The following is a 123,960-nucleotide window of genomic DNA, read 5'->3' on the forward strand; positions in this document are numbered from 1 at the left end:
AAAAGCTGCTAGAGAAAAAAAGGCTTTCACCTACAAAGGAGCCCCCATAAGGTTTACATCAGATTCTCAATAGAAACACTTGAAGACAGAAGGGAATGCCAAGAAATGCTCAAAGTAATACAGAACAAGAGCCTACAACCAAAACTACTTTATCCAGCAAGGCTATCATTTAAAATTAAAGGAGAAATAAAAAGCTTCCCAGCAAAAAATATACTCAAGGAATTCATTAAAACCAAACCAATGCTGCAAGAAATGTTAAGGAGCCTGTTGTAAACAAATCAAAGGGGGGAAAATATAGCAAAAGAGGAATACAGCTTTAAAAAATAAAATAGCAATAAACAACTACATATCAATAATAACCTTAAATGTAAATGAATTAAATGATCCAATCAAAAGACATAAGGTAGCTGAGTGGATAAAAAAACAGGACCAATACATATGCTGTCTACAGGAGACACAACTCAAAACAAAAGATGCACATAGACTGAAGGTAAAAAGATAGAAAAAAAATATTTCATGCAAATGAAAATTTTAAAAAAGCTGGGGTAGCAATACTTATATCAGATAAAATGGACTTTAAAACAAAGGCTATAGTAAGAGATAAAGAAGGTCACTATATAATGATAAAGGGAGCAATCCAACAGGAAGATATAACCATTATAAATATCTACGCACCTAATATAAGAGCACCTAAATATACAAAGCAGACTTTGATGCATATAAAGGGTGAGATCAACAGCAATACTATAATAGTAGGGGATTTCAGTACCTCACTAACATCACTAGATAGATCCTCAAGAAAGAAAATTAACAAAGAAACAGCAGACTTAAAAGACACACTAGATCAACTCAATTTAATAGATATCTTCAAAACTTTTCATTCTAAAGCAGCAGAATATACATTCTTTTCAAGTGCTCATGGTACATTCTCTAGGATAGACCACATGTTAGAGCACAAAAGCGGTCTCAACAAATTTAAGAAGATTGAAATCATATCAAGCATTTTCTCTGATCACAATGGCATGAAACTGGAAATCAACCACAACAGAAAAACTGAAAAATACTCAAACATTTGGAAACTAAATAGCATGTGATTAAATAACAAATGGGTTAACAATGAGATCAAAAAAGAAATAAAATAATTCCTAGAAATGAATGATAATGAGCATACATAACTTAAAATTTATGGGACACAGCAAAAGCAGTCTTGAGAGGGAAGTTCATAGCATTACAGGCATACCTTAAGAAGCTAGAAGGAGCTCAAATAAACAACTTAACCTTGTATCTAAAATAAGTAGAAAAAGAACAGCAAGTAAAGCCCAGAGGTGGTAGAAGGAAGAAAATAATAAAGATCAGAGTGGAAATAAATGGCATAGAGGCTAAAGAAACAATACAGAGGGTCAATGAAACCAGAAGCTGGTTCTTTAAAAAGGTAAGCAAGATCGATGAACCTTATCCAGACTCAACAGGAAAAAAAGAGAGAGGACTCAAATAAATAAAATTAGAAATGAGAGTGGAGAAATAACAACTAACACAACAGAAATACAAAGGATTGTAAGAAAATACTATGAAGAAATGTATGCCAAAAAATTAGACAACCTAGATGAAATGGACAAATTCCTTGAAACATATAATCTTCTGAAAATCAATCTGGAAGAATCAGAAATCCTAAACAGACCAAATACAACAAATGAGATTGAAACTGTTATCAAAAAACTCCCAAAAAACAAAAACCCAGGGCCCGATGGCTTCACTGGTGAATTCTACCAAATATTCAAAGAAGAACTAACTCCTATCCTTCTCAAGCTATTTCAAAAAATTCAAGAGAAAGGAAGACTTCCAAGCTCCTTTTATTAGGCGAGTATTATTCTGATTTCAAAACCAGGCAAAGACAACACAAAGAAAAAAAAATTATATGCCAATATCCCCGATGAATTTAGATGCTAACATCCTCAACAAAATATTAGCAAACTGGATCCTGCAATATAAGAAAAAAGTCATACACCATGATCAAGTAGGATTTATTTCAGGGAGGCAAGGCTGGTACAAAATTCACAAATCAATCAATGTGATTCACCACATAAACAAAAGGAAGGAGAAAAACCACATGATAATTTCAATAGATGCAGAAAAAGCATTTGATAAAATCCAGCACCCATTCATGGTCAAAACTCTCAGCAAAGTGAGAATACAGGGAACATACCTCAACATGATAAAGGCCATCTATGACAAACCCACAGCCAACATCATACTCAATGGGCAAAAATTAAAAGCAATTCCCTTAAGATCAGGAATAAGGCAGGGTTGCCCTCTTTCATCACTCTTATTCAACATAGTTCTGGAAGTCTTAGCCACATCAATCAGACAAGAAGAAATAAAAGTCATCCAAATTGGAAAAGAAGAAGTAAAACTATCATTATTTGCAGATGAAATGATATTGTATATAAAAAACCCTACATCTACATGGAACACTGAGGTCACCAGTTCAAAACCCTGGGCTTGACAAGTCAAGGCACATATGGGAGTTAATGCTTCCTGCTCCTCCTTCATTCTCTCTCTCTCTCTCTCTCTCTCTCTCTCTCTGTGTGTGTGTGTGTGTGTGTGTGTGTGTGTGTGTGTGTGTAGTGCAGAGTGCATTCCTAGCAGCTGTGGCTGATGCAATGCTGTTAGAACACTCCAGCACCTGAAACCCTATAAGGCACATCCAATAGGGAGCTTGCCCACTGTAAGGAAGTAACTCAGTACCAACCAAGCAGCTCCCTGATCTTTTCAGCCATTGACTGTGAAGGACATGCTGTAACACCCTATAGGCTGAACCTGTGTATATAAGTTAGCTTACTTCCTGAATAAATCAGATTTGCGACACTGAACCTGGACTCCAGAGTCAGGTCTTTGGGTCTCAATCGTCCTCACCCCCAGAAGGCCTTGTCCATATGTGTGTGTGTCTCTGTCTCTCTTCTCTAAAATGAATAAATAATTTTTTAAAAAGTTCAAAAAAGAAAACCCTAAAGTCTCAGTCAAAAAACTACTGGGCCTGATAAATGAATTCAGCAAGGTAGCAGGATATAAAATTAAAACTCAGAAATCAGAGGCATTTTTAAACATCGACAATGAACTATCAGAAAGAGAAATTAAGGAAACAATCCCCTTTACTATTGCAACCAAGAAATAAAGTACCTAGGAGTAAACTTAACCAAGGAGGTTAAAGACTTGTATTTGGAAAATTATAAAACATTGATAAAAGAAATCAAGAAAGATACAAACAAGTGGAAGCATATTCTGTGCTTATGGTTAAGAAGAATAAACATCATTAAAATGTCTATATTATCCAAAGCAATTTATAAATTTAATGCAATACCAATTAAAATACCAATGATATACTTCAAAGATATACAACACATATTCCAAAAATTTATATGGAACCAAAAAGGAACACGAATAGCCTCAGCAATCTTGAAAAGGAATAATAAAGTGGTAGGCATCACACTTCCTGATATCAAGTTATACTACAGGGCCATAGTACTCAAAACAGCTTGGTACTGGCATAAGAACAGCCATATAGATCAAAGGAACAGAACAGAGAACCCAGAAATAAACCCACACCTTTAAGGACAACTGATATTTGACAAAGGAGGTAAAAGCATACAATGGAGTAAAGACAGCCTCTTCAACAAATGGTGTTGAAAAAATTGGACAGCTACCTGCAAAAAAATGAAACTAGACCACCAACTTACACCATTCACAAAAATAAACTCAAAATGGATAAAAGACTTAAATGTAAACCATGAAACCATAAGCATCTGAGAAGAAAACATAGGCAGTAAGCTCTCCGACATCTCTCGCAGCAATATATTTGCTGATTTATCTCCACGGGCAAGGGAAATAAAAGACAGGATAAACAAATGAGGTTATATCAAACTAAAAAGCTTTTGCACAGCTAAAGACAATAAGAACAGAATAAAAAGACAAACCACACAATGGGAGAACATATGTGACAATATGTCTGATAGGGGTTAATAACCAAAATTTATAAAGAACTTGTAAAACTCAACACCAGAATGATAAACAATCAAATGAAAAAATGGACAAAGGAAATGAATAGACACTTCTCCAAAGAAGACATACAGATGGCCAATAGGCATATGAAAAAATGCTCAACATCACTAATCATTAGAGAAATGAAATTAAAACCACAATGAGATATCACCTCACACCAGTCAGAATGGTGCTCATCAACAAAACAACACAGAGTAAGTACTGGCAAGGATGTAGAGAAAAGGGAACCCTCCTGCACTGCTGGTGGGAATGCAGACTGGTGCAGCCACTGTGGAAAACAGTATGGAGATTCCTCAAAAAATTAAAAGTAGAACTGCCTTTTGACCCAGCTATTTCACTTTTAGGAATATACCCCAAGAACAGCATAGCACTGTTTCAAAAGGAGAAATGCACCCCCATGTTTATGGCAGCATTGTTCATAATACCGAAGATCTGGAAACAGCCCAAGTGTCAGTCAGTGGACGACTGGATTAAAAAGCAGTGGTACATATATACAATGGAATACTATGGGGCCATAAAAAAGAAGGAACTCTTACCTCTTGTGACAACATGGATGGACCTAGAAACTATTATGTTAAGTGAAATAACATTTTCTTTCTCAAGCAGAGAAAGAAAAATATCATATGACCTCACTCATTTGAGGAATCCAATGAACAATGTGAACTGAGGAACAGAATTGAGACAGAGGAGGGATCAAAGGGACCAGAGGAAAAGAGGACAGAGGGAAAGGAAAGGGGATGATAGGAGGGGATAAACCTGAAGGGAAGGGGGAAAGGCGCTATGGGGAGAGAGCCAAGGAAGATGTTGAAGGGAATATGGGGGAGGAGAGATGCATTCAGGGCAACACTAGAATTTATGTAAACACAATAAATTAAAATCAATAAAAAAAAGAACATTAGAAAAACAAATGACAAATCAAAGAAAGTTGTTCAGTTATGCAAATGAGATGCAAAACCAACTTATTTCATTGGTGAAAATGCACTATACAAAAGGCTTAAAGTACTGTAGTATGCACTTTCTCTGATCCCTTAATTTTTGTGAGCAGTGTATTTTGGGGATATTTGCCTTACGAGGATTGTGACTGGAAACCACAGGTGGGAAGTTCTGCCTGCAGGTCTGAGTCATAAAGGCAGTGTTGTTCCCCTTTGCAATTACCTGTTCCCCAGCATGTGACTAGCACAAAGCAGTACCATCTGCCTGGTGGTTATCAAGAAATCACAGGGACGATCCTCAAACTAAAAAAAGTGGGATCATCCTTCTGGTGCACAGCCCTTACCACTTCCTAGTATGGCCTGTGCACAAACCAGATGGAACCTGGTGAAGGACAGTAGATTACAGAGAACTTTAACATGTTGCTTCCCCTCTGCATGCTGCTGTTTCCTCAATAGCTAACCTGATGGTTTGGCTCAGCCATAAATTGGGGACATACTATTTGGGGGCAGATTTGGCTAATGCCTTTTTCTCTATTAATAGAGCTTCAGAATTAAAACCAGTTTGCCTTCACTTTGGAAGGGCAGCAATGGACGTTTACAGTATTACCACAGGTCTTTTTGCATAGCACCACCTTATGACATGGGCTGGTGGCTGCTGATCTGGCTAAATTCAAACAGCCAGAGGCAATTCATAAGTACCATTATATAAGATATCATGCTAACTAGTGACTCTCTTCTAGAATTGGAGCAAGTAGTCCCTACCCTGCTGTCCCATTTAAAAGCATGTTGGCTGGGTGGTCAATAAGGGTAAATTATAAAGATCTGGATTATCTGTTAAATTCTTGGGTGTTGTTTGGTTGAGTAAAAAAGTTATCCCTGATGCAGTTATAGATAAGATCCAGGTGTTCCTCGTGCCCACTACTGTGAAACAGTTATAGGAATTCCTAGGTCTATTGGAATATTGACAAGCATTCATACCCCATTTGGCTCAGTTACTGGGACCTTTAAATAACCTTATTTGGAAAGGGGTTTGCTAGGATTGCACTGAGCAAGCACAAGTGCTTTTGCAGCAGTTAAAAGAGCTGGCAAAGCAGCACAGGTCTTGAATGTGTTTGATCCCAACAGGCCCCGTGAGCATGACATCTATGTAACCTCTGAGGGGTTTTGGATGGGGCTTGAGGCAATGCACAAAGTGCTTACGGCCCCCTCTTGGGTTTTGGTCCCAATTGTGAAAAGGATTTCTGAAGTTCATTACTCATTAGTAGAGAAACAGTTGGCAACTGTGTATGTTAGTGGCCACCTTCCTGGCCACTAACAATATTATGACCACACCTCTAGGTACAGTCAAGACAATGTACCCTGTTGTGAGATGGGTGAGAGATTGGGCAACAAAACCATATAGTGATACAGCCCAAACCTCCACCCTGGCCAAGTGGGGTGCATCCTTGCAACAATGCTGTGCTCTTAGCACCAGCCCACAGAGGGCAGAACTGAAAGAAGTCTTGGGTCCAGTCACCTGTGCGACCCTAGAGTCAGGCAAAGCTGGGGTTCAGGAGGCAGAACATGAAATCAGTCCCTACCAGGAGGGGTGGATGCCCATCTAGGAGGATGCCTGGTCTACTGATGATTTCAGCAGGGGTCAATCTGCCAAGTGGACATCTATAGCCTTCCATCCGGCCACTGGGGCTATTTAGATGAATACAGGTATGAGACAAAGTAGCCAATGGGCAGGATTAAGAGCTGAATGGCTAGTTGCCCATAATAAGCCTTCACTTCTGGTGATTTGTGCCGACAACTGGGCTGTCTATTGCGGACTGACCCTTTTCTACTTGGTACAATAACCAGTGGATGGCAATGCACCATCTGCTATGGGGTCAGGCCTATGACAGGACTTATGAGAAATAGGACAGGACACCAGAAGCAGATGACAGTATATCATGTCATGGAGCATTCTTCTCTAGTTCATTCTGAGAATGATGAGGCAGACAACTTGGCAAGGGTACAATAGCTAGAGACTGCACCCACAGGTGATGTGGCACTGGCATCTGTTCCATGTGGGGCAGAAAACTAAGTGGGCTACAGTTAAGTCATGGAACTTGTCTGTGTCCTATGCAGAGGTATTTGTAGCTTGTGATCAGGGTGCAACATGTTCCAAGGAGCACCCTCAGAGGCAACTAGTGTCACCTAGGCAGATCCAGAGAGTGTGTGTTCTACTGACATGGTGGAAGATAAACATCAATAGACCCTTACCAAAATTAGATACTAGTATATAGTCACCTATATAGATACTGCCACTAGTTTGCTTGCAGCTTACCCCACTTGTAAACCAGACCAGAAGGTAGTCATACAGTCTCTGGACTATCTGAATGCTGCCTATGGGCAGTTGCTGGTTCTTGAGAGTGACAATAGTACCCATTTCACTGGTTCGATGATGAAGCAATGGTCTCAAGACCTGGGGGTTGACTGGAAGTACCATGTTCCCTGTGACCCACAGGCCACTGGTATCACTGAGCTGTATAATGGACTCTTAAAGCAGGGACTGCAACAAGAGAAGGGCACCAGCTCCCTTATTGGATGGACACACCACTTGTAGATGGTACTCAGATTATGAAGGAGAGACTTTGATGGGGGTGCCTAGATCTGGTAGAGGCCCTCCTGCACTGGCCAGCTGCTCCCATCCAGTTCCAGATACAGGCTAAGGACAGTTTACTCAAGCGGGGCTTTTGGTGGCAGGGCAATGTACTCTTGCCTACCCCAACAGCCCTCCTTAAAGGCCAATGGCTCCAATGGACATGGACATGGATTGTCCAAGGCCCCTACCTATGATGCCTGGCACCATGGGGTAGGGAGCTAGGAGTGGGCCTCCATTTAACTCCCTGGGCAACCAGCACTTGGCCACCTAAGACAGAAGTGAATTATCCCTTTAGTGTTCAGGGGGACAACATTATGAAGGGCATCTTTTTAATTTCCCTATGGCTTATAATGAGTTCTCTCATTTTGTTGCACACAGAACCAGAAAATCCTGGTGTACAGGCCAATAAGGTTTTGTATGCCCACTCAGGGTGACCTCTGGTACCAGCTACTGTGCCATCTGTGGACAAAACTTTGATCTGTATTCTACCAAAAGGGAAAGATTTGCCTCTCTTGGTAGTACTAAAAACTCTCTCTTTTTGCCCATAAGTTACTGGACGATGTAAGCCAGGCCTTGGACGATCTGGAGGAGAAAACCCAGAAGAAGAAACACTAAATGGGGGACTCCCTCCAAGAATGGTGGGTGTCTTTAGCAGCAGGCTGGTGCACCATCTTTATTGTGATATAGCTTGTGCTTTTGTAATTCTGTCGCTGTGGTCTGTACTATTCTTGTTTATGTAATGTACCTCACTCCTCACACAGGCACCATTCTGAAAGATACCCGTCATGTAGATTGTGAGGTAAGCAACCCTAAAGGGGTATAATGTGAGGGAAATAGCTGTGGTATGCTTACTTGCTGGTTTTCCACCTGCAAGCACTTTGCATGATTAGTGCAGGAGCATGTGGCAGAAAGCCACATGTTTGTCTCTGAAAAGCTATGGGTGCTTTCCCTCAGTGGCAATTCTACCAAATTGCTCTCCCACCACTGTGAAGTGCAATTCCCTGATTCCCTCAGGCACCACTGTGAGGGGCAGTTTTTCTGATTCTTTGTCATCCACTTTGAAAAGTGGTTTTTCTTTTTTTATTTGCTTGCCTGTGTCTGCAAGCCTCCAATAAATGGGTAATGGCCCAATGCTTTCTGGTTTCACAGTTACTCTACCATCTGCCCAAGTTCAATGTGAACCTGCCTGGTTTCAACCACTGGTATTACATCTATCTAAGTATATGCGGAAATTTAATACATGAACTCAAGCAATCTAACAACACAATTCATATTGTTTACCACTACACACACAGCCTCTCACTTAGACACAGGGAGGACTAAAGCAGCTACTCTTCTATTTTATGTGTTGGCTTCACGTATGCTTTTTATTAATAAAGGGAACTATGTATTTTAAATATTTAAAAGCCACTAAACTCAATCCACTTAACTTACTTCAATATTCTAAAATCTATTTTAGCAAGAGCTGTTCTAAAGAAAAAGATTAATAAAATTGTAACCTGAATCTCTGACCTTTCCTCTTTTCACATGTGGGGCTCCAGAAGATATCTTTGAGGACTCACCCTCAACTGCTAGAAATGGAGATGACTCACTGCTTCTCAAAGAAAGAATAACTCAATATCATTTGTGACATTTATGTCCATTGTACTTTCCAAAAAAAATGTAAGGAAGAAATTGATTCAAAGATATTCAGAATCTAATTAAACTTTTAATTGCTTCACTTATTGTAAAAGCTTAGAGAAAAATAAGGAAAGTGCACAACAGTGCAGAATCTTAAAGACTGAACCTGAGGCTGGTAGAACCATGAGTGTCATGTAATTTTACTCCAGATTCCAAAGCTATTGCTCCTGGCCCTGAACCTCTCTTATTTTCCCGCATGAAAGCACATGTTTCCAACACACAAACATCAATGAGTTAGACCAAAGATAATCTCTAGGTCATTAATTAAACTCTATGTACAGGCATGCACATATCATCATACATAGCATATGGAGCTATAAACACTACATGGAACTAGCAAATATAAATTATAAGCATATAATTCCCTTGAGTTTCATAAACCATAAAAATGAAGCTCAAGTGGTTTGTGTAGTCATTTGAATCTCAAAAGGAAATACAGTGCCACTATTCAAAAGTGCTTATTGTTTATTTTTATATAATGGATGGATCCTACTTCTCAATTCACACATACTGTCTTCCCACTGGGGCTATTCATCCTCATGCTGACTCTTCCTGTCAGCCATTCCCTACTAGCCTGGCTTCCCCCAAAGCTCTCCCCTTTTCACAGAATAGGCCCTTCCATGGCAGCAGCCTGATGGGAGTCTGGGGTTGCACCTCAACTCATTAACAACACATTTTAATAATTCACAAGAATAGCATAACTCTTATGAATAATCAATGACTTTTGTCCCCAATGGGATGCAGCATATGTAACACTGCCATTCCACATATAATAATATACTTATAGATTAAAAAAATACAAAAGAAAAACAGTAGTTGTTTAGCACTAATTTTTTGGGAAAAGTATGGTTTTAAATGATTTCTTACCATTCCCTTGTTCTCAAATGCCTCAAGTTTCCACTCAAAACTATTGTGTTCTTTTCTTGAATCCTATATATTCATCTGCTTGTTGATCTAACAATAAGAAATCAAATATTTATTTATCTCTGACCCAACATCTTGGAAATATCCAGTAATCAGAAGGATTCATTCTTCCTTCAAGAATGTGCAGTCTGGAGAGATAATATCAGAATAATGGCTGTGTGAGAGATACTCCTGATCTTTCCCCTTGAAATTTCAAAATATTGAATAGCTGTAACACAGCGAAGGTAACCCAGCTGGGCTCACAGGAATGCCTGAAAGATCCATACACCAAATGGACTAAAAGTAGGAAGGGTTGAAAAGAGGAGCAGAAGATAAAACACACTCATGGTCTGCTGAGCAGAGATGCCTGGAGTGAATACATGTTTTTTTCTGCTGGGACTATGGGGAGGAAAGAAACTCAGGCCATGGGTTTTGTCTTCCAGGGCCACAGAGAAAGAATCCTGTAGTAACTGGGCCTCGTTCTGTGGAAAAGAGCATACAGATTGAGGGACAGAGAGGGTGATGCTAAACCAAAGTGGCAGCAAAACAAGGGGTCACAGCCAGTGTTCCCATGGTCTTTACACAGAACACACTCAACACAGAGGCAGAGAAAATCAAAGTGAAGCCCACCAGCCTCCCAGATCCTGCCTCCCTCACCTTGTGGGATACTGAGAGTGGCAGTGACAGACTCCACAGCTAAGTCTCCAGAGCCACTCTCTCCCCTGAAGAACAGAGGTGCTCTCTGTCTGTCCCCTGGTCTGTTGGAACATGGGAAAGAGTGCCTGGAGGGCTAAGATGACCATTGTTAAAGCTGTAAAGCCAAAAAACCCTCACAACACACCCTACCCACCAACATGACTGCAGCCCTGCCTACATCATTGCAATAGCAACATCTCAGCGGAGGGCAGTCCAAGAATTTCACAAGCTTGTAATACAACCACACCTACAGGAAAGAAACAGTAACCACTCAAAACTAATTTTTTTCCTTTTTTTCTGTTTTTTTCTCATTTGAATTTTATTTTTGTAATTTTTATACTCCTTATTCTTATTTTTGTAGGTGTTCTATATTGTTTTTTACTTTATTTTTGTTTTTGCTCTGTTTTCTGTGGTTTTTTGTTTTTACTTGTCATAATTTTTAAATATTTTATATTTTTATTGTATTTTTGAATAAGTATTTTTTCACTTTTTTAGTTCTTTTTTGTTAGAGTTCTTAATCATACCATTCTCAGATGCCATCATGGAAGAAGAAATTGAATACCATGGCTACACAAGACAGGTGCAGTACAGAAAGAAAAATAACAAATCTCCAGAACAAAAGCATAATCACATGGAAACCATGGAGTTAAATGATAGAGAATTTAAAATTGAAGTTCTGAAAATATGCAATGAGATGTGAGAAAACACCAATAGGTGACTTAATGAGCTCAGAAAACAAAACAAATATATTAACAAGAAGATTAAAACTTTAAAAAGAGAGTTGAAACCTCAAAACATGATTTGAAGACTGAGGTAACAAGTTTAGCTAATAGAACAGGTTGAATAGAGGGAAAATAAATCAGTGACACTGAAAGTAGGCAACTAGAGATGCTACAGAGAGAAGAGAAGAGGGATTTATGAATTAAAAATATGAAGAGAACTCTACAAGAATTGTCTGACTCCATCGGAAAGAGCAATATAAGAATAATGGGTGTATAAGACAAAAACGAGACAAAGAAGAAAGTGGAGAGCCTATTCAAACAAATAATTGATGAGAACTTCCCAAAAAGCAAACAGAATGCTGAGTTACCTCAAATCAAATAAACGTCCTCCAAGGCACATTATAATAAAATTGTCAAAACTCAATGACAAAGAAAGAATCTGCAAGGCAGCTAAGGAAAAGAAGAATATAATATATGAAAGAAGGTTTATTAGCTTATTATCAGATTTCTCGGCAGAAACTTTACAAACCAGAGGAGAATGGAGCCCAACATTCAAAGTACTGAAAAAGAAGAATTATCAGCCAAGAATACTATGTCCATCAAAGTTATCTTTCAAATATTGAAGGAAAATAAAAATTTTTGCAAACATTCAGAAGCTGAGGAAATGTATCACCAGGAAAGCCCCACTGCAAGAAATACTCAAAGTGGTTATTCAACTAGATACAAAAAAACAAAAATCAAAACTACAAGTAAAATCTCTAAAAGGTCATAAAAATCAAGGATAATCTGTGACAATAGTAACATAAAAGGGGAGAGGATAAAGCTCAGCAGTAGCAAAAGATGGAGTACAAAAGCACTCATAAGACAAAGGACTCTTGTACAATAATAATCACCCACAAAAAAAGCCACTACTTAAATACAAAGCTTAAAAAAAGAAGAAACAAGGAAAAGAAGTATGAAATAGCACCAAACAAAAACAAGTGACAGAAATACAAAAGAGAAGAACTAAATGAGATACAGTGCTACTAGAAAACAAAACATGAAATGGCTATAGGAAATCCTCAGTGTCAATAATTACCCTAAATGTAAATGGACTGAACTCACCAATAAAGAGGCACAGAATAGCAGATTGGATAAAAAAGCAAAACCCAAATGTATGCTGCCTTTAAGAGCCCCATCTAAGCTGCAAGGACAAATGTAGACTCAAAGTGGAAGGTTGAAAAATGATTCTCCAAATAAATAATACCCTAAGAAAGGCAAATGTAACCATACTTATATCTGACAATGATGACTTCAAGACAACAAAGGCAACCAAGACAAAGATAGACATTTCATAATGATAAAGGAGAACACTTTATCAAGGAGGCATAACACTTCTTAATATATATGCACCAAACCAGAAGCACCAAAATATATGACATATACTAATTGATCTAAAAATAAAAACAGATAAAAACATATTACACATGAAGATCTCAACACACCACTGATGGCTTTAGATACATCATGCAAACAGAAAATCAATAAAGAAATATTGTCCTTAGAAAACACACTACACCAAATGACATAATAGACATCTATAGGACATTTTATCCCAGAACATCAGATTATACATTTTTTCCAGCATATGGAACATTCCTAAGGATAGACCATATGTTGGGCCACAAAACAATCATCAAAAAATTCTGGAGAACTGAAATTATACCCAGCATATTTTGTGACCATAAGGCTTTGAAATAAGAATTTAACTGCAAAAAAGAAGTAAAGAAATCCACAAGAATGTAGAAACTAAACAACATACTTCTAAAAAATTACTAGGTCCAAGAAGAAATAAAAGCAGAGATCAAAAGATATATACAGACCAATGAGAATGACAACACATCAAAATTTCTGGGATGCAGTGAAAGCAGTATAAGAGGGAAGTTTATATCATTACAGGCTTATATCAAGAAACAAGAGAGATCCCAAGTTAACAACCTAATATCACACTTTAAAGACCTAGAAAAAGAAGAACAAAGGCAATCCAAACTAAGCAAAAAAAAGAAAATAGTAAAAATTAGAAAACTAAATTAAATAGCAAACAAAAAAACTATAGGAAAAATTAATAGAACAAAAAGCTGGTTTTTTGAAAATATCAATAAAATTGACAATCCCTGGCTAGACTCACTAAGGAAAAAAAAGAAAAGACTCATATAAACAAAATCTGAAATGAAGCAGGAGAAATTACCACAGGCATCAAAGATATACAAAGGATCATAGTAGAATACTTTGAAAAATATGCCACCACATTGAACAGTCTAGAAGAAAAGGATAAATTTCTAGAACTATGCTATCTTCCTAGATGGAGTCACAAAGAAGTGGAAAATTTAAACAGACCCATAAGCAGGGAGGAACTAGAAACAACTATCAAAAACCTCCCCAAAAATAAAACCAGATGGCTACACTAGTGAATTATACCAAATATTCAAAGATTTGGTACCTATCTTCAAAGACTTCCAAATAATAGAAGAAATGATACTTCCTAACACATTGTATGAGGTCAATGTAACTCTGATATCAAAATTGGGCAAGGACAACACACACACACACACACACACACACACACACACACATACATACACAAACAAAACAAAACACTACAGACCAATATCCCTGATTAATGCAGATATAAAACTTCTAAACAAAACACTAGCAAATTAAACACAAGAACACATTTAAAAAATAATATATCATGATCAAATGAGATTCATTCCAGGAGCACAAGGATGATTCAACATACAGAAATCGATCAACATTATATACCACATCAACAAAACAAAAAACAGAAATTATATGATCCTATCAATAGATGCAGAAAAAGCATTTGATTAGATACAACATCCCTTTATGCTTAAAACATTCAATTAAATGGGTACAGAAAGAAAGTACCTAAACACTCTAAAGGCTATATATGACAAACCATCAGCTAATACCATACTAAATAGTGAAAAAATGAAGGCTTTTGCTCTAAAATCAAGACAAAAAAGGCTATTCACTCTCTCTACTCTTATTCAACATAGTTCTGAAAATTTTAGTCAGAGCAATCAGGTAAGAGAAAGAAATAAAAGATACCCATATTGGAAAGAAGTAAAGGTATCACTTTTGCAGATTATATGATCCTGTATACAGAAAACCCCAAAGACTACACCAAAAAACTATAGAAACAATAAACCAATACAATAAAGTCAGATAATGCAACATCAATGTAAAAGTCTATTGCTTTTCTATACAACAATGACAAAACTTCAGAAAATGAATTCAAAACAGCAATTCCTTTTACAATTGCAACAAATAAAAATAAACAATATACCTAGAAATACACTTAACAAAGATGTGAAGAAACTATATACTGAAAACTATAAAGCATTATTGAAAGAAATTTAAAAATACACAATGAAATAGGAAAATATTCCATGTTCATGGGTTGAAAGAATCAACATAGTTAACATGGCTATATTACCCAAAGAAATATGCAGATTTAATGCAATCCCCATCAAAATCCCAAAACCAATTTTTAAAGAAATAGAACAAAAAATCACTAGGTTTGTATGGAATCATAAAGAATCCCAAATAGTCAAAGCAATCCTGAGAAAAAAGAACAAAGTCATTGGTATCACACTACCTGACTTCAAATTAAACTGGAGAACCACGATAATCAAAACAGCATGGTATTGGCAGAAAAACAGACATAACAACCAATGGAACAGAATCGAGAGCCCAGAAATAAAACCACATATATGTGAACAAATAATCTTTGACTAAGGGTCCAAAAATACATAACAAAGAAAAGACAGCCTCTTCAATAAATGGTGCTGGGAAAATGAAAAACTACATGTAAAGAAATGAAACTTGACTACAGTTTGCCCCCTGCACAAAAATTTATTTAAAATGAATCAAAGACCTAAACATAAGGTCTGAAACTATAAATTACATAAAAGAAAACATAGGAACTAAACTAATAGCCCTTGGCCATAGAGAATAATTTATGAATTTGATCCCAAAGGCAAAGAAAGTGAAGGCAACAATAAATAAATGAAACTATATCAAAATAAATAAAAGCTTCTGAACAGCAAAAGAAACTGACAACAAAACAAAAAGTCAGCCAACCAAATGGGAGGTGATGTTTATAAACCAACAGCTCTGATAAAAGGTTAATATCCAAAATATATAAAGAATTCACAAAGCTCAGCAACAAATGAGCAAACAATCCAACTAAAAAGTGAGGAGAGAACCTGAACACACAGACACTTCTTTTAAGAAGAAATACAAATGGCTAACAGATATATAAAATATGCTCATCTTCACTAGTTATTAGAGAAATGTAAATCAAAACTACAATGAGATACCACTTCACACCTGTTAGATTGGCTACTATCAACAAGACAGGTAATAACAAGGGTGGCAGAGACTGTGGAGAAAAAGGAACCCTCATTCACTGCTAGTGCAAATGTAAACTAGTACAATTATTATCGAGAAAGTATGATGTTTCCTCAAAAAATTAAGAATATAACTACCTTACGACCCAGCAATCCCTGTACTGGGTATCTACCCAAAAAACTCAGAAATACTGGTACATAAAGATATATGCACCTTCATGTTCATCACAGCATTATTCACAGAGGCCAAGACATAGAAACAATCAAAGTATTCTTTGATAGAGATCAAAGTATTCTTTGATAGAGATCAAAGTATTCTTTGATAGAGGATTGAATAAAGAAGATGTGGTACATATATACAGAGGAATACTACTACTCAACCACAAGAAATGATCACATAGTGACATTTAAGACAACATGGATGGACCTTGAGAACATTATAGTGAGTGAAGTAAGTAAATCAGAGAAAGCTAAGAACTACATGATTCCTCACACTGGTGGAATATATAACTGAGCCCACTGGACATAGATAAAAGTGAAGCAGTTACCGGAGGGAGGACAATGAGAGTAAGTGGGTTGGGGTAAAGGGTGTAAAGAGGAACAAGTATACAGTGACAGAAACTGATTTGAGTTTGAGTGATGGGTATACAACATAATCAACAGTTCAAATGCTATAGAAACATTTACCTAAAACCAATGTACTCTTATTGATCAATGTCACCCCTTTAAATTTAATTTTCTAAATAAAAATTTTAAAAAGGAATGTACAATCTGGTTAAAAAATAAATTGAATTAAATATAAAATAAAATACACTGCAGTGGAAAGAGCATGAAAATTGAAGTCAGGTAAACCAAGGTTGCATTTAAACTCTGCTGGTCTTTAACAGTGAGATATTAGGCATGTAGCTTAATTTATTAGAACAATAATTTTCTCATCTGAATAAAGATTATAATGTCTGCCCTTTTGAGTTTCTGTAAGAGTTAATAATAAATACCATTTATTTGCATAAGTTTCATAACTGCTCAATGCCTCCGTTGTTCCACCTATGAAATACATTTAAGTGTTCTTCCCCTGAGGTTATTCTGAAAAGTGCCTGGTACAGTGCTCAGTAAATGTTAATGGCTATGGTTGTTATTCATAAAGCCCCTATTCTCTAAGACCACTTAATAGATGTTCAAAGTATTACAAAATAATATCAGCAATAAATTAGACAATAATTTTTTTCATTTTAAATTGTATAACATAGGGTAAATTGTCTTCTACAAGTAGAGAAGCCCCATAAAAAATTGAACACAAGAACTGAACAGGTATTTGTCTACCCATCTTTATAGTAGCATTAGTCATGATAGCCTAAAGGTGTGTGCAATATAAGTGTTCATTAATAGATTAATGGATAAAGAAAAGGTGGTAATGTACAAACAATGGAATATTATTCAGCCTTTAAAAAGAAGGAAATTCTGACATATGCTATAGCATGGATGAAACCTGAAGACATTATATAAGTAAAAATAAATAAATAACAATCACAAAAGGGAAAATATTGTATTATTCCTTCTATATGAGATACCTAAAATAGTCAAATTTATAGTGATAGAAAGTAGAATGATGGTTTCCAGGAGATAGAGGGGTAAAGGTTTAGATAGAGAATTAGTGTTAAGGGGTATGGAGTTTCAGTTGGGGAAGATTTTAAAAAGTTCTGGGTGGGGGTGATAGTTGCACAAAAATGTGAATTTATTTAATGTCACAGAATTATACAGTTAAAATGGTTAAAATGGCTAAAGCTTCATCCCCCCAGTTTCATCAAAGGTGGCTTTTATCATTTTCTTATACCCAGGCCTTAGCACCATGATTGACGCATTATTGATGCTCAATAAACGCATGTAAGGTAGTTGAGTCTGGAAAAGCTCAAATACTAGAGTTGAGACTTGTGCACTGGACCCTGGTTAAGCGAAGGAGGAGGGTAAGAATGGGATTGAGGGAAGATAAGTCCACAGACAAGTACACAGAATGGACTGGAAAAGCTAAAGGGCAGTTTGAGGAAGCAATTTAGGAGGACCACGTTGGAGCCCAGGCACGAAGTTATAGGAACCTGGATGAAGTACTTATAACGAAAATGGAGAGAAATATTTGAGGGAAAAACTCCTTCGCTTAGTAATGGATTAAATGTGAAAATTCAAGATCATAGAAAAAAAATCCAAAGGGTTTAAATTTTAAAGGTTTAAAATTTTTTAAGGTTGAAATTATGTGGTTTCATTAATGAGAACTAGAGATTGGCAAGTGGAAGATATTTAAGGGTTAGAGTTCTGCTTTCAACTAAAACTAAGCCTCTGTGGAGGAAGAAACATAAGAAAGCCAAGGCTGGAAGTCTAACTGACCAAACTCACCCAGTTCGCAGGCTGCTACCTTTCAGTCTATTATAGACTGCTTTCCTTTGTTTTGTTTGTTTGTTTGTTTGTTTGTTTTCATTTTTAAAGGGCCCTGACTTCACAAAACAAAGAGATTATTTTTCAAGTTACTTCATTACCAGGACAGGAACTTTTTTAAAAGATAGTAAGTTTATTTACATACAACCTTCTGTTAGAGATGAGCAGAATGAAATCCACTTAATGAACTTAACAACCCCCTTTAAAGGAAAAGTAACCTGATACAAACGTAGAATACTGTCCTCTACAGCAGTGGTCCCCAACCCCCGGGCCGCAGACCAGTACTGGTCCGTGGGCCATTTGGTACCGGTCTGCAGAGAAAGAACAAATAACTTACATTATTTCCATTTTATTTATATTTAAGTCTGAAAGATGTTTTATTTTTAAAAAATGACCAGATTCCCTCTGTTACATCCAAGACTCACTCTTGATGCTTGTCTTGGTCACATGATACATTTATTCGTCCCACCCTAAAGGCCGGTCCATGAAAATATTTTCTGACATTAAACCAGTCCATGGCCCCAAAGAGGTTGGGGACCACTGCTCTAAGGTCCTTGTGTGACTTTAAACAATCAGAGACACATCTCTCTTCCCACCGTGGTATGCCTTGGGCCAAAACTAACTTTGGCCTCCTGCCTACCAAAAGTGATTAGCCAGAAGGGGTGTTGATGATTATACCAATTATACATACTGTAACCCTGACACAGAAATAATGACTTCAGGAAGTAGGAATACACATTAGTAGAGAGCCCAATTACATTAGAGTACTATGATAGGAGAAAAGGATGCTTTTATCTCTGCCACCAGGAGATGAATTTCTGGTTGTTTTCATCCTTCCAAATACAAAAAGGAAAACCCCTAAAAGCAAGTTTTCGCACCGAAGTATGGACTGTCTGACAAGAACAATGCAAGGGAGAGCCCTGAGAACGCCAGAAGGCTACACATGGTCAAAAGGCTCTCCAGAAATAAGCAGAATTGTTTAACCATTAAGTCAGTGGACTTCCTTGGGGAAAAATTATTTCTCAGACAATCAACAAATAATTTGATATTGGTAGACTACCCACCAACTGGTAATGGAGATTTTCACAAAATTCAAGTCATAAAACTCTAGGAAATGAAATTAAAAAGCATGGTATTTCACCATCAGTTTATTTATGTTATTTACACCATTTTAATTGTAAACCTCGATCTGAAGATGTTAATCCCAACAGAGTTATGAAGGTTGCTTCTCAGTGCTCCCTGCTGTTTCCAAAGACACATGTGCTCATGCAAGCATTCCCTTCATTCACACAGAGCAGCTCAGCTGGGATCCCAAGAAGGTAACAAAGTTTTTCCTGCCTCCTCCAGGCCTTGCATTACTGGCATCACTAAACATTAGACTTGGGATTTTAAACAAACCTAAGAGAGCACTCACCTAATAGTTCCACCACAGAAAATACAAACAAGAATTATAGAACAAATTCTGGAAAGGACTCACTGGCTGCTAAATGGGAGTCCTATACTCAGAGACACAAAGAGCAGATGTATGGTTGCAGAGGGCAAGGGTGTTGGGGCACTGGGTGAAGGAGGTGAAAGGATTAAGAAGTACAGATTGGCAGTTACAGAATAGTCACAGAGATGTAAGGTACATAGTCAACACTTGAAATATCAGGAGGAACACTTTGTAAAGTATATGATTGTCTAAATATTATACTGTACACTTGCAACTAGAACAAAATAAAAACACAAAAAAATAAAGAAAGAAGTCAAGTAAATAAATAAATGAATAAATAAATGCCAGTCCTAAATCTTGTAACATAAAATATGATTGTACCATTATGGAAGAAAGTATGGTGGTTCCTCAAAAAACTGAAAATAGAACTACCTTATGACCCAGCAATCCCTCTACTGGGTATATATCCCAAAAACTCAGAAACATTGATACGTAAAGACACATGCAGCCCCATGTTTATTGCAGCATTGTTCACAGTGGCCAGGACATGGAAACAACCAAAAAGCCCATCAATAGATGACTGGATAAAGAAGATGTGGCACATATACACTATGAAATACTACTCAGCCATAAGAAATGATGACATCGGAACATTTACAGCAAAATGGTGGGATCTTGATAACATGATACGAAGCGAAATAAGTAAATCAGAAAAAAACAGGAACTGTATTATTCCATACGTAGGTGGGACATAATAGTGAAACTAAGAGACATTGATAAGAGTGTGGTGGTTACGGGGGGGGGGGGGGAAGGGGGGAATGGGAGAGGGAAAGGGGGTGGGGAGGGGCACAAAGAAAACAAGATAGAAGGTGACAGAGGACAATCTGACTTTGGGTGGTGGGTATGCAACATAATTGAACGACAAGATAACCTGGACTTGTTATCTTTGAATATATGTATCCTGATTTATTGATGTCACCCCATTAAAAAAATAAAATTATTTAAAAATATATATATATATGATTGTATTACCAGTCCAAAGAAAACCAAAAAAAATAAATAAAGACAAAAGGATGAGTTTTCTGAAAGATAAAGATAAAATTGTTGCATTTAAAGAACTATTTTTTTATAATATAAACTCCCTATATTTCACATATTGGAATGTTATTTTATTTATAAAACAAAGGTACACCAGAAGTTTTGTGTTTTTACATTAATGATTTGTCAATTCCCAAACATTGTTTTGAAACATTGTTACTTGATGAGAGTAGACAGATTTGGAACTGTTCACTTGGTCCAATTTTAGGTGCCACGGGTGCAGAGTTGAGTTACCAACACTCCTCATTTTATGGCGCTCTATTGTCATTAGTGCATTTTCTGCACTATTTCTCCTCTCATTTCTGCTCCACATTCCTACTCTCTTCCATATGAGCATCTACTTCATAGTGATGAGTGAAAAAATAAGCAATGGCCTATACTAAAAGCATATTTACACACAAGCAGCATCACATATTTTATAACTATCCACACAAAACAAAACATATCACTTCTCTCATTTTACAACCAAAGTATTGAATAATTGAAGGCTAGAGAAGTGAAGTGATTTGCGCAAAGTCACAAGATGGGATAAAACTGTAACTCACAGATATAAATAAAAGTGAAATGGTTACCAGTGGGAGAGAGATGTGAGGAAGCAGTGGGGGGAAAGGAGTAAAGAAGGAGAAATATACAGTGATGGTAAAAAACTTGATTCTGGGTAGTGGGTACACAGCCTAGTCAACAGTTCAAATGCTATAGAAATGTTTGCCTGTAGCCTAAGTACTCTTAATAGATCTATGTCACCTCTTTAAATTTAATTTTCTAAATAAAATACTTTTTTGACAGAGACAGAGAGAGGCAGAGAGAGGGACAGTTAGGGACAGACAAGAAGGGAGAGAGATGAGAAGCATCAATTCTTTGTTGCGGCATCTTAGTTGATTGCTTGTTCATTGATTGCTTTCTCATATGTGCCTTGACAAGGGGGGGCACAGCAGAGTGAGTGACCCTTTGCTCAAGCCAGCAACCTTGGACTCAAGCCAGTGACCTTTGGGCTCAAGCCAGTGATCATAGGGTCATGTCTATGATCCCATGCTCAAGCCAACGACCTCATGCTCAAGCTGGTGAGCCCATGCTCAAGCCGGATGAGCCTGTGCTCAAGCCATGATCTTTGGGTTTCAAACCTGGGTCTTCTGCGTCCCAGTCCGACACTCTATACACTGCACCACTGCCTGGTCAGGCTAAATAAAATTATTTTTAAAAAGAACAACAAGGCCCTGGCCGGTTGGCTCAGTGGTAGAGTGTCAGCCTGGCGTGCAGAAGTCCTGGGTTCGATTCCCAGCCAGGGCACACAGGAGAAGCGCCCATCTGCTTCTCCACCCCTCCCCCTCTCCTTCCTCTCTCTCTCTTCCCCTCCCGCAGCAAAGGCTCCATTGGAGCAAAGATGGCCCGGGCGCTGGGGATGGCTCCTTGGCCTCTGCCCCAGGCGCTGGAGTGGCTCTGGTCGCGACAGAGCGATACCCCGGAGGGGCAGAGCATCGCCCCCTGGTGGGCAAAGTGTCGCCCCCTGGTGGGCGTGCTGGGTGGATCCCGGTCGGGCGCATGCGAGAGTCTGTCTGACTGTCTCTCCCCGTTTCTAGCTTCAGAAAAATACAAAAAAAAAAAAAAAAAAGAACAACAAAAAAAGGGTCTTTTATTGATCCATCTAGGATATCACAAGTTGGAAAAACATTTATTAGCAATTTTTTTATTGAGATATAATTGTTAAAACATTATATTAGTTTTAGGTGTACAACATAATGATTTGTTTTATGTAAATATTACACAAAATACCACAATTAACTGAGTTAATATCCATCACAGCACATTTTTTTGTGATAAGAACCTCTAAGATCTACTCTCTTGACAATTTTCAAATAGGTAATACAGTATTGAATTATAGTTACCATGCTATGCACTTAAAAATAGGTAATGTACATAAACTTCTCTAGCAATCTTCCAGAGCACTTTTGCAACAAAAAAAAAGTGGGGAACATTAATCACAACAATCTAGAAACTTTTCTGAGATGCCTCTGAGCTCATTCCATCCAAGCCTCGGGTTCACCCTTCCCTGCCAGCTCCATTCCTAATCCCAGGGAGAAAGCAGTTTCCTCAAGTCACACCACACTTGCATTTTTTTGTTTGTTTGTTTGCTTTTGTTTTCAAGGGTGGCATTAAAAAAAATGTCTCCTTCTGCTACAGCAGTGTCTATCAGACTTGCCTTGTGAACAGGTCTTGTGGAAGTCACAGGCTGGGGCATTGCACCAATTTTTTTTTCTCATTCTTACTAAAATTCATGAAGTGACTAATTATAGTCTATTCCAAAATATTTAATTTTTTTACTCCCAATTATAAATCACAGCATAATTTTATCTAACTATTTAGAAAATACTATATATTTATATCTTATTGTCACATGCAGCTTATCCACAAGCAACATTGTCTTCAGTGACTTGCTTTGTGCCCTATAGGTTCTGACAAAGGAGATTGATTCATTGAAGACTTATAATGAACAGCAGAATCAGGTTCCCACACTTGGCTTAGAGATTCCAAATTTAAAATGAAATCCCTCCAAAAGCCAGTAACAAATTCTATTACCTAACAGAGCCCAGCAATATATCACTGTAAGTCATAAAGCCAAAGGCAACCTTGAACATTACACTATCTCAAAAGCTTCAGTATTCCTTGGTTGTGAGATGTCCCAAGAATTATAGTCTCTAATTACCAACCTGAGACTGACATTGTACAGTTTTATTTCAGCAGAAGTGATGATATTTGCACAGGAAAAATGGCTTTCACTGCTGTATAAAATAAGACTTCCTTGCTTTAACCATTTACATCCAGCATTAATTATAGCCATCCTACTTCTTTCTATGAACCATTCTCTGATTTCAGTGGGACTATTCATCTATTAAAATGATAACTGGTTACATGCCTTCTTCAGCTTTATTTAGACCTCACTCTAATGAAGTGTGTTTTATTGTCTGACACATTGCTTCCACCGTATTTGTATAAGATAAATTTTCAAATACAGTACTCTATGTTTTAAAATACAATGTTAAACTGAACATTCTTCACAACTTTCTCAGAGAATTTAATTAGTTTACTACAACCACATAATCACTAATCTGCTCTATATACCACTTAGAAAAGACTGTCTTTGTATCAGCCCAGTTAGACTATGTATAGAAATAAAGGGAGGGAGAGAAGAAAGGAAGGAGAAAGGGAGAGACATAGAGAGGGAGGGTAAAGAAATTTGCATAAAGTCATTTCTCAGGAAAAGCGATGCATCATAAAAGAGAAAAGTCAAACTCATAGAAAAAAATAACTCTTGAATTTCAAATTATTTATTCTTTGATGGAATTTAACGTATCAGTCAAAATTAATTACCAGTTTCATTCTTTTAGTTTATTCCATAATAGCTGTACAAAAAATGTGTGTGCGTGCGCACACGTGTGCACACGTGAACGCACACACACACATCCCAATATGCTAGCTATAGTAGAGGCACAATCCAAAGCAAGGTTTGAAATCACCCTTCATATTTCATACACACTGAGATGTACTAGCATTTTTACCTTAAGTTACTTGTGATCTTAACAGTAAGTTAATATCTCTAAGCCTCAGTTTCCTCAGATATTAAAAAGGGATTTGATTATTCCTAGCTCAGATGGTTGTTGTCAGAATCATATGAGAAATCGCTTGTAAATAATTTTGCCAATGCTGACAAATAATAAGGAATATAGGTGCTACCTACTAACCTCTCCATTACTATATCTTCATCACTGTCATCATCGACACCAAAGTCCCCTTGGAACCTGGACTGACAAAGGCGGTGGAATGTCTAAGGAAAATCTTCCACAGAAATTCCTCTTCATGACTTTCTGCTCCCTGCTACCCTCTCTTGAGGCAGGTAAATTCTCCAAGTATATGGCTTGGTTCCAGTTTCAAGAAAAATGCTCAATTCCTTAGAAAATGTCTGTATACATTGCACAGTGGTTTATATAGAGCTCCCTATGCATATCACTAGAAAAGCTACTGAATTTAAAAAGTCAACAAATCACTCCAGTTATCAATAAACAAATCTCTTGTGTGGAAATATACAACTCACCACACTCAATTCAATAACCTACACCAAAAAAGAAAAGTTATGTGCTATGATCTCAAAGACAAAGACTTAGAAACTACTTGGACTAGTTAATAACTTATGATATATACTTAACTAGTAGTACATAGCAACATTTAATATATACATACATATTTTGGGCTTGAGTAGTCAGGGAGGAATTTCCAAAGTAGATGAAACTCAAGAATAACTTTGAAAGAGGCAGGGAAGGGTGCTTCCATGGTGGGCAGTAGCAGAGCAACCAAATGGTGCTGTGATTGGCCCACCATGAAAGCTGGACCGCCTACTAGTGGGCGGTAGGGACCAGGTTGACCAGCACTGCAAAAGTGGGCGGTTTTTTATAAGAAGATTGACTACCCCTGATATGGTTTTTAACCCCAGCCTACACCTCAGGTGAATTACATCGATATCTAATGATGAAAATTACAGTTTTCATATGGGCTCTATGTCCTTCCTAAATGGCTTGTCTTTTGAAAAGTCAGATAACATAACCATTGGCCACAGTGATGAAAAGTATCAAAAAGATAAATGAAGTAAATGTTATGAGTCCATCTAATTTTCTTGTCCAGAAATTACTACATAGTTGGGAAATGGTTTGCTATAATTGACATCCCCTCTACACATTCTCCCTAAGACCAGCCCACCTTTTCCTCATTGAGTTCCTGGGGTGAGTGAAATACTTCTCCATGGGGTGGATGAGCTGCCTACCACCCTTTCCAATCTTTTCATTTTCCCCCACACTCAATTTAACATCTTTTAACCAGTAAAGGAAATCAGAGGCCCAATGCCAATTTAGCTTTAAAGGCAGGATGTGTGTGTACCTTACCTGTGTACCTTTTCTTACATTTCCCCTCTGATAGAAGCCCAGAGTTGTGTACAAAAATTGCTGATCATTTTTTAAATCCAATTTTCTACCATTCTGAACAACTTTAAACTAGGTTGCTCAAGGGCAATAAACAGAGGCACCTGGTGGTCTAGAGAAGACCACAGTGCCGTGATTCCTGACTTGACCTCTGCATCCACAGCTTTTCCAGCATTCACTAACCACGTGAATGAAAAGCTACATTGCAACCACAGGCAAAGCTGCAACAGCAGCAGTTGTCTGTCTCTTCCAGGCTGCTGCCAGGCTTAAGAATCAGTGAGTGAAATGGAAGACAATGAAACTGAACAGAATGGAATGAACCAGAACAGGATAGAATAAGACAGGATGGACAAGACAGGACAGGATAGAATACGATAAACTCTTCATCCTTCCACAAGATATAATCCACTTTGATTAAATAGAAGTAAAGTCTATTAAAACAGTGCCTCATAATCTTACCACACAGACTCATGTTTTTTCTTGTCATTCAGCATGGATACCTTTAGCTTAAAATGACACGTGCTTTGAGAGTAAGTAAAAAGCTACACAATTCTCCCTAAGATAAATCATTGTGAAAATAGGTAGGTGTGGATGCAGAGAGAAGGTAATTTTCATCCTTTTAAACAAGAGAGGGAGGGAGAGAGAAAGAAACATTGCTGGAGTCCTCAGTGACCCACATATATCAAATTATACAGCACCAGGTAATATGATTGTCCATTCTCAAATCAGCCAGCAGATGTGCCTCCACATTTTGCACAAGCACCAAGTGACAGAGAAGCCCTGCTGGAAGCCCAACTGAAAGAGAATTACAGAAACCAAGCCTGTGCTCCATCAAGGCATGTGTTACTGCAGCAAAATTAAATACAGAAGCACAACCTGCCTAACGTCTAAAAAGAGCACCATGGTCTTAACTTTCCCAACGCTGTTCTTTGAAAGAATGGGAGTAGTTTTTAAAAACTGAGATTGAGCACAGCAACGTGACTTGGTTTGCTTTTTTATGCATGCCATTAAATCATTGACTCAATTCATCTTTCTTTCTCCTGATGGCCTTTTCTACTGATTATGTTGTTCCCTCAATTTTGAAATTATTTCCTCCAAAGAACACTTTAAATAAAACATGTTTGGTAAACAGTTATATAGACCTCAATAAATATACTCACATCATCAAAAACTGTCTTGTAACTTTTGAATACAACAAACTAGAATCTTAGCTTTAGAACTGTTGATTGATCTATAGAACTAGGTAATCTGGTTGCTTCAGTCAAATAATTATTATGTGTCCGAAAATGTCAGTCAAACTCATTTTTTACGCTGTGATTTTTCAGACAGTGTTTTCCAGAGCCACAGGGCTCCAGAGGGCAAGCTGAGACCAGCTCTCACATTCAGCCCTGCTGCTTCTGCTTGTCATCCCCATCCCCATGGTTCACCTTTGTCACCACTAGATACAGGCTAGTGTCCTAGCATCCAGACCAGTGCAAGAGCCTCTTTGCTCCCTCTCCAACCCATTTCCAAATACTCTTCACACAACCGCTCGGCACTCTCCTAAAACACAAACTAGTTCAGATTTCTCCCCTGCCTATGCCGTTTTAATGGTTTTGCATTTCATTTGAAAGAAATTCCAAGCTCCTTGCCTTGCCTTAAAAGATTTTGCATAACCTAGTATGCACCTACCCATCCTCTTAGTTTGTGCCATTCTCTCTCTTTCTCACAAAGCTCCAGCTGTATAAGAAAACAGCAGTTTTCTTTCTATTTCTTGAAAATACTAAGCTTTTTGCACCTCAGAGAATGCAAACCTCAAGGCCTTTGCACATGCTATTCCCTCTGCTTGGAATGCTCCTCCTTTCTCTGCATGACTGACCCATCTTTATCTACAGTGTGAGCTTCTGCGTCTCTAAAAGACACTGTCCCTGACCAGCCCATCTAAGTACTTTTCTCCACAGCATTGTTCTCTCGTTGTGTCCTGATCACTTCTTTCACAACCACCATCACCATGTTTATTACTTTCACAATAACCATCCTGTTCATTTCTTTCAAATCAAATTATTTATTCAGTTTATTAGCTTATTGACTATATCTCCAACTAGACTGAATTCCGTGAGTGGTGGACGTTAATGTCCAATCACAGGTTCCTTGTGCTTGCATCCTTGCGTTGTGTCACCATTAGCTCCTAGCAAAAGTCTAATGTAATTAATGTTTGATAGATAAAGGAAGGAAGAAATGAGGAAATATATGAACAAATCAGCCCATTTGTAATAAATGATAAAGGTAGAGCATCGGACCGGCATGTGGATTCGTGGGTTTGATTCCCAGTCAGGGCACACAGGAGAAGCGACCACCTGCTTCTTGACCCCTTCCCCCTCCCTTCTCTCTCTCTCTTTTCCCTTCTCACAGCTATGGCTCTATTAGTTCAAGCACATCAGCCTGGGCACTGAGGATGGCTCCCTGGAGCCTCTACTTCAAGGCACTAAAAATAGTTTGGTTTCAGGCATAGCCCTAGATGGACAAAGCATCAGCCCCATACATGGGTTGCCAGGTAGATACCAGCCAGGGTGCATACGGGAGTCTGTCTTCCTATCTCTACTCCTCTCACTTGGTAAAGAAGAAATAAATAAATAAATACCTGAAAAATAATAATAAATGATAAAAAGGAGAGCATCTGTAATCAGAAGGTTTAACCATTGCAGTCATATCATTATGGCCTGCAATTTAAATTGAAGTGAACTCTGCATAATTTGAACTGTGTCCTTACATGCCTTTTCCTCCCATGTCCTATGAGAAGAGGATGAGGAAAGAAATAGAAGTAAGTTTGGATCCGGTTCTCCCCACCCAACTGGCCTTGCCTCATCTTTGATGGGGACAAACTAAAGAAAGCATCTGTGTGCTCCTCAGCCTTCTCTTACAGCAGCTTCTGGCATGCTTGAGTTATGCAGCAATACTTCCTTATTGGCCTCTGGTCCTCCTTGTGTATGGCTCAGGCAGCAAACTCGTACTTCCTACCCAATTCTGTAAGGTATCCTGGAGCACATATAACCTCTGGCAGCATTCTGAAATCACACATCTGGATGCTGCAAAGGTTTCTTCATATATTACCTTCCTACTCTGCAGGGAGAAATGTTATTTTTGGTTGAAATCACTTTTTCACTTATCCCAGGTCAAAGCAAGTTTATTCTCTCCATTGTTCAATTTTCCTCTGAGTAAAATTTTTAAAGTTTGTCTCTTTTAAATATACTATTTTTAAATGTACTATTTTATATAGATATATAACTAAAAGCAAAAGCAGGAGATTGGCTAATTTATAAGAATAAATATATAAATGAAAATTAAGCCTTATTTTAAACTGTAGTTCACCAAGCCATGTCAATAATTTCTACCCAACCATTAATCACACAATTTATCAATACACTTACCATTTTTTCAATTTCAAAAAGATTGTTAATTCAAATCTGCCTTCATACTGGTAAGAAGCTCATGTATCAGAAAATTTTAATTCAGTACCAAAAGAGAAAAAAATCAATTTACTGTAAAAATCCTAGAAGCAAGTGATTTAACAACTTTCACAAATGTTTATTTTAAAACTAAATGTTTAAGTTCAGAGTTTACAGACTGATAACCAAATTATAAAGCAATTGTTCACACTGTTTGGAAGAAATACATGTTTTTCCATGTCTGTGAATGATGGAAAAAATTTTCAGATTAAAAGATTCATCAAAAATTAGTTAATAGCTTTTCCTCAACAATAGCCACATTATTAAATTATGATGTTCTAAGTATTCAATATTTGAAAATACTGATGTTTGGAAGGCCAACAAATATGGAAATGACTGATAATGGATACAAGTTTTCTTTTAGAGGTGATAAAAAATATGCTAAATTTAGATTGTGCTGGAGGTTACACAACTATGTAGATATACTAAAATTCATTGGTTTGTACACTTAAAACAGGTGCACCTTATGGTATGTAAATTATATTTCAATAAAGCTGTTTTTAAAAGCCAATCAGTAGAAGCTGTGTTTCAAATCACACATCAATCCTCTCTCTTTCTCTCTGAAGAAGGAAGGAATTTCCCAGTGAAGATCACTTAGAGAAGCAGTCATCAGAATCCTGAATGAGACAATAAATGCCATCAACAACAACAGTAATTACAAAACATAGTGGGTAATTAAAAAATAAAATCAATATTCTCAACCTGGGGAGTTTGAAATATTCTTGGATATGTAGCCGTGGTCACATGAGGCCATAGTAAAAACACAAGGAAAGTCACAAGATGTACATTAGAAATCCCAGCAAAGAACTTCCAGCAGGGGAAGGGCCACACAGCGCTCTTTGGGGAAACAATGTAGCATCTGGGGGCTGCTCCCGACTTCAAAGGAAGAATATGTTGAACTTGAGTAGTGAAAACAAAGCTAGGACAGTGATGGCATGAACAAAGGTCAAGAGATAGAATGATCGTGGAAAGTGATAGAAAACTAGTGGAGGAGGTGTTGTTCCAGAAACAGTGCTGTCATTGTGGGGAAAGTGGCAAGGGTCACACTAGTTGGGTCACATCTTAAAAATCTGACAGCAAATTCTGTATTTGCTCTTACCAGCAATAGAGTGAGTCTAAACTCTAAGTTCTGGGTAAAATGAGGGGGGAAAAAAAGCATAAAGAAAGAAATATTGTAAACAGACTAATTTAAATTTTGACCCCAAATGCTATAGAAATGATTACCTGAAACCTATGTACTCTTATTGATCAATGTCACCCCATTAAATTTAATTTCTAAATTAAAAAAAAAAAAATTTTGACCTCTCAAGTCAGATGTGAAAAGGAGAATAAAAGCATTTATCTTAATAATCCAAAAGAGGAAACATTTCAGATGAAAACTCAGTGATCATAAGGGTTTAGAGAGGAACAAGAGAGAGAGAAGATTCCAAAGGTCATTGGATTTTTTAAACTGAAGGAGGAGACATAAATAAGGAGATTAAAAAAAATGCTACAGTTTGAAAGAGAAAAGTTGGTTTAAGTCTGGGATATTGAACTTGAAAACAGAACATCTGAGGAAAACTTTTATCAAATCATGTCTGGTTATGAGAAACATAAAGAGGGAGGGAGAAAGAGAAAAGATTAACCTGCATCATGACCTTTTTCTTTGCTCCTTAGGTATAAAATAATGAAGCGGGATCCAAGCAAATTTTCTGAGTCTTCAGAACTTCAGCTTTTAAAGATATTTGGTTTCCTCAAGTATATTTAGTTATAAAATAAACTATGAATTAACAAGAATTCCAGTGTCTTGAAAATATAATTCAACAACTATATATTATTGCTAGTTAAAGAAATTTTCCAAGGCATGTACTGTATTCGTTTTATAAGAACATCTGCTTCATGTGTTTTTCTTCTAGAAAATTAATAATTTTGGCAATGTGTTTGTGATGTTCTTTCTAACATGTATTGTAGAGGATATTGTTGCAACTGCTGCTTTGTGTATTCTGGCTCTCGAAGATGATTTCTCACTTACTAAGTTTGAATATTAAATTGTGGGTTTGGCTGTGGTTGTTGCAAGACAGCAATATCTCAGAGTTAGGATAAAGTTAGGAAATTTTTCTCATAATTTTGGATTTCTAACTTTATTTATTTTTTAAAAAACCTACATAATCTCAGAGTTATAGGCATGTGAAGTATAGACCAATATTTTCCTTCAGGTGAACAGTTTTTGCTAGTTGAGAGATCTGCAGGGCATATGCTATAAAAACAATTCATACCCAAACTAAGCAATAAAGCTAGAATTGACAGTGACACAAATCCATCAGCAAGGCAGAGAGGTCTTGTGTTCAGTATGTGGGTGTTCAGGTAACTGAAGAATAAGATGACGACAGTAAAATGACAAGACCCTACTGTTCGAAGAGATATCAGATATTTTTAGATTATAATCTGTTCAAAATCACCAGAGTTGAGAGTATACAGGAGATCTTTAAGTGTTTTAATGCCAATCACAGAGCTCATCAAAGATTTAACTTTTCTCCTCAGATATGCTTTTAAACAATAGCACCATGAATTAATATTTTAAATTAAAAAGATATTTTCCAGAAAAAGCCAATAAAATTCAGGGTTTTGTGAAAACCTGAGTTTTAAAGACTTTTTCAGGAAAATTAAAACCCTCTTTATTTTCATTTATAAATTTAGGATTTGGGTTTTATTTAGGCAGTTGGTCAAATACCAAGGGAAGGGCAGGATAAAAGAACTTTTAAAACATACATTCAGTGAAATGATGGAAACATATACTGGGAGCATAAGTTACTAGAGATTTAAAAATTATAAATTTATTAATGATAAGATAATTTTTTTTCAAATTCTACATAATTTTGTTTTCTGTGAAAATTCTTAAGATATTTCCCACAAAAGCATCTTTGAAATTTTTACAAAGATAATCAGAGCTTTATGATGGCAGTAAACTTTGTCTATCATGGAAATGTGTATATCTGTTCTTTAATGCTCCCTTTGGCTTATTGGCACAGCATTAGGGAGAAAATGGCAATGTTTTCAGAAAACTGATTCTCAATTTCATCCTTTAAGACTAAAGAATGTTGCTTGGCCAAGTGGTGGCACAGTTGGCCTGAGACACTGAAGACCCAGGTTCAAAACCCCCAAGTCGCCTGCTTAAGCACATGCTCTCATCCAGTTTGAGCGCAAACTCACCAGCTTGAGCACAGAGTCACCAGCTTGAGTGTAGAATCATAGATGTGACCCCATGGTTGCTGTCTCAAAGCCCAAGGTTGCTGACTTCAGCAAGAGGTCACTGGCTCAGCTGGAGCTCCCTCTTTGTCAAGGCACGTATGAGAAAGCAATCAATGAATAACTGAGGTGCCACAACTATGAGTTGATGCTTCTCATTTCTCTTCTTTCCTGTCTGACCCTGTGTGTCTCTCTTGCTCCCTTAAAAAAGAGAGAGAGAGGAAGGGAAATATGCAAAGGCATAAAATCAAATGAGGCCCTGGCCGATGGCTCAGTGGATAGAGCATCAGCCTGGCCTATGGACTTCCCAGGTTTGATTCCGGTCGGGGTATACAAGAGAAACAACCATCTTCTTCTCTCTTCTTCCTTCTCCCCCTTCTTTCCCTCTTCCCTTCCTACAGCCAGTGGCTCAATTGGTTCGAGCATTGGCCCCAGGTGCTGAGGATAGCTCAGCTGGTCTGAGTGTGGCAGCCTCAGGTGCTAACAATAGCTCAGTTGAGTACCACATGGCCCCCAGACAAGGTACATGCACGAGTTTATCTCCCCTCCTCTCACTTAAAAAAAAAATGGGTGATAATAATTTGAAAGTTTCGTTAAAAAATTAGAACTAGAACTTCAAAGATTTAGCTGGATGATATTGTCAAACATACAAGTTTTTTTTTTAATTCTTTACCAAAATGCATAATTTCACTATCTCATGGGGCTGGGGGGACATAGTTTAATGAAGTTCTCAAAGATAGGGAGCAAGTTTTCCTCACCTATTTACATCACAATGAAAAAATAACTCTCCTACAGAAATGTCTAAAACGAGGAAGCACTGTTTGTGTATTTTACATAAATTTGTGAAATTACTGCCTAGAAGATATGATTGCAAACAAATGAAAATCAGAAATTTACTAACTCCAAGGTGGTTCAATACAGAACTTGCTATAGGAGACCTGAGATCACAGATGACGATCAGAAAGACATTTTTAATAGTGTACCAGCGCCATCTACTGTCTGGAAACAACAGCGAAGTAATTTCATAAGTACCACGTGGAGAACTCGAGGAAAAAGTGGGAGGCTGGAAACCAGGATGAACCTTGACTGATAAGAGACTGAATATTCTGCAGAATAAACAGAGGAGGAGAAAGAGAAAAAACAGAGAGGCAGTTGCCGTGGCATAAGTGGTGACCCTATAACAATATCCAGCCAATATGAGCCTCTGTAAGAGGTAAAGAGGAATGTAGTATCCTGGAGAAAGTGTCACCAGCAAGAATTACATTTTCCCTGAGCACTTAGCTCTTTTCAGAGAATATTTCTCTCCTGTGGTATTTACTTTATATAACTTTCTTTTTTACTCCTTCTTTCCCACCCTCCTCCTTGATGGCACCTTCTACAGAACTTTTAGATCTGGAAATCTGTTGATGATCCACGATTTTAAAGAGCTTCATAAATTAAGACATTTCTGGCTCTAAGACAATACAATACATTTTTTAAACTAGACAGATCCTTATAGACTCTTAGTCTGCATTTAACAGATGAGGAAACTGAAGCTAAGAAAATGTAGGTGACCTCGGAGTCACCCAGCTAATGACAGAACTCAAACTGGATATGAGTTTCCTCATGGATTGAGCCCAAGAAGAATAATTATTTCTGCAATGTGGCCACACCTACAAAATCTTCCTTAAAAGATATCCCACGTCCAACCTGTTTTATTTTGCATATCTTTGGAACGTCAGAGGCTTAATAAAAATTTTGCATTTTGGGCCCTGGCGGGTTGGCTCAGTGGTAGAGCGTCAGCCTGGTGTGCAGAAGTCCCGAGTTCGATTCCGAGCCAGGGCACACAGGAGAAGTGCCCATCTGCTTCTCCACCCCTCCCCCTCTCCTTCCTCTCTGTCTCTCTCTTCCCCTCCCGCAGCCGAGGCTCCATTGAAGCAAAGATGGCTCGGGTGCTGGGGATGGCTCTTTGGCCTCTGCCCCAGGCGTTAGAGTGGCTCTGGTCGCAACAGAGCGGCGCCCCAGAGGGGCAGAGCATCGCCCCCTGGTGGGCGTGCCAGGTGGATCCCGGACAGGCACATGCGGGAGTCTGTCTGACTGTCTCTCCCCGTTTCCAGCTTCAGAAAAATACAAAAAAAAACAAAAAAAAAATTTTGCATTTTTTTCATATACATTTTTCTCATTATCTTTGAGTTACCATATTTCCCAATGTATAAGACGTTCCCATGTATAAAACGCACCTTAATTTTGGGCCGAAATTTGAAAAATAAAATGTATTACATAAAATTATTAACCTCAACTTTTATTCATCATAAAATTTATACAACTAACTCCTCATCACTGTCAAAACTCCCATCCATTAGCTTGTCCTCATCTGTGTCTGATGACGAATCACTGTCTTCATATATTATTACCTCATCCTCAGTTCCATCTATGGCATTTGAAATGCCACAACCACCGTAGCAAGCACACCATTTTTAGACCCCAAATTTTTCGGAAAAGGGTGCATCTTATATATAAGGAAATACGGCATTTTGAGAAAAATAATAATCAAAATAAATATAGCTACAAAAAAATAAAATTGGCAGTCATCTCTAAGTTGTATACAATACATTGCTGAAAAGAATAAACTGACTTAACTCTGAATTTTATGTTTGTACAGTCTTTTCTAACACAGTACAACAAATGAAACACCTCGCTTTTTATCTATAATTTCTTTTACCTTTAAAAACCATTCTGCCATAATGATGCCATTTATTATAAAACAAAATTTCTTCAAGTGTCAAGATATAATCTTTTTTTTTTTTTCTTTTTTTGTAAACCAAGTAGCTTCAGATGACCTGGGTATTTATCTTTATGATAAAGTTTCTAAATATTAATTTTGATTAATCAATGTTTTAAAGATAATTTTCTCCTATAATTCTCCTTCACAATTAAATATTCAAAACCTCTGCCAGTCAGCTACCCTATAAACCAGAAAAACAACATATTTTAATATCTGCCAAAATACAGTTCCAACAACGCCTTTTCTTTTTAATGAAATGTTTTATATATTCACCTTTTACTTTTTCAGGAACACCTGAACAGGAAATGTCCAATGTTAAAAAGAAAAAGCAACCATCCAATTGTTTTTATTGTAATCTTTTTATAAAGAAGACAGAACATCCTTAGCCAGTTCAATAAGTGGTAAGCATCAGCCCCGCTTGTGCACATCTTGGGTTCGATTCCAGGTAAGGGCACACAGGAGAAGAGACCATCTGCTTCTCCACCTCTCCCCCTCCTTCTTCTCTCTCTCTCTTTCTTCCTATTCTATAGCCATGGTTCAATTGATTCGAGTGCATTGGCCCCAGATACTGAGGATACTTTCATGGAGCCTTGGTCTCAGATGCTAAAAATAGCTTGGTTGCCAGCAGCACCAGAAGGGCAGAGCATTGGCCCCAGACAGCAGTTGCCAGGTGGATCCTGGTCAGGGTGCATGTGGGAGTCTGTCTCTCTATCTCCCTCCTCTCAATTGGAAAAGAAGAAAAAGAAAAAAAGGGAAGATAGAACAAGGCCTGAATGAATTTTTAAAATTTATTCTAAGTATAGAAGCTGACAATGTCGAATTTTATTTGAGCCCTGTGTTCCTGTAAAACAGTGAAGGATAAAGGAATTCTCTCACCCTTTTATATCTGGAAAATGGCTTATTGCAAAGAACCAACTTTCTCCTATGACTCAGATAAAATACGTGAATGCTCCTCTTGCTTATCTATGACAAGGCTAGCCTTTGCCTCATTAATCATTAGCTGAACCCTGTGTCCCATTAATCAATCAGAACAAAATGCTTGTTCACCAAACTTTGGCTAAGTTTATCTTCTTCTTTTAGGTCTCTGAACTTGAGCTTCTTCTAGCTTGAGACAGTATACAGACCCTATTTATGGACCCCTCACAGAAAACAGGCTGGTGTCAGGGTAAAATATTATCTGTTCTGTAAGCATCTTTTCATCCCACTTTCCCACAGCCAGGTCTTGCTAGCCTTGTTCTCTCCTCTTGTAAAAGAAACACCCTTTCTGCCTAACTCTTGAGATACTTATACATCTCATGATCACAGTGTTCTCCCTAGTGCAATAGCCCCTCACAACATTGCAATAGTCCCTTTCCCACCTTGCAGTAAAGCTTTCAAATAAAGTGTCTCCGTGCTCAGTCTGGATTTGTTTTTTTGTTTGACAAAACCAGGGGCCCCCAAACTTTTTACACAGGGGGCCAGTTCACTGTCCCTCAGACCGTTGGAGGGCCGGACTATAAAAAAAAACACAACTATGAACAAAGCCCTATGCACACTGCACATATCTTATTTTAAAGTAAAAAAACAAAACGGGAACAAATACAATATTTAAAATAAAGAACAAGTAAATTTAAATCAACAAACTGACCAGTATTTCAATGGAAACTATGGGCCTGCTTTTGGTAATGAGAGAGTCAATGTGCTCCTCTCTCTGACCACCAATGAAAGAGGTGCCCCTTCCGGAAGTGCAGCAGGAGCTGGATAAATGGCCTCAGGGGGCCGCATGCGGCCCACAGGCCAGCCGTAGTTTGGGAATCCCTGGACAAAACCAAGAACTCTTATTAAAGCCGAAGTAAATTAACTAAATAAAACAGGTCAGGATTATAAGATAAAGTCTTCTTGTTCTAGAAGTAAATCATATAATGTTCATTAATGTATTTATATTTATCATATTTTTTCCTCTAATCCAGGATAAGATTCCAGAACTTTTCAAGTGCCATGACTTCTGGAAAATACTTGCATTCAAGAGAATAGTGATTTTTTTTTCTTTTACAAATTCTGCTACAAGTCTCAGTATTTTCCAAGTTTCATCCTGGTGCATCAAGTTCCCCAAGCTTCCCCAGATCCAAGCGTACCTTCAATTAGTGAAAGCACTACGTGTTTACTCCTAGCTCACTAAACTTTACAGTAAAGTGAAATTTTTAAACATCTTTATTCAAAATTCCTGTCAATATGCTCAGTACTCACTTGTTTACCAAAATAGAAATCTAATTTTTCAATGAAAAAACCATACATTATAAGGCCCAGTGCTACTGCAAATCTTCAGGACATTTCTATGGTCAGAACTGACCAATACCATATGCCATATTATGTAAACAAATATGTACCAATGGGCTCAACTGTATAAGCCACAAGGGGAAACAAATATGATGAGCTGAACAGATGTCTTAGAAGCATAATCATTACTCTGGCAATCCAGAAGACAAAGACCTATGTTTCCACTTTGTCTGTGTAAATAGGTTGAAAATATATACTAACTCTTTATTTAAGTATATATATACATAGTAAACATTAATAAAACAATTACTTGGCTTCTCACAAACTTAAAAGATCCTAGTAAAAGTGAATTAATTTAGTTAGTGCCTCTTTACACATGTTGGAAAATATTATTCATTTCCCTTGACATTAGTTCTAGGCTGAGATCCGATGTCTATATACTCTGATTCATTTCTACTGTATTTATTTTATGATGCTGTTTATTTATTCCTTTATTTGTTAGATATTTATTGTACACTCACTGTGTGTTAAGTATCTGAACAAAATAAATAAAAATCTCTGTCTTTGGTGGAACTTGTAATTTAGACAGCAAATGAATCAGAGAAATGAGTAAAATATATAGAATGCTAAATGTACTAAAAATAAAACAAGAAAAAGAACACAAACTACTGTGGGACAAGAGGATTTTAGGCACTGATTAAAATGCTTTGAGTCAAGATCTTAAAGAAATGAAGAAGTTTATGATGCAGATATCTGGGGCAAAGGAAACAGCAAGTACAAACGCTTAGGAACACCTACATTAGTGCTAAGCACTGGAGAGCACATAAGGATGAATAAACTCAAAGAGCTTAAAATCTAGTAAAAAAGCCTAATACAGTACAAATGTACTAAAACTGGTATCAAGTAGACTGTTTCAAGAGTTGGATAAGAGATACAAACATGATTCCAGAGCAGTTCAGATTGCACAGCAATAATATAGTTGGAAAAGTTCAATAGGCAGGGTGAAGAGGGTTCAGTTTTTATTTTTGCGGGGGGGGGATGAAGGGTCCATGGAGGAGCTCAAATCTAGGAGGAATCTGTACAAAACATGTGAGCCAATAAGTCAGCACCCATAATGCCAACTAGCATTAGTACCAAAATATAAATATTAAATATTATATAAATATATATCATGTAAATTTATAAATATAAATATTACATAATATTCATATTATATGTAAATTATGTTTGGACATATACTAAATATATCACATTTCCCTGTGCATTGAACCTTCCTTAAATAAGTTCTTCAAATGTATACATAGAAAGAGCCTTTTTTTTATTTGTTATTTGAGAAAAAAGAAGTGGAAAGTTCTTTGTCAAATACAAATCTCTGTCAATGGAGATGAGAGGAGGGGTAAAAAATAGCATCCAGCTGTTAATTTAGAGCCCAAAAGAGTTCAGATAATTTTTTTCTCTCTCCTTAGCAAAAGACAAAACCACTTAGCAAATATTATTCAATTTATACTTTTTTCTGCTCCCTACCCTCCGAATGTAGGCCTTTGACTAGACCACAGTCACTCTCTTCTTACTTCCAGAATCTATTTCTTGGCTCCCTTAGCAGAGGCCCTTGCTGTTACCTCTCTCTTCCTCCTTACTCCCACCCCAATTTCCGTTTATTCAGTCACTCGGTGTGTGCCAGGCATGTGTTAAGGTCCAGAGACCTTCAAACATGTACAACACAGGATCCTTGGCCTCAGCGTGGGGAGAGACAAGTAAACAGGCGATTTTGATATAATGTGACCATAGCTACAGTAATGACCCAGTAGGCTGCGGGGACGGACAAGAGGAGTCAGGGAGGCCTCAGGAGAAAGGGGTTGATAAAGAAAGACCTAACCTGACCAGGTGGTGGCGCAGTGGATAGAGCATCGGACTAGGATGTCGAGGACCCAGGTTCAAGTCCCCGAGGTTGCCAGCTTGAGCACAGGCTCACCTGGTTTGAGCAAAAAGCTCACCAGCTTGGACCCAAAGTCGCTGGCTCCAGCAAGGGGTTACTCGGTCTGCTGAAGGCCTGTGGTCAGGCACATATGAGAAAGCAATCAATGAACAACTAAGGTGTTGCAATACGCAATGAGAAACTGATGATTGATTGCTTTTCATCTCTCCGTTCCTGTCTGTCTGTCCCTGTCTATCCCTCTCTCTGACTCTCTCTCTCTGAGCACTGAGAATTCTTCCCCTATTCTGGAGAAAATTAGTCAAGAAAGTTGATTATTCAAATGCATTAATAATCTAAGTATTATAAAGTGTTTTCCTTCTATCACTATCTTACTATTTTTAAAGAGGTTATTCTAAATAAAAGAAACAGACCTTGGGTGGGTGGCCTTCTGAGAGGAGACCCTTTGAAGCAGGGTCTTTGAAGAGGCTCCTAGCAGAAATGCTAGCCAGTTGAGGCCAGTGTGGCAAGTGACCCAGCACCAGGAAGAGGAAGAGCTTCTCTGGGAGCTGATTTTCCCACACACACACTTAGCAGTCTAGGGTATAAGAGTCACCTAACATGCTGCCCCCACCCTCCCCTCAGCACTGGCCGGCCTGCCTCACTTCCTTTCCTCCCACAGTCATTCCTCACTTTGGATAAGTGTCTGCAGAAAGAATTGTAAATTCCCTCCATTTTAAATTTAATGTTCATCAGAATGTTATGGACCTTGTGTCCCAATTTCAACTCTTTATATTTGATTTGGGCAAATAAAATTTAAGTCTATCTTCCCATTAGGTTATTAATGAATTATTGAGTTGCTATTTATTAACATTCTTGAAAGACCAAATGCTCCATTCAGCTATTCTATGTTTTGTCCCTTTAAAAAGCTCTAAAAGTAACTCCAATTTTTTTTTTCCCATTCATTTGAGAGAGAGAGGAAGGGGGTGAGAGAGAAGAATCAACTCATTGTTTTACTTAGTTGTTCCACCTAGTGTGTAATCATTGATCGCTTCTCCTATGTGCACTGATGGGATCCAACTGCGACCACTTGTGTGAGGGACAACACTTTATCCACTGAGCCACCCAGCCAGGGCTTACCCCAAATCTTCATTTACATTCATTTCATTCTAACAAATATACTCGTTACAAGTCAGAAAACCTAAATTAATATTTAAGTTGGTGATCATTTTTCCACACTGCTTTCTTCCTTTTTCAACCTTTACAAAATATTTTATATACATGAATTTTAAATTCTATTTCTAAATAAGAATATATAAGGATAAATACCCATTTTATCCCATTGTCTACTTTTGAAAATAGCAAATAACATATTTGTAAAGTATATACACATTCTGGCATCTTAAAATATAAATCAAAGTGGAAAAATAGGGATGCTGATATTTTGATCAATTCAGATCAAGATGATATTCTTTTTCCAAAATTAATAAAGTAATATTTTTAAATGTTACTTTTAGCATAAAAGTAATTAATTTTACTCTAAATGAATAAAGAAAAACCAGGGAAAACTTCTATTTTTTTTATTTTGTGGCTTATTAACTACAATTAAACAGTTTAAAAAGTGATCCACATTTTTTTTCATTTGCCCTATACATAGTTCAAAAGCAATAGTTTGCTGCCCCCTGCCTGTACAGAGATGCCATATCTTTTAGTAAAACTACTGTCTTTAAAAGAATTGTTATATATTGAAAAAATGAAATGGAGAACTTAAGAAATGCATTGCTTTCTATAGATATCAGGGTATGAATTAATACTGATTGAAATTGTGAACTTTTGGATCAGACTGTATGGTTTTAAATTCCAGCTTTGCTGTGTACTAGATGTGTGGCCTCAGTCAGGTTTCTGAACCTCTCTTTTCATTTCCTAATTTGTACTAATAAAGATACTAAACATAATAATGCCTACCTTATATGAGTAGTACAAGCTCATACAGTGCTGCAACTGTTTGGTTCATGTTGGATATTAGTAGATGACGTGACATACTTAAAAGCAACAGAGACCTGGCCGGTTGGCTCAGCGGTAGAGCGTCGGCCTGGCGTGCAGGGGACCCGGGTTTGATTCCCAGCCAGGGCACATAGGAGAAGCGCCCATTTGCTTCTCCACCCTCACCCCCTCCTTCCTCTCTGTCTCTCTCTTCCCCTCCCGCAGCCAAGGCTCCATTGGAGCAAAGATGGCCCGGGCGCTGGGGATGGCTCCTTGGCCTCTGCCCCAGGCGCTAGAGAGGCTCTGGTCATGGCAGAGCGACCCCCCAGAGGGGCAGAGCATCGCCCCCTGGTGGGCAGAGCGTCGCCCCTGGTGGGCGTGCCGGGTGGATCCCGGTTGGGCGCATGCGGGTGTGTGTCTGACTGTCTCTCCCCGTTTCCAGCTTCAGAAAAATACAAAAAAAAAAAAAAAAAAAGCAATAGAGAGGGACTGGAAATTATCTAGCATGGCACCAGCACTACTAATCTCTCTGACCCTACTCTACTTTTTTATTTTGTTGTAGCATTTATCACCTAACATGCTATATACTTGGATTATTTATGTTGTCTGCTATTCTTTGCCTGCATCACATCACCTGGTAAACTCCAAGGACACAGAGATCTGTGTTTTGTTCTCTGATGTGTGCCAAGCACAATGGCAGAGGCTGGCACATAGTATGTACTAAAATATTTGCTATTGAATGAATTTGCTGCCATAATCTCATCAACATTCATATAATCTTGGACTGTTAAAGTTGCAAAGAGTTTCAGGAATAGTAAATTCATTCCCCAACCTTTGTAGACTTATTCTGTGGCAGATGTTGTTCAACGGGCATGGTATGCAAAATAATTACTGCACAATTTGAGATCAAGGGGCAAGTAAGCACAAAAACAAATAATCCCAATACAGTAATAGAGATAAGAATAAAATGTTGAGGATTGACAGCCAGGGCACACAGAAGAAGTGCCCATTTGCTGCTCTACCTTTTCCCCTCTCCTTTCTCTCTGTCTCTTTCTTTCCCTCCCACAGCCAAGGCTCCATTGGAACAAATTTGGCCCAGGTGCTGAGGATGGCTCCATAGCCTCCGCCTCAGACACTGGAATGGCTGCAGTTGCAACAGAGCAATGCTCCAGATGGACAGAGCCTTTCCCCCTAGTGGGCATGCCAGGTGGATCCTGGTCAGGTGCATACAGGAGTCGGTCTCCCTGTCTTCCTGCTTCTCATTTCAAAAAAATACCAAATAAAAATGTTGAGGATTGAAAACAAAAGTCTAAGTTTCAGCATGGGAGATGGCTAAGCTGGAATAAGAGGTTTCTCTGGGCAGCACAGAGTATGTTCCAGCACTGGAACAGCTTGAAATAGAACCATGGAAGAGCACACTGTATCTGGGGGACTTATAGGAGCATAGGGTGCTATGGTGGGAAAAGGCGATGTATTGCTATAATTATTGGCTGAGATACTTTCAGGTGCACAAGGGTTGTATCTGTGATTATAGGTGATAATAGTTTATGGTTTGGTTAGTTTGGTCTGACTAAGGTAAGACTACAAGCTAAAAGGAAAGTTGCCAATGTAGGGCAGGGATCTTGCCTGACCAGGCAGTGCAGCAGTGGATAGAACTTTGGCCTGGGATGCTGAGGACCCAGGTTCAAACCCCAAGGTTGAGCATAGGGTCACTGACTTGAAGCCCAAATTCACTGGCTTGAGCATGATGTGACTAGCTTGGCTGTAGCCCCCTGGTCAAGGCATATATAAGAAAGCAATCAATGAACAACTAAGGTACCACAACTATGAGTTGATGGTTCCCATCTCTCTCCCTTCCTTTCTGTATGTTCCTGTGGGCCCCTCTCTCTGTGTTTATAAATAAATAAATAAACAAACAAACAAATGGCAGAGACCATAGGATAGCTGAGTTGTTATAGTGAGTTTGCAGAGAGAGAAAAAAAATTCTTCAAAGCAGTTATAGTACTCTGTAAACAAAATGATGAATTGGTTGATTGATGAAATTTTTCACCTTTTCAATTATTCTTCTTGGCATATAAAGAAATGAAATTTCCTTCCACAAATTGATCATATTTACAATCATGTAGAAATGTATCCTTGATGATTTGTATTAGAACCTACTGAAAGGCAGAGAATTTCAACAAATATACCATTGCAAATATTTTCAGGTTTCCATTTTTGAAATGATATTTGTGTTGGAGGTGGGGTCATTTCCAAAAATTTTGCGTCTTTTTTTTTAACTAGTAAAAGTTGTATAACACAGATAGTAGCAAACAGGGCTCAGCAAGATTTTTTTCTAAAGAATAGATAGTAAATATTTTTTGATTTTCAGTCCAAATAATCTCTGCAGCAACTACTCAACTCTGCCATTGTAGCACAAAAGCAGTTATAGAGAAAATTTTAAAAATGGGAGTGGCTATGTTAAAATAAATCTTTATTTACAGAAACCAGCAGCAGTTGGTTTGTGAGCCCTGATCACAAACAATATATATATTGTTCTATGTCTTGTTTTTCTCTTTCCCATATATCTAAGAGTGAATTTCATATCAGGACAGTAAAGAGATCTCATTTTTAAAAGTATATATAATAAGCTAATATGTAGATGTATTACAATTTAGCCAATCTTATATTAAGAGACATTTTGATTGTTTTTTAAATTTTTGCTGTTCTAAATAATTGTTACAGTGAATTACATTTTACATACTTCTTTGTGCACATGTATGAATATATATGTTAGATAAATTCCTGAAGGTGGAAATATACAATTTAAATTGAGATTGCTAAATCACCTTCCAATTTTGCATTCTACCAACAACATATGAAACAAAATGTCTTAGTTCCACATGGCATTATATCAGTATATTGTTTTACACTTCTACAGGTTTGTGTTCAGTGTCTCAAAATAATTTGTTGCATACATTATTTTTACCCAATAATTTGAAGTGTTATCTTATTAAAGTCTTCTGCTTTTAATAGCAGCCAAGAAAAATGTTCTCTATCAATATATGAAATGAATTTAAAATCTGAATGTCGCCCTGGCCGGTTGGCTCAGCGGTAGAGCGTCGGCCTAGCGTGCGGAGGACCCGGGTTCGATTCCCGGCCAGGGCACATAGGAGAAGCGCCCATTTGCTTCTCCACCCCTCCGCCGCGCTTTCCTCTCTGTCTCTCTCTTCCCCTCCCGCAGCCAAGGCTCCATTGGAGCAAAGATGGCCCGGGCGCTGGGCATGGCTCTGTGGCCTCTGCCTCAGGCGTTAGAGTGGCTCTGGTCGCAATATGGCGACGCCCAGGATGGGCAGAGCATCGCCCCCTGGGGGGCAGAGCACCGCCCCTGGTGGGCGTGCCGGGTGGATCCCAGTCGGGCGCATGCGGGAGTCTGTCTGACTGTCTATCCCCGTTTCCAGCTTCAGAAAAAAAAAAAAAAAAAAATGAAGAAAAAAAATCTGAATGTCATTTTCATCAAAACTACCCTCTTTTTCTTCAAATTTGGAATAAGCAATTTTATCTTGACACTCTGAAGTATCAGTATATTAAAAAGAACACAGAGATCAACTTAAGTAAAGACATTATTCATAATCTAACTCTGGGCGGCAAGATGGCAATGGAGTAGGCAGACGTACTAACGTCCACCTCCCAGAACCAAAGTGGATTACAACTTAATTTTAAGAACCATCATCTGAAAAAACCAACTTTGGACTAAACTAAGAGGACTCTTTAAACAAGGAACACCAAAGAAGCCACACTGAGACTAGTAGGAAAAGCAGAAACGCAGAGCGGGCTTCCCAGCTCCTGGGAACAAACAGCAGCCCAAAGAGACTCGCGTGGCAGGAAGTGAGTTTAGCGGAGAGGAGAGGGTGCTGGGCCCCAGGAACAAAGCCCCAGCCTGGATTCCCAAAGCCTAGAAGAAGAGTATGGACAGTATTTAGCTGCTAAACAAGTCAGGATACTGTTTGTAAGAAAGAGAATGATTTCTCAGACCCAGTATTTTTCTTAAAGGGACCGTGCAGAAAACCTCTTTCACAACCACTCACCCGGGATTCTGGGGGATGGGGAGAGATGAGAGGACTGGAGTAGCAGGAAGAGAGTGTAATCTAGGAGGCACAGTCAGAAACACTTTGAGGGACAGCCACTCTATCCCCTGTGCTAAGTCACTCCCCAAATCTGAAGTGAATACTTCCCCTTGAACCAGCAATACCATCAAAGGGAAGGACACCAGCCAAACAAGCTCTTCCGCAGCACTCAGAGCAGAATCGCTTAGAAAGAGAGAGCCTTAAGAAATACAGTATTGAGTGCTACAGTCTGAACTGCAGTGCCTCCACCCACACTGCTGAGGGCTCACCAAAGGGCGGGGGGCTGTGGGACGCAGAAGAGCAGTCCCGTTGGCGGAGGCAGAAGCAGGAAGCCAGGCTGGCTACAACTGAGGCCCGGTGTGAGCTCAGTCTCACCTGGCGGGGTTCAAAGGGACACACGAAACCGGTCCGTCAGGCTGTGGACCCGTCTGCAATCCAGCCACAGGGGAAAAGTGAAAGTCTGGGAACTGCAGAGACCTGCAGCTGAGCACCGGCACGGAGTCCTACCTGGACTGCAGAGCCAGGGCTTGCGGCCCAACTCGCAAGCACAGCTCTGACTGCAGGGGCAGGGTGAAAGCCTGGGAATAGGAAGAGACCCACAACTGAACAAAGGTGCTCACCCCTGCCTGCAGTGCCAAGGCTTGTGGCCCAGGGCATGGGGTGAAGGCTGAGGCTTGTAGACTTGAGCACATGAACACAGCTCATCTCATGGAGAAGAGGCAGAAACTACAATGTCAGCCTCACCCGCCTGGAGCTGGCAACACCCATACCTGAATGCCTGAGGCAGCGGCAGAGGGGGTGGCAGGCCAGCAGACAAAACACACCTAGGAAACACAGAGGCCACATCCAGTGGACTCCAGTGGCCACATCCTTCTTATACACAGACAAAATGGGAAGGAAGAGAAATGCAAACCAATTGAATCAAGAAAAATCCCCAGAAAAAAACTTAAATGAGTCAGATATAACCAAATTACCAAATGCAGAGTTTAAAATAATGATTGTTAGGATGCTCAAAGATCTTAGAACAACAATAGGTGGTCATAATGAACCCCTAAATAAAGAGCTAGCAAGTATGAAAAAGGACATTGAAATAATAAAAAAGAATCAGTCAGAAATGACAAATACAATATCAGAAATGAAGACCACAATGGAAGGAATTAAAAGCAGGATGGATAAAGCTGAGGATCGAATCAGCAAGTGAGAGGACAAGATAAATGAAGACATGGAAGTAGAGCAGCAAAAAGAAAAGAGACTCAAAAAGTCTGAGGAAACTCTAAGAGAGATCTGTGATAACATGAAGAGAAGTCACATCTGCATCATAGGGGTTCCTGAAGAAGAAGAGAAAGAACAAGGGATAGAGACCTTGTTCAATCAAATCAGAGCTGAAAACTTCCCTAAATTAATGCAGGAAAAAGTCATGTAATTTAAAGAAGCTCAGAGAATTCCATTAAAGAGAAACCCAAAGAAATCTACACCAAGACACAGTATAATTAAAATACGAACGCTACATGATAAAGAGAAAATATTAAAAGCTGCTAGAGAGAAAAAGGCTATCACCTACAAAGGAGCCCCCATAAGGATGACATCCGACTTCTCAACAGAAACATTTGAGGCCAGAAGGAAAGGGCAAGAAATATTTAAAGTAATGCAGAACAAGAGCCTACAACCAAGACTACTTTATCCAGCAAGGTTATCGTTTAAAATTGAAGGAGAAATAAAAAGCTTCCTAGACAAAAAAAAAAAAAAAAAAAAAAACCTCAAAAAATTTATTACAACCAAACCAATGCTGCAAGAAATGTTAAGGGGCCTGTTGAAAACAGATCACAGGGGGAAAAGAATATAGCAAAAGAGAAATATAGCTTAAAAGAATAAAATGGCAATAAACAAATACATATCAATAATAACCTTAAATATAAATGGATTAAATGATCCAATCAAAAGACATAGGGTAGCTGCATGGTTAAAAAAAAATAGGACTAATACATATGCTGTCTATAAGAGACACACCTTAAAACAAAAGATGCACATAAATTGAAGGTAAAAGGATGGAAAAAAATATTTCATGCAAATGAAATGAAAAAAAGCTGGGATAGCAATACTTATATCAGACAAAATGGACTTTAAAACAAAGGCTAGAGTAAAAGATAAGAAGGTCACTACATAATAATAAAGGGAACAATCCAACAGGAAGATATAACCATTATAAATATCTACGCACCTACTATAGGAGCACCTAAATATATAAAGCAGACTTTGATAGATATAAAGGCAAGATCAACAGCAATACTATAATAGTAGGGGATTTCAATACCCCACTAACATCACTAGATAGATCCTCAAGAAAAAAAATTAACAAAGAAACAGCAGACTTAAAGGACACACTAGATCAACTCAAATTAATAGATATCTTCAGAACCTTTCACCCTAAAGCAGCAGAATATACATTCTTTTCAAGTGCTCATGGTACATTCTCTAGGATAGACCACATGTTAGGGCACAAAAGAGGTCTCAACAAATGAAAAAAGATTGAAATCATATCAAGCATTTTCTCTGATCATAATGGCATGAAACTAAAAATTAACCACAACAGAAAAACTGAAAACTACTCAAACACGTAGAAACTAAATAGCATGTGATTAAATAACAAATGGGTTAACAATGAGATCAAAGAAGAAATAAAAAAATTTCTAGAAACAAATGACCATACAACAACTCAAAATTTATGAGACACAGCAAAAGCAGTACTGAGAGGGGAAGTTCATAGCATTACAGGCATACCTTAAGAAGCTAGAAAAAGCTCAAATAAACACTTAACCCTGCATCTATAAGAAGTCGAGAAAGAACAGCAAGTAAAGTGCAGAGGTAGTAGAAGGAAGAAAATAATAAAGATCAGAGCAAAAATAAATGACATAGAGGCTAAAGAAACAATACAGAGAATCAATGAAACAAGGAGCTGGTTCTTTGAAAAGGTAAGCAAGATCAATGAACCTTTAATCAGACTCACCAAGAAAAAAAGAGAAGGACTCAAATAAATAAAATTAGAAATGTGAGTGGAGAAATAACAACTGACACAACAGACATACAAAAGATTGTAAAAAAAAAAAATACTATGAAGAAATGTATGCCACAAAATTAGACAACCTCGATGAAATGGACAAATTCCTTGAAACATATAATATTATAAAAATCAATCTGGAAGAATCAGAAAACCTAAACAGACAAATTAAAACAAATGAGCTCAAGCTATTTCAAAAAATTCAAGAGGAAGGAAGACTTTCAAGCTCCTTTTATTAGGCGTGCATTATTCTGATTCCAAAACCAGGCAAAGACAACACAAAAAAAGAAAATTATAGCCCATATTGCTGATGAATCAGATGCTAAAATTCTCAACAAAATATTAGCAAACCGGTAGGTAGCCCTGGCCGATTGGCTCAGTAGTAGAGCATCGGACTGGCGTGCAAGAGTCCCAGATTCGATTCCTGGCCAGGGCACACAGGAGAAGCGCCCATCTGCTTCTCCACCCCTCCCCCTCTCCTTCCTCTCTGTCTCTCTCTTCCCCTCCCGCAGCTGAGGCTCCAATGGAGCAAGGTTTGCCCGGGCGCTGAGAATGGCTCTGTGGCCTCTGCCTCAGGCGCTAGAATGGCTCTGGTTGCAGCAGAGCGACGCCCTAGATGGGCAGAGCATCGCCCCCTGGTGGGCGTGCCAGGTGGATCCCAGTCGGTCGCTAGCGGGAGTCTGTCTGACTGCTTCCCATAATAAAATAAAAATAAATTAGCAAACCGGATCTAGCAATATATGAAAAATTCATACACCATGATCAAGTGAAATTTATTCTGGAAAGGCAAGGCTGGTACAATATTCACAAATCCATTAATGTGATTCATCACATAAACAAAAGGAAGGAGAAAAACTACATGATAATTTCAATAGATGCAGAAAAAGCATTTGTTAAAATCCAGCACCCATTCATGATCAAAACTCTCAGCAAAATGGGAATACAGGGAATACATCTCAACATGATAAAGGCCATCTATGACAAACCCACAGCCAACATCATACTCAATGGGCAAAAATTAAAAGCAATCCCCTTAAGATCAGGAACTCAGAAATCAGAGGCTTTATTATACACCAACAATGAACTGTCAGAAAGAGAAATTAAGGAAGCAATCCTCTTCACTATTGCAACCAAAAAAATAAAATACCTAGAAATAAATTTAACTAAAGATATTAAAGACTTGTACTCGGAAAATTATAAAATATTGATAAAAGAAATCAGGGATGATAGAAACAAGTGGAAGCGCATACCGTGCTCATGGTTAGGAAGAATAAACATCATTAAAATATGTATATTACCCAAAGTAATTTATAAATTCAATGCAATACTAATTAAAATACCAATGACATAATTCAAAGATATAGATCAGATATTCCAGAAATTTATATGGAACCAAAAAAGAACACGAATAGCCCCAGCAATCTTGAAAAATAAAAATAAAGCAGGAGGTATCACACTTCCTGATATCAAGTTATACTACAAGGCCATTGTACTCAAAACAGCTTGGTATTGATATAAGAAAAGGCATATAGATCAATGGAACAGAACAGAAAACTCAGAAATAAACCCACACCTTCATGGACAACTGATATTTGACAAAGGAGGTAAGAGCATAAAATAGAGTAAAGACAGCCTCTTCAACAAATTGTGTTGGGAAAATTGGACAGCTACCCGAAAAAAAATGAAACTAGACCACCAACTTACACCATTCAAAATAGATAAAAAACTTAAATGTAAGCCGTGAAACCATAAGCATCTTAGAAGAAAACATGGGCAGTAAGCTCTCCAATGTCTCTCGCAGCAATATATTTGCTGATTTAACTCCACAGACAAGGGAAATAAAAGACAATATAAACAAATAGGACTATATCAAACTAAAAAGCTTTTACTCAGCTAGAGACAATAAGAACAGAATAAAAAGACAAACTACACAATGGGAGAACATATTTGACAATACGACTAATAAGGGATTAATAACCAAAATTTATAAAGAACTTGTGAAACTCAACACCTGGAAGGTAAATAATCCAATCAAAAATGGGTAAAAGAAATAAACACTTCTCCAAAGAGGACATACAGATGGCCAATAGACAGATAAAAAAATGTTCAACATCACTAATTATTAGAGTAATGCAAATTAAAACCACAATGAGATACCACCTCACACCAGTCAGAATGGCACTCGTTAACAAAACAACACATGATAGGTGCTGGTGAGGATGTGGAGAAAAGGGAAGCCTCCTGCACTGCTGTTGGGAATGTAGACTGGTGCAGCCACTGTGGAAAACAGTATGGAGATTCCTCAAAAAATTAAAAATAGTTCTGCCTTTTGACCCAGCCATCCTACTTTTAGGAATATATGCCAAAAACACCATATCACTGACTAAAAAAAAAGAAATGAACCCCCATGTTTATGGCAGCATTGTTCACAAGAGCGAAGACCTGGAAACAGCCCAAGTGTCCATCAGTGGAAGAGTTGATTAAAAAGCTGTGGTACATATATACAATGAAATACTATGGGCCATGAAAAATAAGGAAATCTTATATTTTGCGACAACATGGTTGGACCTGGAAACTATTATGTTAAGTGAAATAAGCCAGGCAGAGAAAGAAAAATATCATATGACCTCACTCATTTGAGGAATCCAAGGAACAATGAGAACTGAGGAACAAAATTGAGACAGAGGAGTTATCAAAGGGACCAGAGGAAAAGAGGACAGAGGGAAAGGGGATGATAAAATGGGATAAACCTGAAGGGAAGGGGGGAGGGCATTGAGGAAGGGGGACAGGGAGATATAGAGGGGAATACGGCAGAGGGAGGATGCATTTGGGGCGACCCTAGAATCTCTGTAAACACAATTAATTAATTAATTGATTAATTAAATAAATAAACCAGTATAGAAAAGTAGGAGGAAAAGAGAAAAAATAGAACAGGGAGAGACTATAGATGAAGCATTTGTGGGTAATTACTAATAAATGTAGACTCTGGGGGATAGACTTATGGGTGTTTGTTGTATTCTTTTGTGTTTTTCTATATGTTAAAATTTTTCATAATAAAATATTTAAGTATAAAAAATAAATAAATAAAAAGATCATATACCATGATGAAGTAGTATTTGTGCCAGGGAGGCAGGACTGGCACAATCTTTGCAAATCAATAAACATGATTCATCACATTAACAAAAAGAAGGGTAAATATTACATGATCATATTATTAGATGCATAAAAAGCATTTGATAAAATCCAGCACCCATTTCAAATCAAAACTCTCAGCAAAGTGGGAATACAGGGGACAAACCTCAACAAAATAAAGGTCATGTATGACAGAGAGCCAACATCATACTCAATGGGCACAAATTAAAAGCAATTCCCTTAAGATCAGGAATAAGGCAGGAGTGTCCCTTTTCACCACTTTTATTTAATATAGTACTGAAAGTCCTAGCCATAGCAATCAGACGAGAAGAAATAAAAGCATCCAAATTGGAAAGGATCAGTAAAACTGTCATTACTTGCTGATGGCGGGATACTGTACATAGAAAAGCCTAAAGTCTTAGCCAAAAATTTTAGACCTGAAAAATAAATTTGGCAAAGTGGCAGGACATAAAAGTGATATTCAGGAACCAGTGTCATGTTTATACACCAATAATGAACTGTCAGAAAGAGAAATTAAGAAAACAATCTCGTGTACTATTCCAACAAAAATAAATAAATAAATAAATAAATAAATAAATAAAATACCTAGGAATAAATTTAACCAATGAGGTAAAAGACTTGTACTCAGAAAATTATAAGACATTGAAAAAATAAATTGAGGAAGATACAAACAAGTGGAAGCATATTCCATGTTTGTGGATAGAAAGAACTAACATCATTAAAATGTCTATACTACCCAAAGCAATCTACAGATTCATTGCAATTCCTTTTAAAATACCAATGCCATACTTCACAGATATAAAATAAATATTCCAAAAATGTATATGAAACAAAAAAGAAGTAGAATAACCTCAGCAATATTGAAAATGAAGAATAAAGTGGGAGGTGTCACATTTCCTGATATCAAGCTCTACTACAAGGCTATTGTAATCAAAACAGACTGGTACTGGCATAAGAACAGGCATACAGATCAATGAAACAGAACAGAGAACCCCAAAATAAATCCATGCCTTTATGGCAATTAATAGTTGACAAAGAAGGCAAGAGTATACAATTTAGTGAAGATAGTCTCTAAGAAATGATGCTAGAAAAAAAATGGGTAGGTACATGCACAAAAAATTAAACTAGACCACCGACTTACACCATTCACAAAAATAAACTTAAATGGGATAAATCCTAAATGTAAGTTGCAAAACCATAAAAATTCTAGAAGAAAACATAAGCAGTAGACACAGACATCTCTTGTAGCAATATTTTTGCTGACATATCTCCTTGGGAAAGTGAAAAAAAGGACAAAATAAACAAATGAGACTATATCAAACTAAAAATGTTTTGCACAGCAAAAGACACCAGTAACAAAATAAAAAGACAACCCACACAATAGGAGAACATATTCACCAATAAATACATCTGATAAGAGGTCAATAACAAAAATTTATAAAAAACTTCTAAAACTCAACACCAGAAAGAGCCATTTTTTAATCCATTTTTAAATCCAATTATAAAGTAGGCAAAGGAACTGAATAGACACTTCTCCAAAGAGGACATACAGATGGCCAATAGGCATATGAAAAAGAGTTCAACGTCACTAATCATCAGAGAAATGCAAATTAAAATCATAATGAGATATTACTTCACACCTGCCAAATGGCTTTTATTAACAAATCAACAAATAAGTGCTGGTGAGGGTGTGTAGTAAAGGGAATCCTCCTGCACTGCTGGTGGAAATGCAGACTTGTGTAGCCACTGTGGAAAACAATATGGCGTTTCCTCAAAAAATTAAAAATGGATATGTCCTATGACTCAGCTATCCCACTTCTAGGAATATGTCCTAAGAATCCTAAACCACTCATTCAAAAGAAGATATGCACCTGCCCCCCAATGTTCATTGCAACATTGCTTGCAATAGTCAAGATCTGGAAACAGCCCAAGTGTCCATCAGTGCTCAAGTGGATAAAAAGGCTGTGTTAGTGACGTCACGGAAATGGCGCCGTGAGCAGCGCGTCCGACAGATCTCCCCAAAATCACAACAAATTTATCAACTAGAAACAGGAAAATTTATCTTCGGAGCAAACTGAAAGCAAAAGGACTGTTATCACTCAAATCTGAGAGACGAGGGTGTGGAGGAAGCTACCGCAGGGACGTTCATTCAAGCCGCGAGGAAGTGCGCCTGTGGTAAGTCATCCCTCACTCGGAAGCCGCGAGCGGCAGCCGCCGCTGCCAGCCGCCGCTGCCGCCAGCCGCCGCCGCCAGCCGCCGCCGCCAGCCGCCGCGAGCAGCGCCCGGGTCGGTTGCAGAGCGAGCGGCGAGCAGCTGCTGGCGCGCACCCGGTCTGGTTGCAGACCGAGCATTGCAGACCGAGCACCGCTAACGTTCCCAGCGGCCCGCGCACGGGGAGCAGGAGAGGCCCCAGGGCGGTATTCCCTAGTTGGGAGATTCTCTCCGCGGGCGGGGCACCTCACCCAGCCATTCAAGCTAACAATCAAGCGTTGGGGGAGGGGCGCGCGCAGGCAGCCTGAAATACCTTCGGGAGCACAGCTGCTACCCAATTACTAAAATTAACTTAACCCGTGAAATCTGCGCACCCTTGGTTCTAATTGATAAGATCTCTCTCAGTTCACCGACCCAAGACAAGAGGCGTGATATTTTTTTGGTGCCTCTCGCTAAAGGGGCGGGGGCAACTTCTGATTGATAGAGCCTCCATATTCAGGGATAAACGCTAACAAGAAGGACTTGGCAGATAATAAGATCTATACCACACTAGTCGCAAGCAGAGACTAGTGCCTCTTCTTACCAGCCAAAACAGGCTACAAAGTGTGGAAAGCCTGGGTTGAGAGGTCCAACGGAATGCTGGGCGCTGAACAATCACCTTGACAAAAATTGACTCCCACCCCCGCCTGATTACACTGGAGGCCCTGACTGTCAGAGCCCTTCCCAGAGCCTTGCACTGAGTGGGGATAGAGTGGGGATTTCCCAGCTCTTTGAGCCTCTTACTCCCCAGGCAGAAGCAGTGGCAGCCTTGTGGCTGGATCGCCAGGCTGCTGGTTTGGGAGGGGGGGACTGGGAGAGAGAATCCACGAAGGCGAACTCTCTCGTCGTTGGACCCTGCAGACGCCGGCAGGCCTTGACTACCAGCAAGACTAAAGCCAATTGTGTGACATTGCCGTAGAACCCCATCAACTGCAAGTCCCTGCCTGGGTGTGGCGCAGGGGCAGGGCCTGGGGTGCAGAGTCGCCGACCGGGAAGAGGGAGAGAGGAGAAGGAGAAAGAGGTTGACATCTCAAAATCAGGAAAAGTCCACAGACTTTGCAGCCTGTTCCACTGGTTTTTTTGTTGTTGTTGTTGTTTGTTTCTTCTATCTTATTGCCTTTATTTCCTCCACCTCAGTCCTTCTATTCTCTGCCCATCTTATGCTTCCCTTTTCTTGAACTACACTACCCATAAGTGTTACATTTTATTTCTCTTCTTCATCCTCACCCTCCTTTGGGGTTATACTCCAGGACACTTAACTCTCACTCTCTCCTCTTTTGTTTTTTTTTGCTTTATTTTGTTTTTTTCTCTTCCTTTTTTATTTCTTCCTTCGTTTTTCTCTTTTTCTTATTTTTTCCTTTCTATTCGTTTTTTCTTTTCTCGTTTTACTTTCCTCCCATTTAATCCTCAATCACGAACAAATTAGTTAATTTGGGACTCAAGGTTTTTTTTGGCTTTGTTTTTCTTTTTCGGTTTTGTTTTTGTTTTTTTCTTGTTGGTTTGTTTTTGTGGCATTTTGGGTCCTCCCAACCCAAGGTCTCCATTGTATTTGGTCTTTGCTCCACTTAATACAACGTATTTTTACTTATTATTTTTATTTTTTCTTCTTTATTATTCCTTTTTTTGTCCTTTTTTCTGGTTCCCTCTTGTCCCTCTCATTATATCTCTTGGTTGACCGTCACCCGCAGGCAGATCAACTTATGCTTGTCTAAGATTTTCTTCCTTTTTTTTTTTTTTTTGCCCCCTTGAACTCTTCACCGCAAACCAGGCCCTCCATTATAGGCACGATATTTCCCTGAGGAGGGGAGAGGAGGGAAGGAAAACAAAGAAAAAAAAAAGAGGGAAATAATAAATTATTACTGCTTTTTTTTGTGGGGTGTTTTACCCTTTGTTTTTTTTTTTTTGTTTTTTTTGTTTGTTTGTTTTTTGTTTGTTTTTTACTTTTTACTCTTTATTAATTCTAATTAGTGCTATCAACAAGACCACCCTCAGATGCCAATAAGAAAGAGGAAATCGAATATTATGGATACAAAAGAAAGAGAGGTAACACAAATAGATGTGGAAAAACCTATGGAGAAAAGACTTAACATATTGGAAGCCTTGGAGCTAAATGACAGAGAATTTAAAATAGAAATCTTAAAAATACTCAGAGATATACAAGAAAACACGGAAAGGCAATATAGGGAGATCAGAAAACAACTCAATGAACACAAAGAATATATTACCAAGGAAATTGAAACTATAAAAACAAATCAAACAGAAATGAAAAACTCAATTCACGAGCTGAAAAACGAGGTAACAAGCTTAGCTAGCAGAACAACCCAGATTGAAGATAGGATTAGTGAAATAGAAGACAAACAACTTGAGGCACAACAGAGAGAAGAAAGAGACTCAAAAATAATAAAAAACGAGAAAGCCCTACAGGAATTATCTGACTCCATCAGAAAGAATAACATAAGAATAATAGGTATATCAGAGGGAGAAGAGAAAGAAAATGGAATGGAGAATATACTCAAACAAATAATAGACGAGAACTTCCCAAGCCTGTGGAAAGAACTAAAGCCTCAAATTCAAGAAGCAAACAGAACACCGAGTTTTCTTAACCCCAACAAACCCACTCCAAGGCACATCATAATAAAGATGACACAAACCAATGACAAAGAAAAAATTCTCAAGGCAGCCAGGGAAAAGAAGAGTACAACATATAAAGGAAGGCCTATTAGATTATCATCAGATTTCTCAGCAGAAACTCTACAAGCTAGAAGAGAGTGGACCCCAATATTTAAAGCCCTGAAAGAGAGGAACTTTCAGCCAAGAATACTATACCCATCAAAGCTATCCTTCAAGTATGAAGGAGATATAAAAACATTCACAAATACAGAAAAGATGAGAGAATTTATCACGAGAAAGCCCCCACTCCAGGAAATACTAAAGGGGGTTTTCCAACCAGATTCAAAGAACAAAAGAAAACAACACCACAAGTAACAGCTCCACCAAGAACACAATAAAACCAAACTTAAACTGTGACAACAAAGGAAAAAAAAAGGGGGGGGGAGAGAATGGAGATTAACAGTAGCAAAGGACGATGAGGTGCAGAAGTACTTATAAGATAGGGTACTACAATGAATATGGTAGGTACCCTTTTCATTACTTAATGGTAACCACCCTAGAAAAAACCACCACAAAAACACATGACTTAAAAAAGGTAGCAACAGAGGAAAGAAGTATGGAACACAAACAAACAGAAACAAATGATAGAAAAACAAAAGAGAAGAATCAAACTAGATACAAAACTAACAGAAAGCAATTTATAAAATGGCAGTAGGGAACCCACAAGTGTCAATAATTACACTAAATGTAAATGGATTAAACTTACCAATAAAAAGACACAGAGTAGCAGAATGGATTAAAAAAGAAAATCCAACTATATGCTGCCTACAAGAAACACATCTAAGCAACAAGGATAAAAACAAATTCAAAGTGAAAGGCTGGAAAACAATACTCCAAGCAAACAACACCCAAAAAAAAGCAGGTGTAGCAATACTCATATCTGATAATGCTGACTACAAGACAGAAAAAGTACTCAGAGACAAAAATGGTCACTTCATAATGATTAAGGGGACACTGAATCAAGAAGACATAACAATCCTTAATATATATGCACCAAACCAAGGAGCACCAAAATATATAAGACAGCTACTTATTGACCTTAAAACAAAAACTAACAAAAATACAATCATACTTGGAGACCTCAATACTCCGCTGACGGCTCTAGATCGGTCATCCAAACAGAGAATCAATAAAGATATAGTGGCCTTGAACGAAATACTAGAACACCTGGATATGATAGACATCTACAGGACACTTCATCCCAAAGCGACAGAGTATACATTTTTCTCTAGTGTACATGGAACATTCTCAAGAATTGACCATATGTTGGGCCACAAAGACAATATCAGCAAATTTAGAAAAATTGAAATTGTACCAAGCATATTTTCTGATCATAAAGCCTTGAAACTAGAATTCAACTGCAAAAAAGAGGGGGAAAAACCCACAAAAATGTGGAAACTAAACAACATACTTCTAAAAAATGAATGGGTCAAAGAAGAAATAAGCGCAGAGATCAAAAGATACATACAGACAAATGAAAATGAAAATACGACATATCAGAATCTCTGGGATGCAGCAAAAGCAGTAATAAGAGGAAAGTTCATATCACTTCAGGCCTATATGAACAAACAAGAGAGAGCCGAAGTAATCCACTTAACTTCACACCTTAAGGAACTAGAAAAAGAAGAACAAAGACAACCCAAAACCAACCGAAGAAAGGAGATAATAAAAATCAGAGCAGAAATAAATGAAATAGAGAACAGAAAAACTATAGAAAAAATCAATAAAACCAGGAGCTGGTTCTTTGAAAAGATCAACAAAATTGACAAACCCTTGGCAAGACTCACCAAGGAAAAAAGGCACAGGACTCAAATAAATAAAATCCAAAATGAAAGAGGAGAGATCACCACAGACATCATAGATATACAAAGAATTATTGTAGAATACTATGAAAAATTATATGCCACCAAATACAACAATCTAGAAGAAATGGATAAATTCCTAGAACAATACAACCTTCCTAGACTGAGTCATGAAGAAGCAGAAAGCCTAAACAGACCAATCAGCAGGGAGGAAATAGAAAAAACTATTAAAAACCTCCCCAAAAATAAAAGTCCAGGCCCAGACGGTTATACTAGTGAATTCTATCAAACATTCAAAGAAGACTTGGTTCCTATTCTACTCAAAGTCTTCCAAAAAATTGAAGAAGAAGCAATACTTCCAAACACATTTTATGAGGCCAACATAACCCTCATACCAAAACCTGGCAAGGATGGCACAAAGAAAGAAAACTACAGACCAATATCTCTAATGAATACAGATGCTAAAATTCTAAACAAAATACTGGCAAACCGAATACAACAACATATTAAAAAAATAATACATCATGATCAAGTGGGATTCATCCCAGAATCTCAAGGATGGTTCAACATACGCAAAACGGTTAACATAATACACCATATCAACAAAACAAAGAACAAAAACCACATGATCTTATCAATAGATGCAGAAAAGGCTTTTGATAAAATACAACACAATTTTATGTTTAAGACTCTCAACAAAATGGGTATAGAAGGAAAATATCTCAACATGATAAAGGCCATATATGATAAACCATCAGCCAACATCATTTTAAATGGCATAAAACTGAGGACTTTCTATCTTAAATCAGGAACAAGACAGGGTTGTCCACTCTCTCCACTCTTATTTAACGTGGTGCTAGAAGTTCTGGCCAGAGCAATCAGACAAGACAAAGAAATAAAAGGCATCCATATTGGAAAAGAAGAAGTAAAGGTATCACTTTTTGCTGATGATATGATCCTATACATCGAAAACCCGAAGGACTCCACAAAAAGATTATTAGAAACAATAAACCAATACAGTAAGGTCGCAGGATACAAAATTAACATACAGAAGTCCATAGCCTTTCTCTATGCCAACAATGAAATATTAGAAAACGAACTCAAAAAAATAATCCCCTTCACGATTGCAACAAAAAAAATAAAATACCTAGGAATAAACATAACAAAGAATGTAAAGGACCTATATAATGAAAATTACAAAGCATTGTTAAGGGAAATCGAAAAAGATACAATGAGATGGAAAAATATTCTTTGTTCTTGGATAGGAAGAATAAATATAATCAAAATGGCCATATTACCCAAAGCAATATACAAATTTAATGCAATTCCCATCAAAATCCCTATGAGATTTTTTAAAGAAATGGAACAAAAAATCATCAGATTTATATGGAACTATAAAAAACCCCGAATAGCCAAAACAATCCTAAGGAGAAAGAATGAAGCTGGGGGCATTACAATACCTGACTTTAAACTATATTATAGGGCCACAATAATCAAAACAGCATGGTATTGGCAGAAAAATAGACACTCAGACCAATGGAACAGAATAGAAAGCCCAGAAATAAAACCACATATATATGGTCAAATAATCTTTGATAAAGGGGCCAACAACACACAATGGAGAAAAGAAAGCCTCTTCAACAAATGGTGTTGGGAAAACTGGAAAGCCACATGCAAAAGAATGAAACTCGACTACAGCCTGTCCCCGTATACTAAAATTAATTCAAAATGGATCAAAGACCTAAATATAAGACCTGAAACAATAAAGTACATAGAAGAAGACATAGGTACTAAACTCATGGACCTGGGTTTTAAAGAACATTTTATGAACTTGACTCCAATGGCAAGAGAAGTGAAGGCAAAGATAAATGAATGGGACTACATCAGAATAAAAAGTTTTTGCTCAGCAAGAGAAACTGATATAAAAATAAACAGACAGCCAACTAAATGGGAAATGATATTTTCAAACAACAGCTCAGATAAGGGCCTAATTTCCAAAATTTACAAAGAACTCATAAAACTCAACAACAAACAAACAAACAATCCAATAAAAAAATGGGAAGAGGACATGAATAGACACTTCTCCCAGGAAGAGATACAAATGGCCAACAGATATATGAAAAAATGCTCAGCTTCATTAGTTATTAGGGAAATGCAAATCAAAACTACAATGAGATACCACCTCACCCCTGTTAGATTAGCTATGATCAACAAGACGGGTAATAGCAAATGTTGGAGAGGCTGTGGAGAAAAAGGAACCCTCATTCACTGTTGGTGGGACTGTAAAGTAGTACAACCATTATGGAGGAAAGTATGGTGGTTCCTCAAAAAACTGAAAATAGAACTACCTTATGACCCAGCAATCCCTCTACTGGGTATATACCCCAAAACCTCAGAAACACTGATACGTGAAGACACATGTAGCCCCATGTTCATTGCAGCACTGTTCACAGTGGCCAAGACATGGAAACAACCAAAAAGCCCTTCAATAGAAGACTGGATAAAGAAGATGTGGCACATATACACTATGGAATACTACTCAGCCATAAGAAACGATGACATCAGATCATTTACAGCAAAATGGTGGGATCTTGATAACATTATAAGGAGTGAAATAAGTAAATCAGAAAAAAACAAGAACTACATGATTCCATACATTGGTGGAACATAAAAATGAGACTAAGAGACATGGACAAGAGTGTGGTGGTTACCAGGGGTGGGGGGAGGGAGGACAGGGGGAGAGTTAGGGGGAGGGGGAGGGGCACAGAGAACTAGATAGAGGGTGGCGAAGGACAATCTGACTTTGGGCGAGGGGTATGCAACATAATTTAATGACAAAATAACCTAGACATGTTTTCTTTGAATATATGTACCCTGATTTATTAATGTCATCCCATTACCATTAATAAAAATTTATTTTTAAAAAAAAAAAAAAAAAAAAAAAAGGCTGTGTTATATTTACACATTGGAATACTATGTGGCCAAAAAAAAGAATGAAATCTTACCTTTTGTGACAGCATGGATGGACCTATAGGTTATTATGTTAGGTGAAATAAGCCACGCAGAGAAAGACAACTACCATATAATCTCACTTATCTGTAGAATCTAATGAACACAAGGAACAAAATAGAAACAGAGACAGGCTCACAGGGAACAAATGAATACCTGTCAGAGGGAAGGAGGAGTAGGAAGCTAGATCAAATAAGGTGAAGGGGCCCTGGCCGGTTGGCTCAGCGGTAGAGCGTCGGCCTGGCGTGCGGGGGACCCAGGTTCGATTCTGGGCCAGGGCACATAGGAGAAGCGCCCATTTGCTTCTCCACCCCCACCCCCTCCTTCCTCTCTGTCTCTCTCTTCCCCTCCCGCAGCCAAGGCTCCATTGGAGCAAAGATGGCCTGGGCGCTGGGGATGGCTCCTTGGCCTCTGCCCCAGGCGCTAGAGTGGCTCTGGTCGCAGCAGAGCGACGCCCCGAGGGGCAGAGCATCGCCCCCTGGTGGGCAGAGCATCGCCCCTGGTGGGCGTGCCGGGTGGATCCCGGTTGGGCGCATGCGGGAGTCTGTCTGACTGTCTCTCCCCATTTCCAGCTTCAGAAAAATACAAAAAACAAAAAAAAAAACAAAAAAAAAAACAAATAAGGTGAAGGGATGAGCCAAAAATATATACACATAGCACATATATACAAACAACAAAGTAGCAGTAGCCAGAGGGAAAGGGGTGGATGGCGGTAGGAGGGTGCAAAAGAGGAGAATTGGAGGTGGAAAGAGACTTTGCATGGGCCACAGGGGTATGGGGGACACGATGAGGTGTGTAGAGGGTTTTATATTGAGTGGGACACTTGAGAAACCATGTCAACCCAATAAATTAAAAATAATTCTTTTTTAATTTGCTTAAGCTACTTAACATGGAACAGCTACATTTGAACAGCTATATTGTTTATGCATAATCAATAGCAAATAAATACAATCTATCATCGTTCTTTATTTCCAAAATATGACAATGGGGAGGGGAGGAGAAAACTAAAATCGACAAAATAATAACTTAATTTAAATAAAATAATGTAATTTAAACTACCTCATTACCTCCAAATAAGACGTTTCTCAGAGCACTTGGGTTAAAGAATGGTAAATCCAGCACCTAGTACATGACAAGTTACCAGTAAGTCGTGCTGAATAAATGAGTAAATGAAGTTAATATAATTTTTTGCCTCTATTAGATCTCTCTTAAATCATTTTAAATAAATTGGAATTCATCTAATGTGATGCAAAAAAAAGATTGTGCTGTTTTTACAAAAATATACAAATATCATGTAGTAGTTCAGAAAAGTCTATAAATAGTCAGTAATAATTTAAGAAAATTCACTGAAAAATCATGGTATACTGCCTATAACCTGAAAAAGTAATTTCCAGTAATTTTAGAATATTATATCCAATGATTAACTGATCATAGACACACACTCTCCTTATTCCAAATAAGGAATAACATTGATTGACTACTTAAAGTAATTGATTTACACTTATATTTAACAACTTTGAAAAAAAAATCAAAATGGGAGAGAAAAAGAGAGAGGGGAAGAGCCAGAGGAAGAGAAAGAAACATTGCTCCTGATACAGTGGAAAGAGCATTGGAGAGGGAAGATAAAGGATTTGATTCCAGCCCCTCTGCTTTCTCAAAATGTGACACTTGGCCTCCCCATTCCCAGCTCCTCTTCTTTGAGATGATATGTCCTAGGAGAAAGTATAGCAGTGAAAAGACTTGAGGATGGTTGTACTGATTCATGCTTTGAAATGTCTGTTTTAAGATCAAAGAGCCCAGGTCTCAGAAGAAGGGTTTCTAGAACACATTTATTTCATATACTGGGTTGAGACTAAAAGAGTATAATTCAATATATATTTGTTCAACAATTACTACTCTATACATGAGTCATTTACTAAGAGTTAAAGGTTACATGACTTTCTATGACACATTAATACCTTCACATTGATACTAAAATAAGGACTATAATGTTTAATTTGTGTCAACTTAATTGGACTACAAGATGCCCAGACTTTTGCCCAAACACTATTCTAGGTGTGTTGGTGAGGGTGTTTCTGGATGAGATTAACATTTGTTGTAAACTGTGTAAAACAGACTTGTCTCCCTAAAGTTGAGTGGGCCTCACCAAGTCAGTTAAAGACCTGACCAAAAAAAAAGGACAAGGAAGAGAGGGAACTCTCCCTTCCTGATTATGTAAGCTGGGATATTGGTTTTTTGCTTGTTAGTTTGCTGTTTTTTCCCAGCCTTCAGATGCAGCCAGAAGGATCAGATCTTCTTTGGTCTTGAGCTTGCCAAGTTTTGGACCAGAATTTGTACTATTAGCTTTCCTGGGTCTGCAGCTTCTGGCCACATACATTGGGATTTAGCCTCCATGCTCACATGAACCAATTCTTTATTTAAAAAAAAAAAACACCATACTTTTTTGCTATTTGTCTTGTTTGTCTGAAGAAATCTGATCAAACTCCTTATCATTGTCAAAATGCCCTGCCTGACCTGATCCCTACATACACCTCCACCTATATCACATCTCATGCCAACCTCCTCCAATCCACCCTCATTGGTTTTCCTCCATTCCCTCACATATACCATGCTCCCTCTTTCATGAGATTTTCACTCACTACCTCATTTATTCACTGATAAACTCAATAATTATTGAGTTCCTTCTATGAGTCAAGGATCATGGGGCATGAGAAATATAAGCAAATATAGCAAAATGCCTAGTTTAATAGAGAATATATTCTAGCCATGGAAACCAGAAATAGCATATAAACAAATAGTTTAATTTTAGAGCATGATGTGCTTTAGAGGAAGCAAAACTGTGTGATGTGGTAATAAGTTGGTGATCAAAGAAAGGCTCACTCTGTAGGTACCTTTGAAGCAGAATTCCATATGATAAGAAGGGGTTGGTTAGGTGATGATCTGAGGAAGGTGTATTCTAGGCAGAGAAAATAATAACAAAACTGAGTCTGAACTGAGCTAGATATATGCTAAGACCAGAAAGATATGGTAATTATAACACAGTGTAACAGTGAGAGAAGGTAGATGGGTAGGCAATAATGAGATAGAACCTTAATAGTAGAACAAGAATTTAAATTTTTATTTTAAACATACTTAGTTCAGCCCTGACCGAATAAGAATCAACCAAGGAATGCATAAATAAGAGATACAACAAATTGGTGTGTGTGTGTGTGTGTGTGTGTGTGCACGCACACGCACATGATTGCTTTTTCTTTCTCTCTCTCTCTCTCTATCCCCTTCCTCTCTGAAATCAATTATTTTTAAAAAACTTTTAAACATAAATTTAATTTGTACTGTTCTTGAGTCTGTGAAGTCCAAAATCATATTACTGGCAAATTCAATGTTTGGTAAGAGACTCTTTCTCTTTGGTGGCCATCTTTTTAGTGTAACCTGGCAAATGAGCTGAGGATTTCTCTGGGGTCTCTTTTTATAAGATCATAAATCCCATTCACAAGGGGTCTGTTCTCATGATTTAAGCACATCCCAAAGGCCCTATGTCCTAATATCATCATCTCAGGGGTTAGGATTCAAACATATGAATTTGGGGGAGGCACAAACACTGGATCATTCAGCAGAGGCTTTGAAAGGATAGCATGATCTGGTCTACATTTTTTATTTTGCATTGCAGTGTGTAACTATGGCATGAAGAGACCAGTAAAAAGATTTGTAATAAAGATAAATGATAGCAGGTTGGATTATGGTGTTGTAGAAGAAATGAAGAAGGAATGATTCAGGGTATTTGTTTTGAAGGTGCAACTAACAAGAATTGCCTGTATGCCTGGGGAAGAGAAAGAATGACTCCTATGTCTGACTTAAACAATCAGCTGGAGGGTGGTACCATTTTCTGAGAAGTTGAAGTTGGGTAGAGCTAAAAATGGGGTTGGGGGAGGGCAATTTACCTAGTGTCCCACTCTCTGAACTGTTTTTCCCTTTCTCTTCACCTAGCTAACCCCTTCCCAATCATTGGGTTCCAGCTCTAATGTTACTTTCTCAAATGAAGTCCATTCCCTTGACAATGCAGTTCAGACCAAACTTGCACATGCTCTCTCGGTGCCATGTACTTTTTCTTAGTACCTCCATTATGTTGCAAAAGTGGTCACTAACATGTTGCCTCTGTTGTTTCTATAACCGAGGCCATACTAGCTCATCCAGCCACCAGAAGACCCACCAGTTGACCAAAAAGGTATGAAAGAACCAAATGTAGCAGACCCAAAGTAAAGGCATCACCCAGCCCACTCATAGAATCCTGAGTTAGCTAAAGGATCGTTGTATGCCACAAGGTTTTGTGGTGGTCTGTTATACAGCAAAAGTTGATACAATAGCACATATTCACATTTGCAATTTTACACATATTTGTTTGATTAGTGTCTATTCCTCCAAGAGACTGTGAGCTTTATAAAAGCAAAGACTCTCCCAATGTTTAGAGCCAGGCATAATATCTGTGATACACCAGGCATTCAGTAGATAACTTGCTGAATGAGCAGAAGGGGAGAGGAGAGGTATATATCGTAACATGTAACAAGAGCTCAGAGTGTAGACTACTAGAGACAGTAGTACAAAATCAACAAAATATAGCGCAGAGGAAGGGGTCCTATGGCTGTCTGGAAAAGGGAAGTGTGAGAGTTGTCAAGGGAGGTTTCTTGAGAGAGATAAAGCTGGAATAGTCCTAAAGGTGTTTACTTGGAAGAGCAGCACAAACAAGGCCAAAAGGGCCAAAAACACAAAATAGGGTGTTTAAAGCAGTGTTTTTCAACCAGTGTGCCATGAGACATGGTCGGGTGTGCTGTGGGGAAATTAAACATGGGTCCCCAAACTATGGCCCGCGTGCCGGATACAACCCGCGGAGGCTTCTATTTATCCGACCCACCACCAGCCACCTCCATCCAAACATAAACATTCCCCTCACAATCCCTCCACGTTCACTGACCAATCACCTTCTAGGATTCATCCCAACCACTAGTGATGAACCAATAGTAGGCCGCCTCTCATCCACACCCAGGAAGGTCCCTGCTCGGGCTGCCACACACTTGTCATTGTGTGGCCGCTGTGAGCAGTTGAAGCTGCTACTCCTCCCCATGGTCCCGATTTCTAATCCTGGTCAGGACTGGAGGTAAATGTTGCCACCACTAGATGAAGCCTCAGCCTCAGCTGGTTATGTCTATCCTGATGGTGTATATAGATATTTGTCCTTTTTCTTTTTAAAAGAGGCCCCCACAGAGGGTGATATACAATGCATCACAATGCATCACAATGTTACCTAACTTTAAAGCTAAAGTTTGCTGATCTTCCTTTGGACAGTTTTTGGTTATCTGTTGCCAAGGAGTTCCCCATTCTGGCCAACAAAGCTATTTTGACATTGCTCCCATTTTCAACCACATATCTATGTGAGCTGAGCTTCTCAAGCTTGACTGCGATAAAAACTAAAAACAGAGAGAGACTGAGAACTGTTGAGGAAGAGCTTCGTGTGTGTCTTTCTACCATTCCTGCCAGGATATCCCTTTTGTGTTCATTGAAACAGGCCCAGGTTTCACATTAAGTGAGTATAAATACATTTAGAAACTATATTATTAACTATATGTATAATATGTACTGTGTTAGAGTGTCATTTTGGTAGGTGGTGTGCTCCAGGATTTTGTAAATGTAAAAAATGTGCCACGGCTCAAAAAAGGTTGAAAATCACTGGTTTAAAGGTTTAAAAAAAAATCTTCTGTTCTGTTGTTTATCTTAGGATATTGTTACAGTTTAAGTATCTCTCTCCTGGCTGAGGCGGGGGAAGGGGGTGTGTAAGGGGGGGTCTCATTATCTTTAAATTATTCCCAGTGTCCAAAACAACTTTTTCATTAAATTTTTAAATTTATTGTGTTAACATGGATTCAAGTGTCCCACTCAATGTAACACCCTCACCCCCCAACAATGTGCCCCCGTTACACCCTTTTGCCCCCCTCATCTTGACTCCCTCCCCCTTTCCCTCTGCGATTTGCTGTCTTGTTATCTGTACCTATTTATATATATATAATTTCACTAATCCCTTCACCTTCTCTGATCCCATCCCCTCATCCCTCTTCCCTCTGACTGCTGTCCCTCTGCTCCCCCTCACCCTGCCTCTGCCCCTATACTGTTCCTCACCGTGTTCATTAGATTCCACATACAACTGAGATCATATGATATTTGTCTTTCTCTGCCTGGCTTATTTCACTTAGCGTAATAATCTCTAGGTCCATCCATGCCACTGCAAAAGGTAAGATTTCCTTCTTTTTCACAGCTGTATAGTATTCCATTGTGTATATGTACCACAGTTTTCTATCCACTCGTCCACTGATGGACACTTGAGCTGTTTCCAGATCTTGGCTATTGTTAAACAATGCTGTAATAAATATGAGGGTGGATATCTTCTTTTGAATCAGTGTTCTGGGATTCTTGGGATATATTTCTAAAAGTGGGATAGCTGGGTCAAAAGGCAGTTCCATTTTTACTTTTTTGAGGGAATGCCATATTGTTTCCCACAGTGGCTGCACAAGTTTGCATTGTAGGAGGGTTCCCTACAGTGTAGGAGGGTTCCTTTTTAGCCACACCCTCACCAGCACTTACTGTGTATTGGTTCTAACAGGTATGAGGCGGTATCTCATTGTGGTTTTAATTTGCATTTATCTGATGATAAGTGACATTGAACATTTTTTCATATGCCTATTGGCCATGTGTATGTCCTCTTTGGAGAAGTGTCTATTCAGTTCTTTTGCCCATTTCTTAATTGGGTTGTTTAGCTTCCTGATGTTGCGTTTTAGAAGTTCTTTATAAATTTTGGTTATTAACCCCTTATCAGATGTATGGGCAAATATGTTCGCCCATTGTGTGTGTTGTCTTTTTATCTTGTTAATGGTGTCCTTTGCTGTGCAAAAGCTTTTTAGTTTGATATAGTCCCATTTGTTTATTTTGTCCTTTATTTCACTTGCCTGTGGAGATATATCAGCAAAAATATTGCTACGAGAGATATCGAAGAGTTTACTGCCTATGTTTTCTTCCAAGATGTTTATAGTTTCACAACTTACATTTAAGTCTTTTATCCATTTTGAGTTTATTTTTGTGAATAGTGTAAGTTGGTGGTCTAGTTTCATTTTTTTCCCCATGTACCTGTCCAATTTTCCCAACACCATTTGTTAAAGAGACTGTCCTTACTCCCTTGTATACTCTTGCCTCCTTTGTCAAATATCAATTACCCGTAAAGGCGTGGGTTTATTTCTGGGTTCTCTGTTCTGTTGATCTATATGCCTGTTCTTATGCTAATACCAAGCTCTCTTCCAACACATTTTTTTTCCCACAAAATAGGAACTCAATAAACATTTGCCAAATAAATGAGAAATTAAAGATGACGCAGCAAGCATTGCTCTTTCCAAAGGCAGGTTCCAAGAGGCTGCATTTTCAGACTCAACACGGAGACTCAGAGAAGTTGAACATATATCCTAAGGCTAAATGTCACATAAGCAGAAACCGGACACCACTGGCCTTTAGTTTTGCGTTTCTGATGGGTTGGCTTGGAATTTTCCTCCTTTGCTTACAGTCGGACTTGCAGAGACTGGAGACACGCTAGATTAGCTCTGCTCTTCAGGATGATGAAAAGCCCAGCTTCCGGAACCCGCGTGGAGATGCAGATACAGGATCCGCGGGATGAGGTGGCGGCCACAGCCCTCCGCGGGTCCAGGCCACTCCGCCCTCCCGGCGCCCTCCCTGGCACAACTCCGGCATTAAACGCGGGGGCGCGCGCGCCGCGTTGCCGTAGAAACGCCGGGAAGACGCGGCCACGCGCGGGCGGGCTCTCGGGCTCCAGCGGCGGAGGCTCGCCCGTGTGGGCCATCGCACGCCGGGCACTCAAAGCCTGGTCGTTGAGCCCCAGTCCGCGGTCTCTGTGGTGCGTGGGACAAGATGTTGAGGCGCAGCTTGGAGAACCGGTAACAGCCCCGGGGCCCCTCCGCTGCCCAGGGTGCCACACGCGCGAGGGCTTGGTGGGAGGAAGGGGAACCTCTGTACTGGGACCCAATTCTACCCCAGGTCGGCCGCTGGGCCCTCCCCGCTGCGCTCCGGGGCCTAGCTCCCCGGGCTGCGGCGAGCCCCGGGGACAGCCGGGCGCCCAGGCGGAGCAGCCCTCGCAGCCCTCGCAGCCGCCACCCCGCAGGGAGCGGCCGCGGGAGCCGGGCCTCTGTGTGCGCCTACAGTGTCGGGATAGGAAGGCAGGGCCGAATGGGGACTTAGAGGAGGGAAATCTGCCTCCGGAGAAGCTGCAAAAAAGCCCCGGAAATGATTGCCTATCAAATTAGCGTGAAGATGAAGCCATCTTGATCCTAACATGATTTCTTTTTGTGTCGCCTTTTTTTTCTAGGGACGCTCAAACCAGACAACTGCAAAATGCTGTCACAAATGTGGAGAAGCATTTTGGAGAGCTGTGCCAAATATTTGCTGCTTATGTGCGGAAAACTGCCAGACTTCGAGACAAAGCGGACCTCCTGGTGAATGAAATAAACGAGTATGCCAATACAGAGACCCCAAATTTAAAGCAGGGCCTGAAAAACTTTGCTGATGAGTTTGCCAAACTTCAGGATTATCGACAAGCAGAGGTATGAAGTGAAGTCACAGCGTCATTTTTATGAATGAGCCCTGAAGTAGTGGATGAAGGATCCATGAAGACTCACTCGTAATCTGCAGTAGTGAACACACACTTGATATACCTACCTTTTCGTGTCTGTAACACTGTGTGAGTCCATTAAAGGGAAGCTGCCTGTGATTTTACCGTTTTCAAACTAAACTTCAGGGTGTCTTGAAGTCTTGAATTTCCCCATTTCATTTTCCAACTTTTGGCCAAGGGGTGGCTGTTTACAGGGGGGTCTTAAACGTAGTGCTCATGGGGAAGAAAAGGAGCGTGACTTGTGTCTTGTGGTCAGTCAGGTAAGTATAATGTATGTCTGGAGATGGAAGCTGTTGGGAATGGTCATGTGAATGGATATGTAATAAAATGGACAAGAGATCTTTGCTGTGTCTGTGCTCAGGGGAATTGACCAATGTTTCCCTGGGGGTGAGGGAGAAGTACTGATTTATATTGTGGATGCAAACCGGTAGTGAGACTTTGTAGAAATTTTTTTGCTTGGGCAGGTGTGGGGGAAAGTGGAGGTGTACTTGTTTTTATTCCAAAAGCCCATTTTTTCCTTTAATACCTCATTATATTTATTTTAGGTTTCAAAATAGGTTAACTTGTCAGAAGTTGCCCAGTTAAAGCTGCATTGTTTCTGTGGCACTTTTCTCATCAGTTATTTTGGTCCTTTTTCTAGAGCCTAAAACAGAAATTTCAATTATTTTTAAAAAAAAAACAACCATATACAAGCAAAATAAGTATATGGTCTTTGAACCTATAATTGCTATTCATACAGAAAAATGAGTAGTAATTACATTTGAGTGCACTCTTTTTGGGAAGCTTGAGTTTTTGTCATATATTCCTTCTGTAATAAACAAGCAACTCTCAGTTTTACGTAATTGGTGACTTACTATTTCAGAAATAATCTATACTCACAGATAACCCTAAAAATCCCATATTAGCCAAAGATTGCAGTGTCCCTTTCTAGAAAATCTTTATGCTAGTTATCAAATAGCAAAGTGAATTGATTCACTTTTGTTCTCCTTTTTATTCCCTTGCTTACCAAATGGTGGAGGTGCTAAAGAACGAAAGGTAGGCAACAAAAAGGAGAACAGAAAAGACTTGGATAACTCTTACACTGAGTAATCAGTGTATGGATTATTCAAAACAGTATAGACTAAACTATTCTGAATATTCATGGTTTTGACTTTAGGATTCCTAATATTCAAATGCTCAAGGAGAACTTGATTTTCTGTGTTCTCCTAAAATCTTTTAAAATAAAATATTCAGATACATGTTATTTATAGAAGCTAAAGAAAAATCAATATGAAATGTATTCACTATCTAAAATATCATCAAAAAAGCCCTTTTTCTGCCACAAGAATAATACATGCTTCTTAAACAGTGAAATATATATCTTATATTACCTATCCTAAAAAAGAATATTTTAATGTCTGAGTTATTTATTTATTTAGGCAAGAGACAGAGACACACACAGGAAGGCAGAGAGATGAGAAACATCAACGCTTAGTTGCAGTACTTTAGTTGTTCACTGATTGCTTCTTATACGTGCCTTGACCAGGGGCTCCAGCCGAGCCAGTAACCCCTTGCTCAAGCTGGCAACCTCAGGGTTTCAAACCTGGGTCCTCAGCATCCCAGGTCAAGGTTCTGTCCACTGTGCCACCACTGGTCAAACCTATATACTTGCATTTTTAAAATCAGTTTTTCAGTGTCTTCCACTAATGCTGTTAGTAAAAGAATTATCCAATATGTAATAAAAATTGTAATGTTTCAAAAAACTTTATTTCTAAATAAAAGTGAGATCAACCATACAGAGTGACAGCTCAGGAACACTTGGGACTATTTATCTTGCTTTATAAGCTTTGATAATTTATGAATGGCTTCCTAGAAAAAAAATTCAACTAATACAATGATCTGTAAGCTTTCTTGATTTTAAGGATTGTGTTGCTTTAAATGTTTCTAATGTGTTGTATCTTTCAGCTGTGCTTTTCTTGTCTCTAAATCTGGGCTACTACATGTTAGAGATTATATGTATAAAGTACCCAACACTGTGCTAAACACACTCAAAGTGGAAACTGTTAAAATTTGAGATGTCTTAAAATTTACCCGAAAGCCACTTTGAGATACAAAAGTAATACAGAGATGGTGGTATGGTAAGAATGAGCTCCTTAGAAACCTGAGATATTTTCTTAACATATTACTCCGAGAGCTTTTCTGCTTTGTTACTGTACAGCTTAACAGTTTTTAATGTGTTTAAGTTGAGATTCTGAGTCTTATCAATTTAACTGTGACATTTTAAATTTTTTTAATTTAATTAGTCTGTGTAGTAATTATGTTCAGGTTAAACAACACAGCTTTTATTTCAGAATTAAAATCTGTTTCTTTTCAGTTATATTTTATAATAATTTTCAATAGGTTGAAAGACTTGAAGCCAAAGTAGTTGAACCATTGAAAGCTTATGGAACCATTGTAAAAATGAAACGAGTAAGTAGTTCATTATTTTTCTATTATTAGGTATTCTGGCAAAGAGTATAAGATTTCCAATAATTGTTCTTTTAATAAAAAGTTCAAAGTATTGTTTAGTCATTTTTTCACACACTCTGAAGAGTCATTTCTTGAACTTTGAGAATTATGAAATATTTTTAGTGAGCTCACTAAGTATATTATATTACTGTAGCAACATAAAGTATTATTTTGTTTATTATGGACACTTTAAATATATAGTCATGAATATATGAACAGAACTTATTTTACTAAATATGTTTATACTTTTTATTTTAAAGCAGGTAATAACATTAGACTAAAAATGAGTGTGACAAAGTTCTATTTTTTTATTGAGCTATAATTGACATTAGTTTCAAGTATACAACAATGATTTGATAATTACATATATTGTGAAATAATCACAATAGGTCTAGTTAATATCTGTCACCATACGTAATTAAAAAATTATTTTTGTGAAGAGGGCTTTAAGATCTACTCTCTTAGCAACTTTCAGATATACAGTACAGTACCGTTAACTAGTCAACATGCTGTATATTACATCTTCAGAGTTCTATTTTTTTAAATCAACTTGTGGTGTAATATACATGTCATAAAATTCTTCCATTTTAAGTCTTCATTGAGTTTTGACAAATGTGTTTATACATGTTTATATATTACCGCCACAATCAAAATTACATATATTTATTTGTATTTACATGGTTACAGTTTTGTATTGAAATTATGTGTGATTATTTTGAGAGGATATTAAAGAAACATATATGTGTACATTATCACACAAAGATACTAATTATGCAGTAGTAATTCCAGTGGTAATGATGTCTGGATCAAACAAAACCATTCTCCCAGTCTTAATTTTTTTATTATTATTTATTGGTCTGAGAGAGCGAAAAACATCAGTTTGTTGTCCACTTAATTTATGCATTCATTGGTTGATTCTTGTATGTGCCCTGACCCAGGATTGAACCCTCAATCTTGATGGTATCGAGATGACACTCTATCCAACTGAGCCCCCCAGCCAGGGCCTCCATACTCCCATTCTCAAAACAGAGTGTGTGTATTTTATTTCTAAAATGATAGATTATTATTAACAAAAAAACAAAAAAAAAACCTTTTTGCAGGACGACCTCAAAGCAACATTAACAGCAAGGAATCGAGAAGCTAAACAGTTAACTCAGTTAGAAAGAACACGTCAGCGAAACCCATCTGACCGACATGTTATTGTATCCTTTGAATTTTGATCTTTAAAAAATTTTTGTAAGGTATGCAGTACAAAAGTAAATACATATGGAAATTATGCATTCTACTTTTAAATGTGTGTGTAGAGAATTGTAATATTAAGGTTGGAAAGAAACATGCATTTATGAATTCTCGCTATAGAAATTAGATCATTCTAAAGAAAATACACCACCTAAGTTAGTCCCCTTTTATTGTTTTTCACACTAGATATTTTAAAAATTACTCATAACTGTAGATGTTTTTATAAAGAGTAAGTTCAAAAGTCTGATTTTTTCACATGATAATGACTAAGTATTTAGTATAGAATTAAAGATCTATCATTGTAATTTAGCAGTGCCGTTTGCCCTGCTTTTAAGAAAAGGAAAAACTTGTTTTCACCAGTATAATTCCCTTTATCTTAAAAAACAAAACAAAACAAAAAAGAAAACCACAATTATGACTTCCACCCACAATCCTGAGTAGATTCAAGAGTGTAATTGATGTCCACAGCTGGACACAAGGTGATCTAGATGGGAGTGTCTACTGTAACAAAGTTCTTTCTGTTAAGAAAGACTTTCTTAAACTCTGCCTTGGTCCTGACTAAACAAAAGAATAGAAAATAATGCCTAGCTAATTCTAACTGCCAGCAATTGGGATAGGAGCAATTGTGTAGAAAGTAGTACTAACTTATCCCACTGCCTCTTTTCCCCATTCCTTATGTCTCCTTCCTACTTCCTTAAGGTTTTTACTGCCCATCTCAGCCAGAAACCACATGAGGAGTGGCTCCTTGGAGCCATTTGGGGTTCCAGAACACCTCCATGCCTGAGGGGAATGAATCCCTTGAGCAGTGATTTGGGGCTCCACCCATTGCCTGGTCCTTCTTTGTACCAAAGGTACATATGCCCAACCTTGTAATACACAAAAAATGGGCAGCCACAGGGCTGGGACTACCCATTGGCAGCTGGGACAGAAACATGTAGATAGTACTTGAGGCTTAAGATCTAAAAACTAGAGATTATAAAGTCTAGGTTTTAAGTAAGTCAGACAAACCAGAGAATGCTGGAAAATTTATGACTGACGGACTGAGGCAGAGGCCAGAGAGTGTCACTAGTTTTTTTGTTTTGTTTTAATTTTTAATTAAGCCAGAGATTTTGTTGTTTTGTATATAGAAGAGTACATAAAGTCAGAAAAAATGTCACACCTGGAATTTTGAATGGTTGGCAAGGTTGAATGAGGGGTATTAGTATCAACACTCAGTATGAAAATAAATCTGTTCCTAAAACAAAGACGTTACTGACTTAGATGCTGTTCTTTCAATACTACTGTGGAGGAAGTAGTCTTGTACTGTAAATGAAGCAGGTCTGCAGATTCACAAGGGGAGAAAAATTCAACAACTGAATTTTGCTATAGGTGAATTGCTGTGCTCACTGGAAAGATTTGTGAATCCAGTGGACTTTGACAACCTAAGACAAGAAAATAAAGGACAATCTACATATAAATGTATTTGATATAAATGCAAATATTAATATTTTTAATCATAGCATCATAGAATATTAACCAGGATAGGTCTTTAAAATTCATCAGGCTATTATTCAAAAGAAGCACATTAAAGTTCAATATGTAAAATAAAATGGAGTACTGGTACAAGAGGGTAAGGTAAAGAATCCGGGGGCTGTGCCTGCTTACCTTACCTCCCAAGACCCCCCATGGCTTGTGAACAGGCTTCCTGTAACACAATTTGAAAATCACCAAGCTGGCTCACCCTTTTATAAGCTGTTTTACACTCGTGACTACTTTTATTACATATACCGATATTCATAAAGTCATAAAGTACTTTAATCAAAACCATTTCCTACTCAAATTAGTCCATTATAGTTTGAGGAATTTTCAACAAAAGGAATAAACAGACATCTATGTCCTCTTTGTTAAAAATAGCTGCATAATTTGGGGAAGATGCTGTGCTGGAATAAAAAGATTTGAGACGTAAAGAAATGAAGAGTACTTGCTGCAGGGTGGTAGACTTAAGATACCTACGTTAAGGCTTCTGCTTCCCCATTATTCCTCGTTTAGCCAAATCTACCTACCCTTCCAAAATTTAAAATGAAACCATAAATGGGGAGGGGAAAGACAGAAGTCAAAAGGAAAAATTCACAAGAACTGCCTGAGTCACGTGTAATAAATGGTATTAAGAAATTAATCTGCTTGAAACTCATTAATAAAAGGTTAACATGCATCAAAGAACTAAAAATTTTTTCATACTAATGAATATTTAAAGGAGCTCTATTTTACTTTTGAATTTCATTTGATGAAGTTATATTTTTTAAAATCCCAAGGCAGTAATTACAGAATTGTGTTTTACTACTAGTTATGATTAAAGTTAAAAGTTTGTATGGTTTTAAAAAACTTTACATCCTACATGGCAAACATACACACTGACACAAAGGGATAAATGAATATATTTTTAAATGCTTACTATCTTGAAACTGAATTAACCTAAGTGTAAGAGTAAATAACTAATATATAGTTACAATTAATGTATAATCTAATTGTAAGAGTATATAATTTTTTAAGAGTATATGATTTTAATTTATTGAAAAAAATTGTTCTCTTTGAAATGTATTTTTTCCTTTATAAAAAATTTCAGTCACAGGTGGGTAATAAAGTGGTGTGTCAAGATGGATCCTTAGAGTAAACCATTTTACTTATTTCAATTTTATACATTTTCTTGAAAAAGAAAGCAAGGGCTAAATGTCAGAATATTATGTGTCAAAAATGTTGCTGACATGCAAATTTCTCCCATGAGTTAACTGTTAAATGATGATATATGGGATACTTTTGAGCAAATACAATAGGCAGTCCCCAGGTTACAAATAAAATAATTTCTATAGGTTTGTTCCTAAGTTGAATTTGTATGTAAGTTGGAACAGGTACATTTACCTGTTAAATACAACTTGGACAGATGTTTGTCTTAATGTAGTAATTATTTTTACCTCTCTGTGTATATAAATACTTATAACCTACAGAACCTATCTCATTTGTAACCTGGAGACTGCCTAATATTACCATAGGAGATAAAACTTTACTATTAAGAATTGAACCAGAAAATTGGCCAGTCTTTTACGACCTATGTGTTACTGTTTAACAAAAAAAAAAAATCTTAAATATTTTTGGGTAACTTGTCCTAAAAGAAGAGTTGCTTTTTTTTATTTTTAAGGGGAATACATGATTAGATTGGAAATGTTCTGCATTTTACAGTACTGTAGCCACTAGCTATAAATAGCTATTGAACTCTTGAAATGTAACTAAGAGTAACTGAGAGACAAGATTTAAATTTTTCATTTAATTTTAATTAATTTACGTATAAATAGCTGCATATGGCAAGTGCTACCATTGACTGTAAAGCACACAGATCTAGATAGTATGAGTACTTATTAGAGTATATGAAGTAAAGCATTAGACTTGTCATCTAATTTTTTAGTTATTGGTATATATACATTTCTTATAATAAGCATTAACTAAATAGTAACAATGTAATATTGTTAGCTTTTAAGAATATACAAATAGCTCTGGCTGGTTGTCTTAGTGGTAGAACATCCACCCACTGGTATGTAGATATCCCAGGTTCAATTTCCAATCAGGGCACATAGGAGAAGCAACCATCTGCTTTTCCACCCCTCCCCCTTTGTGTGTGTGTGTGTGTGTGTGTGTGTGTGTGTGTGTGTGTTTCTCTCTCTCTCTCTCTCTCTCTCTCTCTCTTTCTTTTTCTCTGTTCCCCTCCCTGCAGCCATGGTTCAATTGGTTCCAGCAAGTTGGCCCCAGGCATTGAGGATGGCTCTGTGGCCTCCACCTCAGGACCTAAAAATAGCTTGGCTGCCGAGCAACAGAGCAACAGCCCCAGATGGGCAGAACATCTCCCCATAGGGAGTTTGGCAGGTGGATCCCTGTCTGGGCGCATGTGGGAGTCTGTCTCTCTGCTTCTCCTCCTCTCTTAAAAAAAAAAAAAAAGAAGAAGAATATACAAATAGAAACTCAATGCTAAAATAAGTATTTGTAGTGATATTCTGCTCTACCTGATTAGAATATTACAGAATTAGAAACATTTAATGCATTTGGAGAACTAGAAATTTGAAAATAATTAAATCACAGGCCCTTTGTTTTTTGGGGAGAGAAATGATGAGAAAAAGAATAGTATGATGTACAGTGCTATACAACAAAGTGATATAGGTGAAAGTGATAAAGTAGAAAAATACAGACAATTGTTTAAATCATCCAAGGGTGATATAGGGAAAAAATTATTTTGTAAAAAGAAAGGGAGAAGTTTTTTCTTTTTTTGAGATTATGAGTCATGACACTTAATAGATTTTCTTTATTCTGCATGTGATTATTATATAGATCATTTTATATGGCAAGGAAATTATCCAACATTTATACTGTTATGCCAAAAAGCCAATTCTGCAATGGTAGCATTTATAAATAGACTCAAATTTCTGATTTAATTTCTTTCATATCTTTTGTTGACCAATACTTTTGTAGGCAGAAACTGAATTACAGAGAGCTACTATGGATGCCACCCGAACAACTCGTCATCTGGAAGAAACTATTGACAATTTTGAAAAGCAGAAAATAAAGGATATAAAGGTAATAAAGTAACTGTTAAGGTTCAAAACATGCTTTTAAATCTTTATATATTATTTAAGTTTATGAAAAATTTAAATTATTCTGATTTTTTGTTTTTCAATTACAGTTGACAATGTTTTTTATATTAGTTTCAGATATACAGCATAGTGGTATAACTTACAAAGTGATCCCCCCAGTCAATTTTGCATCCGTCTGATACTCTTATTGACTACATTCCCTAAGCTGTACTTTAAATCTCCATGATTATTTTGTAAGTACCAGTTTGTACTCCTTAAAACCTTCACCTTTTTCACCCACTCCTCCCCTTGCAGTATTGCAAATTGGTGCAGCCACAATGGAAAACATTACAGTGTTCTCAAAAAAATAAAAATGACCCAGCAGTTCTATTACCGGGTACTTATCTTAATAAATCCAAAACATGAATTCAAAAATATATATGAACCCCTATTTTCATTGCAGCATTGTTTACAGTAGCTAAGAAATGTAAGCAACCTTAATGCCCATCCATAGGTGATTGTATAAAAAAGAATGTGGTACATACATATAGTGGAATAGTACTCAGCCATAAAAAGGAATGAAGGCTACTCATTTACAAACACATGGATAGATCTAGAGGGTATTATACAGAGTGAAATAAGTCAGACAGAAAAAGAGAAATACCATATGATCTCACTTAAATCTGGAATGTAAAGAACAAAATAACCAAAACAGAAACAGACTCATAGATACAAAGAATAAATTACTCTGATATTTTTAGCCCATAGTCTGAGTGAAAAAATACTATAAAAACATATTAAATGTTATTTTCTTATGGAAAAGAAAATGGTATAAAGCCCTGGCCAGTTGGCTCAGTGGTTAACGTTGGCCTGGCATGTGGAAGTCGTGGGTTTGATTTCCGGTCAGGGCACACTGGAGAAGCACCCATCTGCTTCTCCACCCTTCCCACTGTCCTTTCTCTCTATCTCTCTCTTCCCCTCCCACAGCCAAGGCTCCATTGGAGCAAAGTTGGCCCAGGCACTGAGGATGGCTCTGTGGCCTCCACCTCAGGTACTAGAATGGCTCCGGTTGCAACGGGAGCAACGACCCAGATGGGCAGAGAATCACTCGCAAGTGGGCTTGCTAGCTGAATCCTGTTTGGGAAAATGCAGGAGTCTGTCTCTCTGCCTCCCTGCTTCTCACTTTAGAAAAATAAAAATAAAATTGAAAAATTTTTAAAATGGTGTAAAGGTGCTACATCCAACCAGAGGCCAGATATTCAACTTTTTATCACAAATACTGTTTAGTCAAAAGGAACTAACAGCCTGACTGGTGGTGGCACAGTGGATAAAGCATTGACCCAGGACACTGAGGGCCCTAGTTCAAAACCCCAAGGTTACTGGTTAGAGCGTGGGCTTGTTGGCTTGAGAGCTGGGCATGCCAGTTTGAGCGTGGGGCATTGGCATGAGCATGGGATCATCAATATGATTCCAAGGTTGCCGGCTTGAGCCCAAAGCCACAGGCTTGAGCATAAGGCTGCTGGTTTGAGCAAGGGGTCCCTGGCTCAGTTGAGTTCTCCAGTCCAGGCACACTAGAGAAGCAATCATTAAATAACTAAACTAAAGCAAATATGAGTTGATGCTTCTCATCTCTCTTAAAAAACAAATGGAACTAACATTTATTATGTTTTTATGTATCAGGTGCTGTTCCAGTACTTTATATAAATTATTTTTTATCTTTACAGCTACCCCTTGAGAATGAGATGGCATTATCTATATTATACAAAAAAATTAAGCAGAGCTGTAAAGTAACTTATCCAAAGTATCACAGCCAAAATTTGAACTATGTTTATAAAAATCTGTGCTTCCCATTATAATGCAAATATACTATTAATTTTTTTAACATAATGCTAATAACTACATATTATCAAGTAAATTAATAGGGCAAAAATAGCTAACCATGTAAACTTGGGTCCACCATGATAAGGTGTTAGAAGAATTGCTTTACTTTATAGCACATCAGTAGATAGAAAGCCTTTAGGATCATGGACACCAGGTCTTTTTCTAGGCATCAGTGGGAAGATTTCAAGGATTGCTTATGACCACATTATGTCCTTTAAGACAAGTCATCTGAGGATGCATTTTGGCTTACTGCAGATTTTCCTGTAATAAGCTTTTTAAAAAAGTATTTTTGTCATTTTTCAACTGTTAGCAAAGAAAACATTGTTTTCAAAAGTTTTGTTCTTATTAACAGGCCACTTAATTATATCATTCCTCTCTACAGTCCATGAAACAAAATCCATTTATTTGCACCTTTAATTTCTTTTAAGTCTCCCTGCCAGTTTCAAAGGACTTTAGAACGTTTTTCGAATAACTAGGCTCAAAGGTCTCCCATTTGGTCCTGAAAACCAAAAAAAATGATTTAAACCTGTCAGTTCAGTCTGCATTCTTCTATGTAATGGTGGCTTGCTACACATGAGAAGAATCTCAGGAAGATGCCGAGACAAACATCTTTACTGAGGTGGGAGTGAATGAGCAGGATATATATTCTAGTTTAACCTGAAAAATGTGAATGGAGACTTGTGAAATATGTGTGATTCCACTGCCACTCAAGGGCTTCTTGAGCGATGGGACTCAAGAAGAGTGATTCCTCACTCTCACCAGTGTTCCTCAGGCCTACAGAATTTCCTTTTACACATGGCAATCCTGTCTCTCCTCACTTCACTGTTCCACCTGCATGCTGACTGTTTCTACGGGTGCTGAGCACCACCAATTACAAAACTAAGGCAGAGTGAGTGAGTGCGGAATTCCCAACTACAATTCCTAATACCTGGGATTTCCTGAAGCCACAGGACACGGATTGAGGGCCTGCACAGTGAAAGGTATACAAAGAAAGTGGCTTCCAGGTTCCTCTCTGCCTTTGCGTCATTCCCCTGAAAGATAGGTCTCCTGGTGGTCACAAAAAAGGGAAGATAGGAAGACACCCACTTTTAAAAAATTGAGATATGACTCATTACCATACACTCACCCATTTAAAAAGTGGTTTCTCATGTGTTCAAATATGCGCAACCACCACCACTCAGTGATAGACCATTTTCACATTTTTATCATCTTCCGAGTAAAACGTAGTACACTTTTGCTTTTACCTCCCTGCTCCCCCCACACCCATACCCCAGCCCTAAGCAACCACCTCTACTCTCCTGTCTTTGTGAATTTGCCTATTCTGGACATTTCATGAGTGGAATCCTAAAATACATGATTTTTGTAACTGGTTTCCTTCATTTAGCATAATGCTTTCAAAGCTCATCCATGTTACAGCGTATGTTGGTACTTTATTCCTTTTTACAACTAATATTCCACTGTATGGATATTGCTACATTTTACTTACTCACTTTTTAGGTGATGGACATTTGGGTTGTTTCTACCTCTTGGCTATTATGGTTAATGATATTCATGTACAGGTTTTTCATGGACATATATTTTTATTTCTCTTAGGTATATACCTAGTTGAATTGCTGGATCAGATGGTAAACTCTTTCATCATTTGAGAAACTGCCAGACATTTTCCAAAGTAACTGAACCACAAATATAAGGGTAGCAGTTTCTCTAGATCCTCACCAGTATTTGCTGTTCATTAGGCTCTCATTATAGTCATCCTAGTGGGTGTGAGTGAAGTACTATTTCACTGTGATTTGCATTTCCCTGCTGATACTTAGTGGCTTTTTGTTATCTTCCTTGAAGAAATGTCTACGTAAATTCCTCACCCATATTTTAGTTGGGTTGTCTTTATATTATTGGGTTGTGAGAGAACTTTGTATATATTTTTTAAAGATTTTATTCATTTTAGAGAGGAGAGAGAGAGAGAAGGGGAGAGAAAGAACAAACAAGGTAGAAAGAAGGGGGGAAGTGGTAGGAAGCTTCAACTCCCATATGTGCCTTGAATGGGCCAACTGGGGTTCCAAACCAGTGACTTCAACGTTCCAGGTTGATGCCTTATCCACTGCGCCACCACAGGTCAGGCCTACTTTGTATATTCCCTTATCAGATGTACAGTGCATTATTTTCTCCCATTTTGTGGATTCCTTTCACTATCCTTTTAAGTGAGAGGAGGGGAGATAGTGAGACAGACTCCCACATACACCCAGACTGGGATCCACCCAGCAACCCCATCTAGGGCTGATGCTCAATCAACTGAGCTATTTTTAGTACCTGAGGCTGATGTGCTCAGACCAACCAAGCTATCCTCAGCACCTGGGCCAATGCTCAAACCAGTTGAGCCACTGGCTGCGGAAGGGGAAGAGGGAGAAAAGGAGTAGGGGGAAGAGGGAGTTCTCTTGTGTGCCCTGACCAGGAATTGAACCTGAGACATCCACACACTGGGCCAACATTCTATCCACTGAACCGATCAGCCAGGACTTCCTTTTACTTCGTAATGGTGTTCACTGACGTGTAAAACTTTTAATCAGTTTTATTTACACATCATTGCAGTAGAATTTATATATTAATACTTTAACTTAATATTGAGGGAATATCTCTAAACAGATCAAAACGGAAATCTCCCAAGTCAGCTCAGAAGACTTCTCGTAGTTTGACAAAATCAGTGTTTTTTGTTGCTCATACTTTGTGTTGTATCTAAGAATCCATTGCCTGATCCAAGATCATGAAGATGTTTTTTCTTACCAGTTTTTATAGTTTATTTCATGTTTTTGATCCATTTGAGTTAATTTTTATATTGCATTAGCTAAAGGTTAAAACTTCATTTTCTTGCATGTGACTATACAGTTGTCGCAGTACCATTTGTTGAAGAGGCTGTTATTTTTCTGGTGAATAGTTTTGGTACCCTTGTTGATTTTTATATAGTTTAAATCGTTTCACATGATTTTGTTACTGGATTCTTCTTCTCTTTCATTGATCTATGTCTGTCCTTATGCCAATACCACAATAATTTGGTTAATTAGCATTGCTTTAAAGTTTTAAAATCAGGATGTGTGAGTTCTTCCTCTTTGCTCTACTTTGGATCTGTTGCAATTCAGTATGAATTTTAGAATCAGCTTGTCAGTTTCTATAAGAAGTCAGCTGGGACCTGATAGGGATTACATCAAATCTGAAGATCAATTTGGGAAGTACTGCCATTTTAAGATTAACTCTTCCAATCAATGAACATGGGATGTTTTCCATTTATTTGTCTTACAATATTTATAGTTTTCACAGCTTTGTGCTCAAACTTTTTCCTAAGTATTTTATAATTCTTGATATTATAAATGAAATTTTCTTAATTTTACCTTTGAATTGTCATAAATACAATTTATTTTTGTACACTGATCCTAATCCTGCAACCGTGCAGAACTCATTAGCTCTGATATATTTTTAGTAGATTCCTTAGGATTTTCTACATACTGATCATGTCATCTGCAGCCGTACACTTTTAATGCTCACTATGAGTCTAGCAAACTCCCAGAAAAGAGTTCCAGAAATAATACCCCTATTAGGGTTTTAAATCTCTAATCAATGTCTTTCGCTGCTCATAACTGTTACCATGTTTGAAGTGGGGTTTAATCAAGTCCATCTGCATTTTGGTGGCAGCATTAATCAACAAGACACCACAATTTTATTTTTTATTTTTTTTAGTGAGAGAGGGACAGGCAGGGACAGAGAGCACAGACAGAAGGGAGAGATGAGAAGCATCAACTCATAGTTGTGGCACTTTTAGTTCATCAATTGCCTTCTCATATGTACCTTGACCAGGGGGCTCCAGCCTAGCCAGCAACACCTTGCACAAGCCAGTGACCTTGGGGTCATGTCTGTGATCCATGCTCAAGCCTACAACCCACTCAAGCTGGTGAGCCCATGCTCAATCCAGCAACCTTATCCCAGACCATGGCTCTAACCACTGTGCTACTGCCTGATCAGACAGTAGCACAGTTGTTGTTTTTTCCTTTTTCAAGTGAGAGGAGGAGAGATAAGACAGACTCTGCATGTGCCCCAACCGGGAACCACCTAGCAATCCCCATCTGGGGCATGCTCGCAACCGAGCTCTTTTTAGCACCTGAGGTGGAGGCTCCACAGAGCCATCCTCAGCACCTGGACCCATGCGCTTGAACTGATCAAGCCGTGGCTGAGGGATGAGAAGGGGGAAGAATCAGATGGTTGCTTCTCCTGGGTGCTCTGACCAGGAATCAAACCCGGGACATCCACATGCCAGGCCAACACTCTACCACTGAACCAACCAACCAAGGTGCACAATTTTTAAACAAAGACTTTTCATAGGAAGCTTGCAAAGTATTTGTCTTTATAAGAAAAGTTGGTATGAAACTTAATATAAATAATGTGGAAGAAAAGTCACAGTCCCATTTGTTTCCCATGTAATAGAAAAAGTCATCAGCTATATGGTATCAAGAGAATCTCAAACTTACAGAATGGATCTTGACCAGCGGTCATTCCTAAACAAATAGGAACAGGAATTCAGAATGTGGTAAAGTAGTAAATATGAGCAAAAAAATCTTCTAAATAGCTTTATTTTTCTTATAAAATCGCCATAAACTTTTTTTTTTTTTTTTTTGTATTTTTCTGAAGCTGGAAACGGGGAGAGACAGTCAGACAGACTCCCGCAGGTGCCCAACCGGGATCCACCCGACACGCCCACCAGGGGCGATGCTCTGCTCCTCCGGGGCGTCACTCTGCCACGACCACAGCCACTCTAGCGCCTGGGGCAGAGGCCAAGGAGCCATCCCCAGCGCCCGGGCCATCTTTGCTCCAATGGAGCCTTGGCTGCGGGAGGGGAAGAGAGAGACAGAGAGGAAGGAGGGGGGGGGGGGGAGTGGAGAAGCAAATGGGCGCTTCTCCTATGTGCCCTGGCCGGGAATCGAACCCGGGTCCCCCGCACGCCAGGCCGACGCTTTACCGCTGAGCCAACTGGCCAGGGCCCACCATAAACTTCTTAATAAAGTTGAAGAAAATGTACTGATCCCACTAATCAGAAATAATCAGTTAGCAATATCGTTTCAGGCTTTTTATTGCTATGCACATATACACGATATATGGTAATATCATTACATTTCTTAGGCATTGACTATGTCACATTCTGAACATTTTATGTAAGCCTCATTTACTCCTTATAACATCCTTGAGAAAGCTAGTATTATTCCTCCAGTTATATTTAAAAAGGACTACACTATATTATAGCATCTCTTTTTTAAAATTTAATATATCATGGACATATTTGTGTTAAGACACAGATCCATATAATCTATTATTTTTAAACTTGTCCACAAAGCTTGACTGGTTTACATGCCTACAAAACCTTGCATGAGCACCCCAGTGTAACAGTAGCATTTTAACAGCCCACCAGATAGGTTAAAAAACTCAGTCTTAATTGGCAGTTACTACTGTTGAAGTACTTTTAGATATATTTAATGACACAATTTTTCCTTAGTAAATTACTCACACTTGTCCTTAACCTATATTTTTATTAAATGTTGTTTGTTATTAATTTGTGGCAATTCTTTGTATTTTGAAAACTAAACCTTTAAAGAGAAGATACTGGAAAAATGTATTTCCCCATTTTGTTGCTTATTGTGTATTTTTTGCCACTTTAGAACTTTTATTTTTGTTTCCACCTCTATTGGTCTTTTTGGTTTCTATCTTGGTGTCATGGTTTAGAAAAATTGTTTTCATCAAGATTACATAAATATTTGCTTATAGTTTCTTCTGGTATTTGTATGATTTTTTTATTATTTTAAATATTTAATCTTGCTGTTGTGTTTTGCATATGATATGTTGCATATGATATGAAGTAGATATATGGATATCTTTATTATGGATAGAAAGTTGTTCTGACATCATTTATAGAAGAGCCTCTAATCTGGAGAGCTGTCATTTCTCCTTTATTTGCCAAAATGCGAACAAAACCATTTCTAAGTTTTTTGTTCAATATCCTGCTTGCTAATTTAACTAGATGGAGGCTTTATTAAGATATTTTCTAATTTAGCTGGTTTACATGAGCAATAAAAATACCTAACTTGTATTGAATACTTACTCTAAATTCTAAGCCAATAGCCATTCTATACCTTTTATTGGATTAATTCCTTTAATCCTTAAGGCAAAATGTATGAGTTTGATCTATTGTTATCCCATTGTATAGATAGGGAAAAAAGCAGATAAACTGTTTAATACTACTACATAGCTGGTATGTTTCAGTAATAATGTGAACCCAGGTGTAGTTTAATCTAAAGCCCATATTTTTATCTACTATGCAATCCTATTTATTTGATGATTAAGAATTTCAGATTAGCTCCCTGCCCACCACCAATAAAAATTGTCTTCACTCACACAAAATAAAAATGAAAGGAACAAAGTAACTCATTAATTCTTCTGTCCCTGACCATACTGACCCATTCCAGATAAACAAATTACCTGAGATTAACTGAAAGTTAGCTATGTTTGAGTCCTAGAAAATTTTATAGTGACAAACTGAAATTTTTTTAAAAAAACATATTTTTCACGTTCTTATACCATGTACCATCTAACTTTATTGTTCCTTGAAATTATTCTTCTCCTTTCTGCAAGTTTTCAGTTATTTTATGAAATTCTAGCTAGAAATAAAAGTATAACTGGCATCCCCCTTCACTATCGTCAGGGATATAATTTTCCTGTGACAATCTTAAAGCTTCACGACTCTTGCATCAAAAATTCCAAATCTACAATACTAGCTTAGCAGTGCCATTGATTCCCCATCAGTTTTTGACAAAATAAACAGTATAAAAAATTAACATGGCTTATAGAGGTTTATAATATAAATTTTGTCAAAAAAAAATGTTCAAACCACAGAGGACTAAACCGAATCAGGAAACTTGAGAGTGATCCCCCCCCCCACCTTCCACATAGTAAATAATCATTTATAGATTAAAGTTACTTTTAAAGTGCTTTATCACGAACTGAAACTAAACTTTAAGACTGGAAGATGCTAAAAGACTCAGTTCACCCCTTTTAAGTGTAATATATTATCTTACCAGAGGATATGTATAAACAAAAATAATGTACAGTATTTTCCCACGTATAAGACGTACATTTTTTCAAAAAAATTGGGGTCTAAAAACTGGGTGTGTCTTATACAGTGGTTGTAGAGGTTTTAACTTGCATTTCCCGCTTTTTCAAAGCACTTGTTTTTTCACTCAATGTTGAAGACAGTGATTCATCATCAGACTCAGATGAGGACAAGATAATGGATGAGAGTTTTGACAGTGATGAGGGGTTAGTTGTATGAATTTTATGATGAATAAAACATGAGTTCAATAAGTGTATGTAATATTTTTTTTTTCCTCAAATTTCGGGTCCCAAAATTAAGGTTCATCTTATACATGGGAGCATCTTATACAAGGGGAAATAGGGTATTTTTCTTTAGTGACAGATATTTACATATTTTTCAGGGTTTACTTATGAGCTAAGGGAAATGTAACTCCTATAAAATGAATTTTAAAATTTTTAGTTTGGAGATGAAATCACCTAATATTTCACAAAATTACCACAATGGAATAGATTTGAATTTTAAATCTAAACCCACAGATTTAGGTCTGATAACCTTGGAAATATTTGGATTTAGCTAGGTATTAAATAGTGTGATAGTCTGTTAAAAGATTTAGAATGTCCATTTGTAAAAATATTTTAAAATAGGAATACCCAACTCACCTGAGTGATTTAAACCTCATTCCTTACTTAAGGCTATTTTATTTATTTCTCAGGTGCTTTTATAGAGTACTTTCACTTCTTTCTTAATGTGAAAGAATTTTCTTTCACATAAGTATAGGCAGACCTTTGAAATATAATGGGTTGTTACAGATTACCACAATAAAGCAAATATCACAAGTCATAATTTTTTTGATTTCACAGTGCAAATACAAAAGTTATGTTTATACTAAATTATATCCTATTAAATGTACAATAGCATTGTCTTTTAAGAAAAAACAACATGCATACTTTAATTAAAAAATACTTTATTGCTAAAAAATGTTCATCTTCACTTGAACCCTCAATGAGTCATAACCTTTTTGGTGATGGAGGGTCTTACCTTCAAAAAAAAGGCAGTATCTACAGAGCACAATAAAGTGAAGAGCAATAAAACAAGGTATGCCTGTAAACAGAGCCACATTAACAGGTGGTCTCTAAATCCTCTACGTAAGAGAAATTAAAGTGAGAGTATCTGACATTCTAAAATGTGTATTTGCCATCTCTCTCTGTACTCACCTTAAATAAGTCTAAAGGCTTATCTGTAACTTTATTTTAAGCCTAAATAATTAAAAATTAAAATTTTCTGTTTCAGCCTTAAATAAAAATAAAGTCAAATTATGTCTACAGTATTTTTATATAGTTCTTTATTTACTATATGTAAATGTAGACAACCTTTAAATTTAAGATTCAGAAGGAAAGATATAAGCCTATGCTAGTTTTTTATTTGTTTGTTTTGAATAGGGGTAGAGTCAGAGAGAGGGACAGACAGGAAGCGAGAGAGATGAGCATCAATTCTTTGCGGTTCCTTAGCTGTTCATTGATTGATTTCTCAGATGTGCCTTGACCCAGGGGCTATAGCAGACCGAGTGACCCCTTGCTCGAGCCAGCAACCTGAGCTCAAGCTGGTGAGCCTTGCTCAAACCCAATGAGCCCGCACTCAAGCTGGCAACCTCAGGGTCTCGAACCTGGGCCCCCTCCATGTTCCAGTCCAATGCTCTATCCACTGCACCACCACCTGGTCAGGCTATGCTAGTTTTTATTAACCTAAAATGAGCCTTCAGACCAAGAACCAAGTAAAGGTTCTTAATGATTTGGCTTTTCATTGACTCCTAGTTCTGCTGTTTTCCCTCTAGTAGTTTCCATGCTCCTAAAAGGACATCTGACTCCTCTCTGGCTAGCCAATTATCTTAGGAAGACTGACAAATTTAAGAGAGTAAGTCCCAGCCCTAGTCAAAGTCATTTCACCTCTACAGTATTCCTGGGTTATCTGGAGATTCTTGGTGAAATCAAAAATTGTATCCTGGCATAATGCAGTTTATCGTCAGTTGCCAGTCCAGTATACCAGAGTGTTCTATGACCTATATGAAGTGATAGTAAGCATCACTGTTATAGTTATGTCTCGTATCCCACGTTCAATCTTTGCAGCCAGACTGACATATGTGGTTGGCAGCTCAGAAGGGGTACTTTTCAACTACAGATTTTCCCATTGAGTAGTGACCCCTACTCAATGTTAGTATTCCCTTAAATATTTTTCTAGTTCTTAAGAAAAAAATAGAGATAGAGAAAAGGAAATCACAGGACAGTGAGGAATATCTGTATGACAATCTTCCAAAATTCAGGAACACTCCTTATCTGGATGGTTAACAAAGAACAGCAGGGATGAAGGGACGTAGGTTTCTTACCTTCTAGCCTAACCCCTCTCTTCTATCTTTTACCCTTTAAGTACAAAACTTATTTTTTACACTGTCCTTACTCTGTCCATTTCTTTCTATATTAATGCTCTGATTTTTCATTTGATAAAGAACAAAATAATTAACAAAAGGGTAAGGTCCTATATTACTAACTTTGTTTAGTTTGTATCCTTTCCCTACCTACTTCTGTTTAGACAAGACACCCACATCTTCATTCTCTTTGTTCACGATCTTGTCATAAGAAGTCATCATGCTCCTAGAGATTAACTGCAGTTTATATGTAAAGGCAATGATTGTTTCCAGCAACAACAACATAGTAAATTGAGCAAGGGCTATAACTTTTTGAAAATCAGATTCAAGCCTCAATGTTCCAACTGAACAAAACTGGGCAAGTCATATATTTGTAAGCTAGAAAGCTTACAAATGTATGCAAATGCTATTATTAGTGGTAGAAGTATCATTATTACCAAGTAATTCCTTTGTGGTTAGAGAATGTAAGTAATATACAGTCAGAAATATGATGGGATATAATTCCTGTCCAAAAAACATTCTATTGTTTAAACAGCCGTTCTAGGTGCCAAAATATCAGCCTAGAACTGAAATGCTTTATCTAATACTTATAGGCATGTGGTAACAGTACATAATGGTTTATATTCTAGTCACATCTATTTTATCACAAATATCCACTACAAGATATAAACAGGACTAAAAAACAACAGGTAAGTAAATAGTGAGACAATATTTTGTATAATTTGAAGGTTTTGCTGCAAAAGGTCTTGCAACTATTTTTTATATTTACCTTGTAGAAAAACAGGTACCTCTGTACTTCATGAAATGGCAAGACTATATAATAAGGGATAACATTACTACAGTCACAATGCAATTTCTGTGATTGTTTAAATTCACATCTTTGTGTTTTTTAGACTATATTTTCAGAATTTATCACTATTGAAATGTTATTTCACGGCAAAGCTTTAGAGGTCTACACTGCTGCCTACCAAAATATACAAAAGATCGATGAAGAAGAAGATTTAGAGGTAGGACAATGTCTATGTAAGCTCAGTTCTTCTATTAATATGGAAATATTTAAAAGAGAACATTAGTTTATTTCAGTGGTAGTCAACCTGGTCCCTACCACCCACTAGTGGGCGTTCCAGCTTTCATGGTGGGTGGTAGCAGAGCAACCAAAGTATAAATAAAAAGATAAAGATTTAACTATAGTAAGTTGTTTTATAAAGATTTATTCTGCCAAACTTAGTGAAAATCCGACATAAAGTACTTGGTAAGTAATTATTATTATATGCTTTAACTTGCTGTAACTCTGCTTTATAAATTTTATAAAGTTACTTCCCTACTTTATAAATCACCGTTACTGTGGAACCGGTGGGTGGTTAGAAAATTTTACTACTAACAGAAATACAAAAGTGGGTGGTAGGTATAAAAAGGTTGACTACCCCTGGTTTATTTGGTTAAAAATAATCTGAAATTAAAATACTAGAATGGTTACTAAATTAGAGTATTACAATGGTTAATTTGTTATTGTATACAGTTTCCAATAGCTGAACTTGTATGATTTTACATTTATTTTTAACTTTTCAAATTAACCATGGTAAAGTTACAAGAGTTTATTAAGAGCTAGTAAAATATAAAGCCATTATATGAAATAATGTATCACTCTGGTGAAATAAATCACTTAAGTGTGCTGAAAGTAACATTCATTGATTTGAGTGTAACACTTGAGTGTTTACACCATGCACAGTACCCAAAACTTGACCTGCGTTTTCTCATTCACTCCTCAAACAATCCTGTGAGGTAGGTGCTTTTATTGTCATTTTACAGCTACAAGAACAGGTTTAGAGGCCTTAAATTACTTGCCCATGGCCACTTAGCTAGGAAATAGCAAAATCAGGATTCTAACCAGTTTTCTGTGACTTAATCAGTAACCTATGAAATAAATCCATGTTTATATATGACTTGCTTTGTACTGATAGTTAAGTGCAAATAAATCTAATTTACCAGCTAACATTACAGCAATTAAATCTGGCTAAAATAAGCGTAGCTGAACGTCTATGCCCTACCCTCTTAATTCCAAGAGTGGGGGGGGGGGGAGGCACAAAAGTATGTTTGTTGAAATAGATAAGATATTCAAGTCATACTTTGTACATAGTATCTCTGCAGTAGAAGTGAAAAAAGCCATGTATTCTCAGAAGTTGGATGTTGGCCATTTTACAATTTTGAAGATTCCCCCCAATTTCTTATTTACTAACTTAACTTCCACAGGCTTTCCACTAACCCACTGGTTCCAGGAAACTTAACATAGTCAAACCAGATTATATGTAAAAAGGTACATGGTTTAGTATGCGTAGTTTTCTGTTGCCAAAATCTATCTCATGGTTTTATCAGTTATGTATACATGGTCATATTTATATTTACTGTTTACCAATAGTTGGCTTCCTGAGTATCTATTCCTTCCAAATACTAAAGCTTAAGTTTCTTAATTTTCAATCCCTTTCATGATCTATTTTTTAAAAAATAGATTACTTTGTTCCAGCTACTGATGAATGTCCTTTATTTTAATGCTCCCATCAAATTTTAAGAAAAGTACTTATTATTCTCCTTTATGTGGAAGAGAAAACTGAGACAAAGTGTAGTTAAGAAACTTCCCAGAGGTTCCCATAGCTAATGACATCTCTGGGGTCCAAATCCCAGCCACTTTGTATGCTCTCTACACTCATCTGCCAGAAGCGTAGTTCTTCATGAGTGACACGAACCATTTCCTGCAGAAACAATACTATATTGAGTAGCAGGTTCAGAATTGATCCTGTACTTTTTCTACAAGACTGGAGACCCCTTTACAGATATTTTCATTCTTTCTAATACCCTTGACATGTAATTTAACTGACATTAAAGTACCTTCTGGATCTTTGGACCCCAAGATTTCCCTCATTCCAGAGGTCCTAGATATCTTTTATGTTGCACCACTTCCTTTACACCTTCTCTTACCATTATACAACTAGGTAAGTAGCTTGTGAGGGGGAGAGATTCATAAAAAACTAAAGATATCAGGGCTCTGTGGCAGATATGTTTTTGAGTATCAACTTCCCCACTTTCTAGTTGGAAAAGACTGTGTAAGTTAACACTTCAGCATCTTCATCTCTAAAATAGAAAGATTTAACACTTACCTCATAAAATGTTCACCACCTGTTATATGCCAGGCACCATTCTAAGTGCTGAGGATTTAGCATTGTTAAGTTGGAAATGGTACAGCTTGACAAAGCAGAAATTTAAAAAATCTACCATGGAGTTCAGACAACAAAACAGTTCTTTAAGTTTTATAATGCAATCAGTCTCATAAAAAATGTATACAATGTGCTGTAAGTGTAATGTGATGACGGATTCAAATAGGCTGAAGCATGAAGAGAATGATTTAATTAGAGGTTTGAGGGATGAGTAGAACAATGCCTGCAATAACTTTCAGGCAGAGAGTGCAGACAGATATACAAAGGTTCTGAGGCGTAATGAATTACAGGCATGAACTGTTAATAATACGCCATATAGAAATTATGGAGAAGAGAGGACAATAGTTTGGGAGAGTTGTAGGGCCAAAAGAAGCAAAATGATATGATGAGGCTGATACCAAGAAGAGGAATAGGTCCTTTAAATGCAAGCTTTCTTAGAAACGTGGAGAAAATGCAGAGGATGACAGAAAAATAATTTAATATTCTCTTCTTAGCTAGCCCATGCTTTATGAGAACTATCAAGACATACTGGCAGCACCTAATGTTTTGCAGTTAGACATCTAACTGTATCACAAACCATCTTACCTTATTTGTTCTTCACATAAAAAGTACTGTCAGGCCCATTTCTCTGTGCAATCACTTCAGAGCATACTCAGATCTTGAGACTCACTCCTAGAAGAGATCTTGGACCATATTGGAAAATGCATTATTGCCAATATATCTGTAAATCTGTTGTTTTGTAGTAAGAGATTAATCTTAATATTTTAACTAGTTTAAAATTTTATTCCAAAGGTGTTTATTGCCTTCTATTTCTACTTGTAACTTTATTTTGCTAGGAGAGTTGAAAAAAAAATGAATGTTATTCTAACAAAACTATATCCTTTCCAAATAATGGTTGATTAATCTCATCAGTTTTTACATCACACCAGGATGCTGGTATTCCATGTCTGGCACCAAAATACAATTGGGTCCTCAGTAACCTGCTTAAATATCCTAACTAGCATGCCTGAATTGCCCTGAAACACAAGTCTTGCCTCTAGTGTCAAGTTTCATGCCTTGATTTCCTTTTGTGTTCTCTATTTCTCTAAGGTTTAAAGAGATGCATACATACACACACCCCTAGTTTGGGTCTCCCCCAAAATATTGGACTAAGTTCATGTTAACATCATTAATTTACCAGTCAGTCTTAAGCTAGGAAAAGTTGCAATGCAATGATGAAACAGAGCTCCTTGCTTTATCTTTTTGTGAGCTTTGTTTTCTTTTGGGGGGGGGGGGGTCAAGGAGGCTGTGTTTTTTCTTTGGGGGGGGCACCTTGCTTTTGAGGAACTTAAAACTAGTTGGGTAGACATGTAATTACAAAACAGTGAGATGAAAGCAATACTGAGAGTATGAACAGTACAGGGTACTGACTATAGACCGGGAAAGCAGGAGATAGAATCTGACGTGGTTCTTGAAAAATGAGGAGGTTTACTGTAGAATGAGAAACCAGCATTGCAAAGTCAGAGTATAACTTGTTCTGCATGTAGATATATAGGCTAGAAATGAAGAGCTTTGGATGTCACCTAAGACATCTGAACTCTGGGCAGTGAGGAGCCACAAAATTTTTTGGTATAGGAATTGTATTTTTGTCTTGTAAGACAATTCTAAGTAAGCCATAAGAATTAAAGTAGGAAGGAGAGAGGGAGGGGGAGGGGCACAAAGAAAACTGATAGAAGGTGATGGAGGACAATCTGACTTTGGGTGATGGGTATGCAACATAATTTGAATGACAAGATAACCTGGACATGTTCTCTTTGAATATATGTACCCTGATTTATTGATGTCACCCCATTAAAATAAAAATTTATTTTAAAAAAAAGGTAAAACTACCTCAGGTAAGAAATTCAGAGAGAATGCCAAGGCTTCTAGCTTAGTCTACTAACTATACAAGGTGCTGCAAAGGTGAGTTTACAGTTGTTCATATGGAAAATACTACAGTAACAATAGAAGAATACACTGTTTCACATATTCACAACTGTAAGCCTACTTTTGGCCCACCCAGTATGGTAATGTCTTTCACTGTAAAAGTGAATCTAGATCTATACTGTTCAGTATTTGTCCCTATTTACAGTTAAAGTAAAATGAAAATTTTAGTTCTTCAGTCAAGGAACATTTCAAGGGCTCAGAAGCCACATGTGGCCTTTTTAGACAGCCTAGAACAGTAAGCATTCCCATCATCTCATAAAGTTCTAGTGGACAGCTGGTCTAGAACAGAAGGTAGCTGGGAGCATAAGTACAGCTATCAGAAAAGAGTCCAAAGAGAACTGGTTGAAGGGTAGCCATTAATCACTGTATGTCAGATCTTTCAGAGAAAAGTCAAAAAAGGGAAACATTTTAAAAATATTACAGTACAAGCAATAAAAAAGGAGATGTGAAGAATTAGGGCAGCTGACACATGAAAAGTTTCGTAATGGCATGCATGGAAAGTTTTAGTACAAGGTCAGTGAAAATGAAGACAAAAAAATAACTGGGTGATTTTTGGCAAGAACAATTTCAATGGAAGGCGAAAGCCTACTAGTAGTTTACTGAAAAATGAATTGAGAAGTAGAATATTTGAGAAAATTTTTAAGGAGTTAAGTTTTACCTTATAACTTTTAAAAAGACCAAAAAATGATTGACCTTGAGCTTGTTTGCTGGGGGAGAACCAGTGTAGAAAACTTTTGTTTGCTGGTTTGAAGTCTGCACAAAGGAAAATGCACCTTGGAAAGAATCTGAATAATTAAAAAAAGATGAGGTAAAGAGTTATGGGAAAAGGGAGGGAAGTTGAAGAAATTCCCATCTTATAACTCTACCTATTAGTCTACATGTTAGAGAAATGGGGGAAGAAAAAAGATAAGGATAGGGAGGCTAAAAGTGGTTAAGATTTGGAGCCATAGCTTTAAGGAAAAAGAACTGACAAGTAATGGCAATCCAGATCCTAGTGAGATTAGAATACAGAAATTACAGTGGCTCCAGTTTCCTCTTATGTAATATACTACAGTGAAGTTAAATTGGTAAGAGTTAAGGTTAGGCAGAACAGAAAGAATCAAAGGTGTGACTTGTAGCCTTCCTGCTGGCTTGCATTATTTTGAGGGTAGGAACTTTCACATTTCCCCAGCAAATCTTTCAACTCACTGTTTCAGGACCCATCATCATTATATATAGTTCAAATATATGATACAAATTTTTAACCTTCATCTTTACAACTTAAATTTTTTGTATTTAAGTTTACAATATGTAATTGAAATTTTGTACTTGGGGAATAGGGAGGGGGTTGCTTTTTAAAAAAATCTTAAGAGGACTTCAGAATGGCTTTCTAGATTCCCATTTTTAGTATCAACTTTGTTTTCTTATCATTATAACAGGTTTTCCGAAATTCTCTGCATCCATCAGATTATTCGTCTCGTTTAGATATTGTAAGAGCAAATTCAAAGTCGCCTCTTCAGAGATCACTGTCAGCTAAGTGTGTATCTGGAACAGGACAGGTGAGCCAGAAACCATAATTTAAAAGAATTTGAGCTGCTGCCTTTGGGACTGTTCAGTACTAAAAATGTTTCCCTTAAGTCATATGACCTCATATAACTTACACTTTCTTGTCCTCTTAGGTAAAATGATATCAGATTACCCTAAGTGCAGCTCTGTTATGTCTCATATATTTTGTATATTATAACAAATATTACTCTAAAGTAGAACACTTTAGAGCAAGGGTGAAAGAGACAAGAGAATGCTAATCTAGATTTGTTTTCTGGTATAACATGAAAAGAATAGATTCTGTAGTCAAAGTGAACTTAGGGTTTAAGTCCCACTACCATGAGTTAGTAGAAATTATACCTAAAAATTATACCTTTTTCTCTAAGGGACCACAGGAAAAAAAATAGACTGTGGGTTTTATGGTCTGTCCCAACTAAGAGCAGCCATAAACAATACATTTAAAAAATCAAATGGCTGAGCTGTAATAAAACTTTATTTTTGAAAAACAGGCAAACTGCCCTGGCCAGTTGGCTCAGTGGTAGAGCGTCGGCCTGGCCTGCAGAAGTCCCGGGTTCAATTCCCGGCCAGGGCACACAGGAGAAGCACCCATCTGCTTCTCCACCCCTCCCCCTCTCCTTCCTCTGTCTCTCTCTTCCCCTCCCGCAGCCAGGGCTCCATTGGAGCATAGATGGCCCAGGCGCTGGGGATGGCTCCTTGGCCTCTGCCCCAGGCGCTAGAGTGGCTCTGGTCGCAACAGAGCGTCGCCCCTGATGGGCGTGCTGGGTGGATCCCGGTCGGGCGCATGCGGGAGTCTGTCTGATTGTCTCTCCCCGTTTCCAGCTTCAGAAAAAAAAAAAAAATACCAAAAAAAAAAAAAAGAAAGAAAAACAGGCAAACTGGCCATGGCTGGTTGGCTCAGTGGATAGAGAGCATTGGCCTAGTGTGCGGACATCCTGGGTTTGACCCAGGATGGGTCAGCGCACATGAGAAACGACGGTCTGCTTCTCTTCCCCTCCCTTTTGCCTTCTTCTCCCTCTCCCCCTTCTCACAGCCAGTGGCTCAACTGATTCGAGAATAGGAGCCGGACGCTGAGCATAGCTCAGATGCTCCAATCATCAGCCTCAGGCACTGAGGATAGCTCAGTTGATTAGAGCATCGGCCCTAGACGGGTTGCCAGGTGGTTCCCAGTCAGGGCACAGGAGGGAGTCTTATCTCACTCTCTTCACTCCTATCACTTAAAAAAACAGGCAAACTGGCCATAGCTTGCCAACTCCTAATTCAGTTATGTTTTTCATATCTCGCCTTCAGAATTTATAACTGAGCAAAATATTTTCAAAATATAACTTTTAGGTAAATTTAACCAACAACCTTCTATTTGCATGTGATTCTCCTCTAAACATTTAGTTATTGCTTTATAGTCATGCATCTCTCCCCTTAACTTAATTTTTATGATTCCAGCAGTAAATACCATACACATAAATTTAGTATTACAAATACAAAAACTGTTTTGACTATTCAGAGCTAATGTTACCTAAGTTAACATCTGTGTAGTACTTTAGAATACCTTATCCCAGGGTTTCTCAACCTCAGCATTAGAGACTTGGGCCCAGATTAACTTGGTGGTGGAGGAGGTAGTACTGCTCTGTGCATTGTGAAGATGTTGAACAGCATCACTAGTCACTACTGACAAGATGCTCGTAAGACACAAAACTGACAATGTCTCCCAGTTTTGACAACTGACAATGTCTCCAACATTGCCAAATGTCCCCTTGTAGGTACAATCACTCTCAGAAAGTTTTGAAACAAGATGACCCACGTGATAACTGTCAGGACTTTAAGTGATGGATTTAGATTATCAGTTCATTACATTTAAATCACACTATTTTTAAAGTTTAATATTTCAATTGCCTCATTGCAATATACTTGTTTTTGCCATCCCTTTGATTATTCCTATTCAAATACCTGTTTTGTGACCCAAGAATTGTTTAACCTAAAATTTGACATTCATAATATAGTGAGACTCGACTTTTTTATGAAAGTATTTTATGTTGTTGAAATCTGGTATCCAACTGGAATGATTAATTTCACATTTTTATTCAACAGATAACATGAGGGAAAAACCTTTTGACTGTTTTCTACCTTAAATTAAAATACAGTAATTCATAGGGAATTTTCATTACTAAAAATCATTATGTATGGACATTTTTCTGAAATATTTGTTCTTTATGCCCTTCACTATGAGGGCATATTTAAGATACTAAGCATGTAAAAATATTTTTAAGTTAGAATTTTTAAAAATGTGTTTTTTAACAGATGTCCACCTGTCAACTAAGAAAGGATCAACAAGCAGATGATGAAGACGAAGACTTAGATGTAACAGAAGAAGAAAATTAATATTCTTAAGTAAACTTCACATTTTCATTTTTATCTTAAATGACTTTGAATCCATTACTAAATTATAAAACTTTATACTGGCTTGATACATTAAACCTCAAAATGACACCCTACTCGGAATGGAAAATAAAGAAAATTTATGCTGACAAAAATGAAGGCTTTAGAAAACATTACACAAGAGTCATTTCAACATCTTATCTAGCAGTATGTGATCTTTTTATATAGGTTCCACTTTTTAAAAGAACATGTATTTAAAAAGTATTTCACATTAATGCACTATATATACCTAGTTGAGGCTGCAACAGGAACTAGATGACAAAAAAGATATTTAACAATTCCACTTGCTTCTTTTAGGTTAAAGACAAAAGGTGCTTCGTCATTCTGATTAAATACAAATTCTATTCCATAAAGCCTTAATCAAAGTCTCTCTCCCTTTATTCACTTTTACTACACCCTGAAGTCTCATCATTTAATACATAAATTTACTTTTCAACAAGAGTATAATCACTCTTGATTAAAAGTAATGGGAATCTAGAATATCAATATCAGTGTTTTACAACTATATAAATAGCATCTAGTTTAGCTTTAAAAAGAAAGCCCCCTTCAGACTGATTCTGGTCTTAAACCTGCTGTCACTCAAGTTGGCATGGTACTACAACTTTTGAACCACTGTAATTTGGTAGAATGCTGCCTAAGGAAATATCATGGAAAACCGTAAATCATTAAAAATTCTATAAAAATCTTACCAAATTGTCATATAATAAAAAGGAGTATGTAGTCACACTTATTGCTGAATATGTGAAACAATTTAATCAGAGCCTTTAAGAATGTCAGATGTTTTTGTTTCTTTAGACGGAGAATTGTACTTTTGTTATTTCATGGATCCCAGTCAGGCATATAAAAATTATGAAATTTATAAAATCATTTAGAAAAACTACAAAAAAGTTATTCATAAAAGAAAAATAGAGTTGCTGAAACTTTTTTGACCTATTCATGGTTCTGTTCTTAAGAAAACACTACTTGGATAAAATTACTTCAGTGCTTTTAAAATATTCAAAACGTTTTAAAATCCTAAATAAATTTTCTTAAGAAACTGAGGATATCGTTGCATTTTTATTTTCCCAGTAAATGTGGTGTTGCAGTTAAGAAAAAAATGTTAAAGCCTTGGCCACTTGGCTCAGTGGTAGAGCGTCGGCCTGGCATGTGGAAGTCCCGGGTTCAATTCCCAGCCAGGGCACACAGGAGAAGCGCCCATCTGCTTCTCCACCCCTCCCCCTCTCATTTCTCTTTCTCTCTCTTCCCCTCCCGCAGCCAAGGCTCCACTGGAGCAACGTTGGCCCAGGCACTGAGGATGGCTCCATGGCCTTCACCTCAAGCACTAAAATGGCTCTGGCAGAAATGGAGCAATGCCCCGATGGGCAGAGCATCCCCCCTGGTGGGCATGACAGGTGGATCCCACTCGGGGGCATGCGAGAGTCTGTGACTGCCTCCCCCATTTCTAACTTCGGAAAGAATACAAAAATAAAAGTTACATTTCTTTTGCTGCTTACAATGGCAACTCACTTCTCTTGAACATCAGTAGCCCTATTTATAAAGTCAAAATTGTATCTGATACATAATACAATCAGCAAATAATTCTAATATGTATGCTCTGCTTCAAAGAAATATCCTAAGAAAAGGAATACTACACATAATACTTTCATCCATGTAAAATTAAGTTTCTTTTTAATTTGACAGACATAGGTTGGCAAACTTTTTCTTTAAAAATCAACCATTTAAAATGTAACTACCTTTAAAAATGTAAAAACCCCTTTAGGTTTCTTGTAAAAAAAAAACAAGCCACCACCTTGACCAGTTACTTAGCCTACAGTTCTCCATTTCTTATGTCCAAAACAGGTTTAAAGTTATTAGTTATTGGGATTAAATGACAGTGAATTCATGATTACAGATCATAAATACACAGTACCAAATGCAGCTCAATAAATGATAGCTAACATTTAATACAAACATGGAGGTGACAGAGTCACTACCTAATAGGTGATTTATGGAATAAAGCCACTGCTCTTCACTATGTTCAGTTAAGTGATGAAAAGTACACTCCTGATTCTTACCTACCTCTTGGTTATAGGATTTAAGTTTACTTTCTAGACATAATCTATATTTTCCACCTACTTCCTAGACAAAAATGTTTAAGATAATTAAAATGGCACTGGTATTAAACTAAAGAACCAATATGCCCTAGTGTACCTGATACATCTGAAAATTAAGAGAAAGTAAAAATCAGCTTTGAGATAATTACTGGAACAGGATTTAATACACTATTCTCTTCCATGTGTTTCAAATTGATGATGTGCTGGAAAGCCGGTTCTCTACAGTGAAAAATGCCCTGATTTGTCACATTTGCCAATTTCCATAGTGTAATATTCCTACCACAGCCAATTTTGGTCCTCAACATATCACTGAAGGCAGAATTGGGAAAAGATATGAAAAAATGGCTCCTAAAGAGTACAGGCCAGCTATGTATAATAAACTTATATAAAAACCTTTTATTTTAAAAAGTTTAAAACTACATTAAACTAATAGATTACAGAGTAAAATTAACATCAACTCTGTATAATACACTTTTTATTTTAAAGTTTAAAAATATATTAAACTGATTACAAAAATTAACTATTCATAGCAACTCATTAATTATACATTTATAATCAAAATACAAAGCTTGTGTTTACTATTGTTGGCCTCTTACTACCACCAAGCCACCCCAGCCTAGTTTTAGCAGTTCTACATCAAGTGATATTTCACTTTTAATCTTCCCCTTAGCTTTTATTGATATGTATTTGAGAAGTGTTTTCAAGTCTTCCATACTTACCTCAGGAATGCTGATCAAATGAAATGAATCATCTATATAATCTTTCAGCATCTAAAAATTTCTTCCTATTTTTTTCACTGTGCTTGGTTTTGATATTTATCATTCTCCTGGCTATAAGCTTACTAATTTGAAGAACCACACTGATATGTCTTTAAATCACTGAAGATTATTCCAAAATACATAAAGTACTAATTGGCTAAATACTGACAACATATTCTTACTTCTGCAATATCCTATTATTAAATAACAACTACCATATATAAATTCAGATTTCATACTTATTTGCTCAATGTGGGAAATCTCTGGATCACAAAATTGAAAAAAAAAATTAACTTTAACTATAAAAGGCCAGTCTAATCATGTTTAAAATGCAAATTTTTTAATTAGAAGCCAATATATGTTAGTATCCTAAAGAAACCCTGAATATATACTTTTAAAGTTATTTTGTCTTTGATTAACAATGTTTGAGAATACTAATTTTTAATGCTATTTTTAGAATAACAATGGAAATGTGGTTTACTCCTGAAAATATTTTTAGCATGGTCTTACTAAAATTTAAAGTACCATTTAACAAAGTAGGCAAAAGTGTTAAGCGTGTGAACTGAGGTAAGTGGTGAATCTGTGTTGAAGCTGTCTCCCTTATATACTAGCTATGATTTTAAGCAAGTTTTTAACCTCTCTAATCTTATCTCATTTGTAAGAATAGAAATAAATAATACTATATGGTTCTTACCATATTGAGATCATGCATGTAAAGCGCTTATACTTCCTAGCACATAGTAAGTACCCAATATTTGTTAGCTATTAATATAGGTATAGAAAAATCAAATTTAGTATTTGCAAAATGTCTACACTAAATGTTGAATATCAAAGAAATCAGAATTCAATCTCACAAAAGTATTGTTAGATTTAGTTACTCAGTCTCTTGAAACAAAGTTTTGAAATTAAGAAATGAGAACCTACTAAAAAATTGAAGTTATATGAATCATCAGAAAATTCTTCCTAGAAACAATATATCCAGGATCAGGTGTTCCAAGCATAAGTTCGAAAGTCTCCTTATACCTATAATTACTTTTTTTGTCTTTTAAGTATTCTGAATTAATCTTACCAGTTTGGTTGATGAGATGTTGAAAAAACCATAGAACTATACATAGCACTCTACACTAATGTTACAGAATGTTTGGTCACTCCTTTCATAAATATTGTTTAATGTAGCTGTTGAAAAACTCCTTCAGAAAAAATGTAATTGTTTTTGTCCTTTTATACAAATACAAGTGCATTAGTTGGTCTAGTCAGTTGTAATTTTTTTATTTTTATAAAACTTTTCAAGTTATGAACATGGAAACTAAGAATCTCCTAACTTTTTACATAAGTAAACTTCAAGTTCACAGTATGTTCATTTTGAAGTATTTATAATTAATGGGAAGCTTAACACAGTAATATCTCAGATAAGGAAGAGGGCATTAATTCTGCAGGCAGGCAGTCAGCAATGAAAATGTTAAACCTGAACAATCAGTTACTGACCATTTCCTTATACATTTTGAGTAAAAGATGCAGAGACTATAGAATGCAAACAAAAGTGAATATAAAATTTATCCTCCCCAAGTACAGCTCTACTGTATACAGGTCTTGAGGTTTACCCATGACATCAACAAAAATTAATGCACTCAGGGAATCAGTCCTCTTCCCCACAGTCCAAAAAAAAAATGTAATTTTAATTAGAAAAGGTAACCGGCAATTTGCAAGCAAGAGAAAACAACTTACATTCTATTACTTACATTTGTTCTAGTCACATGTCAAATTTAAAATGTTTCATTAGATAATTAAACACTTTTTAAAAAAAAACATTTTTACTGCATCAATACTGGGGGTAACTCCGAATTCAGAAATGCCTTCTAGAGCAAAATTAACCGAACTTTGCGCGGCCCAACTGGTCTATCATTTAGATCTTTAATAGCAGCCATAGCTTCATTGTAGTTTACCATAGCAACAATGGCTTCCCCTGTAGGTAATCCTTGCTCATTATACTGCATCGTAACTGAATCAGGTATGACTCTATAACCATGGAAAAAGTCTAGAATCTCATTAACATTAGCTTTAAATGGAAGATTCATTATCTTAATAGGTGTTATTCTACCTGAACTACAATTTAATTTTGGATCAGGCATAAATCTACCCTCAGGAAAACTTCCCACATTACGCTTTCCAAAATCAAACCTGCCACCTTCTGGGCGACCAAAATTCATAAAAGAGCGATGACTTCTAAAATCATTATTTAAGCTCCTAAACTCCTCACCAGGCTGTCTAAAATGGTCAGGGAGTCTCGAGTCCTCCGGAGCTCCCCTGAGGTCGTCCACCGGGAGCCGCCGTAAGTCCTCATCAGAAGGGCATCTCATCTCTTCCCCCTGCGGCCTCCTGAAGTCCTCTCCAGGGCTCCTCAAGTCTTTATCCGGAAGGCGCCTGAGATCGACATCCGGCGGGTGCCTGAACCCTTCCTCCAGCGGGTGCCGGAAATGCTCCTGGGGGTGTCGTCGGAAACGCTCCTGGAGCGGCCTCCCGCTCCGGAAGTGCTCTGGGGGCAGCCGCCTTAAGTCCTCCTCAGGGGGCCACCGGAAGTCCTCCTTAGGTCGTCGCCTCCACTCCCCCTGGGGAAGCCGCTTGAAGTCATCCTCAGGCAGCCGTCTCCAATCCTCGTCATGGGGCCGTCTGAACTCTCCCTCGGGATGTTGCCTCCAGTCCTCCTCCGGAAGCCGCCTCCAGTTCTCCTCAGATCGCCGAAAGTCCTCCTTGGGAGGCTGCCTGAAATCCTCCTCAGGTGGCCGCCTCCAGTCCTCCTCCCTCGGGTGCCTGAAATCCTCTTCCCGACGGTATCTGAAATCCTCCCATGGGCACCTGAAGTCCTCCTCAGAAGGCCTCCGGAAATGTACCTCCCGAGGGTGCCTGAAGTCTTCCGGGGTGCACCTGAAGTCCTCTGGGGAACGCCTAAAGTCTTCTGTAGGACACCTGTCAGGCTGTTGGAAATCCCCCTCGGGATGCTTGAAATGGTCCAGTTGCCTCAAGTCCTCTTGCCGATTCCTCAAGTTTTCAGAAAGGCCTACTGTGTATATTGGTGGGTCATCTGAGTCAAATGAATGGGAAGGGTCATCTCTATCCAATGACTGTGAATGATCTTGCCTTCTCTTACTGGACAGCAAGGAAAAATTTACACCAAACTCCTGCATTTGTGCCTCAGATATAAGTCTTAATAATACCTCTGTCCCCAAAAATCTTCGACGATTTAAACTTTCAGCTTTCATGGCCTGTTCCTCTGATCTGAATTTCACCAATGCTTCTCCCAGACCAACTCCTTTGTCATCATGAAGCAAGTAAATGTCATCCTCAGCAAGAGAGAAGTCTGCAAAGAACTTCTGCACTTCAACTTTTGTAATATCAAATGGAAAATTTCTTATATATATGCACAGTTTTTGGCCAGAGGAGCCTTCTTGAGAGTATTTTTGTGAAACACGTCCAAGCCTCTCTTTCTCTATTGATGCTGGTCTTTTCTTTTCATAACATTCAATAAACTTCAGCATTTGTTTTCTAGAAACTGGATCAACAAGAACTGGACGATACTGTAAAACAGTCTTATGTAAACTCAGAGCAGTATTATAGTCTTTTAGAGTCTTGAACATCACAAAGGCATATCTTGTTCTTCTTTCATCTCTATATAAAAACTTAATCTGTTCATTAGTCAGATCAGTATCTCTAAAGAAATTTCTTAAATCTCTTTTGTTAATACTTAGAGATAAATTTTTTAAGTGAACATAAAATCCAAGAGGGGAACGAGAACGTGTTCTTCTGGGAGATTTTGAATAAGATCGTTTTCGAAAATGTCTGTCATTTATTCCTCTTGGTGGAGAATGTTCTCCAGTTCTCACAGGAATGTCACCCTCCTTAATTGCACTACCACCAGACTCAATCCACTGTTGTTCTGAGCCTTGCATTACTTCTATAAATCTGGAACCCATAAAACTTCTATGACATTTAAGACCTCCTGAAGCATCAATACACGAAGCAAATTTTACTATGGCATCACCATTATTTCGGCCATCATGATGTTTTAAGAAAATTACTCCATCAACACACAAACCAGAGAAAAAGACACGTACATCATCTTCATTTACTAAGTAAGGCAAACCTCGTAGAAACAAGTAAGGATTCTCTGCCTTCAATGGCCGTGTCTTCCTTGGCCTTAAATCACCATGTCCTGTACCATTAGTATGAAACCCAGTATCTTGATTAATCGGCGAGCCATATCCAGAATTACTTGCTTCTTCTTTAATACCCTCAACAAAATTAGATAAGCAGCCAACCCCTGATGCCCTAGATCCTGGTCGCTCTCTTCCTACATGACCAGTTCTTTTCATTTCTATAGTCTTCTGCATTTCTGCCTTACTGCTAAGAGCGAGCTCTACAGACGAATCCTTGATAAACCCTCCTGAACGACTTATGGCACGTCTTGCATCTTCATCAGTTGCAAAAATAATAAAAGCCTCCCCAATTTCCCCTCCAATTATATGCACTCCTCCATCAGGAATAGTCAATCCCGTGAAAAAGTGACGAATATCCACAGGCCCCGCAATAAAAGGAAGCCCCAGTAAACGGATGACTACAGCCATGCTGAGCTCAAATCACAGCAATAATGACCTGCAGACAAAAAGGCACACATAATAGCAAGTCTTACTTTTGCAGTACCTTAATTCCACACTATGTTTAATAATTACTTGTTTCCTACCTTCTTCAGTATTTATAAATGAAAACAAAATATAAGTTCATAAAAATACTGATTGTTTCTAATTCTTTTTTTAAAAAAAAGGAATAAACTTCCTCTATCTAAACATACAAATAAACCACCTACTTTGAAGATATATATATTTTCATACTGCCTATCCTATATAGTATAAACATCAAAAATGTCAAATCTCTGTAAGTATGCCAAGTGCTACTTTACAAGACCAAACTATTTTCAGACTCATTAGAAAACATATCTTCTATTGACACATGAGAACTTTGTGGACTAAATTTTACCACGATGAATTTTACATATTTATAAAAGCCAACTGTAATCAGTATATAATTTTTGCTCATGATAATAAATTGCTTACCACTAGTATATCTCTGGCCAGACATAAAGTACACAAGCCATGGGTACCTAAGATGTATTATTCTACTTTAATGAGCTCTGGATATCTTACCTTTTTTTTTTTTTTTAATTTCTTGGAGACCTGCTAATTCTGTAAAAGCAACTTAACTGTGGAAAGAAAATGAAATATAATTAATCCCAGGACCCTGTAATTGATCTTAACGCCAGATTAGGATATTCACTTCAGAATGACCTATTAAAAAAGTGAAGCAATATAAGGAACAACATCTATGGACATTACAAGGTGCTCTTCTTTGTTACAAGAGGAAATGAATCATTCTTTAGCAAAAAAGAGATACAAAGTCCTAGTAGATACCTGCAAATTATTTAAAAACAAAAAACTTTCTATAAACTAAACTTGACTGGAAATAGTACAAATAAAGGGGGTAATGGAAATGGTATATATTTTAAATGGAGTGTTAGTTACATGGATGTATAAATTTAACAAGGCTTAATGAATTCTATCTTTAAGGTCTGTGCATTTCACTGTATATAAATTTTACACCCACTTAAAAGACAACTGCTCCACAAGAAAAGTGACAATTTTAAAACACCACAAAAATTCCAAACAACATTCTATCTCTTCCAACAATGAAAAAACCAAACACTTTAACTCATTATTATGTCTGATTCTCTTGCAATTCTCTTCCCTGTGAAAACGTTAAGATCAGATTAAAGGCAACCAACCATTCAAAATGATAAAATGAATAAAACACTAACATTTCAAATTCAAAAACCAATTTTTAAGGCAAAATCCAAACAATGGCTATCCTCAGGATGCAATTTTAAGTTCTACATATACAGCTCATAATTCCAAACATGGAACCAAATATAATTAAAGCAAATACTGAAATATCCCTAAAATCAAAAATCTCAACTACTACCACTCCTTATCTTAAACTCAACTACTACTACTTTAACTCCTACAAGAATTACTATTAAAATTCATCCCAAGCCAAACAGAAAATGTTCAGATATATACTGAATCTCCTTCAGCTAGTAAGTTTACTCCATTCCAAATAAAGTGTCCTGGGTATAAATGGAGAAATCCAAATGACAATATAGAAAAGTAAAAATAAAAATACATTAATTTGGAATGTTTGGGGATAATCAATATTAACTACTGAAAAATCTCAATTTAGTGTTTAAGGAAATTCCTATCTAATACTTTCAGAGATTCCCAAACCAACAATATTTAATGTAGTCTTTCTAAGTAAGTTTTTAAGACGTACAGCTAGTGCTCAACTTACGACCACGATTGGTTCCAACAGACCAGTAGTAACACGATTTGGTCTTAAGTTGAGTAGGCTATATGTACAGTACTGTAAAATGATGTTATAAAAATCTTTAAGTCATATTTTATAATTTTCTTTCATTATTGTTATATATCATAATTTTCTTTGTTCATTTTATGCCATTTGTATCATCTCTACACCATTTTGTAGTGCTACCAGAAGCTGGTCCGCACTGTCGTAGGCCCAGCTGGGCAATGCTTGCGCTGCCAGACGCGGAGCAGTCGTGGCTAGCGATTGTGGTCATAAAGTCAAATGGTTGTAAGTTGCATAGGTCCTAAGTCAATCAATACCTGTACTAAATTAATGATTATAAATTTGTTTTTAGTGTGCAAATAAATGTTGCTTTAATTCAGTATTTACATTTAAATACCACTATTCCACAACATGGAGTCTGAAGACATATTCTTTGAGGTTTACAAGGTTTGTTTTCCTTTGAAAAGGGTCCACAGATTAAACTTTCTAAACTACAGGCTAAAATAAAAGATATCAAGGAATTACTTAGCACATTCTACATCTTAATCATCAATATCAAGTTGGTATTAAATATACTGATAAGATTTACTATTAAAATATTTCTATGGTATAGCAGGGTAGGCATATGGGAAGTCTCTATACCTTTTGCTCAATATTGCTGTGTACCTAAAACCTACTCTAAAAGTCTATTTAGAAGAAAAATTGCACAGCAACAAAAAAACTGAGTATAACCTCGTTTCTTCAACAAACATTCACACCAGCATTTCAACAAAAACCATAATTGGCTTCTGGAATAGCTGTACCCATTCAAGTTCTAAAACTTCTTAAGCATACTGACTTAGCTCCTTTTCTACTTTTAAAATATTTTAGAAAGCAGTGTAAGATACACATCATTTGTCCCTCCCAATTTTTTTAAAGGGATTTTACCCTGAGAACATAAGTCTACAAGAAAAGCTAGGGATGTTTCAAGGAATGCCAAATTCAAAAGACTTCTAGCAATTTATCCCTAACTTAAAAAAATTTATTTTAACTAGTTCTATAAATGCAAACCCATCAATTCCAGTTCAAGCAGACTATATAAATTATTTGTTTCATTTGCCACTGTTAAATATAACTAATACTTTAACTTTTCTGCCCTTGAGATACTAAGGTAATGTACCATTTGCCCCTCTACAATAACACAGGAGACCACCTATAAGGGACCAGTACTCAAAATGAGCACTCTTCCATTGGTTGCCAAGTAATTTCCTTAAGCAAATTTTACAGAATGTCTATTCTTAGAATATTACACAAAAAGCAAAACACAAAATAATCTAAAGCACTTAAAAATTTTCTCCTTATAAATGCAACAAGTATTTTTTGTGACTGATTTAAAGACAGTGATTGATTAGAACTTCTAAACTATGGAAAGAAGAAAATCAGAACTTCTATCCTAAGAAAAGAAGGAAATGGGTCCTTAAAGAACATTTAGGTGCAAGTCACTGAAATTAATAAACTCATTTTAAACCCAATTTGCTGCCATTTTAATTCAACAATTCATCCCTTGATCACACTATCACTAAACAATAGGAAATGTGCATCTTCCAATCAAGCCCCCCCCCCCCCCAGAGGGAAACTGGAGGAAGGTTAAATTTAAATAGGTCTTACTTCAGATCCATTGCATTTTAACTAGCGAATAAAAACAAGTCAAACACGGTGAGGGACCAAAAAATGTGACAATTTCTTAAAACCCAACTTTATGAAGCACATTCAAACTCTAAACGCATGAATTTCCCCTGTAGAAAATAACCTACCCCCCCCCCCCGTCCACAAATATTCTTTATGATGACCCCTTTTATCCTCTTATAATGTAGATGATTAAAATAAAAACCAAAGGCATGAAGATCCATTGCCATAGTCCCTAATACGCACTATAAATGAAGACGATTCCACAGGGCACAAGATTTCACAAAACATCCATCAATCTTCAAATGAGGATCCTCTGAAGGCATCGCTTCTCTAGCTCAACGCCTTGGTCAATACGTACTCTGAAGGGTAAGCTTCCTTTTTTTCAGGCCAGGCCCAAGTTACTACGTGCAATCCGATGCTGTCGACAGACCTTCTGACAAAATCAGCTTTCAAATTAACCTGCACCGCCCAACCTCCGTGCCTTTGCCTACGGGTGGGAAGGGCAAACGTTCCACCCTAACTCACCATAGGGTAAAATAAACTCACAAATCCAACTAAAACACTTTGACCCCTCTCAAGCTCCACGAGCCGGCCTTCAGCGCTTTCCTGCTACCAGTGACTATACGATGACATAGCAAAGAAAAAAATTACCTATGAAATCCCTCGAGATCTCCACTTTTAAGAAGACTGGGAAGCGCAAACACAACAGCACAGGAAGGCTGACCGGAGAGTCAGTGTTTAGCAAAAAATGAGGGTGCCCTAACGGCAGGAGCTACGCTAGGTCCTGGCACGGCTCCCGGCCCCGCCTTTCCCAGTTCTGCCATCCCGGCCGCCAACCCCTCCCCACCCCCCGGCGCCTCCGGGGTAACTGCTCTGCACTTGGCAATAAACACACACCACTGCTGCCGAGGCGGACACACAAGCCGGGGACGGGGTGCACTCGTCGCAGCAGCCTCCCCAGAAGAAGTAGAGAAAGACCTCACTGAGCCTAGAAGATGGCGCCCACTCTCCCCTCCGCTTCGGACAAACGGACGTAGTTTGCCCATGCGCTCTCCAGGCGTAACCCACCACCCCTGAGCCCCGGCCAGGTTTGCGCACGCTCCCTGACGCTCACCCGCTTCCTGTTGTCGGGTGTAAGGAAGGCGCCCGCCTGCCCAAGCCCGTCCGAGCCCGCCCTTTTTTTTTTCCTGAGCCTCTGCGCATGCTCAGATTCTAACCAACCCGTGAACCTCACCTAGGAAGGGAGAAATTCGTCACGGAACTACGACATCGACCGTTAGCTGTAATGAGAAACTTCAATAAAGAACTGCTTTAGTACACTGCACAGATGTTCGTGATTTCCAGGAGTTAAGGAAAGGGATGTAAAAGCAGAGAAAAGTTGGCGACTTCTTTTTCCTGACAGCGCTGCTGTTACTGTGTGGTGTAAGCATCTTCAAAAAGGATCTTTGTAAACTAAAAGACCACAAAATGTTAGTTTTACTACCTCAGATAAGCAAACACCCGAGAGGCTTAATAAGTGCATGCTTATTCAATTTTATAGACATTAAACTTTTATGTCGGCATTTGTTGTTCCTGGCTTACGGTGTTTTGAAACAGAACAAATAGGCCGATTAAGACAGTTGGGAAGTGAAAAGCACAAGTATAGGCATTTTCTGTAATGCCCGCTCTGGATTAGCTGGTGAAACACCTTGTCTTTGATTTGATTTTATTATTTACAAATAACAAAGCAGCCCACCACGTTCATAACTACATATGCATTTAATAGTTGATTCAAAGCTCACTTAGAAAGCAAAAACCACATCTTTAAAGTAGTTACAGATGAGAAAAGAAATGAGTTTTCAATCTCTCTCTCAGTGCAAAATACACATTCTTTAATTTAATGATATGATTGTGAGAAAGAAGAGGTAGTTTAACAAATGAAAAACAGGAGGTTCCTGGGGTGAAAGCCACCATTTACTAACCTGGGCAAATTACTTAGCTTCTTTATGCCTGTTTCCTCATTTGCAAAATGGAAATAATAATAGTATGTACCTCTTAAGAGTTGCTGAAGATGTTGAAAGACTCTCTAGTTCTCTCTCACTATACACTATACACACATAAACACATATAAGTAAATATGTATCTGAGACTATATAGGTATTAGTAACTTGTTTCAACTGCCAAGTTGATCCATAGACAAGCCCTTGGGAAGCTAGGCTCATTGACTAGGTAGCATTTACCTTGATTATTTTAACCTCAGTCCAGGGTTTGGTCCAGGCCTGACAAGCTCAGGAACCAGAACTTGAAAGCTAACATTTATTGAGGGTTCATTGTACGCCAGGTCCTGTGCATTATCTCATTCCTTTGTTTTTTGTTTTTAGATGCAGGGACTTATAATTAAATAAGCATAGTTAGGACCAAAAAGATAAAGTGGACACTGCCAACTTATCTTCAGCACTTCCCTTTATTTCCTTTTTTTTTTCTTCTTTTTTTAAGTGAAAGGAGGAGAGATAGTGAGACAGATTCCCACATGCACCCCTACTGGGATCCACCCAGCAACCCTGGTCTGGGGTGGATGCTCCAATCAACTGAGCTATTTTTAGCACCTGAGGCTGATGTGATGGACCAACCAAGCTATCCTCAACACTGGAGCCCACACTGGAACCAATCGAACCACTGGCTGCAGGAGCAGGAAGAGGGAAGTGGAAGAAGAAGGGAGAGAGAAGCAGATGGTCGCTTCTCTTGTGTGCCCTGACTGCGAATCAAACTTAGATGTTCATATGCAGGTCTGATGCTCTAGCCACTGAGCAAACCAGCCAGGGCCCAGGCCTTGCCTTTTAACAGGCCGATCAACACAACTTGAAACACAAGTGAGTTGCTATTCTAAGAGACAGTAAAAGAATTTCCTCAGTATTTAAACATATTACTATAAGCAGTTATATAAATCTAAATATGAAACCAATCGCATACAGGTTTTGAGATGGTATTTACTATCCCTGAAAAATTGAACATTACTAATCAAGTCCAATTGTATTTTTATTTTTATTTTTATTTTTTTTCAATTGTATTTTTAAAAGGGGAAAACAATGATAGCACTTGCTGAACCAAAATCACTATCAAAGTTTAAAAAGTTGATCATATTCATTTAATTACAAACAAATCTTATTTAAATCAGGACTGTCAAAAAAATGTTCTATCAGCCATTCATGATCTGAATTCTGGTGTATTAAATCAATTTAAATATAATACACATTTTAAAAAGTCATGAGACATTTGTTTTATATAAATAAGGCAGTGGCCAATTATTCCTCACTAGTAGCTTTTAAGTGTGCTCTTTCTGCACTATTCTTCCTTCTTCTTCTTCTTTTTCCCATGTGTGTGCTGACTGGGATCTACCCAGCAATCCTTGTCTGGGCCAATGTTCCGCCCATCTGGGGCCATGCTCACAACCAAGCTATTTTTATAAAGCACCTAAGGTGGAGGCTTCATGAGCCATCCTCAGCACCTGGGGCCAATGCCTTCTAACCAATCAAACCACGGCTGTGGGAGGAGAAGGGGGGGGAGAAAAAAGAGAGAGGGGGAAGGGTAGAGAAGCAGACAGCCACTTCTCTTGTATGCCCTGACTGAGAATCAAACCCAGGACATCCACACGCCAGGCCAACACTCTACGACTCAGACAACTGGCCAGGGCCAATGCTAATAAAGATCATTTTTAATCCAGGAGTGTAATTCTGGGAATTCTCCAAATACTCCATCAGTGTATTGATGCCTTTGTTCTTTTTTTCTTTTTTATTTAAGAAATCTTTTTTTAATGTCTATTTTATTGATTTTAGAGAGAGAGGAAAAGGGGGGGGGAGAGAGAGAGAGAGGAACATCGATCTGTCCTTGTATGTGCCCTCACTGGGGATGGAACCAACAACCTCTGTGCTTCAGGACAACGCTCCAATCAACTGAGCTATCCAGCCTAGTACTTACCTCCAAAAGTACTTGTAAGAATGAAGAGAGAGTGGAATGTTCTTGTTGGCATCCATGTGAGAAAATCCAGTGGCATGACCTGTATTTCCCCAAAATATGCCATAGAGATTTGGCCCAGTCTTGTGCTTACCTCCCTTTTTCACAATTTGGCACTGGGCACACTTCTGAAGAAAAACCTTGCCCTTCTCAACATCGCCCATTTTTAAATCACTCTTTCTTTCATCATGCAATCCAGAGGTTCTGGCTTGCAAGCTGAACATCCCACTCTCTCTTCATTCTTACAAGTACTTTTGGAGGTATGTACTATTATTTTTCCTATTTTACAACTAAGGGAAACTGAGGCATAAAGGATTACATAGTTTGCCCATGGTTATATAAATAGTACAAGTCAGGAAGTGAATCTTGACAATTTACTTCCAGAGGACACTCTAGTCATACTTCAGTGACATTATGGGTTCTGTTTCAGACTACTACAATAAAGTGAATACCTTAATAAAATGAGTCACATAAATTTTGGGGGTTCCCAGTGCATATAAAAGTTACAAGTAGTTTACAATATACTATGCCTATTAGGTATACAAAAGCATTATGTTTTAAAAAGCGATGCATACCCTTATTAAAAATACTTTATTGCTAAGAAATGCTAACCATCATCAGACATCAAGAAGTTGTAATCTTTTTGCTGGTGGAGGGTCTTGCCTCAACGTTGATAGGAGCTGATGGATAAGGGTAATGGTTGCTGAAGGTTGACATGACTGGCAATTTATTAAAGTAAAACAACAATGAAGTTGGCCATACTGATTGACTCTCCCTTTCATGTATAATCTGTTTCTAGCATGTGATGCTGTTTTATAACATTTTACCCACAGGACTTCTTTCAAAATTGGAGTTAATCTTCTCAAATCCTGCAGCTGCTTTATGAACTAAGTTTATGTAATATTCTAAATCATTTGTTGTTATTTCAAAAATCTTCACAGTACCTTCACCGGGAATAGATCTCACCTCAATAAACCACTTCCTTTGCTTATCTGTGAGAAGCAACTCCTTATACATTAAAGTTTTATCATGCAATTGCAGCAATTTAGTCACATCTCAGGCTCTACTTCTAATTCTACTTCTATTTCCACCACATCTGTAGTTACTTCCTCCACTAACTTTGAACCCCCTCAAAATCATCCATTAAGGTTGGAATCAACCTCTTCCAAACTCTTTATAGTGTTGATCTTTTGATCTCTTCCCATGAACCCTGAATATTCTTAATGGCAGCTAGAATGGCAAATTTTTTTCATAAGGTTTTCAATTTACTTTGTCCAGATCCATCAGTGAAATCACTATCAATGGCAGCTATAGCCTTACAAAATGTATTTTATAAGTAAATAATATCTTCTAAGCACAATAAAGCAAAGTGCAATAAAATGAGGTATGCCTTTATTACACAGGGAGAGGATTCTGTCCTCTGAGGCAAACTTCTTTGGAAAAGTACACAAAAGAGCTCTCTTCGGTCTTCATTTCCAAGTTGATCAAGAAAAGAAGAAACAACAGTTGTGCCAAAAAAGGCCATGGCCATGTGCAAACTATTTGCTGCACCAACTGTGCCTGGTACTTTCCCAAGAACAAAGCCATTAAGAAGTTCATCATTCACCTGGCCTGTGGGGGTATAGTGGATAAAGTGTCAACCTGGAACACTGAGGTCACCAGTTCAAAACTCCGGGCTTACCTAGTCAAGGCACATATGAGAAGCAGTTACTATGAGTTGATGCTTCTCGTTCCCCTACACCCCCCTTTCTTTCTCTCTGTCTCTCCTCTCTCTAAAATTTGATAAATAAAAATCTTTAAAAAGAAGGAATTCATCATTCCAAACACAGTAGAGGCTACAGTCACTGGGGACCTTTCTGGAGTGTTTTTGACACCTATGTGCCTCCTGAGCTGTATGTAAAACTACAGTACTGTGTGAGTTGTGCCATTTTCAGGAAAATAGTCAGTAATCATTGCCATAAAACCCAGAAGGACCAAGCACCCCACAGTAATTTAGTACTCTACAGGTACTGCTCCACAATTACCACCAAAGTCATTTAAGGAGCTAAGTCCTTAAGGAATAAAGAAAAGTTCTCTGGAAAAATAAAAATTGTACTTAAATAAATAAATGAAAAGCATGCCTGACCTGTGGTGGCACAGTGGACAAAGTGTCAACCTAGACAGTGAGGTCACTGGTTTGAAACCCTGGGCTTGCCTGGTCAAGGCACAAATGGGAACTGATACTTCCTGCTCCTCCCCCCATTTTCTCTCTCTTTCTCCTCTCTCTAAAATGAATAAATTTTAAAAATCTAAAAATAAATAAAAATTTTAAAAAATAAAAAGCACACAAAATAAATGCCCCAGAATGTTAACATTGTCAATGTTAATTCACAAGAAGAAACACCAGCAAAATGAACCTGAGATGAACTCAGCCTGATGAGAACTTTCCAGCTTTATATACTCTCTATGAAGGCAAATAATCAGAGAGTTATTTGCTAATCCTGGAAACAGAATAAAAGTTGTTACTTAATCTCAAAAAAGGTTTCTCTGTTAAGGGCACCTGGAAACATTCTCATCTATTTTAATAAAAATAACAGCCATCATTTAATAAGCACTTACTATAAGATTCACCTGAGCAAGTGTACTTAGATCAAACTGCCTGCATTTTATAGGCTTAGATAAGGTATTGCCAGCCTCCATTGTTGTTCTGGGATGGCCATTCCCTTCTGTTTACTCAGATTTTCTCCAAACAGAACATGACAGTGAACACGTCTTTTGTAGTCTGCCTCTGTCTTTCTCAGATGATCATACTATTACAATTTAAAAAATCCAAAGTAATTGGGTTTAATTACATAGTATTTTGGTTATTGATTAATTTCTTGAGCCTTTAGTCAATATTAAAACCCAATCATTTTAGAGAACAGAGAGAAAACTAAGTTTCTAGAACAGTAAAACAGAAAACTATACCCTGAAACATGGTAACCATACCAAGCCATGGCCATTCTGTGGCTCTGCCTAGACCAGTGGTTCTCAACCTTTCTAATGCCGTGACCCCGCAATATAGCTCCTCATGTTGTGGTGACCTCAAACCAAAAAATAATTTTGGTGGCTACTTCATAACTGTAATTTTGCTACAGTTATGATTCGGAATGTAAATACCTGATATGCATTATGTATTTTCCGATGGCTTTAGGCGACCCCGCTGGGGTCGCGACCCACAGGTTGAGAATCGCTGGCCTAGACAATGAGTCAGGCCCCTCCCACCAAGTATATTACCACAACTACAGCACTCCTCACTCTTCTGAATAATTTGGTATCAGACAGCTTTAAGCTGTCCTTCCCAGCCCTTCAACACCCACAAGAATAGTCTTGGATCACTTGATCTGAGAGTTCCTCGACCTTGTCAACTCCAAGGACCTTCATCTCTCTTGCACACCTTGTTTCCCAATCAATTCAACTTGCATTTATTAAGTATGAACTGTGAGTCAAGAGCCTTACTTAAAGCTCCTGAAAGACAAACATGAAGAACTCACAGTTCTCTTTCCTCAAGAAGCTCATGCTGTAGCAGAAGAAATAGTACACAAGTGCAGCTAGTCATCACACACAGGAAGACATGTAGAGTATAGGAATTAAGACCATCTCGGATCAAGAAGATCCATGGGTACATTCCAGCTCTGTTACCTCATGACTGGAACATTTTTATCCTTCGACTTCTCCATGTTTAGAGCAAAGATAGCAGTACCCATAATATCATATAAGTCCATTATGAGGATTAAGTGAAATAATGCTTGTAAAGCACTTAGCACAGTCCTTAACACACAATAAACTCCAATTAAAATCCAAGAAGGCTGACTCAGAAATGAGCATACCACAGTTCCAAGCCTAATTCTGTCACTTGTTAGCTGTATCAGTCTAGTTGCTGAACCTTTCCATGCCTCTATTTCTTCACCTATCAAATAAAGATGACAACCCCTGGGTGGTTGTCATGATCACACACACATACACACACACATACACACACACACACACATTAAAGGCATATAATAAAGCACCAATAATGGCATATAACATTGAATCTTACATATTGCTCTGATAGCCAGTATGCTCCTTTCCTATTTTTCCCCTGCTGTGGTCCTCAGACGCACATCTGCAAAACCCCTAAGGATGGTTGGAGCACTGTTTGGATACTGCTGATTAAATAAGGAGCTTGCTCAGTTGTGTGTAACAGAAGTCAGATCCAAGACTTAACAGAATCAACAAATAAATGATATTGCTAAATAAGAAGTGAACAAGAACCCCAGAATTTTAACTTGGATAACTTCTTACCTGAGGTAAATGGGATTCTTGTCTCCAGGGTAGAAAAATAGAGACTGGGATCCTGAACATTCTATTGATGCTATAGATTAACAAAGGAGGCATGCAGAAAAGGTACTGTATTAAATCTTTGTGTTTTGCTGATAAAATTAAGCTTTGGCCCCAAATCTCAGTGTAGAATCCATTTCTAGTGAACAGTCAGGGCCACACATAAACAGGATGGCTCCTTCTGCTTTGGTTTCCTTTCCCTTTGTTCCATTCAGTCCTAGGAATGTAAAATAACAAGGAGCAGCAGGAGGAAGACTTAAGAATCTACAGAGAAAATTCAAAGACAGAATATAAGGATTAAAAAAAAGAGAGAGAATTCAGAAGACTTTGTGTTGGAAAGTCTCATGCACCCCACCTCCTCAGCTGCATAAAGATGGGCCAATGATCTGGAACACTTCTTACCAAGAGTTAAAGAACCCACACAGACTGTATGTGTCTTACCACCTTGGGTAGGAATAAATTTCCTTGTTTCAGGCTCAATAAGTACTCTTTTGTCTCTGCTTAAAATGTGTGCATCATATGGCTGTTATATCTGTCCAACCCCACTGTTATATCTGTCCTCCAAGTGGAGAAAGCAAGGTTCCTTCTACTGCAGCATGAGTAAGGTGCAGTGTCTAGGCCAATTACCTAGTGTCAGCGGCCAGGAAAGACCTGTTGGCTATTGGAGACTACTGAAGCTGATCACATTCTGTCTCTTCTCTGTATAAGAAAAGTCTTGTCCCACCCACTTTTTTTCCCAATTCTGATACCAAGATACAATGAGCAGAAGTGTTTGGAATCTTCCCCTAGAAGTGGTAACCAGTTCACAGTACTCTACTGGCACATGCTGTGTGGAAACAAAAAAATTGTGTCTATTAAGACAATGGCCAGAGGCCTTGTGGGTCAGGCCTAACTCACATGTTTTCCTTTCCCAGGGATGAAATCAAGGGAGACAGCATTGAGCTCTCTTAGAGTTTAGATGACAATAAACTAGAGAATGAGGAAATAAAGCAAGTTTTGATTTATTCTTTTCTATTGGAAGAAATGTGTATTAAATGCTTACAGTATATTATGCACAACTCCAAGTACTAAGGAGAAAACTAATAAAGATTTTTTTTTTTTGACGGGACAGAGAGAGAGACAGACAAACAGGAAGGGAGAGAGCTGAGAAGCATCAGTTCTTTGTTGTGTACCTTAGTTGTTCACTGATTGCTTTCTCAAGGCACCTTGACTGGGGGGCTATAGCAGAGTGAGTGACCCCCTTGCTCAAACCAGCCACCTTGGGCTCAAGCCAGTGACCTTGGGCTCCAAACCAGCAACCTTTGGGCTCAAGCCAATGACCATTGGGTAATGTCTGTGATCCCACGCATAAGCCAGTGACCCTGTGCTCAAGCTGGTGAGCCCACACTCAAGCTGGCAACTTCGGGGTTTGAACCTGGGTCCTCTGCATCCCAGTCCAATGCTCTATCCACTGTGCCACCGCCTGGTCAGAACTAATGAAAGAATTTCTAAACTAAGTGCAGCCTGACCTGTGGTGGTACAGTGGATGAGGCATTGACTTGGAACACTGAGGTCACTGGTTTGGGGCCCTGGGCTTGCTTGGTCAAGGCACATAAAGCAGTTGATGCTTCCTGTTCCTTCCCCCCTTCTCTCTCTCTGTCTCTCTCTCCTCTGAAAAATGAATAAATAATTTTTTTAAAAAATCCTTTTAACTAAATGAAAATTTACAACAGGATAAGACTTATGAAAGGAAAATACATGGTGCTGTGACAATATTTCATAGGAGGGCCTGGCCTGGTCACAAAAGGTAGGTGGAATACCCTAAGGAAGTGGTAAAAGATGAGCTGGAAGGAAAGGAGGACTTTACAAAGTAAACAGAAATTGCTGGGAAAGGGAAGAGGGGAAGGGGAGATCCAGGCAGTGAAGTGTATAGGCTTGGAGGCATCCAGGAAACCATAAGACCAGTGTGGGCAAAATGCACAGGAGTTCATAGGACAAAAGAGGCTGCAGTAGGAAGTCAAGTCCTGCTGGGGGTTACAGAATATTTTAAAGACTTTGAGCTCTCCACTGGAAAGCTAATGAACTATTTTAAGCAGAAAGGTGAGATGTTATAATTGCATTTCAAAAGATTACTCCAGCTGTGGTATAGGGAATGGATTAGAGGGTGGCAAGAGTATGTGTATGAAGACAAGCTAACAGCATATTTTGAATTCCAGTTTAAGGTAGACAATTTAACATGGGTATTTACTTCCACTCCTTCCAGAAATCCTAATGAAATAACAGAAAAGAAACTTTCAAAAGAAGTAAAACTGATAAGAATGAAGATAATAGGATGGTAGGCAACAGCAACAAAACTTCACAAGCGGGAAGCAGGCAGGTAGGTGATCATTTCTTTCATGAATCCAAAAAGATTGAATCCTAAATTGACATTGGGAAAGCTAAGAAGCAACTTGATACACACCAACTAAATCCTCAAAGGTTTAGGAGGCCTCAATATCTTCTCTTGAGGAAAGAGATAAAAACAAAGTTCATTGCGAACATCAATGTATAAAGCACTAAAGATACACACTTAAGACTTTTTCCTTCCAACCAAGAACCTATCTCTCCCCAGCTAGAGTAGAAAATGGAAAGTTTATTGTCTGGAGGAGGTGTGACTAGGGTACAACAGATACAGATCATATCAGGAATTCTATATATAAAAGAAGGACATTATGTGAATGATGGAACCTAAACTCTCTTTCCCCACTTTTCAGGGAAAGGATTCTTTCTAGGGAATTTGATAAGCACAACAAGAGGGTGAGAAGGAAAAAAGAATGCTGACACTGGGAATGCAATATGAAACAGCCCAGGCGAATCACCCTATACATTGTAGCTCAGTCAAGAAACTATAACTACTCTTGTAGAGCATCCGATTAGCTTTGCAGTGTGCCCCACTCTAATACGCATATATTACATAGCTATACATATATACTGTCACAAAAATTAGGGGATATTTCTAAATTAATATTTGATTTCTTTTTTATTAAACAAGAACATCAGAAAAGCAAACTACAAATCAAGGAAAGTTGTTTTATTATGCAAATGAGATGCAAAACCAACTTTTATTTCATTGGTGAAAATGCACTATACAAAAGGCTGAAAGTACTGCAGTATCTGTATGTTCCTTGATTCCCTATTTTTATATAGATATCATAAGTATACATACATAGCAAAGGGTTACAAGATTTATGAGGAAATCCTCTAATACAAAACATAACTCTAAAGAGACAGAGATTATGCAGGCAGAAGAAAACTTTAAAACACTATTAGTAAAGTGCTCAAAGAGATAAAATACTGCATCCATAAAAGAATACTATGCCTGACCTGTGGTGGCGCAGTGGATAAAGTGTTGACCTGGAATGCTGAGGTCACCGGTTCAAAACCCTGGGCTTGCCTGGTCAAGGCATATATGGGAGTTGATGCTTCCTGCTCCTCCCCCCTTTCTCTCTTTCTCTCTCTCTCTCTCACTCTAACTCTCTCTCCTCTCTAAAATGAATAAATAGGCCCTGGCCGGTTGGCTCAGTGGTAGAGCGTCGGCCTGGCGTGCGGGGGACCCGGGTTCGATTCCCGGCCAGGGCACATGGGAGAGGCGCCCATTTGCTTCTCCACCGCCCCCCTTCCTCTCTGTCTCTCTCTTCCTCTCCCGCAGCCAAGGCTCCATTGGAGCAAAGATGGCCCGGGCGCTGGGGATGGCTCCTTGGCCTCTGCCCCAGGCGCTAGAGTGGCTCTGGTCGCGGCAGAGCGACGCCCCGGAGGGGCAGAGCATCGCCCCCTGGTGGGCAGAGAGTCGCCCCTGGTGGGCGTGCCGGGTGGATCCAGGTCGGGCGTATGCGGGAGTCTGTCTGTCTCTCCCCGTTTCCAGCTTCAGAAAAAATACAAAAAAAAAAAAAAAGAATACTATGATGTTATAAATAAGATACAGTCAGAAATCAGAAAAGGGCTCTTAGAACCTAATAATAGTGAAAATAAAAAGTTCAAAAGAATGTTTGACAGGGAAAACTTAGAAATATTCTAGAAAGTACAGCAAAACAAAATAAAATGGATGGTGGAAAAGATAAGAAAATTAGAGAAACAGTCTAGGAGGTCTAATATCTAAAAAATAAAGTATCCAGAAAGAAAAACTCGGAAAAAAGGAGAATCTTCAAAGGAATAATTAAGTTCCAACAAGTGATCAACACAAAAGAAGACAATGAATCACCTCAATTTTACACATCACTGTAAAATTTTTTAAAAAAAAGGAGGATGAAGGAACATTCTAAAGACTTCCAGAAAAAAAATTACTCACAAAAAATTAAGAATCAAAGTGGCAGCACATTTCGCAACAATGTTAGAAACCACAAGAAATAAGAGCAGTGCCTTTAAAATTCCAAGGGCAAATTATTTCCAAACTAGCATTTCATACCCAAGCAAACTATTAATTAAGTGTAAAAGAAGAATTAAGATATTTTCAAATATTCAATGTCTCAAAAATTTTATCTTATGTACCCATTTTCAGCAAGTTGCTAAAGTATGTGCTTTACCCAAAAGAAAAAGTAAAACCAAGAGAGAAGAGGATATGCAATCCACTAAACTCAAGATCTCTTTTAACATCACTCCATTTCTCATTCCAGTTTAATAGATTGCATATTCTCTTCATTCTTAATTTACTGCTTTGAGGAAAGGCCACATAACACAGTGGTTAAGAACATAAATGCCTGAGGCAACAAAACCAAAAATAAACAAGGGGGACTACATCAAATTAAAAAGCTGCACAGCAAAGGAAACCATCAACAATAAAAATGCAGTCTGACCAGGCGGTGGCGCAGTGGTTAGAGTGTCGGACTGGGATGCAGAGGACTCAGGTTCAAGACCCTGAGGTCGCCAGCTTGAATGCGGGGTCATCTGGTTTGAACAAAGCTCACCAGCTTGCTGGCTCGAGCAAGGGGTTACTCGGTCTGCTGCAGCCCCACGGTCAAGGCGCATATAAGAAAGCAATCAATGAACAACTAAGGTGTTGCAATGAAAAACTGATGGCTGCTGCTTCTCATTTCTCTTCATTCCTGTCTGTCTGTCCCTATCTCTCTCTCTCTCTGACTGTCATTGAAAAAAAAAACACCCCAAAAAACAATAAAAATGCAGCCTATAGAATAGGAGAAAATACAATATTTTCAAATTATGTATATTATAAGGAGCTAATATCCAAAATATATAAACAACTCATACAACTCAGTAGCAAAAAATATAAACAACCTGATTTTTAAAATGGCAGAAGATCTAAATAGTCATTTCCCCGAAAAGACATACAGATGGCCAACAGGTACATGAAAAGGTGCTCAACAACACTAATAAGTAGGAAAATGTAAGTCAAAACCACAATGAGATATCAAGTCACATCTGATAGAATGGTTATTATCAACAAGATGAGAAATGACAACTGTTTGTGAAATATATAAAGAATAAGGAAGCTTTGCCCTG

General features: G+C 37.8%; 2 protein-coding genes across 8 annotated transcripts; one reads left to right on the forward strand and one right to left on the reverse strand.

Annotated features, from left to right (window-relative positions):
* The first annotated feature begins 69,349 nt into the window (after positions 1 to 69,349).
* CIBAR1 (CBY1 interacting BAR domain containing 1) lies at positions 69,350 to 100,267 on the forward strand. 2 transcript variants are annotated; one of them, XM_066379119.1, is made up of 9 exons: positions 69,350 to 69,606; positions 70,035 to 70,269; positions 72,717 to 72,785; positions 73,925 to 74,026; positions 76,666 to 76,671; positions 78,555 to 78,659; positions 90,972 to 91,085; positions 96,671 to 96,790; positions 99,090 to 100,267. In XM_066379119.1, the coding sequence occupies exons 1-9, from the start codon at positions 69,581 to 69,583 to the stop codon at positions 99,168 to 99,170; spliced, it is 858 nt and encodes a 285-aa protein (XP_066235216.1). In that variant the 5' UTR covers positions 69,350 to 69,580; the 3' UTR covers positions 99,171 to 100,267. The 2 variants fall into 2 exon arrangements, with proteins under 2 accessions (XP_066235216.1, XP_066235215.1); XM_066379118.1 differs by lacking the exons at positions 73,925 to 74,026; positions 76,666 to 76,671.
* Positions 100,268 to 103,322: 3,055 nt separating this feature from the next.
* On the reverse strand, positions 103,323 to 111,257 carry RBM12B (RNA binding motif protein 12B). 6 transcript variants are annotated; one of them, XM_066379116.1, is made up of 4 exons: positions 111,055 to 111,257; positions 110,401 to 110,587; positions 107,274 to 107,329; positions 103,323 to 106,725 (listed from the first exon to the last, which is right to left on the reverse strand). In XM_066379116.1, the coding sequence occupies exon 4, from the start codon at positions 106,695 to 106,697 to the stop codon at positions 103,935 to 103,937; it is 2,763 nt and encodes a 920-aa protein (XP_066235213.1). In that variant the 5' UTR covers positions 106,698 to 106,725; positions 107,274 to 107,329; positions 110,401 to 110,587; positions 111,055 to 111,257; the 3' UTR covers positions 103,323 to 103,934. The 6 variants fall into 6 exon arrangements, with proteins under 6 accessions (XP_066235213.1, XP_066235208.1, XP_066235209.1 ...); XM_066379111.1 differs by lacking the exon at positions 110,401 to 110,587 and having other exon boundaries at positions 103,323 to 106,726; positions 107,277 to 107,329; XM_066379112.1 differs by lacking the exon at positions 110,401 to 110,587.
* Between the last annotated feature and the right edge of the window lie 12,703 nt (positions 111,258 to 123,960).

The sequence above is a fragment of the Saccopteryx leptura genome, chromosome 3 (assembly GCF_036850995.1).
Source record: "Saccopteryx leptura isolate mSacLep1 chromosome 3, mSacLep1_pri_phased_curated, whole genome shotgun sequence".
NCBI classification, from domain to species: domain Eukaryota; kingdom Metazoa; phylum Chordata; class Mammalia; order Chiroptera; family Emballonuridae; genus Saccopteryx; species Saccopteryx leptura.

Excerpts from the sequence above, each read along its gene's own strand:
- CIBAR1 (XM_066379119.1), top strand. The coding sequence starts at position 69,581 with ATGTTGAGGCGCAGCTTGGAGAACCG. Across the intron at positions 70,270-72,716 it reads AGGATTATCGACAAGCAGAG|GTTGAAAGACTTGAAGCCAA; the intron begins GTATGAAGTGAA and ends AATTTTCAATAG. Across the intron at positions 72,786-73,924 it reads CCATTGTAAAAATGAAACGA|GACGACCTCAAAGCAACATT; the intron begins GTAAGTAGTTCA and ends ACCTTTTTGCAG.
- RBM12B (XM_066379111.1), bottom strand. The coding sequence starts at position 106,697 with ATGGCTGTAGTCATCCGTTTACTGGGGCTTCCTTTTATTGCGGGGCCT.